This window comes from Oreochromis aureus, linkage group 9 (genome assembly GCF_013358895.1).
Source record: "Oreochromis aureus strain Israel breed Guangdong linkage group 9, ZZ_aureus, whole genome shotgun sequence".
Taxonomy (NCBI): Eukaryota; Metazoa; Chordata; class Actinopteri; order Cichliformes; family Cichlidae; genus Oreochromis; species Oreochromis aureus.
In genome coordinates, this window is record NC_052950.1 from 531719 (window position 1) to 649016 (window position 117298).

General features: G+C 42.7%; 1 protein-coding gene across 1 annotated transcript; it reads right to left on the reverse strand.

Annotated features, from left to right (window-relative positions):
* Positions 1–17893: 17893 nt before the first annotated feature.
* Positions 17894–97909, reverse strand: palmdb (palmdelphin b). Its single transcript, XM_039617716.1, has 8 exons — positions 97819–97909; positions 83342–83389; positions 73590–73670; positions 71122–71252; positions 66903–67017; positions 27030–29394; positions 26851–26942; positions 17894–20039 (listed from the first exon to the last, which is right to left on the reverse strand). Exons 2-8 carry the CDS (start codon positions 83384–83386, stop codon positions 19956–19958), a joined length of 2913 nt encoding a protein of 970 aa, XP_039473650.1. The 5' UTR covers positions 83387–83389; positions 97819–97909; the 3' UTR covers positions 17894–19955.
* Between the last annotated feature and the right edge of the window lie 19389 nt (positions 97910–117298).

The window sequence follows — 117298 nt, forward strand, 5'->3', positions numbered from 1 at the left end:
GGTATTTGGGTAACGCCAAGATCCATGGTCGAGCTGTTTGTGTCCCTGCTGGTTCTTTGAAATGGATTTTTGATATGAGTAACAGTCCCTGAACTTTGTAAATTCCAAACAAATATTTTCTTTTTTGCTATGATGCTGGTTCCAAACTTACAAAATTTAACAGACAAACATGACAGTGTGTGGGAGTCGACTATTTTAATTCATAAAACATGGATCAGAATATTTGGACTGTACACTAAATATGAAGGCTAGCTGCTGGCTCTAAATATACAAAGCAGCTGATTGTAACTTTGGCCTGTTTAAGGTTTTTAGCAGCTTGTTTATGTGGTGTCTCCCCCACTCACATTAGCGCTCACATTTGGTAACCATGACCTCGTCACCAGTTTACTAGCTGTCCTTTGATGGACCACTGTGTGTGTGTGTGTGTGTGTGTGTGCATTTCTGGGTGTGTTCGTGTGTGCGTTTGTGTGTGTACGTGTACACCACCTCCCTCCCTGTGTGTGTCCATCTGTTCCTCTATTTGTCACACTGCTTCGTCTCTAAATCTTTTGCTTAGTGTTCTTCTGTTGGTCCTATAGATGTGGTTTTAACAAGATCTGATATTTAGTGGTCATGTTGATGTTATTCCTGTGTGAGTGGACCTCAAAATCAGACTGTTTGTGTGCGTGTGCATAATAATAGATATAATAAAACGTGAGATTATGGAGTAATAAAGTAGTAAAGTAGCTGACTTCCTGTCCTTACAAAACCTCTTGATTTGACTTGATTTCCATCAGACTGCTATATATAAATATATATATATGGTGGCAGGGCTCTAGAGTGCGACCAATTTGGTTGCAAATGCGACCAAATTTTTCAGTGGTGCGACTAAAAAATTATTTGGTCGCACCGGTGCGACCAACTGTTCGGGTAACAAAAAAAAAAAAAAATCTCTGCAACTCTCTGTGTGGTCAACAACAGACACACATTATGCCCCTATCATGGACTAAACCAATCAGAGATAGTCAGGGGCGGGACCTCTCTGATTGGCCGTCGTCCAGTTGAAAGTGCAGGTGGATAGAGGGAGGTGAGTAGCTTGAATAAAGCGACATCAATTCATTAAATCCTGAATCGACTTTTAAATATAACTGTGTTTTGTCAGAAACGCCAGATTCTCAGATTAAAGCTCACAAAACCATTTCAACAAACAGCAAACAGTAAATGAGAGCAGGCACACGGATTCCACACAAAGACGTAAACACAGAGCGGACCCGACGCATCAGAATCAGCTTTGTCTTTCTCGTCTTTCTCACCCGACAGCACGTAGACGGACACGCTGTCGGAGCTCAGCGATTCTGATGCGTCGGGTCCGTGCTGTGTTTACGTCTTTTTTGCGCTGATTCTGAGCTGCAGGTTTTGTCTCTCCAACCAAAATTCGCCGAGCCAGCAGGAAAAGAAGCAGCAAACTAGCTTCACATTTGATCAATGTCGTCATGAATTCCCTCTGACTTTTGCTGTTTTGCTTCCACCACGATAAAAATCCCACTTCATGCACAGCTCCCTCTCCCTCTCTCTCTCTCTGTACTTCAAGAACAGTTTCCCGTCTCAAATCTCTGTTTTCTGCATTATTCATTGGCTTATTACCCACCAGTCTACCGTTGTTTACAGCGCTGTCGGCCGCTGTCTTTTTCTTTTCTTTTTTTCACGTAAATGACCTCGGACAAGAAAGCCTAATTTCTGATGTTCAATACTGAAGAAATTTAAACTTCTTAAAATTATGCAAAATTGCAGAATATTTTTAAGGTTATCTGCTATAAAACGCCAGACCAGGAAAATCTCCTTCATGTTTTTCTGTGTTTTATTCTCAGTTACTTTCACACAAAGGCATCTGCTGTGATGTTCACAATTCTGATGAAGTCTCATGTGTATCAGTACTGATAAATGATCAGAATTATAATATTTCTGACTGTCTGAGGCTAAATTGAATCGAATCAGGACTTTGAGAACCGGAATCGAATGGATCATAGAAATCAGTGATGATACCCAGCCCTAGTGAGCAGCCTAGGCCTGACAGAAGTGGATGTAGCTGTGGGTAATAAGAAAAGATGAAAAGAACTATTGATAACTTTTGTGTTAAGTTAAGGCCTGATCCATCTGAAATTCATAGGCAGCTCTGACACGGTGCCATCAATCTTTGAATGCTAAAAAAACAGCAGTGTATCCAGAAAACACATTATATGCTGCAATAAATGCACTGCCCAAGTGTCCCCTCTCCCCACTGCCTTTCAGCAGCAGGCAGCAGCAAACAGGTCGTCAGAGGAGCCAAGATGATGATTAAGTTTAACATTTTCTACAATATTGACAAAGCAATTTAAGCACAAGATTGTTAGTTAATAATTTAGAAATGAATATTGTCTGTAGGGACTTCCCCCCAAAGAAAGTGCACATGTAAAACTGCGGTGTTAAGCGATGCGGTTGAAAAATATGAGTGCGCCTAACTTTTGTGCCGGTATGCCTAAATTTTTAAAGTTAGGCGCACCGGTGCGCCCATGTCAAAAAGTTAGTCTAGAGGCCTGGGTATGCATATTTAGTAGTCTGCATTCATTCTTATATTTGCACTTATATTTTGTTTTGTTTTTTACATTTCTTCTGTTTTGCGCACCACAGTTGCTTGTGAAGCGTCCACACAAGAATTTCACTTACATGTGCTGTACCAGTGTTCCTGTAATGTGATGTGACAATAAAAGTGATTTGATGTGATGTTTCTGATGAATTTCCTGTCTTTTCCTGAGGACTGTTTCTCCAGCAAAATCGGGAACTCCACACAACAACTCTGTAGATTCCAACATGATCTGGTTTGCAGACACACTAAAACTCCTTTCAGATATATAAGATGAAAACCAGTCTAGAACAGAGCCAGACATCCCAACCAGGTCTCTCAGTCTGTTTATCAGGATGGTATGGTTGACTGTATCAAAGGCTGAGGTAAGGTCTAACAAGACTAGGACTGTGTATTCTCCGGAGTCTGCTGACATCATAATATCATTGGTAACTTTCAGTAGTGCTGTCTCAGTGGAATGCACTTTACGGAACCCAGATTGGAAACGGTCATAGATGTTATATTTCTCCAAGTATGCCGTGAGGTGGACAGCTACTGCCTTCTCAAGGAGTTTTGACATAAATGGGAGTTTGGAGATAGGTCTTAAATTTTGAAGTAGTGTTGGGTCCAGGTTGGGTTTTTTGAGCCTTGGTTCCACAATGGCATGTTTAAAAAAGCTGGGGAACACCCCAGTCTGAAGAGAAACATTAAAAAGGTTCACAACCCAAGGACCAATGATGTCAAAAGCATTGATGAAAAACTTAGTGGGGATAAAATCTGAGGGGCTTGAGGACGGCTTCATTTTGTCCACCAGGGCTGCTACTTCATCATATGTTACAGTTGTAAAAGTTGACCAGGAGTGCAAAGGGAGTGCCTGACTCGGAGAACAAGAAAGCTTTGGGGAAATTTTAGCATTGATTTCTTTAATCTTGTCAACAAAAAATCGGATGAGTTTATTACTATCTACTTTAGAGTGTCCATATAAAGGTACCACATCTGGGGAGACAATAGCACTGACTTTGTCAAAAAGAAACTTGGGATTTCTCTTGTTTTTGATTATGAGTCTAGAAAAATATTCTGATCTAACAGTTTTCACCGTGTCATTTAAGGAGAGCATGAGATCTTGAAGATGGAGCCTGTGTACTTCAAGTTTGGTTTTCTTCCATAGTCGTTCCATTTTGCGGCATATTCTCCTTAAGTTTAAGATAGACTCATTTATCCAACGGCATGTCTTCTTTTGTAAAGCCGAGCTTGTTTTAATAGGTGCCACTTGATCCAAGATGGATGTGCATTCCCTATTAAAAGGACTGAAAGAGAGTATTTACATTATTTCCAGTAAAAAGTAAAGAACTGTCAAATATAATGGAGAACCTCTCAGCAGTAGTCTCAGTTATTTTGCGTCTATGAGTTTTTAACTTCACAGGCGTTTGTTTAGAGCTAAAACTGAGTCCAACAAAGATACAGTTATGATCACTCAGATGTACATCCTCAGCAAACACACTGCCAATGTTGAGGCCCAAGGAAAAGACAAGGTCCAAGATATGGCCTTTTGAATGGGTTGGACCAGAAACATGTTGGACAAAGTTAAAAGACTCAGATATAGATAAAAGTTCAGCTGCAGAGTTAGATGAGGCATCATCAATATGAATGTTAAAATCCCCAAGAATTAAAACTTTCTCCAGCTTGATAATAGAAGATAAGAAGTCCACAAAATCCTTTAAGAACTCAGTAGCAGGGCCAGGAGGGCGATAGACTAAAACACAATAAAAGATGTTCATAGAGCCCACCTTAATTGTTTGTGACTCAAAAGAAGAATAGTTTTCAGTTTGCATACCTCTGCAAGTGAAACTGTCCTTAGAGACGACAGCAAGTCCTCCACCACGGCGACCTAAACGGGGGGCGCCCAAGTAGGAGCAGCCTGCAGGACGCAGTTCGTTTAGGTGAATAAACTCGCCATCCCTCTGCCATGTTTCAGTGAGAAACAGAAAATCCAGGTTTTTTCCTGTGAAGAGCTCATTCAGAGAGAAGAATTTGTTTGCAATGGAGCGGGCCTTCAAGAGTGCAATCCGATTAAAAGCTGGCAGCGCAGGTTTCACATCAGCTTGTCGGAGTGGAACTGACAGCAAACACCGTGTCCGAACGTGTGGTCTCCAGAAGTGCCACGGAACCGGCGGGACCAACCACCGGTTTTGCGATGCAGGCTGCGAGGACACAGCAGTAGTGAGGTAATCGACAGAATCCAGAGCATCAAGTGAGAAGGATCCACGCTGTAGTGGCTGCGAGTACGTGTTTCCAACCAAATCCGGAAGGCTAACTGGCAGCAAAAACCAGGGATCTCTCCAGGCCAGTCGGGGAATCTCTGATCTGTAGGCTCGTCTGATGTGTACCTGGATGCCAGCCCTACAGCGTCTTTTCCTCAATTTCTTCTTGGAACTGCCTAAGGCACATTTCATAAGTAGCAAGAAGTAATCCGGCGAGGAAGAGCGCACAAATGGTGGGGGGAAAGTTTTCCTATAACTGTGCCAGTCATCATAAAGACGTTCCATAGACTCTTTGATGTGGAGCAAGGAAGAACGGTCATAAATCACAGCAGCATAGCTCCATATATTAAACATCAGGGCTGATATAAAAGCATTAAATACAATACAATGCAGACAGGTAGAAGTCAAGCCGAGCAAAGGCGCCATCTTCCTGTCACAGTCAGCTGATCTCCAAACTGATGTCATGATTTGGTTTTGTTTTATTTATAAAGTGCCAGTTCACAACGACAGTCATCTAAAGTCTTCTTATATTTTAGAGCCTAAGATAGACTGTGTTATTATGACAAATATTTATAAAACAGTCTGTGTGCGTAGGTTCTTGATTTTATACACCTGTAACCATGGGAGTGATTGGAACACCTGTCTCTATCTGCTACTACTTCAACTACTTTTAGAAACTGCACAACAAAACGTGTACTCTAAACTGAAATCTGGGTTAGGGTCAGAGTCTATTAGATTCAAACTAATGCTGTGCAGTACCTTTAGCATACTCTAATCATCTATCTTCAAATTAAAACCATTTAAAATGTTACTTTCTCAGTTTTGACCTACATGAATATCATAACATAGTTTAAGAGTAATAAATGCAGAAATCCCTGTAACTTGAGAAAGATGAGTGTTTTTTTGTTTTTACATTTTTTGTTCAGTTTTTTATTACAACTGATTATAAAACATAATAAGATTATGCTTTATTGTCTTTGCTTGTATTTACTTGCCAACATGTTATCACCAAATTATTTTTTAATAAAACGTCTAACACTGCAACATTGAATAAGTATAAGAGTGCAAATCCTCTGTGCTGCACTGCCATGGCGCTCTCTGACATTCAGCCAGTTCAGCCAGCCGTCTTTCAGTCTCCCCAGTAATACATCAAATGAGGAGCTTTAACTATTATTAAATCCTGTGAGAAAAAGTGTTGAAACATATTTTTCATTCAAAGTTGATGAAATGTGAGTGGAGCTGCTTTTAGGAGTGTGCGTGTTTCAAGGTTATTATCCAGAGGTGGGACCAAGTCATTGTTTTGCAAGTCTCAAGTAAGTCCCAAGTCTTTATCCTCAAGTCACAAGTCAAGTCTCAAGTAAAGTCAAGCAAGTCAGAGTCAAGTCGTAAGTCAAGACAGACAACTTTCAAGTCAAGTCCCAAGTCCGAAACTTTGAATTTCAAGTCCTTTCAAGTCGTTTTTTTTAACCCTCTGGGGTCCCGGGTATAATTGGCCGTTCTTGACTACTTTTGATTTTACTTCTATATTTCACCTTTAAAATATGTTTTTCTTGCCTTGTTTGGTATCATTATTTACAGCACAACCTCAAATATCTGAAATTTGAGTTATTTTTTCATTTTGGTATACTATATCAGCACAGTTGATCTAAATTCAGTAAAAAAAATTCAGAATCCGAGTAGAAAAAAGTTTTTTTTACATGTTTAACGAATCATTTTCATGACTTGAAATGCAAATAGAAATTGTACATTTCTAAAAATTATGCACAAGTTTTGCAAACAACAAAGTTATATGGTACTATTTACCTAAAAATGCAGCCAAGGCCTCAGGCGTTTTTATATAACCATTTAAATCTATTTACAGAACAATCAGGTGTGCTGCATCAAATAAGAAGGCACACAAATTATTTGTGCCAGTCCAAAAATGTAGTTTGTGTTCAGTATAAGACAGAGGAGAACACCACAGGCCTAAACCCTGCAGGTCTGACAACTGGAGGTGCAACAGTCCAGTTTTCTATGTGGAGACAGCGTTTACACTGGAATCTGCCTTTGACAGCTTTTTAGATCAAATATGAAATTCAGCAGTCTAACCGACACACAATACAAAACAATAACTACACAACAAACTAACTACAGCCTCCAAACACGCTAAACGTCACTAATGTCTCACATATGAAAACTCTCTCTCTTTCTTTCGCCGCCCGCTTTCCGTCATGGGTGTCACTCCTAAAACTTCCCTTCTCCCTAAACAACCAAATGTCACATGTTGCCTTATCATTTTTTTGATTGGCTGACATGGTAAACTCTAACACCAATAGGGAAGGGGTGTTTTTCTTTTCTTTTTCACTCGCAAGTGGAGAGCGTATGCTAGGCTGTCTGTAGAAAACGCCGTTTTTGTCTAGCATCCCTGTTGAGAATAACCTTTGCAAATAAACAACAGCTAATAATATAAGATCAAAGTATTTTATTTGATGTATTGACATAAATGACAGAAGAAAAAGGCCATGTATAGCAGGACTACTCAATTACACACTAAGGTGGGCCAGATTTTCTAACCAAAAATTTTTTTCCCAGGCTCAGACATGCAAAAGTTAAACACGACCATACACTAATTGCAAATTAAACACAGTGATTTTGAATTGTGATGTGATGGTAAAATAAGTATTTGTCAGTCTAAACTGGGTTAAATCTACGGGGTTAATGATGGGGAGGAGACGGAGAGAGACTGAGTACAGCTACAGAACCCACTTTCTGAAACGGACCCTGCTCACCATTCACCGACAATTCTGAGCTAACAAGTTGCATGTTATTCTTGGATGCGCTTGTAGGACCGGATTTAAAATAGCATGACAAACATATCATACCTGTTAAAGCCAAACAGTATCATCAACGTAGCCGAAGAACATTTGCTAATAAGATGAAGTTAGCTAAGTCAGCTGTCTCATCGTAAAAAAAAAAAAAAAGCACCACCTACCGTTCTTTATGCAACTTCAAATGTCGGACAAAGTTGGAAGTTGTTCCATCTCCGTCTGTGATTCTCTTCTTGCATGTTTTGCATATTGCATTTCGTTTTTGTTGACTACTCGTAGTTTATGTACCCGAAAAGAAATTACTCTTGGAAGCATTTTTGGCTCGAGCGTTTTTTTGTTCTTGTTTTTTCAAATCTGGTTAATTTGATTGGCTGTGCTACAGCCCACCCACGCACATACATACGGAGTGTGGTAAGAATGAATGAATGAATAAAGTGAATTAATGGTCCGCACTTTTTATATAATATGTTAAATTTTAGATTTGGGTAAAATATCAAGTCTTTTCAAGTAAACAGGTTCAAGTCCAATTCAAGTCCCAAGTCACTGGTGTAAAAGTCCAAGTCAAGTCACAAGTCTTACAACCTTTTTTCAAGTCAAGTCTAAAGTCATAAAATTAATGACTCGAGTCTGACTCGAGTCCAAGTCATGTGACTGGAGTCCACACCTCTGTTATTATCGTTAACGAAAACTAGAAGTGAAAAAACATTTTCGTTAACGGAAATAAAAATAAAAACAAAGAAAGGAAAACTAACTAAAACTGTAATGAGTGTTCACAAAACTAACTAAAATTAATTGAATTTATAGCAAAAATGTGTTTAGTTTTCGTTGATGTGTGCGTGTCATACAATAGTCAAGGGTGAAAATGAAGTTTAGTTTCCAGGTTTTTTTCTTGCTGTGTCTCATTATGCCAGCAGGTGGCAGTACGTTAGTCGAGTCGTCTGTGTCGCTGCTCCGTCCACGCGCAGAATCATGTCAGGAAAAGTCTGGAGAAAGCGCCAGAGTCCAGTTTGGGATTACTTTGAATATGACTGTGTTTTGGATAAAGCAAGTGTCTTGTAGTGGAAAGAGACAAATTATGAGGGACATTTCTAAAAGGAAAAAAATCCCACAAACCTTAAAGTGCACTTGAAAAGCTCACACAAGAAGGCTAACCTAGCTTACCTTGAGAAGGTAAGGGAGCACGCCCAACCCTCATCCCCAGAAACAGAAGCTAACCCCAGGCAAGGCAGCGTGATGCATCCCGAGACAACAGGACTGGGATATCTACATAACTGTGTGAGTCAATTGCCTTAACACCCGGTGCTGCAAGAGTTAATAGTCTCATTGGGGCCAAGATATACATTTTATAGTTGCCTGGTATCAACGGTTGTTCATCTGCCTTTATTTATTTATTTAAAGAACCCATAGGTGGGAACGTGAGTTGTCTGTCTCTGCACTGTAAAAAAGAAAATGTTGAGAAAACGTAAAATTTCAAGGCAACATGATGCAAGAGATTTTTGAGTTTTCTCAACTTTTGCCAACTGTTGTTGACTCAACTAAGATTTACAAGTTCTGCCAACTTGGATCTTCTTGTTCACCTAATTAGGATAATCCTGGAAGTCTAACGAAGAAATTCTGGTTTCAATGCCATGTATTTCTGCCTTCACCAAACACAGATATTCTTGTTGAGTAATCATACAATTCTTACTCCAGTGAGTTGAAAATTTACCTATATAAACAAAGGAAAATGTATGTTGTTATTATACTTGAAAAACACTTAATAAATAGATATAGAATAAAACAAAGCACAATTCAATGTTATCTAAAAGCTTATTTATTTTGTTCAACAGTCTTTTCAGTACATTTCAGAATGTCATGGGTAGTAGGGTGAATTTCTGTTAAAAAAAAACAAAAAGAAAGAAAGAAAAGAAATAACAAACAAACAAAAACTTGTTGCCAGTTTCTTTTGGGTGCTTTGAGCACCCCAGCAGAGACGTTAAAATTCCAGAGTCCAGAACCAAAAAAGAAAAGTGTCCAGCAACTTAATAATTCATGCACACACACCCTGACCATCTTGTAAAAGCTGAACATAACTATTGCACATTAAATAGGGTAGTGCCACAAACGATTGCCTATGCACCCAGACATTGACATTTTACACAGGCTTACTATGATGAACTATGGAAGTTAAAAGTTCTTAGAAATGTTACCATCAATGAAGAGGAAACTAACACTATAACAAATCTTTTACAATACTACAAGACAAATTTTCACCATATATTCTCAACAATACAGATTCATCTGACTAAAATTTACATTTCGAATAATGATTTATCCACTTCACCTTCATATTGTCCGACCAGGCCAAAATAAGATGGCCTGAATTGCTTCAAAGGTAAAACTCATCTGCTTTGGATAATCAATGTTGAGGCATACAGAAGGCCAAAGAGGTGTGCCAGGGCAGTAGAGAGATCTGGAATGTTATGTAGCACAATGTCCCCTTCCAACACAACTGCATGTTCTCGCACAGACGTATCAGCATCGTCATCTTGTAGGATGGTGAGGATGGCAACTGATGCACCGTTCAACACTGGTTCCAAAATGTCAGTGTCCTGAAGAAAAGTGAAATATGAATTATTGAAAGCTAAGAAAAACTAAAGACAAAACAAATTTCTAAAGATTTTAACTTTAACCTCTATACCATGCTGGTCGTTTGACTCATGGAGGTTTTAAGAAGAAAAAGCTTATTTTCCTTTAATTAATGCCACCTTGTGAGTTTTGTACAAAAATATTTTCTGCTATGGAACAACCACTAACAATGCCCAGCTGCTGCTCAGCAGAAAAAAAAGGAGTGAGAGTTATGACAACTGCAATCCCCACTATAAAATTATCTGGACTGCACTGAGAAAGTGTACATTTCCATTTGGATAACTCATCCTTTAAAAACATCTCATAGTAATTAGTTTTACTTGCATTATTTTTTTTGTACTTACTAAGCACTTCAGGAAAACCTCTGTTGCATCTTCTCTTGAGGAAAATGGGCAGGCCTCTCAGTGCCCGTTGGACACAGTGTTGGATGTCTAAAGAGTATTCAGTGGAAAACAAGAATTTCAATTAGTGAAGTAACATGGTGTACTATACACAATGCAAAATCAGAACTCTCATAGTAATGAAAGTAAAGCACAGGTCAGACCCAGCAACACATAAAACGTACAACCCCCCCGCCCCCAAAAAACAACAACACCATGTTAACAATTTTACTTTCGTTTTACAAATTAAATAAAATACTGCCAAATAAGAACAAAGCAATGACTCATGACATTCATTTTTACTGACATGTCCACTGATGTGTTTTATTTGAAGCCAACATCTTTTTCAGTTTCTGTTAAGAGAAAAGTATACTCTCTTCTGAAAATGTCAGATAAAGGAGCACTTCACTCACCTGTTCATCAAGTTTATCCAGGAGGTCTTCCATCTCCTCACCAAGAGCTCCCTTCTTAGACCAGTACAGTTTCAGCAGGCCAGGCACAACTTTGTCAAGGGATGCATTGAAGGTCCCCAGGAGGTCTTTGCTTGTGATCTGAACAATACATTCACCAAAATATTGTCATTTATTCAGCACAGAAAATTCCTGGGTAGCTGTCTTGGACAGTCTGCACCATGTTATATGCCTGACTGTGTCATCAACAGCAAAACCTACCTACTTCAAAAATCTCTCATGAATACGTCTTTTGCACAGGAATAGAAACACCCCCCACAAAACCCAGTATCAATATGAAAATACATATTATGTTCTAAGTTGCACCAAAATCTGTGACCAATCAGATTCTGTGACCTGCCTTAGTATTCTTTCCCTAACAATCTCAGACTATAGAAGTCCTATTTCTAGCACAAAAAAAAAAAAATACATGCTAAGTCAAAATTATGAGATTGCCTTTCTGTTTCACAATTTCGATTTAGCATGGGGACTCTTGTACTGGCAGAAATGTTCAGGGTAAGGATTTCAATATAACACTGGCAAGGGCCTTGACTGGAGTGGTAGCACAAGATAATAAAGTTGGCCAATGCATTACCCCAGCAAATACCATACTGCTTCAATATAAGTATAAATCATGCCCAATTAGAATAATAATTAAATTATAAATAAATTAGGACAGTCTTACCTCCTCAGATGAAAATAGCGCAGGTCATCTCTCCTGGACCTCAGATACCATAGGCTGACACTCCACGACCTCTCTCCGCCTGAGAGAAAATGTTTGCAATAATGAAACATTTCAATATAATGTAGAGAAAAAAAACGAGAAAAAAAAGTTACGGATCGGACTCTCCGATCCTTACTGCGCATGTGCAAAGTCAGACCGTACAGATCGCGTCTACCCGTGGAATTGTACATAAAATCAATACTCCACCAACAAAAAGGCTCTCAAAACAATACAATACTTTTCCACAGCTTTGAAGGATGGGTCAGGTGTATCCTTCGTGGCCCACCCTATGCCAGAATTCATAGCGGCCCAGCCGATTCTAGTTTCAAACAATGGCGGCAGCCACTTAGTTTTAATATTACTCTTATTACTCTTTCTGGGTCACAAAGTAAACTTTTAAGGTATTTTCAGGCGAGAATGTAGCTGTGTAAATTTCAAATATCTGCTCAGTTTATTAAGACAACACATTTTTGCCAAAATGCTTCTACGTTTTCGGAGACGTCTGTTACCACCAGCTTTGATAGCTAGCTGGGATTCAAGGCTCGCTAGAGCAGCGAGAACAGCGAACTCCTGGCATATCATTTTCAACCCCCAGCGGTCCTTCGCTAGCTTAAACATGATATATAAGTCCCTTAGATGACTTAAATATGTTATTGTTTGGCTTTTTTTCAGTGCTTTACTCGTTCCACCCTCCTGGGTCCTCAGGAGGATGCAGCCTAGCGCTTGTAGAAAATCCTAATAACAGATGTCGTTAGCTTACCTGCTAGGGCAAATGGCGGCAGCTCCCACACCTGTCCAAAAATGGTCAAATAATACACTCCAACTTCAGACCAGGTAAAATCCGTAATGGTCGAAAAATTGTAATTTTCATCCAATTTTGGCCACGTTTGTTCAAAGTTTCTTAGCAGGTTTTCAGTTCAGAACACATCGACAAACCAGTATCACACAGTCTGCTCAGACTCGTTTGGTCTAGTTCAAACTTATTCAGACCACGACGTGTGCCAGTCACCCACGGGGTTTCCACGGGTTCCCAACTCGACTCAAAAATCTACTCAAAAGTTGATAATCTTTGTTATGCTCGCTAGAAAATCTTAGTTAGGACAACAATGGAAGAAATTTGTTGGGCAGACAAGCTATTTTAGGTTGTAAATGGAAAGTTTTATTTCTAAGTCAGTTTAATTTGAAAACTTTACTCAAATCAACAATTACTAGTTATCGTTTTTACAGTGTGCGTGTTAGCCCTGTGACAGACAGGCGACCTGTCCAGGGTGCAGGGTATGGTAGCTGGAATAGCAACCTACCCAAGGATAAGCAGAAGAGCATGACTGATATGAAACTGGGATTTTGTTACACTTAATTATTGCAAAAACAACTAAAACTATAACTGAAACTAATCAAAACTAAACTGAAACTAAGGATTTTCAAAAAAATAAAAACTAAACTAAACTAGCAAACAAATGGTAAAAACTAATTAAAACTAATATAAAATTGAAAATCTGAAGTCAAAACGAAATAAAAATAAAAACTAATGAAAATTGCAAAACTATTAAAACCCTGGCGTGTTTTGCACGATGTACTTTTAAATATGCAGTGTGGACCACATGAATCACAGAAAGGTTTTCATCTGCCCTAAAGTGTCTCACCAACTGCAGACCTAATGTTTCGTGAGTCTCATCCTACAGCACATAAAGCCTGCCTCCCATGGAACCTGGACTCTCATCAGTTTGTCTACAGGACAAACTGGACAAAGATATTAATAAAATATTAAAGCAAATCTAAAAAGTCTGTGATTATTGGAAACACCTGTAGTGGCTTCTGTGTAATAAGCATAAATAGAAACAGTCTGCAAAAAGCTGGCTGCCAGCAGACTGCTGCCTACTGGGAGTCTGCACTTTCTATTTTAACCCTGGATAAAGACAAAGACTGCTAACTTTAGCCACTCTATACTCAGAATATAGCTGTCTACCCCCAGTACATTTTGTAGTGGTTTATTTTTAATGACAGACATTAAATATTCTAATATGTTGTTTTGCTTAGAAAAGGAAAAAGATGAATTGATTATTTCACTTGAGACAAAATTATAATGGTGCACTTTTTCAATAGGACAGTCTGTATCTGTCAAATTGTTGCTCACAGAACTGCTGATAACATCACCCTTGGTTTAACATTGTTATTCTTTTAAAACTTCTAATTTTTCAGTATGCAGTAGGCGGTTTGGAGCTCCTCACTGGAGGAAAGGCTGGATGTTTGGATGGTTAAGAGTCAGTGATGAAGGTGGTGATGAAGGTGGTGATGATGGTGTTGCGCCCCCACAACCCTGAATTGGACAAGCAGGAGAACATGGATAGCATCTTATTTTTGTATGTTGGACAGTTTAAAAATGGGCTCCACCTTCTCTCCTCCCTGAAATACAGTGTTATGTGTTGTCATCCATGATAAACTAAGCTGTGAAAGCGGATCCTCTTTCAGTGTTTCCAGTTCATTGCAGACTTCCTGATGCTTGTTTTATTCAGCTATCATGACCAAAGTAAAATTAAATTGCTGCTTATTACACAGAAACTGCCATAGATGTTTCCTGGTAGTCATTACTGTTCTTTAAGTTTGTTTTAAAAGGTTTCCAAAAGTTGAATCTGTTCATCTGGACGTAGCGTTTTGTGGGAGAAACGTTTCGTCACTCATCCAAGTGACTTCTTCAGTCTCAGCTGACTGCAGGTTTCCCCAAACCTTATAAACAGTACATTTGCATAATGACTGAAACCAGCCCACTGAAGGAACAATGGGCTGGGAGGTCAGTTCCTTAATCATAATTATGCAAATTCCCATGACCATTGATCAACAATCACTGACCAAAACCCACTGATCAAAGAACACTGATCAATGGCCATGAGTCCCATTCACAGAGAGTTGGGGAATGGCTGCAATCACAGCATTGTAAGATGGCGAAAGATGTACCCTTAGGCCCCTCCTCGATTCAGAGATGGTCTTTTCCTTTTCACGTAAATGGCCTCCTTGACTCCGGCGCTCAAACCAGCGTTCTTCCCTGTCCAGGATGTGTACATCCTCATCATTGAAAGAGTGTCCACTGGCCTGTAGGTGTAAATAAACTGCAGAGTCCTGGCCTGATGAGGTAGCTCTTCTGTGTTGTGCCATCTGCTTCGCCAGAGGTTGTTTGGTTTCCCCGATGTATAAATCCTGGCAATCCTCCTGGCACTTAACAGCGTACACTATGTTACTCTGATTGTGTCGGGGGACCCGATCCTTGGGGTGGACCAGTTTTTGGCGCAGCGTGTTTTGGGGTTTAAAAGCCACAGAGACCCGGTGTTTAGAAAAAATGCGTCTCAACTGTTCCGATACTCCTGACACATATGGGATCACTACAGGTTTTCGCCTGGGCAGCGGTTGTCCTTCTCTCCTGGATCGGCTGGAGCTTTCTTTAGGTGCCTTCCCAGCTTAGACAAAAGTCCAGCTGGGATAACCACATTTACTCAGGACCTCACAGCCCATTGTTCCTTCAGTGGGCTGGTTTCAGTCATTATGCAAATGTACTGTTTATAAGGTTTGGGGAAACCTGCAGTCAGCTGAGACTGAAGAAGTCACTTGGATGAGTGACGAAACATTTCTCCCACAAAACGCTACGTCCAGATGAACAGATTCAACTTTTGGAGATTTACTTTCCTGGATGATTGAGAATGCATCAAGATGTTTTAAAAGGTTATTTATTACCTGGTTATTAATATGTTATTAAATAGAAACAGGCAGTTTTGCAGCTCTGTTTCCTGCTTATTACACAGAAACTACCACAGGTAACTGAATAGTAATAAAGTGTTACATAAATTTCATGGCAATATTACTCAACTGTAACCACTGTTGCTAGCATGATATTGCTTGGATATTACATAGTTATTACTTTGGTCATTGCATAGTAATAACTTTGAAATTATTACACTCTTGTTTCCCCCTCGTTACCCTACTATTCCCCCTTTATTACCGAGCTGTAATAGAAAGTGCAACCTGTCCAACCTGCTTAAATTATCCAAACAAAATGTGATCTTTGAAGTTGTCTTAAAAATAAATCACATGACTTAGGAAGCAGTGAAAACAGCAGTAAACAGTATTGTCATTGAGATTCCAGGTTTGCTTAGTATTTTTGTTGTTTCTTATTTTTGTACTACTTAGTGGATTTAGCTGCCAGTTGCCTTTAATTAGTTTAGTTGCTTTAATCCTTCTTTTGTGTTCCTGTTTTCTTCACATCAGTTCCTTTTCTATTTTGTCCTTTCACATGTATGTTTGCCCCATCTAGTTGTTTCCCTTCCTGTTAGTGATGGTAAATTTGATTCTTTTTACTGAATCGAGTTTTAATGAGTCACTCACCAAAGTGAATCGGGTTTTTTGAGTCATTTGAGTCACTGAGTGAGTTGACCAGAGAGTGCAAAAAATGTACATTTTCACTCAAACTTAATTTTTTTCTCTTTTAGTGTAAATCCTACTGCTAAGATGAGTGATTCTTAAAGAAAACAACTATTTTATATACCAAAAAAAGAGCAAAAGAATTTCTAAAGGGAACATTTCTTTTGTTTATTTTTATTTTATTAGTATTTTCCTTACATGTGTCAAATATATATTTTCTCATCTAAATGTCCACTGAGCTGTGAGCCAGGGGGCGGTAGTCTTGCCTTAACATTGGTTGCCAACCAAGAAGAAGAAGAAGTAGCTGCGAGCCAGGAGGGAGGGGGTGAGTGAGTGAGTGAGTGATTCGTTCGCTCTATGATTCAGCACAGGAGGGAGGGGGTTAGCGAGTCATGAGTGATTCGCTCGCTCTATGATTCAGCAAAGGAGGGAGGGGGTGAGCGAGTCATGAGTGATTCGCGCGCTCTACGATTCAGCACAGGAGGGAGGGGGTTAGTGAGTCCTGAGTGATTTGCTTACGCTACGATTCAGCACAGGAGGGAGGGGGTTAGTGAGTCATGAGTGATTTGCTTCCCCTACGATTCAGCGCAGGAAGGGAGGGGGTGAGTAGCTCAAATGTGCTGTTAGCATGTTAGCAGAGCGTTGCTACTGTGAACCGAGGAGCTATTGTCTTGATGTGAGCTTCTACTCAGGGTTTTTTCTTCCAGTTCAGAGCAGAAATGTTTTTGTTAAGATACTGGATGTTGTGTTTTTCTTCACAATTTGAATTATAAGCTAGATATATTTCTACTAGTGAAATTAGTTTGCTAACAGCAACAGGGATGAGTCAGTGAGTCAGTTGCGCTTGTGAATCATGATTCACGAGTCAGTAAAGTGATTCTCGAGTATTGAACGATTCGTTCATGATTCGCGCATCACTACTTCCTGTTTCCTTTGCCTCTGCCCTGTGTTTTGTCCTTTTGTGTGGTAGCGGTTAGAATGAGCTAGCACAGTGGTGGAGATGTGTGCTGTAGCAGCAACCAGTTTTTTGACCGTGACATCGTGATGTGGTAGCTTTGTTTTGTGTGTACGAGTCAGAAATAAACCTGGATAGCTCACATTAAGAAGTGGAAGAATTATTTTTTTAAAGCTTGGGACAGAAATTTGCAATATATATATATAGTTGCATTATTAATTATCTGCAAATAAAGCTGCAATTCTGAGCGTTTCCCTGGGTCTGGGGTCCATTTTGGGTCCTTATCACGCAGCACAAGTTATGAAAACTTTCAGTCACCATTCATGGGAATTTTTTTTACATAAGAGCAAAAACTTGAAACATGACATAAATTAAAAACAAATACATTTCTGGCAACAACAACAACAAAAATCAATTTTCTGGTATAACTGATGCAGTTATTTAAATTAAATAGGCCTTTTAGTGAATCTCAAAAAAGATGAGGACATTATTCATGGACTTACAGAATCAGAATGATTTTATGACATTTTATACTCACCAGACGATAAAGACAATAAGCTGTTTTTGTTTTTCGTAACTCATAAACTTTTGAGTGTGACTTTCAGGCTTACTGTCTCCTTTGCACAACCATATTTTCACAACACAGGCTGATGAACAGCAAACAAAGCTAGACAAAGTTCCTTATATATCATATATAGCTTTATTTATTTTTGCATGAGGAATACACAGTGAAAATCCCCTGCAAATAGAGCCCCAGTTAGCCCCTGAAAGCGGCAGAGGGGGCTGTACACAAAATGTTTAAACATCAGCAAGCAATCCTTAAGTTTTGTAAGCTATACTTCAGCAATTAAGCATACAAATTCGAAATGAAAAACAAACTGTTTAGGATCAATAGACTCTAAGGTGAAAGTACGGAATTTGTATAAATTGTTTTTCAGAGAAGCTGAAATGTTTGTTAAAAAACCATCAGTGTATTTCTTCATGTAAAGGAACCCACTCTAACAATAAATAAATAAGTTGTTAATTATTAGAGTAACCTTTAATTACCCTGTGTAATTTATAGCTAGGCCATGGCTTCATTGACCCTCCACAGGGAGGCTTGAAAAGGAATTATAAATTTATACGTAGTCTCATAAAAATCTTGACATTTATAATAAGATTGTCTAAGTGATGTCTATGTTGTTTCAGTTGAATGCATGGATATTCCTTTATGTTCATCCAGCTTAAAGTTTCAGTTGCAACTAACAGCATAATATGAAAATACAGCTAATATACACCAACCAATGTCACATTTTCATTATCAAGACATACAATAACATCAAAAATCTGATTGACATGTATAATGTCTCACAGGTTAGCAAAAAGTGGACAGTATTATACATTTGTCAGGGGCGTCTCAGAAAGAACAAACACTTTCACTGTCAGCAAACCTTTATATGAAGGATTGGTTCAGATTGTGTCATCGTTCTCAGAGAGCCCTTGTTTTGCTTCCAGGTTTTATGATTTTGTTTCTCGTTTCATCCTTTGACACTGCCAGTTTTTTTGTGTCTAATTTCATAATGTTTTTAAAGGCAGACGAGTCTATTCATCATATAAAACTGAGGCAAAGGTGTCCGTGTATGTACACCTTCTGGTTTTTGCCACACAACATTGCTGTTATGATGATTTCAGCAGCAAGAAAGAAAATGGCATTAAAGGGACTGCTGCTGGTTTTAACTAGTCTCTTGTTTTTCATGCGTGTTCCTTTGTTTGACAACAGAAACAGAAACATATTGAAGCCTTTTTGAAGAATTCAGTTGTGTTAAAGCAGAAAAGCACATCAACTGTAACGACAGAACAATAGAAAGGCAAACAGATGGTAACCATAGCCATATGAAGCATTAACCATACCGTGAGTTCCTCTTGTTGTTGGGACAGAGTAATGCCCAGGGCCTTAAGATCCTGAGAGCCTGGGACTATATGAAGCCTGCTATGTTCATTCTTGCCACCAACAACAGAACAATTGATGTACTTTCCTCCCAGCAGAGGACATTTTAGGGTCACATTCTTAGAGTGGTTAATTAAGGTACAGAGCTCTATAAATGCAGTCCATTTACAGTTTTACACTCAGATTATTGGAGAATTAATATTGACTAGCTCCAATCAGTCATCTGACATGGCACAAACAATGAAACGATCCTTTATCCAATCTATTCCCACAGAAAGAAATCTTCAGCAAAAGACCAGGATCCACTAAACACTGTAGTGCATTAACAGGACATACACTCAATGCCATATCAAACTGCTGAGGTCTGTTCTTATTTTACTGCACTGTTTGTCAGTTTTAGGACCTTCTGTGCTTCTTCACAAGCCAAAAAAAAAAAGAAGAAAAAAAAGTTGTTTAGGGTTTAAATACAAAGTGTGTTGGCACTGCTTTTAGTTGTCTAAGAAGCATCACTTTACTAAAACAATTACGGATTTTGTAGCTTATTAAGACCTTAAAACAGCAGCAAATGTGAGTATTTATTCACAAGTAATGAACAAATGTCAAATGCGTATGGGTATTCACAAACATAATATGCACCTCTTGGCCAGAACTGAGCGTTATCAGATCCGCCATCAGTGCTCAATAAACTTTGTTCAGACTAACGTAAGAATAAACACTCTTTGCCCAAGCATCACATGAAGCAGAATTTAGGTTATGTCACAACATGAAACAAACCATTTTAACAGTGCATCTAACTTGAATGAGAATAACACTGCAGTGAACCTTTGACTTGTTCCATTTCATTCATTCTTTGTAAACTCGCCCGCCTCCCAGCGCAAAGCCATGGCACTCTTGCGTCTTCCTCCAGTGTGGATCTCTGGAAACTGCCAAAAGACACTTTATTGATTTACTGCATTCACATTACTCCCTCCACCTCTTCCACCAGCTTTCTCAGGTTATTAAAATAAAGATGGGATAAGCAAGTTTTGCAATGACAGTCTTGGCAGTTGAGGTTCTAAGCCACTAGCTTTTCTTTCAGTTACTCTATTGCGCTTAAACTATTGTCAGTTAAGACAGGATGTGACTTCTTCCTTTTCGAGATACAACCCTGTCATGCAAGTTTTACACTGCCATATTTGACGCACATACTTTTTTCAGACGTACAAATCATCATCAAAACTATTATGCAAGATAACTGCCTTCAGAATGAGATTGATTTAACATGGCTTCCATTACTTAAATATAAATATTTGTCTTAAAGAGACATGTCTTTACTGTGCATGGCATACTAACTTTTACTAAATTCATGGTGAAAATTGGACATCAAATATGCTACAGCAGGGTGCATAAAGTTGAGTTTATTTTGTAAAGCTCTCACTTGTAGTTTTGGCTACAAGTGAGTATTTTTATTTGGCAAAATAAACAATTTAAACAGTATGCTTGTTTTAAACAAGCATACTGTTTAAATTGTTTAGAGGGTGAAATGTCATAGTAAAAGTATTTCACCACAAAGGAAAAGAAAAAGGCTGTAAAAGGTTTCCTGAATAAGCAAGTCTGGTTTTTGTGCCTAAAATAAACACTATTGTAACAAACAAAGCCATAGAATATACACCTATGATCAGGAGTTACACACACTCAGTATGGACATGAATGTCATAGTAATATTTTCTTTGTTAGCTTAAAAAGGATTTGTTTAACAGCACTCACTAGAATGACCAATATTCAGAATAAAATTCATCTCAGTGAAGGAGAATTGTAGATTTCAACAGAAGATCTTTTGGTGCCATTTCTGAACACTCACAGATTCCATATTAATCCCAATAATATTTGAATGGAAGCAAGTATAATGTAAATAGAAATGACTCTAACACTGAACCCTGTGGAACTCCATAGTTAACGTTTATTGCGTGAGGACTCTCAATTTACATGAACAAATAATCTACGCAGTACCTTTAATATCTGTTTATAATAAAATACTGTAGTCAACAGTACTGAATGAAGCACTGAGGTCTAGCAGGATTAGGACAGAGATGAGCATCTGACTTTATTCTGGTGGGTGTCGGACTCTGAAAAGGCTGCTCTTGGTCACAAATTCTGATTATAGTTTTTATGGAAGGAATATCTAGGCATAACCATTTGGTGGGGTGTCTCCTCTTTGGTGGCCTCATGATTAAATTCTGCCTCCAGCCTTGCACTGAAAGAGCTGAACAGCTCAGTGCAAGGTGGCACGAATGAGAAGCAGCAGCACTTCCATGGCTGCCAGCTGGAAAATGCTAAAGGCTCCAGAACGAGTTGCTTCCCCGAGTGGAGGAGTATGTTGGGTTTGTGTTCACAAATGAGGGTATGAAGGCAGAGTCTGTGACTAACAGACACTCTGTACTAATCTTTTGTGTTAAAGTGAAAGCTAAGCATAAAAGTAAAGCTGTCAATTTACCTATCAAATCTACATTCCTACCCTCACCTATAATCACGAGCTGAGAGGAGTGACATGAGATCATGGACATGATCACTGAAAACAAATACTTCACGTTATCGCTGCTAAAAGTGGTTTCACATGCTTTTAAATCACAACATATACGTAGTTGTTGCAGTCATGTTTTTCACAGGACTGTACAGTATTCTACATTCCTCTGAAAAAAACTAGACTTTGAAGTTTAATGTCACTGCATGGTGAGCGCTTAATTCATCATTTATAAAGTAGCCAGAAGCTTATTAACCTCTCCTAGTTAATCAGCTTATATACAGTATAACATGTACATTGTATCATTTAAAAAGTCCAAATAAGTGATTTGTCATTTCTTACTGTAATTCATGGCTAATTCAGGCAGTAAATAGTTGTTAGTTAAGCATTCTGTGTAATTAACTAACTTAATTAAATAAATTAATAAAAGAAAATTAACGAATTAATTAAATATCCTAAATTTAAAGTGATGAGTAGTTTTTGCCTTATAAAGCATTTATAAATGAAAATTAAAGTACCTCAAGTACAACAGGTCTCAGCCCTATTCACAACAGAAACATCACACAAATAATCCACAAAGAGATACAGAACAAAGAAAAATGTATTGCCAGGTACAAACATTCCCATTCGAGGTTTCCAGAATACTGACATGTAAGTAGGAACAGAGTCTTCAGTTCTTTATCTAATAAAATTAGGACAGAAAAGAAAATAGTACTAAAAATATAAGAGAAAATGAAAATATAAACCAAAACATCTGGTGTCAATTTTGTGGAAAATAAAACAAACAAAAACAGACTAGTGTGGGACAAGGCTTCATAGGTGCTGTTGTCACTGAGGAGTGTAGAACTCTTAGTGTAATAGTCTGTTGAGTTTAGAATAACAGTGGACCTCCCCTTTTTGGCTAGAAATATGGTGTTTTTATTATATTGTGAGGTTAGACTGAGGAATTCTTGCACCTTGGCTCATGTGATGAGGCACATGATGTCAAGGTCCATGTGAACGGCCAGTGTTTTTCCATCTCCTCCTGTGTTTTCCCGGATTCACACCTGGATGGGACCTTGGACACTCTCACTCACCTGTTTCATTCAGTGACGATCAGCGTGGCTGCATTTAAGCCCGGTGAGGTCATCTCTTCTTTTCCAGTCCATCAGCGACTCATGGCTGTATTTCCTTGTGATTTTGCGGTTGATTGTTGCATACTTACCTTGTCTCCTTATGCCTACAGCTTTCTTTGCAACCTTTCTTGACCTGCCTCAGTCGGCAGCCTCGTGCTGGCCTCTCACCAAACCTCTCAATCTGGAATAGATTAATCATCATCTGCTTACTCTCCTGCCCACCCTGGAAAACCTTCTCATCTCAGGTTGGAAAAAAAACCTGACAATCAGCAGCTCGCTCCTTCTGTATGTTCCCTCCCAAAGCCAATGTTAGCTCCACCTGCAAGTAGGCGCTTATCTCTAGTTGCCCTACCTGTACCTCGTTGTTTAGTTTTCCCTGGCCAGGAAAATGGATTGGACAGCAATCACTAAGTTAGGCGAACACGAACAGATATTACAGTTCTTAGGTGGTCAATATAAAACTATCGAAGACAAACAAGACAAAATACTCTCTGCGATTCTTGAGTTAACATTATACCCCAAGTCCAACGCAGTACCCAGTTCCGCAACCCCAGAGGCATCACCAGGGTTTATGGAAGCCATTCTGCCCGTTGCACCAACATTGTTTTCTATGACGCCGGTGTTTAGAGAGTATCCCTTGCCCCCGACCCATTCACAGGTGAATTGTGCCAGTGTGGGGGGATTCCTTTTGCAATGCTCATTAGTTTTTGGTTGCTCTTCGCGTTTCTTCCCTGATGATGCTTTGAAGCTCTTGTATTTCAAGGGAATGCTGAGGGGAAGCTTACTTCACTTGTTATCCGATCGCTACATATGATGTGTTTTTGGGGGAGTTTAAAAAGACTTTCTCACACCCCGTCTCTGAGGGCAGAGCTGTTAAAAGACCCTTAAATTTAAGGCAAGGAAGACGAGAAGCGCCTTCATCATGGAATTTGTGATCAATTTTCACACCACACCAGCTGAGGCAGGCTGACCCGATCGTGCCCTTCAGAGTATTTTCCTTCAGGCCCTGAATGATCAGATGTGGGACAACTTAGCCTCCCAGGATGCCTCAGTTCTTCAAGAATCTGGTCTCTCTCTCTCTCTCTCTCTCTCTCTCTCTCTCTTAGACTTGATAATGGCCTGAGGGAGAGAGGGCTGAAAGAAGTCTCAAGTCTCAGCGCAATTAATTTCATTAATCTCCAATCCCTGTCCCCGCACCGCCTCCCCGGTCCTAGCTTCCATTCCGTTCTATATTCTGGATTCACTGGCAGCCATTCCATCATCTGTTTGAACCCATCCACGGTGCCACCATCTTCACAAAACTGGACCTGAAAAACACCTACCATTTAGTCCTCATCAGAGAGGGGGATGAATGGAAGAGAGCTTTTAATTCACCACTGGGTCACTTTGAATACCTAGTCATGCCATTCAGTCTTACAAATGCATCAGCACTTTTTCAGGCACTAGTGAATGACATTCTCAGAGATTTCCTAAACCTTTTCGTGTTTGCCCACCTCAATGACATTCAGATTTTTTCCAAGGATCTCCCGGATAATTGAATCCACTTTCACATGGTGTTTCAGCGGCTGCCGTATGTAAAGCAGAGAAGTGCGAGTTCCATTCACCATCCGTCATTTTTCTGGGTTATTTTCTGGCAGGGGGACAGGTGAAAATGGACCCTGCCAAAATCTGAGCAGTCGCTGAATGGCCCACTCCTTCCACTCGCAGGCACCTTCAAGAGTTCCTTGGGTTTGCGAACTTGTACAGACATTACCCATTTTATCCACAACTACAGTCAGATAGCAGCACCTGTAACTTACCTCATGTCCGCAAAGGTTCCGTTCACTTGGTCACCTGAAGCTGAATCAGATCACAAGAACTTAACCTATATCAGAACAACCAAGAGACTGAACGCCCGTCAAGGCTCACTGGTCACTATTTTTTGCACGTTTTAACTTTTCTATGTCCTATCGCTCAAGGTCCAAAAATGTCAAAACTGACGCTCTCTACCGCCAGCTCGCCACCAACACTAGTACTGCTGAGCCCGGCAACATCCTTCCTGGTTCCTGCAGGGTGGGTGCATTAACCTGGAGAATCAAGGACATGATCCAGCAAGCCCTTCAGGAGGAACTGGCCCAGTTACTGGCCCGCCTGGTTGGCAGTTTGTACCCACCGCTACATGTGCCACAGTACTCCACTGGATCAATACCTTCCAGTTTTCCTTTCATCCTGGGATGAGTGGGACCATATCTTTGGTCAAAGGAGTTTGCAAAGAAAAAAAGTGCAAAGTGAACGGAATCTTTGCTTCGCCGTCACTTTTGGTTGGATTCACTAGAAAAGGACGTGAGAGAGTACATAGTAGCTTGCCTGCAATAAACACCACAACACTCTTGTTTGGGTTTCTCCAACCACTAGCCATTCCACACAGATTCTGTTCCACATAGCCCTGGATTTTGTTACTGGTTTTCCCACTTCCTCTGGAAAAACTGTAATACTCACCAGTGTGGATAGGTTTTCTAATTCAGCCCACCTTTAGCATTGGACAAACTGCCATCAGCTGTTGAGACAGCTAAACTATTGACAGATCATGTTTTCCGACTCCACGGAATTCCAGTGGAGATCCTGTCTGGTCGAGGTCCTCAGTTTACTTCACAGGTGTGGAAGTCCTTCTGATCAGCATTGGGAGCTGTTAGGGTTTAAAATGATTAATTAAAGCTGTTTTTATTATTTTTATATACACAACGCAATGTGCTCATAAACAAGTTGGCACTCCGTGTTTTGAGGATCTAAAACGTCATTCAGCAGCATGACTGGACTGGACTGGGGTGGCTGTGGCTCAGGAGGTAGAGCAGGTCACCTACTGATCGGAAGGTTGGTGGTTTGATCCCTGGCTCCTCTAGTCTGCATGCCAAGTATCCTTGGGCAACATGCTAACCCCAAGTTGCTCTCCGATGCATCCATCTGAGTATGAATGTGTGTGAATGTAGTTAGACAGCACAAAGTACAGAGGAAGTGCTTGTCAGTCCAAATATTGAGAACTGACGGGGAAGCACAGGGTTTTGCTACATGCTTACACGTCACACTAGATAATGGTTAGAAGGATATTTGCTGGGCCAAAGGGAGTCCGAACAGAATGTACTGATCTAGATAAATAGAAACACTAGTAGGATAATATAAAAATGATCAAGGCTAGGCAGGGAGGTGCTTTCTTTTCTGTCTTGTCATTCCAGGAAAGAGAAGCAGATAACGAGGGTCGTGAGCACAGAGGAGGCCAAATGGAGACATCAGGATGGTTTGGGGAAGAAGACAGTCATAATAATAGTGTGTTATTGTTGGGTTATAAAAACGATACAGCCCAATCCAGGGTTGTCCTTTGTGTGAAGACAGATGGATGTATTCACATGGAGGTCCAGCGCTGTAACTTATAATTCCAACTGCCAAAGCAAATTAAATCTTTTTAAACGACAGATATTTCTCCTGTACTTCAATCTGAAGACATTGAACATCACAGAGCCCTGGTCAGTCTCAGTTCCAGATATCATCCCCAGACCAACGGCCAAACGGAATGGATGAATCAGGAGCTGGGGGCTACGCTTCACTGCCTCACTTCCAACAATCCATCAACTTGGTCATCATATCTCGTCTGGGTGGAGTATGTACACATCTCTCACACCTCATCCGCACAGTTTTTTCTCCTGTTGAGATCTCCCTAGGATACAAACCCCCTTTTTTTCCCAGAGACAGAGATTGAACTTGCTGTTCCTTCTATGCGACATCACTTGCAGCGGTGTCAACATGTCTGGACACAGGCCAGAGAGACATTAATCCAGGCACTTTCATTTTATTTATAAATCTTTATAAGGCAAAAATAGTCCTCACGAGAGGTGAGGTCACACAAATTACTTAGTAAATGCCGGAATTAACCAAGAATTACAATAAAAAAATTGTATTTATGAAAACACACAAACAATCACCTCATATCTTATTTACACTATAAATGAGACAATAAGCACATTTTATTTGAGCTTATTTATCCAGTGTCAGGTTTCATAATGACAATACAAATACAAAATGCAAAGCATGAAATTGCATGTTTTGGTTGATGAAAAAAAATTCAACGATGTTTTATCAAGAACTCACTCTGTGATCACACGATAGAGCAGCACGATCCATCCTGTGGGTGGTTTTCATTGGTGAAGATGGAGACGACTTGCATTTCACAGGAACATCAACTAATAAGAAACACCACAATTGATAATTAGCTTTAATGTACGCAAATGGAGGAAAAAACATGCATGGTGAATATAATGCTAGCATACCTGAGTTATTAAAGGTCAACGTTTCCATGCGATTTGACAATACTCTTTCTGCACTGAACCTGTCTTTGGCATACAGATTTTCCCTCTCCTTTTTTAGCTCATCCTCCCTCTGCTTTACCATCTTGATCTCTTCATCCACCAAGGATATTGTGCTTCTTGAACGTAGTTTGAAAAATGGGTTGTTCAGGAACATTTTTTCCTGGGGCTGCTCACATGCTTTACTGAGAGAGAACTCAGAGGCACTGCGAATAATCAAATTGGACGTCTCCAGGATGATGACACTGGAGCTGGTCTCTTTGGAGTGCCACTCACTAGACTGAGCTTTCATGTTGTCTTTAACATGCCTGGGACTAGAGGTAAAATCATTGCTAGGGTCCAGAATAATTACATTGTTCGCTGACATTTCATGTTTCGATGGTTCCTTGGTAGGTGAGGAGGTGATGATGAATGACGGCGTCAATGGAGTGCTTATTGATCTAGGAATACTTCTTGATGGTGCACAATCAGTGGATTTGCCCATCCTGGAAAGGCCCCTCTCCCTTTTGAAATTTTCTTCCCTCTCCAGTGATATGCGAATATCCCTTTCAACTGTTTCTTGGTCATCATAAGGGGACCTGTAACTGGAATCATCCAAACCAGAATCCTCTGAGCAGGGGCTAAATTGGGTGTGAGGATACTCCCCAACCAGATCTAAGTTTTCCAGATCATGTGCTTTCTTGTGAGGTCTGTCAATGTTGCGTACTGGAGTGTACATGAAGCTGTGGCTGCCGTGGAAGCTCAGCTGCTTGGTTGTAGGTAAGACTACCTTGTTTTTGGTTTGTTCCTCCATTTCCCGCCACTGTTTACGAGCCAGCTGGAAGTCCACGTGCTCTGTACTAACATTCTCACTCTTGGTTTCCTGTATCACACAGAAGTCTTTAGGTAGCTTCTTGACTGCATCTACACTGATGTGTGGTTGGTGAATGATGTGGTTATAATTAGCATCTTTACCATTCTCACTCTCATCTTCAGATATTTTAGACAAGCCTTGAAGGCCTAACGGGTTATATTTAACCTCTTGTGAAGGGCTGGGAAAAGGAATGTTAACCTCAGGCTGTTCGAGAACGTCTTCCACTTGCGGGACCTCAAAACACACTTCATGAAAAGTGTTGCTGTCTTGCTCTTCAACACCTGTCATCTCAGCTTTTTGTACAAAGAGCTCCTGGGCACTCAACTGAAGACTATCCAAATATGAATCATCATCTTCTTTATTAATAGAAGAGGAGAATATTGTTCTCCATTTTTCATCCGTCTCACTATCTGAGGAAGCTGCTGCAATCTCAACTCTCAGGCATTCTTCCATTTCATCAGGACCAGGTTCATGGCAGGATTCAGTGGAGACATCTGACAAAGCTTCTTCTCTAATGCACTGTGCTAACATAGACTCCTCTTTGACGGATGGTTCTAATATGAGTTCTTGGGCCTCTGGGTCTTTATATATTTCCAGATTTAGATAGCCATCTTGTTTAGAATGCAGATAATTGTCAACAGCCCCAGGCTCTGTGTCAGGATACTGATCTAGCTCAGGGTCTAGCACTGGTTCAGGGAATTGCATTGATTCTGGGAATGGCTCTAGCTCAGGGTCTAGCACTGGTTCAGGGAATTGCATTGATTCTGGGAATGGCTCTAGCTCAGGGTCTAGCACTGGTTCAGGGAATTGCATTGATTCTGGGAATGGCTCTAGCTCAGGGTCTAGCACTGGTTCAGGGAATTGCGCTGATTCTGGGAACGGCTCTGGCTCAGGGTATTGCTGTAGTTCAAGACTTAGTTCCTCAGGATCTTCACCAGGCTCTGGGCTTTGTACTGGTACAGCATCTTGTTCTAGCTCAGGGTCTTGTTCTGGTGTCTTCCTCCTCTTATGTTGGGGGTCATTCTCACACACACTGTCTACACTGGAGAGTGGGTCGGACACAGATGAGGTGACTGATTCATTCCTGCTGAGCTCTTCACAGCCCGGCTCCAAAATCAAAGCTTCTTTTTGATTCTGACAAGCCGTTTCAGTGCAGACATTGGGGTCAGAGCAGTCAAGCTTGTCATTCCCGTCTCTACTGCTTGGCATGTCAGTTAATAAAGTGTCGAGCGTTACCATTTCCAACGGGGACTCTGAGACTAATGGCGGTGTTGCTGAATAAACGAGCTTGTCATCTGCAATGAAATCCTGTTGCTTAGGTGAATCAGCCATACCAACATCCACTTCACAATCCATCTCCAACGCTGATTGTTCTGTTGTTTCCATGGTGATGGACATGGAGTTGTGATCCTCAGCTGTGCTGCAACCTTTATTCAGTTCCTTTCCATCTGCCTCTCTATCCACTGAGGTAGCTTTCTGAGTAAAAAGAGAATAAGAGAAGGAAAGATTTGTTTTTTAGAACGGAGAATTGCTGTTTGTTTGTTTTAGCCATAAATACACACACACAGACATATATAGGTGCATGTGTGTTGGAATTCATTTCTCTGTTTCCTCTGTTGTTCTGTGCAGAAAGACAGGCAGCATATAAAAAACAGCTAAATTAGAGGGTTTTTTTGTCTATTATGTCTACCTCTTATGTAAGACTACAGGACTGGATCTGGGTACCACCACACACTTTAAGTAAGCTTTGCAGGGGCTGATTGCTGCTACATCAGGAAATGTGTCTTAAATCTTGTGTTGCAGCTTTATCTGTCAAAAAAAAATCAAGTCATGTTTGCAGTGTTTTTGCTAAATAATGTCATAGGAAAATGTAGCATGTTCAGACCATAAGCCCTATATATGCTGTTTAGTTAAACAAGTAACCAAATAATAAAGACAAATAAAGTATAAACAGTGTGACAGAAATGTGTACAATACAAGAGACTTTAAACCCTCCCTGTGTGTCTGTGTGTGCACGTCTGTCCGTGTAAATATGTTTGTTAAACAAATAGACAAAGTGAGCACTGCGATTACAAATGTCAGTATGGTACTTCCTACATACATTAACATTCAAAATATCAGCCACAGCAGTGCCTTCTTAGCTTTGCCACTGAAGGATAGCATAAATTGTGCATGTATTTAAGCTGCAAACTTTCCTGTCATTAAAACTGTAATTAGAAATAACACACAAAAAAGATATTGAACATGCTTACTAAAATTTATTTAATCCTTTGCACAAAAGCCTTTGTTGATGACGGCAGCTTCAAGCTTCCTCCTGTATGGAGAAACTAGTCACATGCAGTGCTCTGATGTGATCTTGGCCCATTCTGCCACACACATTTTAAAATACTTCTCATTGAATAGAAGGTGTTGAATAATCAGGCCTCATCCTATTTCAATGACCTTATAGTACCATATCATCCTGTGGGTAATACACACAATTGAGCAATTTGTATATATTAGCGTTATTTTTTAAATTTGTAAACTCTGTAACATATTGTATTATTTAATTAGTTTAGTCTGTTATGGTCTTGGAGCAACTGTAACCCACATCATTTCCTTAGAGATTAATGAAGTATTCTGATTCTGATAACCAATACAACTACTATGGCCACTGTCAGGGCCCTCACCTTGTCAACTCCCTATGTGTTTATACAGCACTCTGTATTTAGTCATTAGTTATCATTCATCTCTGGCTCCCTTCCACAGGGTGTCTTTCTCCTGTTGCAGCAGAACCTAAGCCTGGTTCTGCCAGAGGTTTTTTCCTGTTCAAAAGGAGTTTTTTCTTCCCACTGTCACCAAAGTGCTTGCTCAAAGGGGCACAATATGATTGTTGGGTTTTCTCTGTTTTCTTTGTATTGTTGTAGGGTCGTTACCTTACAAAATAAAGCACCCTGAGGCAACTGCAGAAACATCCACCCTCATTTCGTCTTCATCACCCTGGTAGATAGCAGCAGATTTTAACAAGACTGTCTCGGTACATTTTTCTACAGGCTGCAGATGGTTACTCCACTCCTGAATCTATATCCACTCTCAGTGATGGGCTGGCTTAGAGCAGCGGTCCCCAACCTTTTTGCGCCACGGACGGGTTTAATGTCAGACAATATTTTCGCGGACCGGCCTTTAAGGTGTCGCACATAAATACAACAAAATAAAATGATACCACCAAGACAAAAACTGCAGTATTTTGTAAATAAACGTGAATTCACTGTGTGATTGTGTAACTTTATTAGCAGCGTCCTCCTGAAATGCACCAACAACATTGAGAGTAACATCCTCCTCTCTGCCCCTCAATGCTCTCTGGTCGCTATGGTAACGTGTAAACATTTCTTTCAAAATAAGACACAACTACAACACGGGAAAGACCCAGGGAAACCGAGTTAACAGTAAAAACCCTGAAAACCATAAATTTCACACCCGAGGCTCAACTCTCAAGGCCCATGGCCCGGGTGTTGGGGACTGCTGGCTTAGAGGGCTGAGGCCTGTGCAGATCAACAGCGGGGAACAGTGCATCACCTTGGTATATTCCACACATGATGGTAACTTGTGTGATTGCCTCAGAGTTGGTCTTCAACTGTTCAGACAGAAAAATGAAACGTGAAGGATTTTTTGAAACAAAACTGATAGCACTGAGAGAAGCAAATGATACATGTGGAACTATATGCATGAGAAAACAGACAAAGAAAATATATACAGTCTGAAAAGAGCAGCAACTCAAAGTGTGTAGGCATGTAGCTACAGTTGAGACAGCTCGCTGAAGTTCAAACCAAGCATCAGCATAAAGAAGAAAGATGATTGTTGATGCAGACGAGCTGCTATGAGTAATTCAGACACTATTGATGTATAACCATGGGAATGGTCTGAAATGAGAAAATATTCAGTGAGCAGCAGTTCCCCCCGTTCATGTCAGAAGTCAGAGGAGGATGGCCAGACTGCTGTGAGCTGATAAGAAGGCAAGAATAACTCAGTCAGCTACTTGCTACAAACGAGGTAGGCAACGTATGTATATAGACAGAAAATAATGAATCAAAACCAAGAAACAAATTGAGTTTTTCTTTCCGTCTAGCAGGAGACAAAAATGGCTCTTCAAAGAGTATAAATAGCACAAAATATCATCAGCTGCATCTTCTTGGACGATACTGCCAACACCGGCCGTAACTTTCCAGAGTGAGAAAATATTTTAAAGGATGCTTCACATGCTGGCCAACACCTGTTTGCTCACTGGGAAGTCCTACAGGTCCTTAGAAACTTTGACAATAAAACTTGTGAACTTTATGCCTCTCTTTTCCTTCTTTAACTGTATAAATTTACCGTGTAGTCTTGGTGTGTTGTAAGGTTTAACTTTTCGAGGTGGGGTATGGTTTGGGATCGCAGCCCTTTATAGGTTTTAGGTTCTGTTAGCGATGCTTGTTTAACATGTGGCTAAAATGCCTCCCGATTGTACTTTGAATGAGGTCATCTTAAATCATGTTGTTGGGACCAACAAGGAGTAATATTTAATTGTACTTTAGTCACTTTGTAATATTCAGGTCCTCAAAGCTGAGTTCAGTGTTTCTGGAATATCCCGTCTTTGTGTTTCAGTCTTATCTTACCTTCCTGGACCATGAAACAAATTGCTTTCTATCTGGTTTCGTCTGCAGTTGCATAGTCACAGTGGCAAAGACTGCCAGTGGAAGGTTTCACACACACACACACACACACACACACACACACACACACACACACACACACACACACACACTCTCCTATAACGACACATGAATGCGACAGACTTGGTGCTATGGTAACCACTGAAAGGCCTGGCACTTATACTGCAATGCTCAGCTGTCACCTCCTCCACTTCCACCTCCCCCGCAACAACTCATCAGCAGCCTGTTAAATGTGACTGGAAGCAGTGCTGTACTTAAAGTGGACACGAAACACGACATGTATTAAGTCTAATTTACATCATGGAGCCCTACACTAAAACCTGTCACAGATTTAACACAAGCTGGATCTAAGACAATACACAATGTCGGTGGATGGTTACAGCTGATGTTAATGACAGAACCTAGACTCTAGTGGAAAACAGGGAAGCTAAAACTAAAAAGCAGTTGACGGGCGTCACTTTTAGTTCATCCCTGGCTGTAGCAATAAGCTTTGTGTTTAAAAAAAAGGCAAGGATATACTGTCCAGTCTGATTGTCACTTTCATCATCTCTTTGAGCAGTAATTAGTTCTTCATTGTTGGTTAGCTGCACTGGAACAAATCCATCTAGTAGCTGTAATGCTGGGGTTTGTAGGACACTCTACAAAAGTGTTGGAAGCAGTCAGAGAACACAAGACAAATAACTATCTGATTATCTGACCACTGGATGCACAGCTTTGTGTGTTTTTTTATATTCAGTTGATACAGATGGGTTTGTTTTCTGAAAGCATTCTTCATGTTAGTATAAAAAATAAACTCAACAATAGTCACGGATGTGTTGGATAGATTTTGTGAAATCCCCAAATTTCCTTTTCCTTTTTAAAAAGGAAGTACAAAAATGTTTTGAATCCAGCTGTGTTGTTCTTTTTCATGTTCTCTCAGATGCATTTCATCAGCACCATATATGTGTTGCATCTATAGAAGGATTGTAATTGTTGGGAAAAACTAACGCAACTACCACACCACCTTGGTGACAGTGGGAAAGAAACACCCCCTTTTAACAGGAAGTATGATGTTAGGCCAGAACAGAGTTCACTGCCGCTGGCATTAATTCTGTATGTTTGAAGGAATTATGGGGTGTTTTAATGATTCTGAAAAAGACATTCCTTCATTCATTGTTTTGATGATTTTCATTTTATCAAACATTCAGCAAACTGTCCTCCTCTGTACACAGAACACTGGCTGTACATGAGATCTCTAAGCAGTGGCTTTGTCCTCCCCTCATCCCCAGTCGGCCATGGCTCTCTCCCTGAGCCTGGTTCTGCCGGAGGTTTCTTCCTGATAAAATGGGGGTTTTTCTTTCCCACTGTTGCCAAAGTGCTTGCTCATAGGGGGTCATTTAATTGTTGGGGTTTTCTGTTTTTTCTCTGTATTATTTCCGGGTCTTTAGCTCAAATATAAATTCAAATTAATTTGGTTTTATTTATATAGTGCCAAATCAAAGTTACCTTGAGGTGCTTTAGTATGGATTACAGCATTAATTTACAGTAGTATTAATTACAGGATTAACTACTGGATTTCAATAAAATGAAATGCTAATCCATTTGTATACAACTGTGTATCTAAAACCAAGAAAGAAAACAGAGCTTTTCGAGTAATCATCTTAAATAAATGTCTACTTATCATTAAACCATTTATTTCCACACTTCTTGAGCAACCTCTCAAACATTTGGTTCTTCTTTAAATGTCACATTTATAATTGTGGGGTTTGACACATGCAGAAACGTGTCATGAGGATTTTTCCTCCACAAAGGGCTAACCTGTGATTGGTTTAAATCTGGAAGAAAAGAAAGACCTTGAAGTCTTTCAGCAGTGGTGTTCAGCTTATATAACAGCAACAGATTTCTTTCAGGCTTTTAATATTTAGTCATTTTATTTTTTATAAATCACAACAGGATTCACATCAGACGAACCCTTAGAAAAAAAAAGACAAACAGCAGAATCAGGGAAGGCTGTGCAGCTGTGGACTAACGATCTTTTTGACATCTTTTACGTGTGACAACAAGAAGCAGGCAGGTGTCTGCATGTGCTGCTGAAGTTTAACGTTCTTGTTCAGTGTTTGGAGGCCAAGCTCAAAGGAAGAGGTGGTCCTAATGTAACTGATCACTTTGATGGACAGTTTGTGTTACTGCATTAAATCACATGACAGCTTGGCAGCAACATAAGCACTTAAACTGTATTTGTTTCCAATTTGGAAAATAAAGTTTTCCATATGAACTTCCAGCAGGTATTGTTTGCTGTGGAGCTGTGGAAATGAAAAAATCCTTTAAAGTTCTGAAGCCTCTGCACTGCTGTGCTGTTAATCTGTTATACACTATTCCATGATTACATGACAGAAATTAGGATAACGAGAAGCATGCATCAGTCCCAAGAAAGCAGAAAAATTGTTTCTTAGTGAATTAACCAAACTGAATTTTTAAAAATGTGATCAGATAGAGGACGTGCTCATGTTGCCGGTGAGTGTGCTTCACAGTACTACACATGTGGCTCCAGAGCTCAGCTGTCTGTGGGTTCAGGCTCCAGTGTTTCATCTGGAAACAGGAGAGGACGGTGTGACTGGCTCTCTTTGATGAGGAGCTCATTTGTCTGATTAAACAGGTTTCTGCTGTCATCATGTGTAAATCTGAAGGATATTAGAACAAATTACATGCAATGCTTGTAGCCACTGCGTGCTACTTGTGTTAGGTTTTTATGTGTTGTGGCTATCTGTGTGCGACTGCAGAGCAGAATAACTTTAGTGTGTCTGTGCATCCATCACTCTGGTATCCTGCCTTTGACCCACAGTCCACAGGGAAATGCCAACCATCTATCTGCTGTCTGTTGTCACTGCTCAAATATTTCTTATAGTTATTTTAATTTAAGTTTGATAAGTTTGTGTATTTGTTTATTTAAAATCTTAATAGTGTTCATAAAGAGACTAAGAGGACCGTTATTAAAGAGCTGTTTGTGTTAGTACTTTGATCTGTGGTTATTAGTAATTATTGTTTCCATAAACAGCCAGAAAACGCTTTGATCAAATACTGATTATCCATCCATCCATCCATCCATCCTCATCCGCTTTATCCGAAGTCGGGTCGCGGGGGCAGCAGCCTAAGCAGAGAAGCCCAGACCTCCCTCTCCCCAGCCACCTCCTCCAGCTCATCCGGGGAACACCAAGGCGTTCCCAGGCCAGCCGAGAGATATAATCTCTCCAGCGCGTCCTGGGTCTGCCCTGGGCCTCCTCCCGGTGGGACATGCCCGAACACCTCACCCAGGAGGCGCCCAGGGGCATCCTTGTCAGATGCCCGAACCACCTCAACTGGCTCCTTTCGATGTGGAGGAGCAGCGGCTCTACTCTGAGCCCCTCCCGGATGGCCGAACTTCTCACCCTATCTCTAAGGGAGAGGCCAGCCACCCTTCGGAGGAAGCTCATTTCTGCCGCTTGTACCCGCGATCTCGTTCTTTCGGTCACTACCCACAGCTCGTGGCCATAGGTGAGGGTCGGGACGTAGATCGACCGGTAAATTGAGAGCTTCGCTTTTACACTCAGCTCCCTCTTCACCACGACGGACCGGTGCAGCGTCCGCATCACTGCAGCCGCAGCACCAATCCGTCTGTCGATCTCCGGCTCCCTTCTCCCATCACTCGCGAACAAGACCCGAGATACTTGAACTCCTCCACTTGGGGCAGGAACTCATCCCGACCCGGAGTGGGCACTCCACCCTTTTCCGGCTGAGAACCATGGCCTCAGATTTGGAGGTGCTGATCCTCATTCCCGCTGCTTCACACTCGGCTGCGAACCGTTCCAGTGCGAGCTGGAGGCCCCCACCCGATGAAGCCATCAGAACCACATCATCCGCAAAAAGCAGAGATGAGATTCTGAGGCCACCGAAGTGAAAGCCCTCCGCCACTTGGCTGCGCCTAGAAATCCTGTCCATAAAATACTGATTATCAACTATCCTAAATCCTATATAAAAGTAGTAATAGTATATGTACATTCTGTGAAAAGACACTTTTACTGAAGTAAAAGTACAAATGTTATGTGTTAAAATATACTTCAAACTCTGTATACTTGTAAACCACAGCTGGAACTATTTCACTGTGGGCAAATCACACCACAGTTTATTAGTTAAATAATGTTATATTAATGCTACATAACATTAGAGTTCACTATGAAATATCTGCCTTTTATGAAAAAATCCAAAATCATTGTGAAAGAGTGATCTGTGCTACTTATCAGTAACTTTGTGTCTCTTTGATGATTTGTTGACGTTTTGAAGGTAAAGTCTGGCGACTGTTATTTGTGTTGTGCACGTGTGCATGTACTGATCACTGGCTTTACTTTAATACTGAAAAACATCTAAAAAAACGTTGAACTCTAGGGCAGGTTTCTCATGCTCAGTCTGCTGTGTTTGCTGCAGACTAAATGTCTGTATTTTGACCAGAGTTTACAATAGCTAGACGTACCTGATCCTCGTTTAGTTTTTTCAAATCATGAAAGCTATGTAATACTGTACAGATGAATGGGACAGCTGTGCATTAAAAGTAGAGCCTGGCTTTGAGCAGGACTCCTCTCTAAGTGCATAGAGCAGACACGCTGGCTTTCTGTGCATGTGACTTGTATGTGTGGGTTTTTGAAGTTACAAGCAGTTGCACTCGTGAAATGAAAATATTTGCTCCGATTATGTTTTTTTTTCTTCACGTGTGACTTATGATAACAAATCACTCCACAGCCATCTGCCAGGACAACATGGGGTAAGGGCAGGCAGAGATGAGACGAACACACATGATGTTAATAATAAGCATTCAGCACGTTGGTGGCAGCCAGAACAGACATGTTTACATACAGTGCTGTGAAAACACATTTGCCCTTTTCATAACTTCTTAGTTTTTTGCAAATTTGTCTCACTTACATATTTCAGTTTTACATAATGATTTCATTCATTATGCCTGGCACGATCTACACCCAGGTATGATTATTAGCAGACCTGTGGACTCCAGAAATCACTTAAATAGAACCTTTCTGACAAAGTTTAGTGGAATAACAGATCAACAAGTAATGTGTCACGATCTAAAGAAAATCAGGAACATGTCAGAAACCTACGAGTCTCCTTCCAACAGTTCATGTCCTGAAGGTTAAGCACACTTGTGTTATGGAGCAGGACGATGATCTGAAACGCCCCAGCAGCTCCACCTCTGAATGGCTCAGATAAACAAAATGACTTCAGTTTGATGCTCTGTCATCACATGAAACAGGCTCTTTGCCCACTGAACCATTTATTAGGGATGAATTCATTTTTCCTTTTTTCTAAGCTTTTTTCCCTTTTCATTGAAAAACTGCATTTTGTATCTACTCAGGTTATTTTTATCTAAAGAGATATTAAAATCTGTTTGATGATCAGAAAGTGTGTTAAGTGTGACAAATCAGCAAAATGCTTTTTCATAGCACTGTGTATCCTATATATGCATATGAAATTCCTGTATCCATCTTAAGGAAAACACAAATGAGCTGCTGAATTTCTATTCAGAGTTTTTTAATCAATATAAAAATGAGGCAACACAACGTGTTCCCAATCATTGATGGTACTGTTACATGATGATTAAATCACTTTCTGCAGAATGAGAAAAAATCATTGAATTGGAATTCATACAAATGAATTTAAAACACAGCCACTCATCCAACCTCGCACACACACACACACACACACACACACACACACACACACACACACACACACACACACACACACACTTGTTTTGAATCTGAAATGCAGATAATGACCTCACTGGGCTCCTTCCTATACGTAGACCTAGACCAGTATACACTCCATAAGAATAACTGTGAGTACTGAGTGAGCGCGCATATCTCCAAGCACACTCACTTACAAGGCTAAATAAAATCTGTAATTCTGGAGAGTTTTACAGGTAACGTCAGCACTCAAGTCCAAACTGTCAACAACATAAAGAACAAAAGCATCTCTCCACAATTTAACCTCACTGCTTACTGACCGGTAAGCAACCCCTAAACAGACCCCCCGCACACACAAACACACACACACTCACTCACACACACACACACACTCACAGACACACACAAACACACACTCACGTACACACACACACAGACTGGTGCAGGCTTGCAGCATCACTACATCCACATCAATAACAAACAGCATCATTTCCATGTTAGAAGATGAAGTCGATAATCTGGTGTGACTTTGCACTCTAACAAAGGTAAACTTTGTGTGTGTGTGTGTGTGTGTGTGTGTGTGTGTGTGTGTGTGTGTGTGTGAATGGACCTACCTGACAGAGGGTAGCAGGCTAATGCAGAGGGCTCTGCTCTGTTTCTGAGTGCAGCTTTATACTGGCAGCTCTGCCTGGCTGCATTTGCCTCTGATTGGATAGCTGGTGAAGGAGGGCTACACTGGAGGCAGCCAATACTTGAGCTTTCTCTGATGAACACAGTCAAGCTGAGAGGAGATCATCCTGTCCTTTTGGACACGTTCTATCCTACACTGGGACTGATTTGAAACACGTGCTTATTTTTTCTCTCTGGGAGGAACGGACATGTAGTGAGTTGAATTTAAATTTCACAAGGTATATATTGAAATTAAACCTACATTAAATTCAGTCCAGGTCACCTCAGTTTGTTTTTATTGATATAGCACCATATGACAACAACAGTTGGCTCAAGACACTTTATACAACAAGCCATAGACCCCACAGTAATACAGGGAAAACCCCAACCATCAGACAACCTGCTGTGAGCAAGCACAGAACAGTGATCAACACATGCAAGGTGAAATGACCAGTGTGAAAAGAAAGGTGTGAATGAAGTGTATCATGCTATCATCCTACTGTAGCTTAACTAAGGGAGGATTCAGGGTCACCTGATCCATCCCTAACTATTCTTTAGCAAAAATGAAAATTTGAAGCCTGATCGAGAGCGAAGTGCTCTAATAGGGTGATATGGTACTACAAGGTCATTAAGATAAGATGGGGCCTGATTATTTAAGACCTTGTATGTGAGGAGCAGGATTTTGAATTCAATTCTGGATTTAACAGGAAGCCATTGAAGGGAAGCCAAAACAGGAGAAATCTGCTCTCTCTTTCTAGTCCCTGTCAGGACTCTTGCTGCAGCATTTTGGATTAACTGAAGACTTTTCAGGGAGTTTTTAAGATAATGTGATTTGTAATAAGTGCACGAACTAGGTTTTCAGCATAATTCTGAGACAGGACATTTCCAATTTTAGGGATATTGCACAAATACAAGAAGGCAGTTCTGCATATTTGTTTAATATGTTCATTGAATTACATATCCTGGTCACATCTCACTGAGGCCAAGGTAAGACCACCCATCCGGTTGGACAACATTTCTAAGCTGATTCTGGCCTTCTACTGCTCCTCAGTGGAGAGCGTGCTCTCCTCCTGGCTGGTGTTTGGTACTCAGGGGCCACGACTGAGAACAGGAAGGCTGCACAGAGGGTCATTAACACCGCCCCAAAAAATCGTTGTCTGCCCTCTGACGCCCCTGGATCGCCAGATCTTCCTGTCTCAGGAAAACCAGGGCCATCACAGGTGAGCCCTCGCACCCCGCTCAACACCTGTTTGACCTGCTGCCCTCCAGTCAGCAACTCAGGTCAATAAGGACCCACACCTCCAGACTCACTAACAGCCTCTTCCACAGGGCCATTTGGAGTGTTACCAAACACTATCCCCCCACACCCCACCCTGCCCACTCACCTCACCAATCTGAGCCATGGTGTGAGTAAATGCCATCACTCAGGCCACTCACATATGGACTCAATACTGGGACTTAATCTGTTGCACTGCTTCCAAGCACTTTGTTCTCCAAAGTGTGGCTTTGTCTTGTTTTGTATTTATTCCTCAGGTCTTACTGTTTATATTTCATTCCTGTACAGTTGGTGTGGAGCACCCACAATTTCTTTGTAAATGTCTAATGACAATAAAGGGCTATTCTTTTCTATTCTGGGTATTCATAATGATAAGATGGTTATGTGAGTTGGTAATGAAAACATTTCTTTAACGGTTAAAATGTTATTTCTGAAGAAATTCATGAAGTTTTTATGAATTGGCCAGGTTGACTCTTTGTCAAGCTGGCCACGGTGCTGAAAAGAAATAAGAGTTTTTTCTTATTTGTTCTTATTTATTCTTATTTACTAATTAAAGTTTGTTTTACAAGATCATTTTGCACATGCTTAAGCCTGAGTTTTGTGCTCCTGTACAGCAGCTAAAGATTCATTTTCTTTCATATTAAAAAGTAATTGTTACTTTATTGTTGTGTGGCTTAACATTAGAAATTTAATACTAGCTACTACTGTCTCTTATAATGACCATCATTTACAAATTGACTGCATATTTTTTTGATATGAAACTAGCACGTGAGACCATGAAGTCTTTAGGAGAGTGTTAGCTCTTCCTAGATTTACCCACAGACTTTCAGAGGACACGTTTCTATGGCCACTGGATTCTCCCACAGGTGGACGTTAAATTGATTTACGACACTTCCATGTTTCTGAGATCCCAGAAGCTTCAACATTTTCATTAAAAGATTCTTTTCATAACAAACATCAAACCATTCCTGACATCCATACCCAACAACTGAACTGCAGTAAGCTTCCTGGTGCTTGTGTTTGTGTCTAACCAGATACTTACTCATCTCTTTGGCCTCCAGTAACATTGTGGCAAATTCTTAACCAAAATGTACAGTTGTGTGAAAAAGTGTTTGCCCCTTCCTGAGTATCTATTTTTTTCTATGTTTGTCACACTTGACTGTTTCAGATCATCAAACAAATGTAAATATTAGACAAAGATAACACAAGTTAACACAATTTACAGTGTTCTTCAGTTTACAATGAAGCCGTTTATGATTAAGGGGGAAAAAATCCAAACCTACGTGGCCCTGAGTGAAAAAGTGATTCCCCGTAAACCTAATAACTGGTTGGGCCACACTTAGCAGCAATCTGCTGCAAACTGCAATCAAAACTGGCAGCGAGTCTTTTACAGCACTGTGAAGGAATTTTGTCAAGAAATCTTTCAGTCTCTTAACCCAAGCAGCTGTTTTCTGATCCGCTGCTGTGTGAAGATGTTAGGATATGAAAAAGGTCTCTGTGTAGCTGTAGCTGGTCGGCAGCACCTGCAGGGGGGACATTTTTAGCCTTCTTAGGAAAGGTGACCATTGCTGTGCCTTATCCATCAGAGCTGTGATGTTAGCTTTCCTTGATAGATCCTTGGAGATCCTGAGGAATCTAAACCATGGTACACGCTCCACCCTGTTACTGTTGATGAAGACTGGAGCATTACCCTCATTGTGTGATCTTCTCAAGTAAAAAATGTGCTCCTTGGTCTGATCTGTTTCTCAAATTATCTCACCACATTTTGAAAGTGTATATGGAATAATATCTGTATCTAAAGTGGCACATGATAAAAGATAATTATGTTAAAAAAAAATCTCATTCACAGCCACAGGTATTCATTGACAAATCTGCAACAACATACGTATGTAGAGCGGGACTCAAAGCCGTCACACACACCAGCGTCTGCTTGGAGAGCAGATTCTGGCACTCGCAGGCAGCTCTGCTCTTCAAGTTGAATTCTGCTCGTTCAAATCAATATGACTGTTGACAGTTTGGATAGTGATAGTGATGTGTATGGTGGAAGTCAGGAGACAGTTAAGAAGGCTGTGCCATGGTTTGGGGCTGCATTACAGCCAGGGGTTATTGGGGAAGTATAAACATAGGAAAATACAGTAAGATTTGTTTTCCATCGTGCTACGGCTTCATTTTTCAATTTGACAATCCTAGTGCAGTAAAAATGTACCTAGAACTTTCCGTCAGCTCAGAGATTAGACCTCAACATTAGTGGAGCAGTACATGATCATCTTAACAGAGAGTGGAACATCTGAAGTTAATGAGTATTCACCAGTTCCCCTCACAGCACTTGTGATGAAGTGTGAAGTGTATTTCTTGACCCAGCTAAAATCAAAGGTGAAAACATCTATAGAGGTTCTGCAGTTAGCAAACACACCAAATCTGGGACTGGATGCACCAAAGAGGCTAGTCTTTGGGGAGGCTCGCCTTCTTTGATTTCTTTATTTCTTTCAGCCACCGATACTGAGAGAGAAGAAGCTACAGGACATTTCACTAAATTCATCCACCATTTCATGGATCAATGAGTGCCTGACAGACAGACCACGGTATCTGAGAATGAGCTTTGTCAGTGGAGTACCATAAAACTGTGTGTGTGATTTGGTGATGTGAAATTCAGAGCCCCACAGGGTACTGTGTTGTCTCCATTCCATTTCACCTCAGACTGTCAGTACAACTCAGGGCCAAAAACTGTGCTGTCTCTGCAGTGGCTGCATGTGTTATTGACAGGGAGGAGCAGTGCTTGTGGAGAAATCACCTGCATCTGAATGTGAACAAGAACAGAGGGCTAATGATCAACGTTAGAAGGAAGAGGAAACGAATAGTTATGTCTATAACTTCTGTTCCCTGAAGGAGAGGAACGAGGTACAACACATAAGTATGGGATATCACGCCCTCGCGTGTCCTGGCTGAAGAAACCTTTATTCACGCCTTTAAGGCAGATGACGTGTGATGACACGTGCACGGCCCCGCCTGCACATATAGCCGCTGTCATCACAGTCATCCCTCAGTTCGATAGCCGCTCTTCACCGAGCCAAACTGTTCAGTGGGGCCACCTTGTGTTGTACCTCGTTCCTCTCCTTCAGGGAACAGAAGTTATAGACATAACTATTCGTTCCCTTTCAGTCGATTCACTCGGTACAACACATAAGTATGGGACATATATACACGCCTCGCAGAGCAGCCACCGAACCGGAATCGGGCCACCACTTCCTTAGTGAGTGGTAGACCCAGCAGAAAGGACAGTATGAGCCACCGAAGGGGCTGTAACGTCCAACCGATAAAACTGCACAAAAGTGTGCGGTGATACCCAACTAGCTGCCGCACAAATATCAGCTACAGGCACCCCTTTAAAAAGAGCCCATGAGGTTGCCATCCCCCTGGTGGAATGAGCTCTCACCCCGTGGGGCAAAGCAAGACCTCTGGTGCCGTATGCCAGTGAGATAGCTTCTATAATCCAGTGGGACAGCCTCTGTTTGGACAGAGATCTACCTCTATTTGGATTGGCGAAGCAGACAAACAGCTGATCACATAAACGCACATTCTGAGTGCGCTCAATGTAGGTGCGTAGCACACGCACTGGACAAAGAGAATGCATCCTCCTCTGCTCCTCAGATGCAAAAGGAGGGGGAAAAGCTCAGCAACTCAAACTCGATTGAGCTATAAGATGCAGGCATGATCTTGGGAAAATAGGCAGCATTTGGACGCAATACGACCTTGTGGCCATCAGAAGAGAACTGTGTGCAGGAGGGATGCACAGACAGCGCATGAAGGTCACCCACTCGCTTTGCCGAAGCCAAAGCGAGAAGTAATGCAGTCTTATATGAAAGAAATTTCATATCCACAGACTCGATGGGTTCAAACGGGGGGCTACAAAGGGCCTCCAGCACCAAAGACAAGTCCCAAGCAGGGACACTGGACTTAAGCACGGGTCTCAGCCGGCAAACCCCTTTCAGAAAACGTATGGCGGGGGATGTGCACCTGGTGTCACCCGTCAAAGCCAATATGACAAGCAGATATAGCTGCTAAATAAACCTTAATTGTCGAAAATGAAAGGCCCTTATCCAGCAGCTCCTGCAGGAATGTCAAAACATCCACAATAGAGCACTGAAATGGGAGAGTGTGGTGGTCCTGGCACCATTGCTCGAAGGCTCGCCATTTGTAAGCGTACAAGCCTCTAGTAGATGAGGCCCTAGCACTCTGAATCGTCGCTATCACACTAGGTGGCAAACCCTTAGCAATCAAGTTTAGCCTCTCAGCAGGTAAGCATGAAGGCGCCACAGATCTGGGCGCGGATGAAACACTTCTCCTCCCGCCTGAGAGAGGAGATCCCTGCGGAGAGGAAGCTGCCAAGGACTCGCTGCTAGCAGGCTGATTATCTCTGCATACCACGACCTTGTGGGCCACCAAGGGGCCACTAGAATCAGAGAGAGAGAATGCCGACGCACTCTCTCTAGAACTGGAGATATCATTTCCACTGGGGGAAATGCATACAGGAGCACGTCTGGCCATTGGTGCGCTAGCGCGTCCAAGCCCAAGGGTGCATCGTGGTCGATTATGGAGAAGAACAGGGGGCAATGAGTATTTACCCTGGAAGCAAAAAGATCTATTTGCGCCTTGCCAAATAGATCCCAAATCTGAGCCACTATTAAAGGGTGTAACCTCCATTCTCTCACCAGAGGACCCCCTGAGAGAAGGTCCGGCCCCAGGTTCAGGTGGCCCGGGACATGGGTGGCTCTCAGAGACAGAAAATGAACACTGCACCATAACAGCAGAGAGCGAGACAGCTTCAACAGGGGAAGAGAGCGTGTTCCTCCCTGCCTGTGTATGTAAGACACCACTGTTGAATTGTCCGTCCTGACTAAGACAGGACGGAAATGCTTTAGAGCTAAGAACACTGCTAACAGCTCTAAGTGGTTGATGTGCAGCTGGTGCTGAGCTGCAGACCAGATCCCTCTCACTGATGCACCCTTGCACAGCGCTCCCCACCCTCTTAGGGAAGCATCTGTGGACACCACCTTGCGAAACAACACCCAATCCGAGAGCCCTGATGCAGCAGCCTGGGCTCCCTCCAAGGACGGAGAGCTAACATGCAAGACGGGGTTACCGGCAGCCTCCTCCGGAGGTGACGCGATGCACACAGGCGGTGAGAGAGAGTCCAGTGTTGAAACGCTCTCATTTTTAACAGTCCAAGTGGCACTACGGCGATCATAGATGCCATCATGCCCAACAAGCGTAATATCGTCTGGAAACGCAGTCTGCATCCCAGCTGAAACTGAGCGAGGCAGCGATGAAACGCGGCCACTCTGTGCTCTGACAAACGTGCGCGGCTGGAAAGCAAGCATATTTCCAAACCGAGGAAAGAAATCTGCTGACTCGGGATTAGCGAGCTCTTTTGAAAGTTCACAGAGAACCCCAGTGTCTGAATGTGTGACAGAACCAGTGACAGCTGTGTCTCCGCCTGCTCTCTGGAGCAAGCTACGAGAGCCCAGTCATCTAGGTAGGCTAAGATGTGGATGCCTCTCTCTCTGAGGGGCGCTAGCGCTGCTTCGGCACATTTCGTAAAGGTGCGAGGAGGGAGCAACAGCCCGAACGGCAGCACTAGGTATTCGTAGGCTACGCCCTCGAATGCACACCTCAGAAACTGCCTGTGTTTCGGGTGTATAGCCACATGAAAATAAGCATCTGTTAGATCGATTGTCGCAAACCAATCTCCCGGGCCGACTGCATTCAAGAGCTGTCTGAGTGTTAGCATCTTGAACCTGTACGTACGTAGATACGTGTTCAAGACTCGCAGGTCGAGGATGGGACGAAGCCCTCCCCCTCTTTTTGGAACAACAAAATAGCGGCTGTACCAACCTTTGCTGTCTCCGAAGCGGGGACCACTCGTATTGCTCTTTTCTGCAATAGCGCCTTTATTTCCTCTCTGAGTATCATGGCCGCCTCGGTGTTGACAGTCGTGTTTACGACTCCTTGGAAACGAGGCGGGTTGACCCGGAACTGCAACCGGTAACCCATGGCAACAGTTCGCAGCACCCACGGAGAGGGGGCACAAGCGCGCCACTGAGGGAAGCGAGCAGCCAGCCAGCTGACCTGCAGCACCGTCGGCGGGGCGTTGTCGCCCCCCAGTGTGTCTGACCTGGCTCATTCTGCCCGCAGGCTGAGCATTTGTGATTGTTTGAGAATAAACAACACTCTTTATTGATTGTAACATGGGAACATGTACATTCATACATTTTGTTGGAGGCACCTTTTCTGGGGCACAGCAAAGAAAAACAGCGGGAACACTTGATGTGGTCACCTGAACATTTAACACACCTGAACAGGGAGTTACCTGAGGCATTTTGTGTGCAGGGGTTTTGTGCTTGGGAGACTGTGTTAGGAAAGTGCAGCGCCTTCTGGGGCTGACAACCTGAACAGAACTTAAGCGGCACCTCTTGGGCGGCAACAGAGGGGTAAAAGCAGCGTCTCCCTGCTGCTGGACCCCTTCTCCACTCGAAACCACAGCTAGGAGGGCTGAGGCTTCTTCCTCCTGGGCGTCGGGTCCTGCTGGGGGCCCGAGGGTGGGCCTCTGCTCCTGGCCGACTGGCGTGGAGCTCGGGCCGGAGGACGTGCTCTCGCTGGCGGCGCACCCACTTCAGCAGTGGGCGCCGGTCTCTTGCCAGTCGGCAGAGGAGCGGAGGGCCTGTGAGAGCTAGCTGCAGGCTTGGGCTTCGGCTGACGTCTGGGGATGATGTCGCGCAGAGCTTCCGTCTGCTTCTTCCTCAGATCAAATCTAGCCTGAATGGCTTCAAGTGAATGTCCAAATAACCCAGCCACAGACACTGGTGCTTCCAGATATACAGCTCTGTCCCTATCCGTGACGTCAGAGAGGGTCAGCCACAGGTGCCTCTGCACCACTACTGTCGAAGCCATCCCTCTGCCCAGGGAGAGTGCTGCACAGCGAGACGTACGGAGGATGTAATCTGTGGCGACGGCAGAGTTGCGGGGCCGCCGACACCATGGTTATGGGACGGGGCCAGATAAGCAGCCAGAGACAGCTCCATAGGGGGTGGGTTAGCTAAGCCAGCCCCCTCGGCGCCGTCCAACTCCATGTACTGTCCATAGCCGGGCACAGTGACGCGGGTAGACAGAGGTTTGTCCCATGATGCTGTTAGCTCGCAGAGAAAGTCTGGGAACATGGGAAGGCAGTTTTTGGCCGTTGCGGTTCGCGGGTTTTTTCCTCCCACCGGAGCCCGGAGGCTTCTGAGCTGGCGGAGGAGAGGGCCAGTCCACCTGCAGCCTCTCAGCAGCGCGGCGAAACAGGGAAAAAAGAGAGGTGTCATCGTGGCCGACCGGCGCAGCAGCGGCAGCACATTGGGCCGACAATGAGCTCTCCTGCTCATCCTCCGACAAACCATGGATGTCCAGGCCGATGTCGAGCACGTCATCGTCTTCCTGGGGAGCGCTGGCGGGCTTCAACCCAGGCTGAAGCCCGTCAGCGCTCCTGCATGGTTCCGGCTCGTCCTCGGCTAACCCGTCAACATATTCCATGTGGTCAGCCCAGCTAATTGAGGGGACATCGACCGGAAAATCCTCGTCTTCGGACTCGGACAAAGCCGGGGCTCCAGACTTGGAAAGGAGAGGGTCATGCCGTGCGACAGCCGAGAGTCCCAGCACTTTTTCCACAAACGTCACCCGTCTTTCCAGGGTCGAGCGCCGGAGCTGACGACAAAACGCACAGGCTTCGGGCTCCGTCAACACTCTCCTAGCGTGGACAATCCCCAGGCAGACAGGGCAGGCATCGTGCTGGTCGCTGTCGTGCAAACAGAAACCACATCCCTGAGGACAGGGGCGAACAGAAGATTTCTCCTTTGCTCGCTTCGGTTTGGAGTCTATTCCAAAACGCAAAGCGAAACGCTGCACAGGAAAAACTTGAAATTAGCGCTCTGCGGGCAGCCTACACACCAACTGGGCGGTGGAGGCTAACACCAACAGGGGCAGTTAAGCTAAGTTCAAGTCGGCAGACAACGGAGCTAACTAGCAGCAGCTAGCTAGCCCAACTCAGCAGAGGTGTTCTCAGCGAGGTGAAGAGCGTAAGAACTGAGGGATGACTGTGATGACAGCGGCTATATGTGCAGGCGGGGCCGTGCGCATGTCATCACACGTCATCTGCCTTAAAGGCGTGAATAAAGGTTTCTTCAGCCAGGACACGCGAGGGCGTGATATCCCATACTTATGTGTTGTACCGAGTGAATCGACTGAAAGGGAACTGGTTTGTACTGGGACAGAATGATGATGTTTCAGAACAGTACAGCTACCCAAGTCCCTGCATAGTTATATACACCATATTTTTTGGACCATAAGGTGCATCAGATTATAAGTGATCTAATCATTAAGTGAAACAAAACAGTCAGATAAGTCAAACTTTACTCAACTCATTCTTCTTGCTTCCTCCACTTCCGTACCATTGATTCATTAATGTTGAATTCTCCCGCAGCTGCTCTATTCCCATCTTGTTGCACTATATTAATGACTAACGAAGTTTGGTCCGTTTACAGCATTAGGCCATGCGATTGCATTTGTCCCTAACCATCGGGAACCCTCACGTTAACTTTTATCAAGTGGAAAAAAGTTAGCATTAGCACAGCACACATAGCTGTGTCGCTAGCGATCATGTAGCACATCATTATATACCAGCTAGCCCAACTTCAGTAACCCTACAAACGTCACTGCTGTTTAGTTTTCTGTCTTCATTTATGTTGGAAGTGATAGCAGAGCTGTACGTTTGAATTTTTTCATAAATCTCTCAGTCAGAACATGCTATATCATGCTTAGGTGGAAGCTAGCAGGCTAACTTCCCGCTAACTTCTGACTCTGTTAAAATTAATAAATCCTGTTTTCATGGATGCCTGGATGTTAAACTTAATTGTTACACCTAGTAAAGTAGCAACGCTGATCATTTTATTAAAGATGAAAGAATTTAGACAGTTTTTAACTCTCAGTGATGCTGCAGTGTTCGTTTGACTTTGGGACCTGAAGCTGACGGAGTTTAGGACCCAGATTACTCCTCGAGGCTCCTGACTACGGTAGCCGTAATGCTCTGACAATCCATCAGGCGGTGCGGCTTTGTAGCTTACCAAAGTCGGACTAAAACATTTTTGACAGATTTTTGAGCCCCATGTACCACATAAAATCGGTTCGAGGTCAGTAAGCACAACCAGAATTCATATATACGGCGAACCGGATTATAAGGTGCACTGTCGATTTTTGAGAAAATTAAAGGATTTTAAGTGCACCTTATAGTGCGGAAAACATGGTATATAAAGTCCAACACAAAGGCTATTTACAACAAAGGAGTGAGCAGGTGCAGTTCCAAAGGAAGCTGATATTCTTGATATTCAGAAAAGATTGAAATCAAATGTCAAATTAGAAATCATGTTCATCTAATCAAGGTTCAAGCTGACTAACTTATGAGCACGGACATCATAATAAAATGATATATTTAATATTTTTACAACAAAGGTTTTAATATTTTGACATGTTTATGTCCCTTGGGTCCTGGTAGAAGTCCTGCATTTCACCAATACCAGACTCCCCCATTCCACCTCCTAAAGTGCACTAGAGACAAGGAAATTTGATAGATAACTGTCAACAGACACACTTGACCAAAAAAATGAACTTAGATCAAAGGTAAGAGCACAGGTTCATTTACAGCAGAGTACCATTTAATGTAACTCAGTTACAAAGCTACAAGCTAACTGAATGACAAAATGTAAACTTATATTCCAGTGGCACAGTTACTAATAAACAAAAAGTCTATCAGGTGTTTCAATCACTCAGGAGAAGTTAAGGCACGAATCACAAATTCTTATTATTCAAGATTGGCAGGCTGAGAAGCACTACATTAGATTGGCAGCAGAAAATGCATGTATGAACACATTACCAGAAAAAAGACAAAGAAAGAATCAAAGAAATGATGGGGAAGAAAAATCATCTAACAAATTCTATTTCTAATTCTTTTCCCAACAATTCAGTTTCTCATTTTCCTGTTTGATTAAGCTTCATCTCCATTTTGATTGCTTCATCCACCCCCTTTAAATGAGCACTGTGCTTTCCATGCTTGTGGATGAATGTTGGCTTGTGGAGTCTTAAATCCTCCCGGTCTCTTTAGGTATCTTTAATAATGTCTCTGAGCTCTATGACTTTAGCTATGCCCAACTTGGGTTGAAATACTTTGCTTCTGTACCCCTTTGGGTGGTATAATAGATACTCTTCCCTGTTGATTTCAGTTTCATCCTCATCATTGTCATTATTATCAGAACTGTTGTCAATAATCACCAACTCAGCTTGAATGTCTTCCTCCTCCTCCTCAGCATTCTTGTAGCCCATGAAGATCATTGATATGGGTTCTAACTTCAGCTCCCCTGGCAGAGTGCTGACAGGGTTCAGAGAGACATTTTCTGCACAAGAAGGTAAATCTTTGTTAGAGTCACCTGAGCTGCCTAGCAAGGGATCAGGATCAAATTTATGGTGGACGAGTGAAGAACTAGATCTATCTAATGCTCTGTAGATTGGCTCTTTGGGTACAGGCATTCCTTCAGGCCTGAATTTAACCGAAACAAGAGCTGCTGTGTTTGGACTGCTTGTATCTGTCGTGCTGTTGGCGAACGCTCTTGGACATTTGGTGCTAAAGTGTGACTGGGGTATTAGAAAGGTCTCACACTTGGCCTGCTCTCGAGAGTGCAGATTGGCCCTTTCTCCAACTCTTCGCACTTTTGGAGTCGAGTCTTGACAGATTGATAGAGGAGTTTTGTTCGGGGATTTTTGTTCCTGCAGGCCTTGGCTGCAGTGTTTTTTCTCATTTAGGATTAAAGATCCATTCTTGAATGAGTTTACACTCTGTAAGGGGCTGGGTTTTGAGTTTTTTGTTAGTGATTTAGTTGATTTCCTTGATGTTGATGGCCTATTCATCCCTATATAGGGTACAGAATAGACAGGTAGATGGTACTGCACCTCAGTAGGTACATTCTTATCAGCGACCTGATGCAGAAGCTCTTCTACCTCTGTAGGGGTCATCTCTCCAACTGTTTCACTATGGATTTTAGTTATCCCTGGCAGTGCATACACAGATTTATGTCCATCATCATACACCTTTATCCCATTCTTTTGGATGGTTTCTGGGATGATTGTTGCAGCTGACACCACATGACTTTTGCCTGTTTTCTTATCATGTTCCACACTGATCTTCATCGCAAATGTAGCTGGAATGAAAGATATAGATTAACTCTTAGGACATGTAATGGACAATAAATATTGTTTATGTAAAGTTCATATTGCTGAATTTTCTTCTAATGCTAGATTTGGAAGAGTTTTCTTTGTGTTTAATGACAGAAAACTTTCCACAGCACCTCATGAAAGCTCCTGCAGTCATCATAGTGGCTAAGGTGAAGAGGCACATGACTCAATACATGAGCCCAGAAAGGAACTAGCAGAAACCGGCAGGAGAAAAACACCAGCTGCTAGTAGATAGAGCAGGTACTCGAGATTGCAAGATCAGACTGAACAACCTGTGCAACATCTCCATCGACTACAAGAAAACCTGTGCTTAGAACTGTACAAGATCAACAAGTCCCTAAGAGCCATCATCAAGAACTCAGTGGGAATGTGGTGAACAACACTACAGGCCAATATGTCTGTGTAGGTTCTCAGTCATTCAGGCCACAGTAGGCTAAGGAGCTTGGAAACAAAGCCAGTGAAATTTTGTGAAATTTTGTGAAGACGTTTCACCTGTCATCTCATCCAAAATACTTGTTTAGTTCTAAAACCAAATGGTGGAAAGTCCCAGGTATTCAAACACTAGTGTGGGTTGACCCTGAAGAGGGTCACTGACCCACTATCAATCATGTGCGTCATCACAAGAGCCAGGGTATCCAAAAAGGCATGAGTTATTAACACCAGGTGTTTCACGGGAAACCACTGTGAGATGTGACATACTAAGGTCTGCTGATGCATTGAGGCACCTGGGAAGGGATCTGAAGACTGCATTGTAGGTGCCTGATAGCTTACGGCTACTCAATGACGGCCGCCCTCAGTGGACATAGATGGTTTATATTACTTCTCTTTCAAACCATCTGTCTTCTTCATCCAAGTGTAAACATTGGCATCCTCGAAGGAGTGACCTGTATCCTTACAGTACAGCTATCTCTTGTCCTGTTGAGGTGGCTCTTCTATGTTGTTCAATATGTTTATGGACTGGCTGTTTAGTTTCTCCAATGTAGAGGTCTTAAGCACGCCTCCCTGCACTGCACAGCATACACTATGCTGCTTAGCTTGTTTGTTTGTGAGTTTTGTCCTTCGGATGAACCTGTCATGGTTCTGGTCTTTGACCCAGTGTTTTCGTGTTTAGAGTAGGGTTTTGAGAAATGGTTTATGTTCCTAAGTTCTATTGATATAGTTTGGTTCCTTTTTGTATTTTATGCTTAGTCTTTTGTTTGTGGATTATCAGCCTAATAAATGGTTTGCCTTTATTAAGATGATTCTGTCTCCCAGTGTTTGGATTTGCGTCCTCCACATCACACTTGGTCAGTTAATTCCGCAGACCTCGATAAAGCCAGTTTCCAGCTAAGGTTGTGGCTTGGTCTGAAGTGCATTGGGATGTTGTGCTTGGAGTTTCTCTGACAGACCTGCTACATATGGGATGACAGTGTTGTTCCGTTTGTCATTCTGTTTCTCCCCAGGTTTCTGACCTTTCCTGTGCGTCTTGAAGACCCAGTTGGAATAGCCACATGTTTTAACAACTTTCTTTGTGTGTGTGTTCCCTAATGCTGCCCACAAACTTACACTAAATCAGATAAAATCATATTATCCTTTAATTTGGTGTCACTCTTCAATTGTATCCCTACAACTAAGGCATCAGAAACGGTCAGAAAACAACTACAGTAACAAAAGGTTTTTACACGCAATACAGATTGTTTGCTGGGGGAATGCATTTGATACGTGCTGCTTCAGTCTATGTCTGTGAAGGTTCTCAGTCATCCAGGTCATCGTAGTCTAAGGAGCTTGGAAAGAAAAGCGTCTGGACTTCTTTGAGTTGCTTGAAGACGTTTCACCTCTCATCCGAGAAGCTTCTTCAGTTCTAGGGTCAAATGGTGGGGAGTCCCAGATTTAAACCCAGTGGGAGTTTCCCCCCAAAGAGGGACAAAGGACCCCCTGATGATCCTCTACCTAATCACATGAGCCAAGGTGTGAAAGTGGGTGTGGGTCCCAATCAGCCCGGGTTTCGGGTGAGCTCATTGTGAAACCTGGCCCCACCCTATCATGTGATTTCCTGAGGTCAGATGGCCCACGACATCCCAGTGTAGTTCAGACCCAGCAACACACTCAGACAGAAACTGGTTCACCCAACAGCGAGGAATGCCCAGACCTCTACATCGTCCACTGTGAGCGACCATCTTTGAACAGAGGTGGTGGTTTACGACACCAGCTGTCTGTCATCTATAATCCAGTTTTGAGTTCCCTCCCCAGACGCCTTAACGCCCACTCACATCCTGGGCCATCTGACCTCAGGAACTCACATGATAGGGTGGGGCCAGGTTTCACAATGAGCTCACCCGAAACCCGGGCTGATTGGGACCCACACCCGCTTTCACACCTTGGCTCTTGTGATTAGGTAGAGGATCATCAGGGGGTCCTTTGTCCCTCTTTGGGGGGACACTCCCACAGGGCTTAAATCTGGGACTCCCCACCGATTGACCCTAGAACTGAAGAAGCTTCTCGGATGAGAGGTGAAACGTATTCAAGCAACTCAAAGAAGTCCAGACGCTTTTCTTTCCAAGCTCCTTAGACTGCTTCAGTCTATCTTACTACAACCATTGAAATGCAAACTGTTCATGCATGTACTAACTTGGTAATATCAAAAATGTATAAATGCTGTAATTGATTCTAATCTGCTGCTGAGTCTGTGTTACACTGTTGACACTGAAGCTACTAGAACACAGTACACTCACCAAGAATTCCTGTTGAATCACGCATGTTAATTTCACTTTGATCTGTGACAAAGTCACAAACCTTCTTTATCAGGTTGTGGGACATTAAACAGTTTCAATGCTCTAAAGTACAACCATCACCTTAGAAATACAAAACAGCACTGATAATTTCTGGAATTACAATATGTATTTTATGCTATGTGCTAAAATACTAAATTAAGATTTCCTTCAGCATTAATTGCCTGTGCTTTGTACAACAGATTTATAGATTTTTAATCAACACTTGATAAAATAGGTAGCAGTCATAGGGATCATTTCCTGTGGAAAAATAATGACATAATCTGTGAAATCTATTTCTATGAGTCTGTTGTGGCCAGTGCGATCCTCTATGCTGTTGCATGCTGGGGGAGCAGGCTGAGGGTCGCAGATGCCAACAGACTCGATAAACTGATTCGTAAGGCCAGTAATGTTGTGGGGATGGAGCTGGACTCCCTCAAGGTGGTGTCGGAAAGGCGGATGTTGTCCAAGATAAAGACAATGTTGGATAACACCTCCCACCCACTCCATGACATGCTGGTCAGTCACAGGAGCACGTTCAGTGAGAGACTGAGATTACCGAAAAGCACCACTGAACGACACAGGAAATCATTCCTGCCTGTGGCCATCTCCCTGTACAACTCATCCACCTAACACACTGTTTACTGTAACAGCTACACCCTTCTTGCACATGTTCTTTTCAGCTATTTATTAATAAGTGACTTTTATGTATATATATGGCTGTATATATTGTGCTATTCTTAGTTAGTGTATTGTCTGTCTTTGTTAATGTTTGTTTATAATGGAGCACTGTAACGAAAAAAAATTTCCCCCGGGGATCAATAAAGTATTCTGATTCTGATTCTGATTCTGAAATGCCCAGATAATGGAAGGATCCCCCTGGTATGTTGCTTGAGCTTTGTGGTAGGTCGCAGGCCTCTGGAAGAAGCCCCAGGAAGTATCTTCAACAAACTCAAAAACATATTCAACAACAGTTTAACCATAAAGTCTAAGTTGAGTAACACTATGTAAGCAAATCCAATCGACTGTGAGTATGTTCATGCTGAGTTAAGCATGTGCGTGACCAAAGAAGGAAAACCATTATCTATGGCGCTGTGGCACCATGATTCACCATGGCAGAGGTCAAAAACAAAAAAGTGGGAGTGAAGAAAAAGTAGTTTTAATTAGTTTTGGTCAGTCTGTAATAAAATGTATAACAGTTTGATGTAAAATAAATATTTTTATACTGTCTGTGGTAATCAATTACTCAACATTATACTGAAAAATACAGGACAGCATGTTTTATCAGGAAAGGCAAACAAAAAAGTCTACTCTTTCATCATTTTAAATATTTCAGCACAATTTGGGGAGGACAAGCCATTTTAAATAAGGAATACAGATCATTTTGGGAAAGAATAAGCTGGATCCAAAGTGGATTCACATCCAGTCTGAATCTGTGATCCTTGTGTCTTTTGGATTTGTCCTGCAGTGCAAAAGGACTCAGAGGAGACATAACTTGCTGATTCATTATGGAGCTTATGATCTGCCTAGTCAGGATAATCAAAGTCAGGATTGCAATACTGAGACTTTAGATGATTTTCAGTGGAAAATATATTGAGGTTCTGACTTTCAGACACTGTGCCTTTCAAAATGTTTTTTACATCATGTAATCCTGAACTAACTCTCAATTTGTAAACAAATGTAACATAAAATATTGAGAACTCAGACTGTGTGGAGCTAAAAATCCAATTGAAACACATTTTTGAGTCTTAAACTCATTTCAATTTTATTGTCTCTCAAATATTCACATCATCGTTACCCAACTGTAACAGACATTTTTTCATTAGTTTGGCTAATTACAAGATAACAAATGACTAATTATTTATCAGTGTGTTATATGTCTAAAGTTTTATACAGACAAGTTATGTAATGTGCCCGAAAGGTTGGTTCTGTTCACCTGGACGCAGCTTTATCAGTGGTAGAAATGTTTCATCACTCATCCACGTGACTTCTTCAGTCTCAGCTGACTGCAGCAACAGGACCACTCTCAGCATCGACCAAGTGTGTTTGAACTGTATCTTAATTCCACCTATTTCACACGCAAGGGTCAGTACTACAGGCAGAAACATGGGTGTGCCATGGGTTCCCCAGTTTCACCCACTGTAACAAATAAGTAACAAATAACGACCCTATCTAAATCCCAGTAACAATTAACGCGTTCCTGATTTTGACATAATAACTAGTTACCATGCTTGTTACTACAATAATACCACAACAATAGTGTTACTTAATAACGCGTTAGTCCCTACACTGGTCAGCAGTATCAGAACAGTTGAGACGCATTTTTTCTAAACACCGGGTCTCTGTGGCTTTTAAACCCCAAAACACGCTGCGCCTAAAACTGGTCCACCCCAAGGATCGGGTCCCCCGACACAAACAGAGTAACATAGTGTACGCTGTTAAGTGCCAGGAGGATTGCCAGGATTTATACATCGGGGAAACCAAACAACCTCTGGCGAAGCAGATGGCACAACACAGAAGAGCTACCTCGTCAGGCCAGGACTCTGCAGTCTATTCACACCTACAGGCCAGTGGACACTCTTTCAATGATGAGGATGTACACATCCTGGACAGGGAGGAACGCTGGTTTGAGCGCGGAGTCAAGGAGGCCATTTACGTGAAAAGGGAAAGACCATCTCTGAATCGAGGAGGGGGCCTAAGGGTACATCTGTCACCATCTTACCATGCTGTGATTGCAGCCATTCCCCAACTCTCTGTGAATGGGACTCATGGTTATTGATCAGTGATTGTTGATCAATGGTGATGAGAATTTGCATATTAATGATCAAGGAACTGACCTCCCAGCCCATTGTTCATTCAGTGGTGCTGGTTTCAGTCAAATGTACTGTTTATTAGATTAGGGAAACCTGCAGTCAGCTGAGACTGAAGAAGTCAGCTGGATGAGTGATGAAATGTTTCTCCCACTGAGAACGCTACGTTCAGATGAACAGAATCAACTTTTTGGGATTTACTTACCTGGGTGATTGAGCATGCATCAGGACTGATGTAATGTACATTACTAATTTTCTGTGCAAGAAAACTGACAGCTGCAGTAGTTGTAGGACTTGTAGTATTCTTTTCTGTCCTGTATCAGTGGTTTCCCTAATGTATGATAAGAACAGCATGTACCAGTCACATAACTGCTGAAACATGGTAACATTGTTATAGACTAGCATCAATATTATAGGTTTTAATATTGTGGCGGATCAGTGTATTTTTAGCATCATCCTGAAGGATGATGATCATAGTAATCCATCTGCACCAATGTAATATTTTTACAGCCTGTCACAGAAGTATACCTTTCTTTGGTTCATGGCTAGCGAGTTCACATACAGGATGGGTTTCTGCTGCTGCCAGTGGAATGAGTGATAGCATATCTGGTAGTGGTGAAGGGACATGATGGGTCACATCTAAGAAGAATATAAGACCAGTGAAATGAAAGCAAACACAACATAAGCCAAGACTAGCTATGTTACAACAAATATATACATATATCACCATTTAACGATTTCATTATATTAGCAATATGGCACATTATTCCAGTATGTCACAACAAAAAGACTTATACCAGAAATATCCTTACAGAGCAAAATGGAAACTGATATCAGTCTTGTGAATGAATTCTCATAACTGATGCTCAGTTTTATCATGCCATAAGCATTTTTTAATGTTTCTAGTAATCTGAGTGGACTCAGGATAACCAAGTATCCCATGATGTAAAAAGCTGCTATTATACTTTAATGAAGCTCTAATAAGTTCTGTAACCATTTACCAGGAGCAATTACTCACAGCACATCAAAGAACTAAAAAAGTGCACACCTGGCTGGGACTCTGCGTGAACCTCCTATATGTGGAGACAAAGTAGTGAAAGAGGCATGAAGTATACATAACAGCAGTGCTATAGTTCAGCTCGTCTAGTAACGGCAGTCCACAGCTGTCACATTAGTAATTTCACTAGGTTAAATGAAGACAGAAAGCAAAGCAAATCAGGCATATTAGTCCTTGCACTGCATGCTCACAATGTGAGTAATCCATTTATCTGCCACCTGATTCACTCGAAGCAGTTGCTTGTGCAACAAAGCCCACCCACACAGTCTTCAGTGAGTACATCTTATTAGAAACAAGCAGAGCTTACAGATATCATAACAGTTAGCAGGAAGTCAGGAGAAAACATTATTCCTTTAAAAAGGTGCTAGAATCTGTTCACAAACAATGAAAATTCAAATCACCATTGTCCTTGGTAAAACTGGGATGGATCGCATGAAACAACACCAGCGAAACACATTTAGCTACTCTGCACACTTAAAAGATACAGTAATGGAGTACTTAGTGTTTTTAAGGGTGACCCCAATGGACCATGAACAAGCCTTAGTCTAACAAGCTGAAAACATTAACTTAACTGATCTAACTACAGATTAACACTACAGTACACATCTATAGTACACTATGCACAGTGCTTTGTGTGTATATCGGTTTATCATGTTAAAGTCTAACACTATAATTCTCTTTTGTGTGTGATCATTTCCTTCTTGTAGGCATATGTTTCTGCTGGTAGTGGAGTGGCAATGAAAACTATACACTCAAGGCTGATGCTGTTGCCTTTGTCATTAAAATATAGTTTTCTCAACTGATTGTAATGAAACAGTTAACAAGTAACATTAATTAAAATATTACTAATTACCAACTTCAACCCTAGTTCAGGTCAAATGTGTTCAAGTCAAATGTGGTTGTAACATTGTAAGGTTAAGTTACCCAGCTCCTGGTATGAAGACAATATGACAATAAGGTAATATGACATAAATAACAGCAGACCAAATAAAAGACATCACATGGCGGTGGGGTCAGGTGCTGAATTAAAAACTCTAGAATATGACTGGATGTATTTTCTGATGATTTAAATATACGTGACATGTTTCATAGTACTTATTTTGAGAAGTAAATTAGCTAAAATATTTCCAAGGGACTGTAGCTTAAAAATTTGAAAAAACTGAAATTTCTTTGCTGCGGCAAAATACGAAACGTTATTAAAAGCTGTAGCACACTTATTTAAATACTGAGAAGTACACAAGCAGCTTGTGGAGGTGGGGTGGTCTGTGGTTTCGCTGCAGAGGAGTGCAGGGGCAGTGGACTGCAGCTTGTGGAGGTGGTGTGGTCTGTGGTTTCGCTGCAGAGCAGTGCAGGGGCAGTGGACTGGGACTGATCTGAGTGATCAGTCCTACTGAGTAGTGAAATAGGGGCGTGCTCCAGGAACAAGTGAGCTGAAAAGCTGCATTGAGCATTCTTGGAAAAAAAGCTGCAAATAAAACATAACTAGTACTACAACAGTGTGTACATGTGGGTCCCTCATGTCACAAAGGTACTGAAACCCAGGAGCTGGATGACAGAGCCGTGACCAGTGCAGCCAGTGGAAGTGCTTGAAATGATGCTGGCAGAGATGGCTGCCATGCACTGGGATCACACAACAGTACATCAAGACTGCTCCAACAGCTATGGGACCAGGCCAAAAGCCAGACGAGACTTTATTGGAGGACCTGGTTGCTCGGTCTGGCTCTTCCACCGGATGGAGGAGGGAGATAGCCCCCAGGCATTCCTGGAGGTCTTCTGGGCCACAGCAGAGGCATGCCGGTAGCCTGAAGAGCAATGGAGGGAGCAGCTACTGCCTCTGCTATTGGGGGGAACCCCAGACAGCAGCCCTCAGTCTGCTCATGGTAGCCAATTAATCCAGCCAATTGATTATGAACAGCCTTGGCCATGTGCCCGAGGACTACCACCAAAACTTCTTGGGGTACTGAATAGGGCCGGAGGATCAGCCAATCACCTACACCAGGTGGCTGAACAAAATAGTGGCCAGGTGGCTACAGCCCGGCCACACAAAGGTGGAGGCTCAGCTGCTGGATCGGATAATTCTCGAGCAGTTTGCCGAGGGACTCCAGGCAGGAACGGTGGAGTGGTCCTCTGCCACGGGCCAAGAACCACCTGGCAGTGCAGTCAGCTAGCCTTCTGGAGCAGCCCCAAGGAGGAGGCTTCCCCACTCCACCGAGCAGGAATGTTGGAGGTGTGGGTGGACAGGACACCGGCATCGGGACTGCCTGCTGACAGAGGGGGGGCAGGTGTTCCATGTCGCAGGCCCTCTGACACCTTCCCTCAGTCCGTGAGGGACGCATAGTGGTAAGGTGCCAAAGGGGTATACACCAGGCTATGGTAGACTCAGGGTGCACACAGACCTTGGTGCACCAAACTCTGGTTTGGCCCGGGGCATTGTTGGAGGTTAAGTACGTGCATGGGGACATACACAAATATCCTACAGTGCTGCCAGAAATTAAGTACAAGGGCAAAAAGCGTAGCAGGAAGGCTGTGGTTAGCTCATGCCTGACACATCCTTTAATTTTGGGGACAAATTGGCCATGGTTTAAAAACCTGTTGGGGCAGTGTGTGGGGATGCATTCGCGACCTGTAACAGCATGTAGTGTCTGTGCTGTGTACAGCGGTGACGTGAGGTCATCCAACGCTGACTCTGGGGAGGAGAGGGCAGTGATTCACTCCATAGGAGATTTCTCACTAGAGCAGTCTTGTGACAAAACTCTATGCTCAGCCTTTGACCAAGTGATAAAAATTACTGGTCACACAGCGCTGGCCTACCTGAATTTTGTATTAATCAGACATAGACTGTATTGGGTGAGTCCTAACAGTCGCACAGAAGAGGAACACACCCAGTTGTTGGTGCTTTAAAGCTTTTGGGAAATTCTCTGGTTAGCCTGGCGAAGGAGAGAGATGAGTTGTGATCCGGAGGTGCCAAATTCCACTATTCCCACCTCCCCCCATTGTGATGACCATCTCACACAAGCCCAGAGAATGGGTGTTGCTGCATTGCAACAGTGTTTTGCAGATTTGTTCTCCCCCCTGCCTGGCTATACCGCACTCATAGAGCACCATTTTGAAATGCGTCCTGGCGAGATGGTGCATGCACAGCCCTACAGGTTACCTCAACATAAAGAAAAATTGTTCAGAAAGAAGTGATTGGTTTAGCCCCATAGTTCTTGTCTATACGGTTCTGTGGTGACTACCACAAGGTGAAGTGTCACATTTTGATGCATATGCCATGTCCCTGGTTGACAAGCTCCTGGACCGGATAGGCATTACACCTTTTTCATGACACTGGAGTTAACCAGTGGCTACTGGCAGATCCCCTTCCTAAAATCATCCTTCTGCACTCTGTACAGTTTGTACTAGTTTGTCACACTTTCATTCAGCTTGTTCAGGGCCCCAGCTACTTTCCAGTGTCTCATGGACCTGGTATAGAGATTGAAAATGTGACGTCATTGAGGGGTAAAACCGCAAAGGATTGTGGGAACCCAAGGCAAGAGGTACTAGCGCACGCAGGCTTTCAATTGAAATAAGTTACACAGCGATAAAAGAAACAAAAATGCCAAGAACCTGTTGTATTATTAACTGCACAAGTGGAGAACGACAGCCGCGTGAAGTCGACGGGAAATGCGTTTGGTTTTTATCGGATTCCGGCGTGGAAGAGAAATTCTCCAAGCCATGTCTCGAAGTCACGAAGAGGCGACGGATGGCCTGGATTGCCGCTATCAGAAGACCTAATATAACGTTCGAAAACACTCCACCTCACATGTTAGTCTGCTCCAAGCATTTCCACAACGGTAAGTGTTTTGTGGTATTTAATACGTCTTATATGGCGCTGAACAGAAATCATCACGCTATGCTCCTTTGTTTATTGTGGCTCTGTGTAATGTTTGCTGTATTTTGTAGGCAAACCAGCCTACGAAATGCTGGAATGCGATCCAGACTGGGCACCCTCTCTCAAACTGGGCCACAGAAGTTAAAGCTTCTACCACTGCTAGATTTGATCGGTTAAAACAGAGATCGAAATCAAAACAGCCACGAAAAGGCCCGCGTTCCTCTGGGGCAGAGACAGCTCATGCAGGTGAAATCCATCCAGGTAAAATTGTCAATGTACATAAATAAATACCACTTTTTCCACATTAAGCACTGTCTTATTTTGCACTTTCAATGATCTTGTCTTTGTCTGTGTGCATGTATGTCTTTCAGCACCAGTCACTACGGAAACTACAGCTGAGAGCCAACCACAGCAGATAAATCCAAAGCACCAGGATGAAGATCTGCAGGAGTGTAAAATGTGTTCTCAAAGGTTACAAGAAATAGCACACCTTCAAGAAGAAAACCTAGTGTTAAAAAAAGAACTGTCCAAAAAGAAATTAGACATGGAATTCTTGAAAGGCGAGAACTCTAAAGTTAAATTCTACACAGGGCTGCCTTCTTTTGCTTTACTAATGGGGTGCTACAACAAATCAGCCCGAGCTTGCCAGACACTGACAGGAAAATTTCCCAGTTTCAGATGCTCTTGCTAACTCTCAGTTTAAGACTCAACCTTCCGATTGCACATATTGCACACCTCTTTGATATTAGCCGGACAACCACTTCCACTGTGTTTAACATTACTGTAAATGTGTTGTACGCTCACCTGAGTCCATTGGTGCACTGGCCTGGAAGACATTGCATACAGGCCAGTATGCCACACCAGTATGTAGAGATGTTTGGTGACCGGGTGACAGTTATTATTGACTGTTTTGAACTGTTCATAGAGAGGGCACAAAATTTACGTGCCATGGCGGAGACATATTCAACATACAAAAGTAGACACACAATGAAATATCTCATTGGGATCACACCACAGGGGACCATCTCTTTCATTTCTAAAGGATGGGGAGGCGTACAAGTGATAAAGCGAATAGCGGAAACTTCTGGCTTTTACAGAAGCTTTCACCCGGGGACATAGTGCTCAGAGACCGGGGTTTTGATATCAGGAAAGTGTTGCCTTAATGGGTGCCACTTTAAAAATTCCAGCATTTACAGGGGTCGCAGTCAGCTACAAGCAAAAGATGTGGAGGACACACGAAAACTGGCACATGTCAGGATCCATGTTGAGCGTGTTATAGGCTGTCTACGGTCCAAGTACACTATCCTAAACGACACCATCCGTCTAGGTTTTGTGGTGCCATGCGAAGGTGAGAACATGACTTTGCTGGATAAGATAGTTGCTGTATCATCATGCGCTCACAAACATGTGCCCAAGTGTTGTTGTAAAGCAAGCAAGTGATGAATAACTGTTTTCCAATTTGGTCTTGTTTTGTTGTGCAGCTATGTTTTTAACAAAATGAAATAATAATGCACAACGGTATATTATTTTGCCTTTGTCCTGTAAGCTTCGATAGTAACATGTAAAACTTGTCAGTTATAAATAAAGACAGTCCTGATGAATGACTTGTGCAACACTTACTTTATTTGTATTGGTTCTGACACTGTATATTAGTACAGTCTGAAAAGAAAGATTGCGTATGGACATAAAGAGATAATAATTTACAGCACAGCTGTAGAGTGCAGTGGTGTGAGACACATTTATTGCAATTTTAACACGTTATAATAATTCACTGTGCGTAACAGAACAACAGATAACAAACCATAAAGTGCAGAGTACAGGAAGATGTGTCCACCTTAATGTGACACTAAACATGAAATCACAAGAAAGTCCTTCAATATAAGAGTTGTCTCAGAATGTGTGTAACTGAAATACTTTGATTAGTTTTCTATGCAAGCTTTTGTCTTTCTTTTTTTTTTTTTGTCACGGTGACATCCATGTAATGTGGCCCTTGTGAAACACTGGTTTCTGGATCACTGTAGTGATTGGCAAGAGCTCAGGCATCACAACTTTGTAGAAAAAATCCTGAGCGACAGGCAACATTTTAGTCCACAAGTCTATATCTGGCATCACACGTGTAACAACACAAGCTTTTGTTGTCCACACAACAATGTCACAAAAGTGTGACTTTGTAACATAGATCTGTGTTTGTACCTGCTTGTAGTAAATGTGTGTCTTTTTCAACTCAACCCTTCCATCTTTTAACCCCAAACAAAACCTGTCATCTTCACAGGCCTGCAGGAGGTTGTTGTTGCGGTGTTTATATGGGCATAAACACACATCCTTCACCACAACATTCACATTTCACGAGCGCATCAGGGGTGGCACCTAATTCTGGGAATGCGGGGTTGATTATGAAACCACACTTATCAACTTTAAGTTCTCTATGCTGCACCTTTCCTGTGAGGTGTACCACTCGCGTGCTGTGTTTTCATTGTCTCTTCCCACTTGAATTGTTGCGGTTCTTGGTTGGAGAGCTGATGTGACAGTTTTGTGGGTAGCACACTTTCTTTACAGTTGACAACGCAGGACTGGCAGTGGAGGTGGACACAACCGCATGTATGTTTGACGCAGTGATTCTTCCTGCTCGTGCTGTGCCAAAGGTCACATTTGTGCTGCTCCCTGGTTTTCTCCTCCAGTGCCTCTGCCTCAGCCTTTGAGACAACGACACAGTGCTTCAGACGTTCACAGTGCTGCAGAAGGACAGATAGCTGACAGCCCTTCAACTGTGGGTCAAAGATGCGTAGCAGTGATTTGGGGAGGACACGAGGCTGGACAGGGTCAGCATATAGGTGGCAGAAGTCCTCCATAACAGCGCATAGGCCTGACCGGTTTTCATGCATGAGATCTGTGAGAGACTTTAAATCGGCCAGTGTGCGCACTTGTAGTGAGCTGCCACCAGTGCGAGTCCGGATTTTGGGTTTAGGAGAACAGTCACTTTGTCCAGCACTACATGATTGGTCGAGTGCCTTTTTCTTGCTGCACTGGTGGTGTAGTCAATTGTGTGGCCTGGTACTCCTTGCACTCTCTTGATGTTGGAGGCATAATCCAGTAAGCTTTGACATCTGTCGGCGTGATATTACCTCGTGAGACGCACAGTAGTGTCAACTTTGTAAAGGAGAGCCGCTACATGCACACTTCTCTGCCACACCAGCCATGCATGTGCAATGCACTTTCAACGTCCCCATTAGATTGCAGAATAACCCAGGGCTGAAGAGGCTTTTGGCTGAGGCGCATGGAGTGATTTACCTGAAACAGTCAATGCAGAAAAACATGTTTGTGAGGACAGAATGTACAGTAAATGTGTAGCTTTGCATAAATGGTAAATTCCTGGCAGAATATTGCGTATCGCTTCTGTTATTACCATGGTACATAGACAACAACATATACTTTTATTCACAGGATATATGACAGATTTTTGTCTCAGTGATTGCCCAGTACGATTACAGCATACAATATTATTATCACTGCTACATTTCTGTAATGCATACCATATATTCTTTGCACTACTAATTAATTACCGTGAGCTAAAGGTCCCTTTATAAAGCGGTTCACGAATGTGTATTTATGAAGACGATTTGTGAGACAGGTAAACTTACCGTTGTGCGTACGATGGTCTTGTGCTCAACACGGTGCATTTCCCTGTACCCATCCGTCCGTGAACTGCACCTGGGCCTGTTGCAGTGACCTGAAGTTACTAAAAACTTCATGAGTGTATGCACTCACCCAAGAACCATGTAATTATAAATCTGAGCGTGGTTAAAGTTGGGCAGCACGCTGATGTCTTTTGTCCAGTCTGTGTGCTCGTAAGGGTCTAACCCTTTCACTCCTTTGATTTTTCCAAGTACCTTTTCTTTGCCTTTCCTCGAGTCTGTCTTTGTACGGACCGGCATTGTTCTCCTTCGTTTTGTACATTATTTTTTGGTGAGAAAAGAAAAGCAAGACGGTATTGGAACGTGAGAAAAACGTTTTATGGTGGTGCTGCAAATGCTTGCATTTGATGCGGTAATTTAAATGTCCTGCCTTCACCTCCCGGATCGAAAGTCACGTGGTCTGTCAATCTCTATATGACATCATCATCCATAGTGACACCTGTGCAGAGCATGTGCAGCAGGTGGCTGCAGTCCTAGAGTCTCTAAGGCAAACAGGGGTCAACCTGAAGAAGTGTGCGAGCAGACAGAGGAAGGTACAGTATCTGGGGAGGTGGGCAAGTGTGTCTGCAGGAGGTGAAAACAACAGCCATCGTATCCTGCTCATGTCCCAAGACTAAAAAGGAGGTGAGGCAGTTCTTGTGGCTGGCTGGTTATTGCCGCCCGTTCATGCTGAACTTAGCGAAGCTGACCAGCCTCTTGACTGCTCTAACCCAAAAGGGTGACTCAGATCTGATCCAGTGGACAGAGCAGTGCTAGGCAGCATTCATACAGGTGAAGAAGGCTCTCTGTAGGAAGCCTCGCTCCACATGAAAAGCTCCAGAGAGCGATCTTGGAAAACAGCTGCAAATAAAATATAACTAGTACTCCAACAGTGTGTATGTATGGGTCCTTTGTGTCACACACCCTTTAATGTGCATCATGTTTGTCTGTTATTGCGAGCTGTGTTGTTTACTCAACATATAAAGACACATCAAAATACAGGCGTGTCTTTGATTTTTTTTATTGTTTTCCTTTTTCATCGTCCATTATTCTTAAACGTACTAAGGTGAAAAGCAGATACTAGTGTACTACGCCCCAGATGTAATTAATAAGTGACATGCATTAGTGTCACAGCCAAAAAAGCAGGCCGAGTGATAAAAAGCACTTGATTTTTGCTTACCTTGATAATGTCTTCAGCTGTTCTCTCCACCTCTTTTAACCGCTTCACCACAATTTCTTCATTGGCAGAGATGTTGAGTTCTTGTGCTTCCAAGGCCTCAATCTCCTTCTCCATCCTGTACAATTGAATATAATGAACAGTGTTAGTAAATGGGAAAAAAATCACTTGTGCATCCAAGACACTTGGATGTTAGGATGTGTTTGAATAGCTTCAATAAGGTACGTACAAGACTTTTAATACGTGGCATTCTGGGTTATACTGGGTAGCTGTGTATTTTGCATTTTCAAAAGATTTTCAGTAAAATTATAATTCACGTCGGCAGTAATGACACCCAGTTACGTCAATCAGAGGTCACTAAAATCAATATTGAATCGGTGTGTAACTTTGCCAAAACAATGTGGGACTCTGTATTTTTCTCTGGTCCCCTCCCCAATCAGACCAGGAGTGACATGTTTAGCCGCATGTTCTCCTTAAATTGCTGGCTGTCTGAGTGGTCCAAACGAAGCGGTTCAGGCGGGTGGCAGCGTGGCCAGTGGCTGAGGCGATACAGTTCTGGTGGGCGGCCACATGGAAGACGGCAATGGCGACTGAGCAGGTCCGGTGGGCGGCCTCGAGGTCAAGATGACGGCGGACACTCAGCAGGTCTGGAGGCCGGCGGCGGCGGCGAAGTCCAGTCAGCGGCCTGGAAGGAGGCCGCTGATGCCAAATTCGACGCGGACGAGGCAGAGGAGTCGCGATCGCTGGACCAGGCAACGGCTTGGTAGCCGCCGGTGGTGAAGCAGCGGCAAGCGACGGCGTGGGAGCTGCCAGTGACGGAGCAGCTGCAGGCGACAGCGTGGGAGCCCACGGTGGCGGAGAAGCTGCAAGCGACGGCGTGGTAGCCGCAGGTGCAGAACCAGCAGGTGCGGAAACCCCCGGCAGAGGACAGGCAGGGCCAGCAGGTGCGGAAACCCCTGGCTGAGGAAAGAGAAAGGTCACAGCTGGCTCTGGGTGCTGTGGCTGCAGATCAGGGAACTGAACTAGAGACTGGCTGGGAGATTGACTTGGAGGATGAATAGCAGTATGCTCGACTACATGATGCTGGACTACAGGAGGCTGGACTGACTAGACTGTGGGAGACTGGACTACAGGCTGGACTGACTGGACAGTCTTTGATTTAGATGATTGGCGAGCAGTCCCTGAGTTGTGGTGAGGAGAAAAAATGTCAGTTTTGCTCACCACCGGATCTTGCTGCTCCAAACTGGAAACACGATGGCGGCGTGAACCCTGCCTCCTCTGAGCAAAAACAGGTGAGCCGCTGAGTGAGGGAGCCTCTGTAGAGCCAAGGTGGGAGGCGGAGCGGTCACGGCACAGCGAGGTGGTAGGTCCAGTGAATGAAGCGGCTGGCGGGCGAGCGAGGAGCGGAGCGGCGAGAGAGCGAGCGGCCGAAGCTTGGCCAGTGACGCCCACTCTCCGCGGCGAATGCTCCGACGCAGGCGAGGCAGCAGGTGGGGGACTGCGGCGTCTCCGAGGGCTGCCCAGAGCCAGGCGAGACCCCTCGAAGATCTGCTCTCTTTCCAGAAAGCGCCGCTATTTCCTCCGGGGCTTCTCCGCCCAAAGGGAAAGCACTGCCTCCTGCCGCTCGAAAAGGTCCAAGTCTGCTGGGTCACAAACGTGTCTTTGTGGCACGGGTCATGTCATTCTGTCAGGGGTGTGTGTGGATGAGAGGACGAGAGGACCCAAACGCAGGACTCACAGGTAGGTGAGGACCGGTGATTTATTGTAGATAATGGAGAAATGAACAGAACATAAGATGGCTGACTGACTGGACGACTGGAATACTGGCTGAATGACTGAATTACTGACTGCGCATACAGCACACACGGGAACGACAACATCAATGACACGACAATGAACTGAGGGAAACTGCGGACTTAAATACACGGGCAGATGAAGATGATAATGAGAGACAGGTGAGTACACAGCTAAACTTAATCTGAGTAAAGACACACGGAGGTAACTGAAACACAATAAACGGGCAATGAGAATGAGTGGGAAATAAACAGTGAACATGAACAGAAAACGCTGGGTCAACGACCCAGGAACCCTGACATTATCCCCCCAAAAACCCATCTCAATAGAGACTGTGTCAGCTCCCAAACAGACAAAAAAGAAACTAAAAACCAGCAAAAAACTACTTAAACATAAAAAATCACAAAGAAAGAACAATACAGTATCCACATCTGAACCAAAGAGTAAAACAGTGAAATGTAGATTATTGAACATTAGGTCTCTCTCCTCCAAGTCTCTGTTAGTACATGACTTGATAACTGATCAACAAATCGATTTACTCTGCCTTACAGAAACCTTGTTACAGCAGGATGATTATGTTAGTTTAAATGAATCAACACCCCCGAGTCATTCTAACTACCAGAAACCTCGAAGCACAGGCCGAGGGGGCGGTGTGGCAGCAATTTTTCACACCAGCCTATTAATCAACCAAAGACCCAGACAGACTTTATTTGAAAAAATGATGCATTTGAAAGCCTTGCCCACCCCAGCTGTAAAAATCCAAAACCACTATTATTTGTTACCATCTACTGTCCACCTGGGCCTTACACAGAGTTTTTTTCTGATTTCTCAGACTTTTTATCTGATTTAGTGCTCAGCTCATATAAAATAATTATTGCGGGTGATTTTAACATCCATGTAGATCAGGGGTGGAAGAACTCCCGGCCTCAAGGGCCAGTGTCCAGCAGGTTTTAGATGTGTGCTTGATCCAACACAGCTGATTCAAATGGCTAAATGACCTCCTCAACATGTCTTGAAGTTCTCCAGAGGCCTGGTAATGAACTCATTAGTGGTGCAACGGACACGATTGATCCGTAATCCGAACCGATCCCACTCCACGGTTCGGCACGCACGTGATCCGAAGATTCGAAAAAGAAGAAAAAAGTATGTGTGTGGTGCGCGTGGTCAGTCTGTCAAGCAATAGTTATGGCCAGCGCTAGCGGTCCAAGGGGAGGAGCAGAGGAGTTTGTGGTATTTAAGCAGCCCTTTGCTGCCCAATCCGACCGGGCTAAAGCTATTACAAAAGCTACTGGGGTGTTTAGCTGCAGACGGGAGGCCGTATTCTGTTGTGCAAAACAAAGGGTTTAAACTAGTCAACGCGTTAGTTGACGCATTGACGGCGTGCAGCCCCACACGGTAACTAGTTAACGGAGATTTGCCGCGTTAATGCAGTTATGGCATTAACGTCATTTGAACAAGATTTACGCTGACAGCAGTAGTTTAAACTATGATGAACGTGCTTGAGCCACGCTATGACATCCCGTTGCGCGTCCACTTCAGTGACAAGATTGCTCCAAGCATGTATGAGCAGGAAAAGTTTAAAGTTATGGCTGAACTGTCCCAGGCATCTTCTGTTGCCCTAACTACAAATGGGTGGAGCTCCAGGGCAACGGAGAGCTACGTGACCGTGACCGCTCATTATATCACAGCAGAGTGGTAGATAGAAAGCCCTCTACTGCCCTATATTTGCACCTTACTGCACCTTAATTTGTTTTTATATAATTGCGTGGAATGAGTCTTGAGTTGAATGTTTTTTAATAGGCAAAAAATACTTAAATGAGTAAATGGCGAGTTAAATTTTTGTCTTTTTTTTTCTGCTGATCCGAAAATTGATCCAATCCGTGACAAAAAAAACGTGATCCGATCCGAACCGTGAGACTTTTGATCCGTTGCACCTCTAGAACTCATCATGTGATTCAGGTGTGTTGACCCAGGGTGAGATCTAAAACCTGCAGGACACCGGCACTCGAGGCCTGGAGTTGGAGACCCCTGGTGTAGATGAATGTGCCTCCACACTGCCCCCCCTTTGGTGAATACGCAACACATTTCCACTAGTTTTCCTAATTGCCACTTAGGGGTGTAATTACTCATGGTTGCATTATGTCTACCATTATGTCTACCATTATGTCCACCCATCAGCAGGCAATCATGATCTGTATCTGTATATGAGCTTATTAATCAAGAATAAACATACTAAGGAGTAATGCTTTATAAATGGTGAATTAAACACTTTATAATACCCTACTAATGCCTAATATTGTGGCATTATTAGGCAGACAGTGAATATAAAGTGTTACCTTCACTTACTTGATTTGCTCGTGCTGATTGCTCTGTGCCCCATGTGTCCACTTTGAGATGTAGTGTGAGTTTCAGTGCAGGTTTGGGTTACCTGATGATGTTGCTCTGCAGGTGATCACTCTGCTGCTGTTCGTCTTGAGCTTGAAGCCTCATGGCCTCCTGTTCCTCCTCCGACTGCTGACTCAGACCGTCCATCAGCCACTGCTCCCTCAAAGCCTTCTTCTGTCAGGCAACCAACACACAGGCCACTGCTTTAGCCTTAAACTGAGCTCAGTGTTCTTCTCATATTTAAAATGTTCAAATCTCCGGTGACACCTGCTCTGTCTTCCATTTGACATTCTCTGCTTTCAAAAATCCTTTTCCTATCCTCTTAAGCAAAGAAAAATGTTTGACTGATTTCTCTATCAGATATTTTGATGAACATTACGTTTGCACACACTCCTCAGTTTCACAAACAGCATCCTACATCCAACATTATGAAGCACAGCTGCAGTGGAGCCAGTCCCTCGCTTCCGATTCAGCTGTTAGTCTCAGTCTGACATATTTAGATTTGCCAGAATGGGAACCAAAGAGCTTCTCAGTGTAGTTGGTATGGACTGTGGGAGTCAAATCTTTAGTGAAATTGTAAAAACTAATATTGTCCAAATAATAATGAGATGGATCTTTGTTTTTAGCATGTACAGTTTGGAAACTCTGGCACAGGAGCTTTTGTAAGCACAAGTTGTAATCGTGACTGGAAGAGTAGGGATTTTCTCAAAGTGTCATGGTCTCCGTGCCTGCCCGGCCGGCCCCACAAGGCTACATCTGCTGTTTTGGCTCTCTCTCTCTCTCTCTCTCTCTCCCTCTCTGCCTGGGCGGAGCTCACTGTGGGCTCCCGCCCTTGGCCCACACACCTGACAACAATCACCTGTCATCACCTGGAGCACTATTTGAGGCTGGAACACAGATCCTCTCGTCGCTGGATGATTGTACTACAGACGTTAGTGTTTCTCACAGCTCCTGTGAACCTGTGCCTAGTGATTTGAGATTCGTGATTATTGTGTGACTTCCCTTTTCTTCTACTACAGACTTTCCTCCCCGGACCTGTGACCTCCCTGCCGTGTGAACGTGTGAGTGTGGGCAAGAAGACGTGAGCGAGTGTGAGAGAGCTACCCCGTGATTCCCTGGAGTTTTGGATTCCCTTCACTGTATATATCGTGCACTGGTGCTGTAAATAAACTGTTTTTGGAGACGTCAACCGCTCCTTCTACCAGATTGTGACACAAAGCTCTGCTATAAATATGTAGACGTGTATTAAACAAACTCGTGTCCAACAAAAACCTTTACTGTGTTAAAGAGACTGAGATCCTCCAGATTATTTAAGTTTATTTTACTTTGTAACTTTAAAGCTACGGAGTAAAATAAATGTAAATATCAAGTCAGAAATAAAAGCTGTACTGATGTTTGTGTGTGTGAGATGAAAAGAGGAAGTGCAGTACAGCACTGAATGTAACCAATAGCAGTGGACAGTTCTACGGTGTGGCAACAGGAAATGAGTCATGTGTTGCCCTTCTCCTTACCCTCATTGCATTCAAAAGTATAAATTGTGTACATTCCCAGTAGCTGGGTGGCCTTAGCTGAGGAGGCAAAGCAGGTCATCTAGTAATCAGAAGGTTGGTGGTTCCCAGTCTGCATTCCAAATATCCTTGGGCAGGATGCTAACCCCACCTCTGATGTATCAGTCAGAATATGAATATGTGGGGATGTTAACTAGAAAGGCCTCCAAAGACAACTCTGTAGTATCATTTACTAAAAATAAAGTTTGATTGTATTTACTTCGCTTTTTTGTAATAAATAAATATAATAATAAATAAATTAACCAAAACACTTTTTAACATCCAGTTTGGTGATACCTTGTTTTATAATATTTAATGGATATTGTATTAAAATGCAGCAAAAACATTTAAATATTTTGTTTATTGTTAGAGTTATTCATTTTTCCAGCATGTTCCCGTAGGGAATTTAGATATTTTTCTGTAGTCACTGATATAAGAAGGTGATATCATTACACACCACTACAACACCAGCAGTGACCAGTTTGCCAAAGATGTAGGAAACAGCTCAGTGGTGTGACGCAGTTTTAGACAGCCCCCTTGTGGTTAACTGTAACTGGGGTTAACTTGTGCATAACTGCTTCTTAAAAAAACTTCAGATGTGTGCCTGAAGCACCCAATTTTTGTTAACATGAAAAAAAAAATATATAACTTGGAACGACTGAATGAAAAAAGAAGATTTGACTTTTACAATAATGTATGAAATGCCTTCAGTTGTGTTGAAGAGGAATAGCTGTAGCTATAATATGAACAATCATCCTCACATAATGCTACTGCAGTGAGTATATATCTGTGAAATAAAGCTCTGAGACTGCATCAATGAAAATGTGGAGAAATATAACAGTAAATGAAATCATTAAACCTTCATGCAAGAGTTCCTCACATTCCCTGTATACACTGTTACACACACCCAGTGACACATTTTCTCCTGGATATTTTGCTTTTTGGCTGTAAAATAGAGACATACCTTTATGTACTGCAGTTTTAACTTCTCTTCTTCTATCTGTCTCCTCTTCTTGGCAATTTCTTCCTGGATTCTTCTTTTGTCCTGTGAGGGCAGGTCAAACATACATTTGCATCATATGCACAATTACAACATGGAAACTATTCCACCTGTTGTCTCCTCATGCTGACACTTCAACCTTGAGCTGACAGACGGACAGCAACAGCTATAAATAGACAAAAAGCAGCACGGGCTTCATGACGTGACCTACCTGTTGCTTGAGTGTGTCTGTGTATGTGTGTGTGTGTGTGTCTGTCTGTTCGCTTTAATTTCAACAACGTTCTTTGCTAATTAGTACACTATGTAGCAAAGACATCTAGAAATTTGATCAGATACATTGGACAGAATAAATTGTGCAGTTTTTATCCTGGAAAATTTCAGGCAAACACGCTGCTTAGTTGCTTTATTTTTAACTAAGCCTCACTGCTCACTAATATTAGCTCCTAGATCCAGGATCAGTGTGGAATTAAGCCTGAGTAAAAGGGGATCTCCCTGTTGATGTCTGCTAGTATTTATGACTCTGTCTCAGTCCAGCCAGCATTCTAAGCAGAGAAGCCCAGAATTCTCTTCATACCATTTCCAACTCATCTGGGAGGACACAGAGTCATTACCAAGTCAGCTGAGAGACATAATCTCTCCACCAAGTACTGGGTCTGCCCCAGGGCCTCCTCCCAGTAGATCATTCCTGAAACACATCACCCAGGAGGCATCTAGGAGCTCAGGTGCCTGAAGAACTTCAGCTGCCTCCTCTCGATGTGGAAGAGCATGGACTGAGTCCCTCTGGAAGGACCAGTGAAACCCATTTCTGCCACTTGTATCATGACTTCATTGTAACTACTCGGAGCTTATGACTAAAATTTCTTTTCAACTCACTTTGAATTATTCATTTTTAATTTTACAGTGCCAAATCACAACAAAGGTTGCCTCAAAGTAACTTGTATTTTAATGCTACAGTATGAAGTGCCTTGAGACTGTTGCAGGTGATGGTCCATCATCTCCATGGACGCCGCCCAATCCATCTGTAAATCTCACGGGCCACTCTCTTCTCACTAATCAACAAGACCCTGAGATACTGAAACTGCTCAAATAATGGTCGGAACTCACAAGCATTGTTTGGACACGCTACCCTTTTTCCAACTGAGAACCATATTAAAAGACTTGGAGGTGCTGATTCTCGTTCCTGCCACTTCACACTGGGGCACAAGGTCACCACCTGATGAAACTAACAGAACCACATCAACTGCAAAAAGCCAAGATGAAATTCTGAGGGTATCAAAGTGGAGACCACTCCCTCAGGATGTCCCAACGGATATGGGGAGGGAATGCCTTCTCCATCTCCGCCTGTAGACTTGTTAGGCAAACTTCCACACACCCTCAAATATTCTCAAAAACATGAAAAACTGGTCCAGTGTTCCACAACCAGGATGAAAACCACACTCCAAACTCTTGAGCGATCGTGGCTCAAGAGTTTGGAGCCCGCCTTGTAATCGGAAGGTTGCCGGTTCGAGCCCCGGCTCGGACAGTCTCGGTCGTTGTGTCCTTGGGCAAGACACTTCACCTACCGCCTACTGGTGTTGGCCAGAAGGGCCGATGGTGCGATATGACAGCCTCGCTTCTGTCAGTCTGCCCCAGGGCAGCTGTGGCTACAACTGTAGCTTGCCTCCACCAGTGTGTGAATGTGTGTGTGAATGGGTGGATGACTGGGTATGTAAAGCGCTTTGGGGTCCTTAGGCGGGGCTAGTAAAAGCGCTATACAAATACAGGCCATTTACCATTGTTCCCCCTGAACCCAAGGTCCAGCTAATGGATGGACTCTCCTGTCCTGTACCCTGGCATAGATTTTCCCGGGGAGGCTGAGGAGCGTGATCCCCCTGTAACTGGTCCTTCTTCTTACAGAGGGGAACTGCCACACCAATCTGCCGGTCCAAAAGCATCAATCGAAGCCTCCATGCAACCATGAAGCCAGGACAGCCCCACAACATCCAGAGCTGTACGGAGGGCAGAGTGACTCTTCTTACATGGTCTTGTCAAATCCACCCACACTTAAGTTTTTGTATCAGCCACTGCTCGCCCCTCCAATAGAGGGTGGCTGTAGCTCAGGAGATATAGCAGGTCACCTACTAATCGGAAAGTTGGTGGTTTGAGCCCCGTCTGCTCATCCAAGTGACTTCTTCAGTCACTTGGATGAGCAGACGGAGATCGCTGAAATGTTTCTCCTACTGAAAATGCTATGTTCAAATGAATAGAATCAGCTTCTTGGGTGTGAAGAGTATTACTAAGCAGGAAGTGAGGGCAGCTATGAAAACAATAGAGAATGAAAAGGCAATTGGTCCAGATGACATACTTGGCCCAGTTCATCCTGTCATGCACCAGTATCGATCTGTCTGACACAGAAAAGGAGCGTGAGTTTTAATGTCATGACTGAAAAAACTAGATTTAATTTTTGGTTCCAAAAGGAGAGGGCAACATATTTAGATAATAATGACCTACCAGGAATATCACCATGTGTTGTATGGGATGCAGGAAAAGTAGTAATGCAGGGCAAAATATTATCTTACTGTAAAGAATGTGTGCATTAGAACTAGAACAAGAAATGTAATCATTATCTTCTGCCTATGCTACCTCACCACAAGAAAATAGAGAAAACAAACAAAAAATAAATAAAATTAAATGAAATAATTAACGAGGAAACAAAATTTCTGATGCTAAGACTTCATTTGGAGAACTTTGAACATGGAAAATAATCTGGAAAATTCCTTGTTAAAGCTAAATAAAGAAAAACAACAAATATTCTATAAAGGATTCGACTGAAGACAAACTCATGATCCACAACAAATAAATAAATCTTTTAAAGACTTTTATGAAGCTTTATACTCATCACAGATTAATCCCTCCAGTGCTGACACTGCAGAATTTCTACTGAAACTAAGTGATGAACAGATTGTGGCTCTGGATTCACCTCTTTCAGTGTCTGAATTCCATGAAGTCCACAGCATCTCCCAAACAATAAAGCCCCAGGTCCAGAAGGTTTTCCAGCAGAGTTTTACAAAGAATTTTGGCCTATGCTAGCGCCTTCGTTTTTCAGATTGGTCACTCAAATTCAGAATAACGAGACACTGTCTCCAATATGAACTCTGCCATCATTAGTCTGCTTCTTAAACCAGGCAAGGATCCTCCACTCCCTCCAGCTACCACCCAGTTTCAAAAGACCTTAAAATACTTTGCCAGAAGATTAGAAAAAAACACTCCATTCATAATTTGTTGTGACCAAACAGGTTTAATCAAGTACTTATAAATATAATACATTATTGCTCGATCAAATTAGAAACCACCGTTGTCTCCTTAGATGCAGAGAAAGCTTTTGAGCAGTTAAACTGGAAATGTTTTAATAGCAGTTCTACATAAATGTGTATGTGGTTCATTCTTCATAGACTGTAGGTTGAAGCTTTGTGAAGTAAGATCATTTGTTGTAACACAAGCCTTTGGAGAGCTGTACAGTGTTTTAATCCAGAGGGGCTCCACACAGGACTGTCCATTTCCCGCTCGCTCTTTATTATTTTTATTGAACCATTAGCACCAACTGAGATGAGGCTATATTCTGATGATGATGTAATACTTTTCCTCAGGAACTTAAAAGCCTCACTTATAAAGACAATGACAATTATAGACAAGTTCTCATCCATAGGGAGTAAATCAACAGCTCTCTCTTACTTGTTTTAGATCACTAGATTTCAACATTTTGAAATTCTTTTCCCTCAGAGATAAGTCTAAAAACTCTATTTCTTATCCAGTCGCTTGCTACGTGTTTCAAAATGGATTAAACCAAGCTTATTAGACAGGCCTTGGCTGGACCTAGAACAAGTATCTATGGAAAAGTAAAAATATCTGCCTCTCATTAGCTCCAGTATTAAGCATCACAACATATCATCATAGCTTTAAAAGCCTCAACATAAACACTTCTCTAACAGCCTGGTGGGAATTCTTTACAATTCTTAAAAAGTCTGCACTTATCCCATGTAAACTAAAAAGTTTTTAAAATAAAACTATAAAGAAAAATCATCACTGAATACTAACTACTAGAAAAATACTAACATTTTCATCGTGGCATGAGAATAAGATAAAAAAAAATATATATTAAAAAAATCATACAAGACCCAAAGTTTATTTCATTTGAAGAATTTTTATCAAAATATAAAATCAGCAAAGGTGAATTTCTTGAATATCAGCAACTGAAATCCATCATACAGGAAAATCTGAATCCCTGTCAACTGAATCTAGAAATACCCACTTGGGAAGCATGTTTTTTTTAAAGAACTATACCCCCAAATGGTCATCAATAATTTATAATCTATTGTTTAAAATCTATTGTTTAAAATCGTTTGCATGTTCTCCCCGTGTTTGCGTGGGTTCCCTCCGGGTACTCCGGCTTCCTCCCACCGTCCAAAGACATGCAGTTTGTGGGGATAGGTTAATTGATTAATCCAAATTGCCCATAGGTGTAAATGTGAGTGTGAATGGTTTTAGCCCTGAGACAGACTGGCGACTTGTCCAGGGTGTACCCCGCCTCTCGCCCTATGAAAGGGCGAGAGGCGGGTCATACGATTGTTGGGTTTTTCTCTGTATTTATTATTGTGCTATCTACTGTACAATATAAAGCGCCTTGAGGCGACTTTTGTTGTGATTTGGTGCTATATAAATGAAATTGAATTGAATTGAATTGAATGAAAGCTGGGATAGGCTCCAGCGCCCCCCGCGACCCTGAAAAAGGATAAGTGGAAGCGAATGGATGGATGTTTAAAATCGACTAATCAATTTCCCTCCCAAAGGCTAAGTGGCAGCAAGATCTTTCCACCAGTCCAGATAAAAACATCTGGACACAAATATGCTTAAGCACCCTCAAAATGACGAAAAGCCCAACTTACAACTTAAACAATACAAAGTTCTCTACAGAACGTACTACACAGGACAAAGTTTTTCCAAATGGACACACTCACAAAAATCAGAATCAATATCAGAATATTTTATTAATCCATAAGGAAATTATGTGGTTATAGTAAGAACAGTAACAGACTGAACTAAATCAATAATACGACGAATGACAAAGTTACAAACTATATTTCTGTAAAATATTACAGAGATTAAATATATTTGATTGACATTTTACTCTAAAGTGTAAAACTTTATTTGTTATTTTCACTGTGGAGGATGTGCAAAGGGTGTAACTGTTGCAGTGTGTTCTGTGCATTAGATGGAGGAGTTGTACAGATAATAGAGAGATAATACAGATAATGATTTCCTGAGTCGCTTAGTGATGCATTTGAGTAATCTCAGTGTGTCACTGAGCGTGCTCCTGTGACTGGCCAGCACGTCATGGAGTGGGTGGGAGGTATTGTTCAGCATTGTCCTTATCTTGGACAACATCCACCTCTCAGACACCACCTTAAGGGAGTCCAGCTCCATCCCCACAACATTACTGGCCTTGTCGGTCAGTTTATTGAGTCTGTTGGCATCTGTGACCCTCAACCTGCTGCCCTAGCCTGCAACAGCACTGACCACAACAGACTCATAGAAAATCATGAGCATTGTCCTACAGACAATGTTTTCTCTTTATGACATCAGAGGGTGAAGAGGAAAGTGAAGAGGTGTGGTGCCCCTATGTTGCTGATCACCTTGTCAGACACACAATGTTGAAGACACACATATTGTGTACTTCCTGTCAGCTAATCAACAATCCAGGACACCAAAGAAGCATCCACCTGCATCGCTGTCAGCTTATCACCCAGGAGGGTCGGCCTGATGGTGTTGAATGCACTGGAAAAGTCAAAAAACATGACCCTCACAGTGCTCGCCGGCTGGTCCAGATGGGTGTAGACTCGATTGAGCAGGTAGATGATGGCCTCATCTGCTCAAAGGCAGGGCTGGTAAAGAAACTGAAGTCAATGGTCATGAAGACCATTCAGGGTCTTCATGACGTGGAAAGTCAGTGCCACAGGCCTGTAATCCCGGGGGGAACGGGATGTGGTGCCGAATGTCTGTCTCTTTAAAAAACAACAATGGATGAATTTGTCTCTCTCTGGTCCTCACTGATAAACTCCATTACTTAGTGGGGGTGGTCGGCTCTAGTCTCGTTTCCCTGTATGCCTTGCAGGTGGATAAGGATGCTCTCCAGCCCCCCCGTGTCTGGCAGCCTCGTGGGGGCTGGAGAGCTGCGGTTGCTGTTGGGTGGGTGCTTGGTATACGAGTGCTTGTGGTGGCAGGTGCTGGCCCCCAGTCTTCTGGGTGGATGCAGGACCTGAGGCCCAGGTACCCGGGGTCACCTGGTCCCTGGCTCCCTCCTTGTGCAGGGGTGGTCTGAACCCCAAGTCTTGGAATTCCTCTAAACACTCCCATGTACTTTTTGTGGTGGGGGTGGTGGCTGCTGCCCTGGACTCGGTGGTGCTCTGGGGCATTGTCATTGCAGGCCCTAGGCCAACTTGTTCCTGCTCTTTGGCGGGATGTTGGGAATGGGGTGCCTACTGAGCCAGTCGTTTGCTGGCTCTCTCCTTCCAAGGATAGTCCTCTACCTTCCGTTCATACTTTATCACCGCTTTCCCCCTGGATGCTTCTGCCCCTCCCTGGGATGTGGGTGGTTGTTGGTTCTGGGGTGCGTGGCTTGATGTTCTGGTGTGCTTGTTGGCCCACTCCCTTGGTGGCTCAGGGTGGCTTGGATCTTTTCAATGTTGAGGCTCAGCCGGATGCCGGGTGGTTCTTTGGCGCCTGTTCTTGATTTGTACCAGGGTGGCAGTTTCTGGAGGGGTTGACTGCCTGTTGTCTCTGGTCTTCTGAGACTCTCACCCTTTGACCGTGGACACCCCATCTGTGGCCTCCCTCCTCCTGCTTAGATGGACACGCGGATGTCACCAAGACGTGTGGTCTCAGGTCAACAGTGCTCTTGGGAGATGTGGATGGCTGTGATTGTTGTCCTAATTCCGTCTCCGTCTGCCTCTAGGACCTGGGAGGACATTATTGCAGCTTCCCACCCTCATTATCAAGTGCATTTATGACAAAGACACATACACAGAGACACTCACTCTCTGTCTTTTTCTTTCTCTCACAGTCATACTCACACTACAAGATGACTGTTGATTTATATATCTGTGTATCTGTGTTCTCATTTTTGTATGTTGATGCTTTAAAGGTGCAGCAGTTGGTGATACATTTTTCATTTCTATCTGTACTCTTTCTTTTTATTATAATTCCAGCATTAATCGTGTTGGAATTAATGGAAAAATTATCCCAATATCTTTATTATTAATCAATATTACCTTATTATTATGACTTTGGTCAGAATATAAAAATCCAAATGCACAGATAATATAAACATTGGTAACAATTTGTAACCTACTATCAGTGAAATTAACGACACTATTACTAATTGGCTTTGCCTCATGGGCATAGGTTACATTATTGCACTCGGTTTCTGGGCTTAAATTTCAGTGTAACATTACTCAGTTAATTGCTTATTGTTAATTTAATTAATTGGTAATTGTTAATTAACAGTGTTAATATAAGATAATTACTTGGCATTAAATAATCATGAAATGGTTTCCACAGCATTCCCTTCTTGTTTCCAACTTATGGCCCAACTTTAAATATTGAGCTGTAAAAGGCTCCCAAAGATTCAGTGATTAAAAAGAGAGTACTTCAGATGTTTGATTGACTGATTTGGTATCCATCAGAGGGACTATCACGCTCTAGACAGTGAAAACTGTGGGTTTTTGTCTGTTACAGATGAAGGACCATGCTATTTGAAACAGTGGCCCCAACATGACTAGCTATAGTCACATTAAAGTTCAATAAAGTTCCATGAAACATGTTAAGCTGAAACTGATAACATAATAACAAATATAGTAAAACTCCAACTTAGATATTGTGAAAAGTGCAAGTCCCTGTGGATGAACAATAAAGCCAACACATAAGTGCCAGAACTACTTTGGTTATACTAGCTGCTAATTACAGCTGGCTCCAAAAGTCCCCTCGATTGTTTAACTTCAGCCAAGAAATTAACATGTTCACATCCTGGCACTACAAAAGTTTTGGCCTGGACTTGCTCCATTCTCTCCTTCATAACAACTGTTTTTATAACTCACCTGAATGTTGGAAGAGCTACAAGTAACCAGGGACCCCATCGCTCTGCCTGACAGGTGTGCCAACAGAGGCAGCCTCTCACCTGTGTTTGTGCTATTGATGCCATATTTAATAGAATTAACTAAGAAACCATATGGGCTGCTGTTTCATACATGAAGTCTGTGCTCTAGTTTTAGTGAGTGCTGATAATTATTCACTGAACCTTATGTCATCATCAGTTAGTGCTTTATGTTAATATCTTTCTGCCTCAGATGAAAGCGATGCAGCCTCTCGGCACATTGACAGGCGAGTTGACTTGCACAGCTACAACTCTTTTCTGGCTGGATTTTCTCTCTACGCCATCTTGCAAATACACACTCACATGTTTTATTTTCAGGCTGTGCTTTGATAACAACTCTTGTTCCAGTTCTGCATCCTGACATCCTGCTGAAGCAAAATATCACAGCTCTGAATCACAAGAATGCAGAGATTTACACAATGAGAAACATCTACTGATATACAGGTATTTTGCTGACAGATGGCATCAAATAGTGTGACTATGAGCTCTTTACCATGATGGCCTGGAGCCTCTACTTGAGGTAGGGGTCACCAGGATTCAACTGACATTTTTAAAACATGCACCTATGGGGTGAATGTGAAGTGCCAGGCGACTTCCTTCTTGAGTCATCGCATTCACAAGATGTTCAGAAACCCTTGAACCTTGACCTTGGACATAGATGTGAAGGTAACCAGGATTCAAACTCATCTGAATCTTTTAGTAGATGCACCTATGGCATGAATGTTTGGTCCCAGTCTGTTTCAATGTTTCCTACACATAGACCATGTATATAGTTCCACTCACATATGTATACATATACACTGCTTTTTATTCTATTCTATTTATTTATTTATTTTTATTTTTTCAGCCTTATTGTATATTGGTTTCTCTTCTTCTTATTTTAGCACCTTTGTGGTCCAGCTACCCAATTTCGCTGTGCAAGAAACTGCACAATGACAATAAAAAGCTCTAAGCTCTCTAAGCTCTAAGAATTTCAAAATCCTGCATCGCCTATTTCTCGAGTTGTTCATTAGTGTTTGGTAAAAACCAAAGACAAATTCCATTACAGTCACATTTCAGAAGCTATGAACTTTCAGCAGGACAAAAACAAAGACAAAACAGTTACTCAGACTCTGAAACTTTTTACACTAAGTGTGATTATAAGCTGTCCATTTTATTACAGTTCCATAAGCGTCTGTTGTATTAAAACGTGAACTTCTGTTATGAAGATGGACCTGCTGTTCACACTGTTTCTAGCCTAAAGCTACCAGTGGAATTACTTCCTTGTTTGTTTTACTAAATCATAAAGACACACTCACCTGACCTCATCACTAACTCATGTGGACACAAATCAGATCATTCTGATGACGGGCTTCCAGCTCCGCCCCTCTAGATACAATGGTGAAAAACATTCATATTCAAATTTAGCACTATCTTTGCCATCTAAACAAATGGATTAGAACCCATCACCACTTCAAGTCAGTATGTAACACAGACTATTTGGAAACTGGCTTTCTACTTAAACTACAGAGACTGTAGGACTGCTGTTTACCATGATGGCCTGGAGCCTCTCCTTCAGCAGGTCGGCCTCCTCCATGTCCTACGTGAGAGACAAAGCATGTAACAGTTAATCAGCTGCGACTGTGGAGCCACACAGGACACACAGCAAATCAAAGAAGTTAGAAGCCATCACGAATAACTTTGATTACCCACTCTGCAACATCTTTATGGAACATCCTCTCTCTCCGTCGTACAACAGAGACACAGAAAATCATTCACACCCATAGACTTTTTCATTCTTATACAAACTGCAGATGAGCTGAGGATGTTCTTCTTATATGTAACTGCTTATTGTTGAAGGGCTCATAATTCTGTGTTCTATGTTCCCAGTTTTTACTCTTTGATGCTCATTTGTGTAAATAATTACAATAATTACAAGCATACATCTGTATGGCACTTTGGTCAACAAAACCTGTGCTTTAAAAATACATTTTACTGACTAGTTTACTGGCTATTAGTAAATCCAAATCATTAATACATCACACAGCATTGTCAAACAGAGTATTCTACCTCTTTATATTGATAATGATTTCTTTTTAGCTTTTATTTACAGGGAGTGCAGAATTATTAGGCAAATGAGTATTTTGTCCACATCATCCTCTTCATGCATGTTGTCTTACTCCAAGCTGTATAGGCTCGAAAGCCTACTACCAATTAAGCATATTAGGTGATGTGCATCTCTGCAATGAGAAGGGGTGTGGTCTAATGACATCAACACCCTATATCAGGTGTGCATAATTATTAGGCAACTTCCTTTCCTTTGGCAAAATGGGTCAAAAGAAGGACTTGACAGGCTCAGAAAAGTCAAAAATAGTGAGATATCTTGCAGAGGGATGCAGCAGTCTTAAAATTGCAAAGCTTCTGAAGCGTGATCATCGAACAATCAAGCGTTTCATTCAAAATAGTCAACAGGGTCGCAAGAAGCGTGTGGAAAAACCAAGGCGCAAAATAACTGCCCATGAACTGAGAAAAGTCAAGCGTGCAGGTGCCAAGATGCCACTTGCCACCAGTTTGGCCATATTTCAGAGCTGCAACATCACTGGAGTGCCCAAAAGCACAAGGTGTGCAATACTCAGAGACATGGCCAAGGTAAGAAAAGGCTGAAAGACGACCACCACTGAACAAGACACACAAGCTGAAACGTCAAGACTGGGCCAAGAAATATCTCAAGACTGATTTTTCTAAGGTTTTATGGACTGATGAAATGAGAGTGAGTCTTGATGGGCCAGATGGATGGGCCCGTGGCTGGATTGGTAAAGGGCAGAGAGCTCCAGTCCGACTCAGACGCCAGCAAGGTGGAGGTGGAGTACTGGTTTGGGCTGGTATCATCAAAGATGAGCTTGTGGGGCCTTTTCGGGTTGAGGATGGAGTCAAGCTCAACTCCCAGTCCTACTGCCAGTTTCTGGAAGACACCTTCCTCAAGCAGTGGTACAGGAAGAAGTCTGCATCCTTCAAGAAAAACATGATTTTCATGCAGGACAATGCTCCATCACACGCGTCCAAGTACTCCACAGCGTGGCTGGCAAGAAAGGGTATAAAAGAAGAAAAACTAATGACATGGCCTCCTTGTTCACCTGATCTGAACCCCATTGAGAACCTGTGGTCCATCATCAAATGTGAGATTTACAAGGAGGAAAACAGTACACCTCTCTGAACAGTGTCTGGGAGGCTGTGGTTGCTGCTGCACACTAATGTTGATGGTGAACAGATCAAAACACTGACAGAATCCATGGATGGCAGGCTTTTGAGTGTCCTTGCAAAGAAAGGTGGCTATATTGGTCGCTGATTAGTTTTGTTTTGTTTTTGAATGTCAGAAATGTATATTTGTGAATGTGGAGATGTTATATTGGTTTCACTGGTAAAATAAATAATTGAAATGGGTATATATTTGTTTTTGTTAAGTTGCCTAATAATTATGCACAGTAATAGTCACCTGCACACACAGATATCCCCTAAAATAGCTAAAACTAAAACAAACTAAAACTACTTACGAAAACATTCAGCTTTGATATTAATGAGTTTTTGGGTTCATTGAGAACATGGTTGTTGTTCAATAATAAAATTATTCCTCAAAAATACAACTTGCCTAATAATTCTGCACTCCCTGTAATCATCAATCATGCTCATAAACATCAACAATATATTTTGCTAACATGTGGGTTTAGCTTTAAAACATGAAGTGAATAATAGCACATCATACATAATTTCACCAGTGTTGGGAAGGTTCCTTTTAAAATGTATTCCACTACAGATTACAGATTACATGCCCCAAAATGTAGTTTGTAACGTATTCCGTTACGTTACTCAATGAGAGTAACATATTCTGAATACTTTGGATTACTCAGTATATTATCAAGCTTTTTACAACTACATGAATGTCCTATTGCTGTGTGATTTATTACTATTACTGAAGGTTACTCTCCATACCAATACCAACTAGATGTTTAAATCTTAATATAAATGAGTAACAGTAGGTGAACATTAGGTAAGGCTGGACTGTTTGCAGCGATCTCCTATAGAAAACTATTCCGCGCGTATATAAAACAGGTCCGCGGCTCCGAACCGTAGTAAAGGGACTAATACGGCTAATACGGCGGGTTCGTGTCCATTCTCCCTGCAGCACGGACTACACTGCCCATCAGGCTATCATTCTTCAGGGCTATGCCTGTAACACTCTGCCTGTTGCCTTCATATTAAATAATTTTTTGAATAATTTTTAAAAATATTTCATCATGTCATTATGCCGGCCGCAAGTAGAGGTGACATGGGCCGCATATGTGGACATCATATTTTGGGTTGTCCACACCACAATACTAAATTTTGCTCAATAAGTGCCTGATATCTCTTTCAAGGACATTATACTGCCACTGTTCTATCAAAATTTAATGTGTATATCTGGCCCTTGTAGAGCAAAATCAGGTAAAAAGATAATTCTTTGTTTTTGCATTCATCAGGTCCCAATCAGCCCAAAGAGAAATTAAAAATGCATGCCATGAAAGAGTTCGGGTCTCAGGAGGTTAATGCGTGTTGTGTTTGGGTTTCCACCGGTGTGGAATTACCAAAAACAGAGAGGGGACAGCCTAACATATGAAACAGGAAAAGACTGCAGTGTAATCCATTTATTTCACCAAAGTAACTGTATTCTGAATACCACCTTTTTAAACAGAAACTGTAACGGAATACAGTTACTCATATTTTGTATTTTAAATACGTAACGCCGGTACATGTAAATACATGTAAACTTTTCATATTAAACATGATATTGTTATTCTTATTTGCACTGACAGCGTTGCACTACGCTCTGTAATGCACTGACATGGGACAAAAGAAAACAATACTACAATTCACATTTAAAACTTCCATCCCTTTTATTCATGTAGAAATATTCTGCATAGACCACACAACTCGAAACAGCAGCAAATGTAATACAATCTAAAGGTTACCTGGGAAAGTAGAGCTCTCCATGCTAACACCACACACACAACAAAGCTACAAGCCGTGCTAGCTCAACTCAGCAGTACCTAATTAGTCGGAAGAAAAAGTAATTTTTTTCCACTACTCATTACATTAACTTCTTGTTAATCTGTAAAATGACCTGAAACACATAATTACAGTTAACAACATAAACCTACAAGCTACAGTCTCTATCCTAATGAGGACAGAAATACCATCTTTCCACAACAACACGGATGAAAACCAAACCAAAAAGGCTTTAAATTGATTTCTGCAGTGGTTCTACTTTAGAAATATGAGCAGGTAGAACGGATGTTCCAAGCCTGACTGCGCTTGCTACATGTTGAAGATCAGGCTTTGGTTCCTGGGCAGTGGTGGGCATGCACTGGGTGTGTTTGGTGATAACCTCTCATCTTTTATTTTAATTGATGAAGCTATAGTATATGAAAGTACCCTGTGGCTTCACTGTGTGGCTTTACCCTATAAACCCCTCCTATGAAATTAGATCTGGGGCTACACACTTTTTGATGAAAGTGTTGATCTTCATCTTCACCTGCGGTCCATGTTCTGTATCACTTCATGCTTGTTTCCTGATGAGAGCAGCTAAGACGTTTTTGTTTTTCTTTGTTGGGCTTTTTTTTGCTACCTTTCCACTGCATTCTTAAACACACTGTAACATATAGATAGGCCTTAGTTTAGATGAGCTCAAACAAAATACTTACAAACTAAGAGCCTCTTGAATTAATGATGAATTTCAAAACAAAATAAGTATTTGAAACCCTGATAACACACAAACTGTCTCATACCTTCACCATTATATGTATTGATGTGTGTAAAATTCTATATAAATGATTTTCTAATGATTAACATCAGACTTAAACTTGGAAGAATTTATTTATGTCTGTGGGGTAGATATGTCCACACACAAAATCTGGACTTTATAATAGACATTTCCAATACTCAGACTACATTTCTCTGTTAACATACTAAAAAGAATTATATTTTTAATTGATCTTTTATTATGATCCTTGGGGGTTTCCTCCAAATCTGGACCAGGGCATGCCTGAGCTTCTGGACAGTCTGAAGTTCAGCCTGGTATAACGTCCCAGAGGTGTTCTACTGGATTTAGGTCAGCCAGGCATGACAGTCAATGGTATCAATTCTTTCATCCTATAGGAGCTGCCTGCATACAGGCATGTGAGGCTGGGCATTGTCATGCGTGGGGAGGAATTCAGGACCCACTGAACCATCATCGGGTCTTGTTATGCCTCCCCAGACCATCATCGTTCAGCCACCAGACCCTTTCATGTCTATCACATGTTCTCCAGGTAAACCTGCTGTCATCTGTGATAAGCACAGGGTGGACCTGCCAATTCTGGTATTCTATCACAAATGTCAGCTGAGCTTCACAGATCAGACATGATCTCAGGTCCTCAGGCCATCCATCCATCCATCCATCCATCCATCCATCCATCCATCCATCCATTCGCTTCCGCTTATCCTTTTCAGGGTCGCGGGGGGCGCTGGAGCCTATCCCAGCTGTCATAGGGCGAGAGGCGGGGTACACCCTGGACAGGTCGCCAGTCTGTCGCAGGGCCAACACACAGGGACAAACAACCATTCGCACTCACATTCACACCTAGTGGTAATTTGGATTATCCAATTAACCTATCCCCACAAGCTGCATGTCTTTGGACGGTGGGTCCTCAGGCCATCCTCATAATTTTTAATTAATTTTTTACATGGAACCCCACCAAGTAGGTCATAAAAAAGAACCTGGTTCCAGGTACTACCACCTAATGAAAAACCTAAAACCCAAGATGAGCCAAGCCGAGTAGGTACTAGTGGAAAAGACAACAACCAAAACTTCTTACACCAGAGATGAGCTCCTGAACATCAGGGCTTCAAGTCCTGAGGACTTGAGGAGGTTTCTGTTTTTACATAAACAGTGGCTGGTGTAATGATGGTGTTATTTAAATAACTATTCAAACTACGCTCCTCATCTGGAATCTTTAGTCATTTACTGCAAACCTTTTTACTCCCTACGTGAGTTTACTTCATTCAGTCTGGTAGGTGTGTATATCCCACCACAGGCCAACATACAAGAGGCCTGGGAGACAAAGCCAGAGACCTTAGTCATTGTCCTTGGTGATCTTAACCAAAGAAACCTCAGTCAGAAGCTCCCCAAATGCATACAGTTTACTCAATGCCCAACCAGACAACTCTACTGTTACACCACAGTAAGCAATGCCTAACATGCAGTCCTTCATGCTGCATTAGGATTCTCATGGTTTACTTGATCCCTTCATACTGGTAGAAACTAAAACTTTCTAAACGTGTATTGAAGACATGTAGGTAGTCCACTAATGATGCAGGCATGTCCGGCTTGCACTGACTGGGAGGTTTTCAGGACTGCTACCAACAGTTTGGAAGAGTATACAGATGTTGTGACATCATACATCAGCTTCTGTGAGGACAGCTGCATATAATCACGCACCAGGGTGAGCTATATTAATGACAAGACCTGGTTTACACCTAAGCTAAGGAGGCTTAGCTGTGAGGAGGCTGGAAAAGGAAGAAGTGTTTTGGTGTGGGCACAGAGATTGTTTCAAAGCATCAAAGTACAAGTTTAGCAAGGCGCTAACAGCTGTACTCAAACAAACTACAGCAGTACTTTTGAGCTCATGACTCTGCTTCTGTCTGGATACGGCTCAGGCAGTTAACCAACTACAAGCCTAAAGCCCACCAGTCCACCAACAATTCCCACCTAGCCAACAGCCTCAACAGCTTTTGCTGTCACCTAACAATCAATGGAACAGTCCGGTTTCCTGCACAACCCCCACCCTTGACTTTCAAGACCTGCGGTTCCCCAATTCCATCACCTCCACCACTCACAGTACACAGTGGACCACCTACTGCTCAACCCTTCAGAAGTTTCTTGATCTCTCAGGTTACTTTTCTCCATACTTGAAAGAGATGGAAACAACGTCTTTAAGAGATAGAACATCTGCAAAGCACCAGGACAATGTCAGTCACCATCCTAAGGTGCTGTGCTGATCAGTTGTTTCCAGTGTTCACCGACATCATCAACACCTCACTGCAGACATGTCATGTGCCAGCCTGCTCCAAGGCCTCCGCCATCATTGCTGTTTCAAAAAAACAAAACAAGACAAAGATCACAAGCGTTGATGACCACAGACCTGTCGCTCCAACCTCTGTAGTCATGAAGACATGTGAGTGTCTGTCTGGTACTACACCATCTAAAATCTCAGACCCCCTGCAATTTTCCTACAGAGCCAACAGGTCAGTAGGCGACTGTTAACATGGCACTGCAGAAGTAATAAATGCATGAACTAGTTTTTCAGCATCACTCAGGGGCAGGCTGTTTCTCATTTTAGAGATATTGAGGAAATGCAAGAAAGCGGTCCTACATTTTCTTTAATATGCACACTATGGCATATCCTGGTCAACAACAACTCCAAGATTCCTCACTGTGTTACTGGAGGCCAAGGTAATGCAATCCAGAGCAGATATCTAAGCACTTTGAGTGCTCCAGGAGAGTAGAAAAGCACTATATAAGAATCAGTCCATTTACCACTTAGCTGGTTAAGGCCGAGTACAATAACCTTAGTTTTATCTAATTTTAGAAGCAGTAAATTAGAGGTAATTAGAGGGGTGTTATCTGGCTTCATAGATAGAGTTGGGTGAAAATGTATGCTGTGCCTTCTGATGATACTGCTTAAGGGAAGCATGTATAATGTACACAGAATTGGTCCTAGCACTGAACCCTGTGGAACCCCATAGTTGACCTCAGCATGTGAAGAAGACTCTCCATTTACATCTCATGTGTCAAACTCAAGGCCCGTGGGCCACATCCGGCCCGACGTACATTTATATCCAGCCCGCGAGATCATTTTATATAGATTTATTATTATTGTTATGCATGGCCCGGCGATATGAGGTGCTAATAACACACAAACTACAGGTCCGATAATGCAGCGCTGCAGCCTCCTTGCCAAACACTAGGCTACCTGGGAACATTCCCACGTCAATCAAGTCAAACTTCTGTTTTTGCCAAGCTAACCCCTCACAATGGCGAAGAGAAAAGTTGATTCCTAAAACAGAGCCTTTCAGCACCGGTGGGAGGATGAATATATGTTTACGTCTATGCGACGTCTTGTCTCCAGACAAAACACGGATTTTGGCAAATGTAAGCCTGAGCAGAAATACGACTGCTGATCAGGTTTGAGAGATGGCCACTGATTTAAAAACACAGTTATGTGAAAGAAGCAAAGACTTCATTGCATACTCTCTTGTTGTGGATGAAAGTACAGTACAGACATGATGGACATTGCACACCTGGCCATCTTCATCCGTGGAGTGGACTCCAATTTGCGCATTACAAAGGAAATATTGGACATTAAATCGATGCACAGGACAACGACAGGAAAAGACATTTTTGAAAACATATGTCAAAGTGTAACTACCCTGGGACAAACTTGTTGGACTTACAACAGATGGAGTGCCGGCAATGTGCAGTGAAAAAAGTGCACTAGTCGGCAGGATTCGAGTAAAGATGCAGGAGGAGAAGTGTACCGGTGAGTTAACAGCATATCACTGCATCATACACCAGGAAACGCTGTGTGGTAAAGTCATAAAATGGAGTATGTAATGATCACCGTAACGCAAACTATAAACTAAAGGTTTAAATCACTGTCAATTTCAGTCTTTTATGCGGGAAATAGATTCAGAGTTTGCCGACATTCCTTATCATACACATGTCCGTTGGCTGAGTTGGGGAAAAGTTCTCAATAGAGTTTTTGAGCAAGGAAATCTGTCAGTTCATGGACATGGCATGTATGATGCGGTGAAGGCATTTCAAGTGAAGCTGCTCTTATGGGAGTCACAAATGCACCAGTGCAACTTGCCTCACTTTCCCTGTTGCCAAGTAATGTTGAACCAAGTCGGCGCAACAGCGTTCCCAAATGCGCAGTTTGCTGGTAAACTGAGCGCACTGCGCACCAAACTTGAACGAACTTGTTGCCAAAAAAAGATGCCAAGGATCCAGCTCTGACAAAATGGCATAAGAGCAAAGAAAACTGAATGTTGTGATTTGTTGTTATTTTAACTTTTGCTGAAAAGCAGAAATTTTATTTATATTTTCAGGGGGTTTTTGCATTATGTTCATATTTTGAATTTTGTATAATTTTCACAAGAGATATTTTTATGAAGAGCAAAATATTTTAAGTTTATTTTAATTTTTATAAAATGGCATAATAGCAACAAAATCTCATTGTTTTGATTTGTCGTTATTTTAACGTTTACTTAAAAGCACAATTTTCATTTATTTTTTCTGGGGTTTTTGGCAGCATGTTCATATTTCTAACTTACATAATTTTGACAGGATATATTTTTATGGAGAGCAAAATGTTTAAAGTTAAAGTTTATTTTTTTCTAAGTTTATTTATTCTGGAATAATATTCCTGACTGTTTTAATTCATATTTATGTTTAAAAAACATTGTTTTAGTGTGTTCAATAAATGTTTATCTAATTTTGGCCCATGACCTAAAGTGTGCCTTAAGTTTTGGCCCCCTGTGCAATTGAGTTTGACACCCCTGATTTACATGTACAAATTGGAGTCTATTAGATAGATATGATACAAACCACTGCAGCGCAGTACCTGTAATACCTACAGCATGTTCTAATCGCTCTAATAGGATATTATGATCAACAGTATCGAACGCAGCACTGAGGTCTAGCAGGACAAGCACAGAGATGAGTCCACTGTCAGAGGCCATAAGAAGATCATTTGTAACCTTCACTAAAGCTGTTTCTGTGCTGTGATGAGCTCTGAAACCTGACTGAAACTCTTCAAATAAGCCATTCCTCTGCAGATGATCTGTTAGCTGTTTGACAACTACTCTTTCAAGGATGTTTGATATGAAAGGAAGGTTGGAGATTGGCCTATAATTAGCTAAGACAGCTGGGTCTAGAGATGCTTTTTAAGTAAAGGTTTAACTACAGCCAGCTTGAAGGTCTGTGGTACATAGCCGATTATTAGAGATAGGTTGATCATATTTAAGATTGAAGCATTAATTAATGGTAGGAATTAATTAAAGATCAAAAATAAAATATTGTACCTTGTAGAGGCTAAACCTACGCTTGAAGCCACTGAGGCGTTCGTTGACGGGGGTGACGCGATGTCACTGGTATGCATGAATTTATTAAACAGTCCAATAGCTCCAGTCGTACTTATCTTGTCCTTTAGATGTTTATCCCAACACAATTTTACACAACAGCACAGCGGTTACAAACTGTTTGCCTTCTTACAATTAACAACACACCTGATGCTGATTACACGCATCTACCTTAAATAACTTCACCATACCCAAAACTCAAAAAATGACCTCTAGTGGCATACATAAGGTATCAACCGAAAAATGGCTCCTACACCCCTTATAATCAAAAATCTAGAATCCACTCACAGATTTTACAGTGTAGTCTCAGTGTAGTCAACCTTTTCCTCACCAAAAGCCGGTTCACAGGCTACTGTGTTTCCTGTCACAAGGATAACATCATCCTAACGTTCACCACTGCTGGTGATAAAGCAGCCTACAGGATGGAGGTGAGGAGACAGGCACCAGCCACTGTTCATTCAGGAGACTGAAGAGCAACAGTGAGAACCTCACTTGGATATTTAACACCATACAGCTAGTTGGGAGAACTCAACAGCAGCTATACTTTCTGAGGAGGCTGAGGAAGTTTGGTGTCTTGCCTATGATCCTCAGCAATGTTTTCAGCTGTGTGGTTGAGAGCATGTTGATCAGCTTCATAACAGTGTTGTATGGCAACACTAATGCTATGGACTCCAAAGACCTGCAGAAAGTGGTGAAGACTGCCGAAAAGATCATCAGGACTCCACTGCCCTCTCTGCTGAGCCTCTACCATCACAGAGTCCACAGGATAGCTACTTCCCTCCTCAAAGACCCTATCAGCGTCTAAAACAGGGTGTTCATACTTCTACCCTCAGGAAGAGATACAGAAGTGTGAAATCTAGGACCTGTAGGCTAAATAAGTCTTTCTTCCCCGCTGCCATTAGACTCCTAAACATCTAACACGCTTTTAATACACTTTTACATACTCACTGCTTTCTGCACATACATCTGATGTAGAATTCAATATGTCCATCCATTCCCTTCCACTTATCCTTATCAGGGTCGCAGGGAGCTGGAGCCTATCCCAGCTACCATAGGGCAAAGGGCAGCGTACCCCCTGGACAGGCTGCCAGCCTGATGCTGGGCTAGCACAGAGAGACAGATGACCATTCACACCTATGGGCAAGTTAGAATCAGCATACAACCTAACCCCGCTAACTGCATGTCTCTGCACTGTAGGAAGACGGAGAACTCACACAACCACAGGGATATATTTATAGTATATATATTTATATATTTATTTTTTGCTTGTAAACATAAACACAATCTGATAAATGATCCCCTTTCTTTTATGAATTTTTTACATTTTTAATCTTTGTCAAATCTTTGTCAAATATGTTTATTTTACATTTTTTAAATTAAAATTAAAGTCAAAAAAATTTTTTTAACCGGTTACATCGTATTAAGTTTCTATCCCACTGCTTTGATCAGTGTCAGACTCCAGGCCCAGTGACATGATTCCAAACCCTGCCTCTCTGTCTGGCCACTCAGTCAAGATCTTGCTTTTTTAATCCCTGCTCCTCCTTCCTTAATCTGATCTGTGATGGATTAGCAGTGCACAGGCCAACACATGTGCCTTTACTGTCATCACCTTGATAAACAGCACTTTATCAAGGTGATATACATTGTTAACATCATCTCGATGCATTCTCAATCATCCAGGAAAGTAAATCTCCAAAAGTTGAATCTGTTCATCTGGACGTAGCGTTTTGTGGGAGAAACGTTTCGTCACTCATCCAAGTGACTTCTTCAGTCTCAGCTGACTGCAGGTTTCCCCAAACCTTATAAACAGTCAAAGCTGGGAAGGCACCTAAAGAAAGCTCCAGCCGATCCAGGAGAGAAGGACAACCGCTGCCCAAGTGAAAACCTGTAGTGATCCCATATGTGTCAGGAGTATCGGAACAGTTGAGACGCATTTTTTCTAAACACCGGGTCTCTGTGGCTTTTAAACCCCAAAACAAGCTGCGCCAAAAACTGGTCCACCCCAAGGATCGGGTCCCCCGACACAAACAGAGTAACATAGTGTACGCTGTTAAGTGCCAGGAGGATTGCCAGGATTTATACATCGGGGAAACCAAACAACCTCTGGCGAAGCGGATGGCACAACACAGAAGAGCTACCTCGTCAGGCCAGGACTCTGCAGTCTATTCACACCTACAGGCCAGTGGACACTCTTTCAACAATGAGGATGTACACATCCTGGACAGGGAGGAACGCTGGTTTGAGCGCGGAGTCAAGGAGGCCGTTTACGTGAAAAGGGAAAGACCATCTCTGAATCGAGGAGGGGGCCTAAGGGTACATCTGTCACTATCTTACAATGCTGTGATTGCAGCCATTCCCCAACTCTCTGTGGATGGGACTCATGGTTATTGATCAGTGATTGTTGATGAATGGTGATGAGAATTTGCATATTAATGATCAAGGAACTGACCTCCCAGCCCATTGTTCATTCAGTGGTGCTGGTTTCAGTCAAATGTACTGTTTATTAGATTAGGGAAACCTGCAGTCAGCTGAGACTGAAGAAGTCAGCTGGATGAGTGATGAAACGTTTCTCCCACTGAGAACGCTACGTTCAGATGAACAGAATCAACTTTTTGGGATTTACTTACCTGGGTGATTGAGCATGCATCAGGACTGATGTAATGTACATTACTAATTTTCTGTGCAAGAAAACTGACAGCTGCAGTAGTTGTAGGACTTGTAGTATTCTTTTCTGTCCTGTATCAGTGGTTTCCCTAATGTATGATAAGAACAGCATGTACCAGTCACATAAGTGCTGAAACATGGTAACATTGTTATAGACTAGCATCAATATTATAGGTTTTAATATTGTGGCGGATCAGTGTATTTTTAGCATCATCCTGAAGGATGATGATCATAGTAATCCATCTGCACCAATGTAATATTTTTACAGCCTGTCACAGAAGTATACCTTCCTTTGGTTCATGGCTAGCGAGTTCACATACAGGATGGGTTTCTGCTGCTGCTTAATCCCTTACTTTACTCGTTACTAACACAAACTGTCTGTGTCCATCTGAGCACGCAAAGATTGTATCAAGCACTTCAGTTGCTCAAATAGAGTAGAAAAGACCTACATAAGAACCAGTCCATTCACAGTTTGTCCAGTGTCTGCTAGCTAAAGGTACAGCCGCTGTATTTCACAGGTAGATAAAAAAAGAGCTAACTTCACTCAGAGATGGAGAAAGATAAGACAGACAGGACAGGAGAGAGAGCTTAAATTTAAGGGTAAGGACTGCTCAGTGGTGTTTGATAAACTGGAAATTTAAATGTGCTGCAAAACAAACTAGGGAAGACTAACTGTGCTAAAGGTTGCATGAAAATACTCTGCAGCTTACTGCAGGATAAATCGGTTAGCTTGCAATAATGTGATGGATTTGAAATAAAACACTGTGTGTGGCTGGTGCACAGTGGCTCTGGTGCTCATGGTCAGAGTTACATCAAGTATAGCAAAGATTTATTTGAAGTTAAGATGATGATGTCTGCATGCTCAATCATCCAGGTAAGTCTTCACTGAAGAAGTCACCTGGATGAGTGCCGAAACGTTTCTTCCGTTAAAAAAATTCTACGTCCAGATGAAGAGAATCACCCTTTAAGGATTAAGGTGATGATGCTTAGATTCATTCACTGACAGACAGCATAAACAGTGTACTGTCAGGGTAGAGGATGGAACATGTCTGTACTCTTACCCTCTCTAATTCTTTGCTAAATGGACTGGTGCTCATTTATGCTCTCACAGCACCCATTGAGACTCACTTTCATGCACTTTAGTGTAACTGTCACATACTCCGTTGCCTCAGGACAATTTAGCATCAGTCACTTGGCTAAAGACATATTAACATGTGGACGAGAGGAGCAGGGGATCAAACCACTGACCTTCTGATCAGTGGATGACCCTGAGCCATGCTCACGAGCCCCAGTTTGAAAGCCAGGGACAAGTCAAGCAGATTGTACTGTGGAGTCCTGGCAATCATGTGCATCTTACTTAGACACATACCACCCATCTAAATACTGTCACAGAGCAAGCATATCCTGCCATAGCAACAACACTCCCAACAGCAGCCGGCCTCTTCACTGCAAAAACTGCGCAGAAAACTATCTGCCAAAAACAACCGAGCATCCACACCATTCACCAGAACAAACTGAACCCTCATTTCAAATTGTGAGAAATTAGTAAAAATGAGCTCTGGTTCATTATTATTGCCTCTTTGCAGCCTTACACTGAGCTGAATTATAGCTCAAACTGAAATGAGTGGGAAGGAAAAGACACTGGATGACTGCTGTACTGCAGGCAGCCCAAAACAACAGCATGTATGTGGGAGTGCATATATGTGTGTCTTTGTCTATACATTCATCACACCCACACACACAGTTTCAAATGTCTTCCTTTCTGTTTCTGACAGTGGAATAATGCTCAGAGATGTAATGTAGTGATTCTTCAGCTGCTCTATGTATGTGCCAGTCCATCAGTACACATACTGGTTATTTAAAACCAGACCCCCGCTGAGGTGTTGCACACAGCTGACAGCTTAAAGGAATTAAAAGCTTACAGAATCAAGAGACCCTTTTGAGACATCTCAGTTCCACACGTACTACATTACATCAAAGTAACTGATGGTACAAAGTAGTTTGTAACACACTGGGGAGCTCTATATGCAGCACTCTGTCTGACAGAAGAGTATCTACCTGTGAAAGCCACATTCCACACAAAGCTTGAAATACATCACATATATTAATGTAGAGACAAACACAAACAGTACAAGGATACAAAGATCTACTCACCAGATTTGTGCTTTGTGTATCCTCGAGCAGCAGAAAGGGTACGGATGGTACGGCTCACTATTGCAGTGTACCGAGCATTACTGAGCCTGAGGTTTTGTCGGGAGATTGTGTAAGCTGAGAGAGATTCAGATTTACTGAGAAGATTCCCTCCCCCTCCTCCACCCTCCCTCCCTCTCTCTCACTCTCTCTTTCCCTCTCTGCTCTCTATGAGTCTGTCACAAGGCCCAGCCATGCGCCACAAATACCACTTGCCAAATAATTGCTCCACACATGTGAACCCCCCCGCCCCGTCCCCGTCCCCTTGATCCCACCCCAACACACCCACACACACACACACCGTGCATTAGAAACCTACCTACTTCATTTTGTTTTTAGCTCATGTCAGTGTTACGTTTTCTGAACTTCAGCACACTGTTGAACATTTTGCCATGCATTTTGTAGAGAATTCCCAATTTTAAAAAAAATTCTGGCTTTTATTTTTTGATATTAAAGACAATGATTAAACATTCAGGAGTGAGTGGAGGTGAATGACACAGTAAAAAATCATCTTAGGGCTTGTAGGCAAACCCTCGGCTACTGTGTAGGCAAAGTGGACCCTTTCTTCTTTAGCAGTCATCACTGTCACACTGAGTATCAAGATCAATGTATACAAAGCAAAGACTCTATTGATCTGTTCAGATGGCTTTTATGTGTTATTAATAGTTTTTGATTGACAACAGGCTGTTATGGATAGGCTAGTAAACTATAGTCATATGAAATCAATTTCATATACAGGGCATCAGAGGTTTTCACAGTTTTACTTTGGTCCAGGTTACACTATCATATGAATATGGAAAATTCTAGTGAATATGACCTTAGATTTTATAGTCTAAATACAGTGACTCTGTTACATATGGCTGAAAGGCCTGTTTCATATTTTAGATAAGTAAACCGATAACCAGGTAGAAATTACAGGTACATAATCATACAATACATCATGTAATCCACGATTTTCACTATTCAGTGGGGGAACCTACCTTAAATGTGTGTAATCTACCATATACTGCAGAGTGAAAATTATTTCTTTTTCTACTTTTTTGCCAGTTTATACGGCCCCATTCATTCTCTGCAGTAACCAGTCAGTTTAGGTTTTTGCTGAATGCCACCATCCAACTGCTGTTTTTCAAAGGCTCTATCTTTAGATTGGAGCAGCTACAACACTCCACTTCAGATGTTGCTATAGGAACAGGAGTGCCAACCACTATTGCCAGCATTACAGTAGTAATTGTGTGTTGATGAGCTGGGATAATAACGTGATGAGAATGGGTCTGCTAAAAATGACTGAGTGAAACTGGACTACCTGGCTCTATGTGGTGACAATATTTACAAGGAACTCAAAGCTTTCAATTTGATCTATGTAGCACCAAATCACAACAGTTGCCTCAAGGTGCTTTATATTGTAAGGTAGACCCTACAATAAGACAAAGAAAACAGAGAAAACTCGAACAATCATATCTTTGTGAGATGTGTGTTCCCCAGTATTCCTCTGATTCTGCATTTCTTTCCTTTTCCTTTTCTTTCCCTGTCCTTTATTATTTATCTTTTTTTTTTTACTTTTAAGTTATTACAATCAGAAAGGAGAGCACTGGGAGATGGGAAAGAAAAAGATGAAGAAAAGAGAAGTTGGGACGAGACAGAAGGAGAGGGAAAGAAGCAGCAGCATTGAAGCCCAACAGCCCAAACCCCGACCAGACGGCTTCCTCCTCCTCCTTGCTGTTGGCAAACAGAGAATGGGGGTGTGAAGACCCCATACTTCATTATGCTCTCTCATTGTGGTGTTGCTGTGTGACGTTCTAAAGTAGATTTAAAAACAGGGGAGGGGCATCGTACCAACAACCCTCTGCCAGACAGCAGCTGGTGTCAACACCGCCCCTACCGAGAACCTTCAGTGTCTACATGTATTTAAAATTGAGAGGTGGGCACCGGTGCCAGAGCTGAGGCTGAATAAACAGATCCTCCTCTAGGCGTGCCCACCCCCAAGGCCCTATATGTATGTTTTATGAGAGTGTGAGTAATGTGAATGTCTAAATTGTGGAATAAAATTTAGGCACAGGTGGCCAGGAGGGGCCACCTCAGTGACGCATCTGTACCTCAAGGAGCTGCATGTGTGGTGGTGTGATGGAGTGGGAATTAGAGCCAACTGGGGATGAGGAGGAAAGGATTGGCAGGGTCGGGGGTGGTGGAGTGGGCAGCACCCCCCGCTGACCCCGATAGGCACCCCCTTTCCCAGGAATCCATCAAGGGCAGGAGACCCGTGCATGGTCCTGTCGCTAATGACAGGACCATGTTGAGCTCTGCTGTACACTTGTCATTTAAATTAGCTGTGTTACATCAAGGACACATCTAAAACCTATAGGACACGGGCCCTTGAGGCCTGGAGTTGGACACCCCTCATCTAAATTTTAACTTTACACAACTTGCCTCATTCTCACAAGCACTTTTTACAATGCTCTTTCTATGTAAGTGTTTACTATCTAACATTCAAACACATTCATTCTCCAATGGATGCATCAGAGGGCAACTTGGGGTCAGTGACTTGCAAAGCAGACGGGGGAGTCAAACCACCAACCTTTTAGGAGGTTATCCTAAATGATACGTGAGCTACAGACACAGGAAGTGCAGGGTCATCCCAACCCCTCTGTTTTTCCCACATCTACTGAAAAATCACCTTGATCCTGGTGGTGAAAGGAAGGATGATATGCAGGGGATCATACTGAGCAGCCAAAACTTGGTAGATATTTCTCATTGTAGAAACACTGTAAGTCATGGGTCGATGCTTGAAGCCTAGATGGTCAGTGTCGTAGCACTAGCATGGGAACAGGGTGGATTCTTTATCCTCTGTTTTGTCATGGGAAAGCCATAGTTCTAATTTGGCAGATCTAACCTCTAGTGGAAGATCTAGTGGAACGACTTCAGGCTAATTGCTCGCCCCTCTGGTGGCTATAAGCTCTCTCAGCTTGTTGAGGAGATGGCAGGTTTCTGTAGCTAATGGAAAGCTCTGTAAGCAGTTGTCCAAATAGATGCACCTCTGGAATCTTATGTCCTCCTCCAGTAGGCTATGTGTTAAGCCAGGATGCACAACAAAGACTGCAAGTAGTCCCAAATCAAAGTATCTGCCTGCCACTTGCATACCTCAGGGGTTTCTTCCCTCTTCACTGTGTGCCACTGCATTTTCCGCCACTGACAGCAACACTGTACTCCCTAAAATGAAGGAGTACACCCAACAGGGAGGGACTCAACGCTGGACCACGCAGTAACCATTCAGACCTCTGTACTGGAAGGAACTGTTAAATAATATACGATCTTTGGCTTTGTAGTTGACTTTATGGTGTGGGATGTACCAACTTTCTCCAGTCAAGGTGGTCTCAGAGAGAAATTTGGTCACAGGAACTGCAATCACTAGCTTAACAATCTCAGTATTATATGTAGCTGCCTAGCCAGGGTCTTTTGCAAGATGTCTATCCATGCTCCTGAGGCTAGTCATCACAGCGTCCTTAGGGGCTTGGAAGCAGGTAAAGTCCTTCTTGCTTAGCAAGTGGTGTAGCATAGCAAAAGATAACATTCACCTCCACCCTGGGTGTCTTGGTCTCCAGAAGGTTGATGGTTTCTTGATCTTCTCAGATCTAGTTACCTGCTTCTCACAGCGGTAAGGTAAAATGTCAAACTGCCACAACCTCTCCATATTTCTATGGAGTTCTAGCTCGCCTGGGCTAAGGGAGAGGAAAACTGTTGCGAAACTGTTGCACCAGTTAAATTGACCCTTTCAGCACCCATCCCAAGTTAGTCTTAATGGCAGCTGGACTCTCCAGGGGTCTAAAATGAACTGGTGCAGTAGATGTTATAAGGTGAGTGTGATCAGCACCAATAAGCAGCAAGGGATGTAGCTGGCCAAAGGACCGCAAGGGAAGATCTTTGAGGTGCTTGTATTTTGTCATAAGAGATGCAGGAGAGGACTGGTCAGTCAGTCCAGGTCATTTAGAAGTGAAAGCCACAGTAATCTGGAAGGTCTTATGATCCTGGGCTGCAGGTGATATCATTAATGAAACAGAGGAGTCATTGATGGTTTGGACACCTTGCAGATCATTCGTAGAGCTAAGCACTCATCTGCACCTTGAATACCGAGTGTCATAACAGCGGTGGAGAGTAGGTTGGTGCGCTCTGAACATCACTGAGTACTGCATGAGTGTTGAGAGTCTTTGGTTGGTGGTTGAGCAAGACATTTCTGCTGTTGAGTTTAGCAGGCAGGAATCCTCCCAAACACTCTTTGCGTTAACCTTATGTAAGATCTGGAGGTGACAACCCTTGCAGATGTTACAAGGCTTCCTTAGTGTACACTAATGTCCGCAGCGCCAACAGCTATGATTAATCCACTGAACACTTTGAAGTTGGTGCATTGATTAAGGTAGTGATCATCTTTGATGCAACAGGGACAGAAGGCCTTAGGTGAAACTTTACTGTTAGGTCACTGGTTCAGGTTAGAGGAGGCAGGCGGTACATTGTTCCAAGTTGGCGGCTCATCGGTCAGCAAAACTCTGATCCGATCTCACCTGGCAACTTATTCAGAAGTTGCTCCACGTGTGACCCACATCTCAACTCAGCTTTACCTTCTGGGCTAAGGTGTGCTAGGCATGCAATATTCACAAAACAAATCTCTCAAATGCTCCACTGTGTGAGCCTATCATTACACAGGAGCTCCACAGTAAGGCCTCTGAGAATGAGGATAGTGGTTCACTAGTACATGCAACAGAAGGAGTCTGAGCAGAAGACTGGCAGTGAAGTTATCAGGATTGTGTGACCTTCCCTACTCTGGAGGAAGGATTAGGAGGCCATTACTGAGTCAAAACTGGATACAGCAGGATAAGGATGGGATTTCTGTATGCTCTTGGGATTCGCTTTTAACCCGTACTGGCTAACTGGCTCCTGAGGTGACTTTGAGGGCTCTCTTTCCCATGGCTGATGGTACGGAGATGACTAGAGTGGGCAATCAGGCTGTAGAAGTGGATTGACAGGGGAGAAAATATGAAGTCATCTGTCTCCTTCACCAAGGGCAAGCTTTCTTGAGGGGATGAATTAGATGCATGAAGTGAGTCCAACATTTCCTATCAACTTTGACTCATAGGGCTGGAGCCACTACAGGATGATGGAGTTGCCATCTGTGCTCCTTCCTCCAATCTGGGCTGTTCCTTGTCCATGGCTACTGCTACTTGATCTGCTGAGTGAAGGGGTAGAGAATGCTTAAGATTTCTGTAGCCTACTCTCAGATCATCGTCCTGAAGATAGGCAGGGGGTGTATTTGGCGACGTAGCCTGACTGCTTGGGGCTGGGAGAAAAATGGTTGCATGTTAAAAGGTTACTTCTCATTCCATGAAATGATACCACCTCCGGCTTGAAGGACCAGTATTGAATAGAGATAGCAGATTTGACTGGGTCCAGTTGCTGCGTCCGCACAGAGGATGGTTACACAGATTTATTCACCAATGAGACCGGTGTCAGGCAAGGGTGTATCCTCTCTCCCTTCCTCTTCCTTCCATCGACTTTGTTATGTGGACTGCCATGGACCAAGATGGCTTTGGGATACCTTGGCATCCACCAACACACCTGAAGGACCTCGACTTTGCAGATGACATTGCTTTGTTGGCTGATGTCCGGAAAAACATGAATGCCATGACATCAAGCTTGGAGAAAGAGGCAGCCAAAGTGGGCTTGTGGATCAGTGGAAACAAGACCAAGGTCATGAGGATAGGTTACGTGACGACATAGGACCCCACTACGGTAGGACTGCAACCGCTGGAAGAGGGGAATCCATTCACCTACCTGGGCAGCATCCTTGCAAGTGATGGAGATGTTGACTATGATCTCGTGTGTCAGATTGTAAAAGCAGGTGCGGTCTTTCAGCGGCTCCGGCCGATCTGGTCGACCCCAAAGATCGATCTGGCGACAAAGATTCGTCTGCTCAACTCCATCATTGTACCTCCCGCGATCTACACTTGTGAGACGTGGAAAACATCAGCCAAAATTGCCAAAAGACTCAATGTTTCCCAGCAGTGATAGCTAAGACGGATCCTGGGGGTCTCCTACCGGGACCATATTACCAACGAAGAAGTACACTGTCGGACTGTCACACGTCCCCTCCAGGACATTGTAACCGAGCGGTGTGTGTGCTTTGGAGGTCATGTTCTACGCCAACCCTCACACCGACTGCCCAAGATCTTAATCATGTGGAACCCACCCCATGGAAGACGCAAACCAGGCCGCCCCCATAAAACAAGGTGGAGGACTTTCTTCGATGATTTACGCACCATAGACATTGTGTGGGATGAGGCCAAAGCAGCTGCAGCTGATCGAGTATGCTGGCGGACATTTGCTGCCCAATGCACTGAACGGCGCAGGAGAACCTAATGCTATGTATATAGGGTAGATCTCTTAAACAGTGTCTTCCTAGTGTGTTGGTTAGAACACACAGCAGCCCATCAAAATGCAGTCTAAGAATTTATTCATGCTTCAGCATTGTAGAGCACCATAACAGCAGTAGGAATGGCAGTGTGAGAGAGGTCTGAAAGTAAACAAACCACGAAATAACATTTACCATTAACAAAGTTCAATATACCGATAAATATGAATATAACATCCTAAGTTACTTAAACAACTATCAAAAGTTCTTAAAACAGTATTATTCTAGAGCTTTGCCTCTAAGTTGCCCAGCTCTATAGGAATTAGGGTATTCATACTCAAATATAATCTAACAGTGCCATCTAGTGGCTACAGCGGCCAATAGCAAGATCAACATCCCTCTATATCCCCATCCACAAATGAGTTTTCGAGCTAGCCACTAGTTTTACAGCTAATATAAACATCATGAAACTATAATAAAGTTAAAGAAAATTTATAACATCTAACTAGGATAACAGTTACAACTACACAAAATCTACATTAAGAGAAATAACTCTTCACACGGATAAAGTGTCAGTATTATTTACCAGAACCACGAACCATTCAAGATTCAAGATTCAAAGTGTTTATTATCATGTGTACAGAAGAAATAGCATTTCTCTGTTCAATGAAATTCTTCCTTTGATGTCCATACACAAATGCCAAGTTAGGTAGGGTTGAAGAAACGAGATAAATAAGGATAAAAATATAACAAGATATTAAGATAAATAAAAGTAACGATAAAAACTAGTGAATGACAAATAAATAATTACAAAATAAGTAAATGAAGACAAGTGAGGTATGGGGTTGTCAATGTAAAAGGATGTACAAATGAGCTTAATGTACAAAAGAACTTAGTGTGCAAATTGTCCTGATGTGCAAATTGCAGTTGAGGTAGGTCAGCTGTTCAGGAGTCTGATAGAAGTGGGGAAGGAGTTGTTGAGTCTGGATGTTCTGGATTTCACACTTCTAAACCTTCGTCTCGAGGGCAGAAGTGTGAACAGTCCGTGTTGGGGGTGTGTGGGGTCTTTGAGGATGGAGGCAGCTCTCCTCTGGACTCTGCGATGGTAGATGCTCTGCAGAGAGGGCAGCGGAGTCCTGATGATCTTCTCCGCAGTAGTTATCACTCTCTGCAGACATTTGCAGTCCATAGCAGTAGTGCTGCCGTACCATGCAGTGATGCAGCTGGTCAGTGTGCTCTCCACAATGCAGCTGTAGAGCCTGTTGAGGATCTTGGCTGACATCCCAAATTTCCTCAGCCTCCTCAGGAAATACAGTCGCTGCTAAGCCTTCTACACCAGCTGTGTGGTGTTCAGTGTCCAGGTGAGGTCCTCACTGATATGAACGCCCAGGCACCTAAAGCTGCTCACCCTTTCCACTTCACTCTCCCGGATAAACAGCGGCTGGTGAGGCCTCCTTTTCTTCTTCCTCATGTCCACTATCATCTCCTTTGTCTTGTCAGTGTTGAGGGTGAGGTTGTTGTCCTCACACCATGACACCAGACCGGCCCACTCTCTCCTGTAAGCCGCCTTGTCTCCTCCAGTGATGCGACCGATCACTGCAGTGTCATCCGCGAACTTCAAAATGATGTTATCTTTGTTGGAGGCGACACAGTCGTGGGTGTACAGGGTTTAGAGGATGGGGCTGAGGACGCAACCTTGTGGAACTCCAGTGTTTGTGGTAAGGCTGGCTGAAGTCTTATTGCAGATCCTGTCAGACTGGGGCCTGCCAGCCAAAAAGTTCTGTAGGCAGTCACAGAGGGTGGGGCGCAGGCCGAGTTTTGCCAGCTTGTGGATGACTTTGTAAGGGATGACTGTGTTGAAGGCGGAGCTATAATCAACAAAGAATACCCTGATGTAGGAGTCATTATTTTCCAGGTGGGAGAGTGAGTAGTGAAGGGCAGCAGCGATGGCGTCTGACGTGGACCTGTTGGGCCAGGAGGCATACTGCAGGGGATCCAGAGTGTCTGGAATATTGGTCTTAATGTAGGCCAGCACCACTCTCTCAAAGCACTTTGCAATGATTGGAGTGAGTGCAACTGGTCTGTAGTCATTTAGGGAGGTGGCTGGGCTTTTCTTGGGGAGAGGGTTCAAGCATGTGGGAACGATGCTCTGACTGAGGGAAAGGTTAAAGATGGAGGTAAGAACATCAGCCAGCTCGTTAGCACATTCTCTGAGGGCCCATCCAGGGATGTTGTCTGATCCTGCTGCCTTGCGGAGGTTGATCTTCCTCAGGACCTTGTGCACTTGGTCTATTGAGACCGCTGGCGGGGGAGAGGGTTGGATAATCTGGGGGTTCTGGGAGGTCTTGGAGTTCTGGAGGGTCTGGAAGGTCTCAAAGCGGGTGTAAAACACGTTGAGATCATCCGGCAGACCACCTGCAAAGCTGATGGTGTTGGTGGTGGCCCTATAGTCTGTGATGTGCTGCAGGCCTTGCCACATCTGCCTGGGGTCAGCAGAAGAATAGAAGCCATCCAGCTTCTCTCTGTACTGCCTCTTAGCCACTGTAAGGGCTTTTCTCAGTTCGTACTTCGCAGCGTTGTACTCCGTCTCATTGCCTGATCTGAATGCAAGAGAGCGACTGTGTCGTACCTGACTGTTGATCCAGGGCTTCTGGTTGGGGAACTTTTGATTTGTGTGGTGGGCACAATATTGTCAATGCAGGTGCTGATGTACCCAGTCACATATTCAGCATAGTCCTATATGTTGACAGAACAGTTCTTCTTAGTGGCTGCAGTTTGAAACACATCCCAATCTGTTCGAGCAAAACAGTCCTGCAGGATGTTCTCAGTCTCTGGGGTCCAGAGTTTAACAGGTCTGGTGACAGGGTTTGATTGTTTGAGTTTCTGTCTGTAAGCCGGGTACATGAACAGAGAGATATGGTCGAATTGTCCAAAGTAGGGGCGTGGAGCAGCCCTATATGAACCGTGGATGTTGCTGTAAACATGATCCAGGGTGTTCTTGTCACGGGTAGGAATGGCCACATATTGGTGATATTTGGGGAGTACAGTCCGTAAGTTGCACTTATTGAAGTCATCAGGCAGCGTCTGAATGACTTGTCTCTAATGCACTGATGACTTTGTGGAGTTTGCCGAGCGTTGCTGCAGAGCCAGCTTGCGGCGGGATGTAAACAATGGCCAAAAACATAGCTGAGAACTCCTGCGGCAGAAAGTAAGGGCGGCATTTCAGCATTAGAAACTCCACGTCTGGCGAACAGTACTTGTGGACAGTCTACACTTCTCCACACCACGAGTTGTTAATAAACGCAAATACACCTCCCCCAAAAGCCTTACCGGAGTCTGCGGTCCGGTCTCCTCGGTGTACGGAGTGAGTCTGCAGCTGGACGGCGCATTCCGGGACTTTATCTCAAAGCCAGGTCTCGGTGAAAATAAGAGAGCAGCATTCTCTTATCTCCCACTGTGTTGTGATCCTGGCTCATATTTTGTCTAATTTGTTTGCCAGGCACTGCACGGTGGCCAGTAAGAGGCTGGGTAGCGGTGGTCGGCTAGCCCGAGCTTTTAGCCTAGCATGAAGCCCTCCCCTTTTGCCTCGTTTGCGTCGCCGTCTCCGAAGCGCTCTCCTGGAGTCGGCTGGCTCACTTGGGCTCGGTGCTTTGTGGCCTTTCTGGGAGGGGTGGCGGTGGCACTGGCTGCCGGGGCGAACAATGGCTGAAACTTCCGGTGGCAGAGCTGAAAGCTCCATGGGTAAGAAAAGAGTAAAGTCCAGATAATTGTGTGAGTTACCGATGTCTATTAGTGCCTGTCTCGTGTATGTTAACAGTGCACAACACTTGTCCACTGGAAAAAGAACAGTGAACACACAAAAAACTAAAGAAAGTCGGCATTTGTGAGTGGAGCGAGCAAACACGTCTGCCTCGAGGGGCGCCATGATGAAACCATGAAGTCTGTATCACATTAATCACATATAAGTCTTAAATATTCGCATAAGAGGCACATGACCAAGAACAATATGTGAAAATGAATAACTAACATGTGCAGCAATGATGCACACTACACACACACACACGATTTCTCCACTACAGTCCACCTTAGCCTCCACTTCAGCATCTGACCTCACCACGAAGCTGCTCATGTGTGCCGGGAGCATGCTCAGAAGATCAGTCTTCCTAAGATAGACATTACATATTTTTAATTTTAATTTTTTTCTGTAAAATCACACTGAAAATACCATTTATTTTAATTACCATAACATCATTTTCCCTCTAAATTAACATTATGCTGAATCATACCGTTAAGGTTTGTGTATAAAACCTCTGACCATTCAGAAAATTCAGATTTTAATTTATACATAAACAAGATGTGAAAAACACGGATATTCGTTTAATAATTTTGACTTCAAGGTAAAGTTTGTATTACAACTGTAGCAATTAGTCCATTAACCAATTTGATGAGTTACAGAAATATATTAGGCAATTACTTTGATTAATGGTTCCGGTTCTTTTCAGAGAAGAAAATGCAAAACATTGTGTTGTTATTTAGTCTATATGTATAACTGATGTGTCATAGCTGTATGGCACATTGAATATCTGAGCTTTTAGAGCATGTGTCATACAAAAATATTTTTTTCATGCACCAAAATTTTCTTTTTATTACAGTCCAATGATGTCTATCTGATTGGTTCAGGGTAAGGGCTGAACCTATTAAAATAACACAAAGAAGATGATACCAGTGTTCCTTAAATACTTTCTATCGATGATATATTGAATACCGTTTACATGAGTTAAAATCACAGCCGGCATAGAGAGGATATCTGGGCGAGGGTTTGGAAGTCGTTGCCTTTCTGTGGGGGGTTGGAGAGCTGTTTGCAAACTGTCTATAAAAGTTGTTAAAATTACTGCAGTGATTTATCAGAGATGTGCAGAGCGCTGAGGGAGAGTTTAAAAAATACAGGTAGTTCACAGTGGGCAATTTAAGTGATGCAATCCATACATTATTATTAAAACTACTGTTAAGAGACAGACTTAATATATTTAGCAAATTGTGTTATGTTTATTCATCGTCAGGATTCAGATGGTTCCTGCAGTTTTTGCATGACGTCACATGATGATGATGATGAAGCTAATTTGGACTGGAGGACCAGAAGAGTCAAGGAATTGAGAAATGGTAATCTGATAATCTGATAGCTACTCCAGAAGCTAATCCCATAGTTAATCCTAGAGCTAATCCATTTGCTAACATAATAGCTAATCCTTGCGCTAACAGTGGAATCGTCATTTTAAATGTCAGAAATAATTCTTTGATTTTTTTAAAACTATTTACTTATTTCTTTTTTAAATTGTATTTTAAAACAAATTTGGAAAATCTGCTCTATAATTTGAAATACAAAAATGCTTTGTGAAGTTTTTGTTAAGAGTTTAATTTTTTTGTCACATCCATTTTCGATTTATCAGTGGATATAATAATTGTGCTTGAGATCCTGTTTCTCTTTATTCTTTCTTCTACCTTATTATTCTAGTTGCTCAGACCGTTGATGGTTAACTACTCCCTCAGTTTTCAGCTGATTTTCACCATTCAAACTTTAAACTGTTCTGCTCCTGCTAATGCCTGCTATATCTTTTGGTGCTCGTGACTTTTATACTTTTTCAGATATTAAGCTTTTTATGCCATTTTTTGGCACGTTTTGATCAATGGGACCACATTATCAGTGTGATCACCAGTTTAGCTGATTCACCTCTTTTTAGCACAAATTTAAGCTTCCTCACCTCTTTTCAGCAGAAAGTTAAACTTTTTCAGCTCTTTTCAGCAGCCTGCACATTTTTTCTCTCATCATATCTTTTAGTCCCATGCGAACCAGTTTGGCTCAGTGAAATGAGCAGCTACCTTGAGACCAGGTGGTGCAGGTTTGAATCCTACCTGTGGCTCGTCCAGCACATCTTCCCTCCTTGCACTCATTCTGCTTTCTTGACACTCTTCAGTGTACCCTTTCAAATAAAGCTGTCTTCAGCGAATGCTTCAGCTTCTTCAGCTTCTACACCTCTTTTCAGCAGATATTTCTGCTCCTTGACCACTTTTCAGTAGACTGTTCAGCTTTTTACCTTTTCAGCATAAAGTTCTGCTTCTTTGCCAATTTTCAGCAGACAGTTCAGCTTCTTTACCTCTTTTCAGCAGAAACTTCTGCTTCTTCAGCTGTTTTCCGCAGATTCCACTATATGGCATTCACATTGCATTTTCGCAGGAAATGCAACTTTTTCTAGTTCTGTTTGAAATATTGATTTATAAGTAGTTTTTTCATTTTGAATTAATTCTTTATTTTGATGCACATGGCTCTTTTGGTCCTCCATACTAGCCCACCCGGGACCCTAATAAGGGCAATCATAAGCCAATGGATGGATGAAATAAAGAAAAAAAATCTAAAAGTTTACTAAGGTCTCTGAAGATTGATTAGCTCTGTATGTATTTAAAAATTTTATTAAATATTTTGGGATTCAAACACTTAGTTTTAAAACAGGAAGTATAAAGTTACCATGACTTTACTGAAACAGCCTACGCTGTTCTCGCTGAACTGAGTACATTTTGTAACTTTGAGTATATTTTGAAAGTCTGACTTCAAACTGCTTGAAAACCTGTTTGGCCACAATGTTTATTCAATCTCCCACAGTTTAAAAGCAGAAAACTGTTTGGCAGCCTCTTACTTAAAGATTTAAAGCAGGGGTGTCAAACCTACGGCCACATTCAGCCCAGGACAGAAGTCTAACCAGTCCACGAGATTATTTCACATGTCAGTTATTAATGGCCTGTCATTCTCAGGACTCTTCAGCCCTGCTAAGAATCCATGCAGGCAGGGGTGGGACTTTATTTTGATGGGCACACTATGCAGCTAATCCCATTCAAAGACAGACTGGGATCATAAGATTATGTGAACGAAGGGGGGCAGACGTCCGAAGACAGTAAGTGGGAGGTGCTTTCTGTGTATGATCTGTGAAGACAATGTGGATATCCCCAGCTCCTCTAAGAACAATCTTCATCCCTGTCTTCTTTGCTGGTTCCAGGAGGAAGTTGAAAAAGTGCCAGGATGAGAAAGACCATGTATCATATCTCTTGGGCGTCCACTTCAGTCCTTCCCATCACTCACCGAACGCCTCCTCATGTACACGTGTCCTTTGCAAAATCAGCTGTATGGCACATCCCTGTATAACACTGAAAACGAGCGATTCTGACACTCGTTCTCAGTGTTTCAGTTTGTCAGTCACCTTAAGAATAATCATATTGCCAAATTCCTGATTTACAATGCCATTAATTCCCAATTAAATAATATGTATCCAGTATTTATGAAGTAATTCTTTGGTGTCATTCTTTATTTAGTAACAAGGAAGGAAGGATGCATTTGTGGGAGTATCCAAACGTATGGACGACATGGACCAGAAAACTCACTGAGCTCCTGTAGACTACTCGCTCTACCTCATGAGCCACAGTCACCCCAAGCTGATTGAAGGATGCAGGCCCTGAATTTAGTGAAGTGACCTGAAAGTATCTCATGTGCTAACTATAATAAGCATTCCCATGCTTACCAAGGATTTTGCTTCCCTGATTACTTCCTTTAGCATAGGATGAACTCGGACCATCAGAGCATTCATGAAAATAATCAGTAAAACTGACAAAATGGTGCACAAACAAATGTTCTGTATAATTCCATTTGAATTGACGTCAGTAGGTGTCTTACAGCCTTAAGACTTCCATACATTCACTGGGATAAATGATAGATGGTCACTGGAGTCATCAGAGTTTAAAATGATGTAACAACTGATTCATCTTTTCACTGTTTAGGATAAACAATGGATAACTACAGCTCAGAATAACAAGAAGAGACTGTAACAATAGCTACATATACTAATACATGATTAGTGAATTGAATATTTTCCACTGTTACAGTTTTTACATCCAAGTATTCGTGACCCATGATACTGAAATAGTGCTCTTTTGACTAGATGGCAACAGTTTGCAGCTTCCAGGTGTTTCGATGTCAAAGCCACAGTGTTTGAGATAGTGTGGGGGAAAAATTCATACATTTCGGTTTGTTACAGTTTCACAAATTTCCATGACACTGTTTTCATTATGCTGTTGTCTCTGAAAGACAAAGGTTTTAGGGGCTCAGTCCTTCTGTGTTGTTCAGTTTCATTCATTGTGTCTACTAACAGCTCTTTGAGAATCACCTAAAGATAACTTAACACTAGCTTTACTAAACCTGCGCAAATTTGCGTAACTTCCCTAAACCCAACACCCCCTAGAATTACTGGGTTTTTTATTTTCTGGTGCAAGTCCCGAGGTGTTAAGCACCCCTGCTGAGATTTTCACAGGTCGTCAGCTCGTTTCTCCTCCAGCTTTTGTTGTGCAAACCACCCATTATACTCATTATATAACCGCTATTATACCAAGATGGCGGCGCGTGAACAACGCGAGGCTCAGTGTCTCTCCAGAATCTGCTATTTAGCGGTTTTTTATCTACTTTTAACTGGATTATTCATCCAGAATTGCTGTGTGTTGCTGACCTACGGCAGACAAGAGCTTCTGGACATCTGGACTCATAACTCCAACAGTCTTATCGCCGATGTCCGACTCATCCCAGAGATCTCCAGAACACCGGAGGCTGCCCACTCTCCCCGGCCAGGCGGAAGTGCACGCAGACGGCGCCGAGAACGTAAACAAAGGCGAGGTAGGCGCGGAGGACTACGGGCTAAGCTAAAGCTAACACCACACCGGTTGCCTTTACCCAGTATTTTCCTCACCAATGTCCGTTCTCTGGCAAACAAAATGGATGAGATACGGCTCTCCATCACTAACAACACACGGATTATGGACTCAAATGTCATGTTTTTCACCGAAACATGGTTGAACAACAGCTGCCCGGACAATGCTATCGAGTTAGCAGGACGCCACACACACCGAGCCGACAGGCTAGCAGATGATTCCGGCAAGACCAGAGGTGGAGGTTTGTGCATTTATATTAACAATGGTGCATGAACTCCACTACTACTGAGAGTCACTGCTCACCTAATGTGGAGTTTTTAATGGTCAAATGCAGACCTTATTATCTCCCCAGAGAGCTCACTTCTATCATACTCACTGCAGTATATATCCCCCCCGACGCTAATGCTAGGTTGGCCATGAAAGAACTTTCTGCAGCCATTAACAAACACCAGAATAAACACCCCGAGGCTGCTTTTATTGTTGCTGGCGACTTCAACCACACCAACTTAAAGACAGTCCTCCCCAGATTCCACCAACATGTCTCCTGCCACACCAGAGGAGACAAGACTTTAGACCATGTGTATTCCAACCTGGCTGGAGCCTACAAAGCAACACCCCTCCCCCACATTGGACAATCGGACCATCTCTCCCTGTTCCTCACACCTAGGTAGTCACCACTCATCCAACGTGTGAAACCTGCTGTGAGGACAATTAAAATGTGGCCAGAGGGGACAGACGCAGTGCTCCAGGACAGATTTAAAAACACAGACTGGAATATGTTCACCCACACAGACCTGGACCAGTACGCCTCATCTGTACTGGATTACATCTCCGAAACCACAGACAGTGTCACCACCCAGAAACGGATCACCATGTACCCCAACCAGAAGCCTTGGATGAACCGGGATGTTCGTCTCCTCCTGAAGGCCTGCAACACTGCCTTTAGGTCAGGAGATGCACACGCCTACAGTACAGCCAGGGCTAATCTAAAGAAGGGCATCAAAAAAGCCAAACACCATTACAAAAACAAGGTAGAAGAACACTTCTCCAACTCCAACCCCCGACACATGTGGCAAGGACTCCAGACCATTACAGTCTACAGGACCACCAAACCCTCCCCTGCATCCTCTGACTTCCTCAATGAGTTCAACAACTTTTATGCTCGTTTTGAGCGAGGGAACCCCACAACCACAACCAAAACAGACACGACGCCAGACCACCAACCTCTGACTCTCTCCCCCACCGATGTAGGAGCAGTGCTGAGCAGGATCAATGTCCACAAGGCTGCAGGTCCTGATGGTATCCCCGGGCGTGTTCTCAGAGTGTGTTCTGGGGAGCTTGCAGGAGTGCTCACAGACATATTCAACCTGTCCTTGGCCCACGCTGTGGTACCGGCCTGCTTCAAATCCACCTCCATCGTCCCAATACCCAAAAACTCCAACCCATCTAGCCTCAATGACTACCACCCAGTAGCACTCACCCCCATCATCACTAAGTGCTTAGAGCAGCTGGTCTTAGCACATTTCAAATCCTGTCTCCCCCCCACCCTGGACCCCCACCAATTTGCATACCGCCAGAACAGGAGCACAGAGGATGCAGTCTCCATCGCACTGCACTCTGTCCTCTCACACCTGGACAACAACAACACCTACGCCAGAATGCTGTTTATAGACTTCAGTTCAGCATTCAATACAATCCACCCCTCACAACTCATCAGGAAACTGACAGACCTGGGCATCAGTTCCCTCATCTGCAAATGGTTACTGGACTTCCTGACCAACCGCCTCCAACATGTCCGGCTGGATAACCGCTGCTCATCAACAATCACAATGAACACCGGTGTACCACAAGGCTGTGTGATGAGCCCTTTCCTCTACTCCCTCTTCACCCACGACTGCAGACCTGCTGATGGTTCCAACACCATCATTAAGTTTGCAGATGACACCACGGTGATTGGCCTCATCAGTGACAACGATGAGACCGCCTACAAGGAGGAGGTGGATCGTCTGGCTGAGTGGTGCAACAGAAACAACCTGCTGCTTAACACTGAGAAGACTAAGGAGCTCATCGTGGACTACAGGAGGAATGCTGACCCACATCCACCCATCCACATTAAGGGGATGGCTGTGGAGCGTGTGAGCAGCTTCAAGTTCCTGGGAGTCCACATCTCCGAGGATCTCATCTGGATGACCAACTGCTCCAAGCTGGTCAAGAAGGCTCACCAGCGCCTCTTCTTCTTGAGGACTCTGAGGAAGAACCACCTGTCCTCAGACATCCTGGTGAACTTCTACCGCTGCACCATCGAGAGCATCCTGACCAACTGTATAACAGTCTGGTACGGGAACTGCTCTGCCTCGGACCGGAAGGCGTTGCAGAGGGTCGTGAAAACTGCCCAGCGCATCGCCGGAGCACCACTTCCTGCCATAAAGGACATCTACAGGAAGCGGTGTCTGAAAAGGGCTGGGAAAATCATCAGAGACCCCAGTCACCCATCACATGGACTCTTCACCCTCCTGCCCTCTGGGAGGCGGTACAGGAGCCTCCGGACTAAGACCACCAGGTACCAGAACAGCTTCTTCCCCACAGCTGTCAGACTCCTGAACTCCTGAACACGCGGGCAGAACGGGTGAAAACAAACAAATTTGCGGCGATCTCCGACATCTGGACACGCTTCAACGAGAACTGTGCTAAGAGTTTCACTCCAGGGGAACACATGACCATAGATGAACAGCTGTTCCCTACCAAGGTTCGTTGTCCATTCACCCAGTATATTGCAACCAAGCCAGACAAATTTGGGATCAAGTTCTGGATGGCCACGGATTTGGACACCAAATATGTCTGCAGTGCATCTCCTTACTTGGGAAAGGACCCCAGTCGTCAGAAGGGAGAGAGGCTGGCAGAGAACGTGGTCATGAAACTGATGGAGCCGTTTTTGGATGATGGGAGAAATGTCACAATGGGCAATTTCTTTACTTCACTGTCACTGTCGCACAGACTGCTGCAGCGCAAAACAACGTTACTGGGCACGGTGAATAGTGAACGGTGAACAGAGGCAGGCTGCTGCAGCTGCTGCAGCTGCTGTGCCAGGGACTGTAAAGACAACGCAGTGCCAGGTGCAAGAGAGCTGCAACAGGAATCGCAGCAGGTTTACCTGTGCAACATGTCAGAAATTCACCTGTGCCAAATGCAGGGATGATGGACACTGGGTCTGCAAACGCTGTAAAGTTTGAAACACTTTGAAATCAAACAGAGTTGTGTACCCATATATTGTGAATGTGTGTCTTTTGTATGTAGGTTGTAACACAGAGGTTTGGCCTGCCTTGGATCTGAGTAAACAAATGCCAATGTTGCACACACACACACACACACACACACACACACACACACACACACACACACACACACACACACAGCAAATCTGCATTTATTTGTCCCACAAGTGGAAAATCTGCATTGTCATTGCAAAAAGTGGACAGTGCAAGACAAAAGCAGCTAAATAAAAACTGTACAAAGAGCACGGTATAGAAAGTGCACTATACAAACAATCTGGAAACATAAATATGGACACATGTATTCAAAAATATTGGTGTGTGTATACACACACACACATATATATATATATACCTATCTATCTATTGATCTGTGTGTGTGTGTGTGTGTGTATATATATATACATATATATATATATATATGTGTATATATATATATGTAGATATAGATGTGTGTGTGTGTGTGTGTGTGTGTGTGTAACTACACTTTATGCATATTATATAAGGTGTGGCTATATAAATATATGTACAACTCTGTGTATATATGTTTATGGACAGGCATGCAATGTAGTGACAAGGATTGACAAGAACTAATATTGCATATGAGAAATATTGCACATAGAAACTACCATGGTGTATTGTAAGCTGCAGATAAGGAAGGAAAGTAGCCTTGCAGGGAAGGAAAGACCTGAATCTCTCCCTGGGACTTGCACCAGGGAAAAAAAGACTCAGTAATTCTAGTGTTAAAGAGTTAGGTGCTTGAAATAGCAATGGGTCAGATTTCTCTGAAAATGATTACACTAAAAACACAAAGAAAAAAAACTTTAAAAAGTCTAAAAAACTACTGACTGAGATTATCTGTAAAAAGTGTAAGAGTATGTATGGCTTTGTGGCTCTGGCTCAATACTTTTGCACGGTGCTATGTGTGTGCTGCACTGTATTACACTAACAGTATGTACATAACGCCCACTCACATCCTGGGCCATCTGACCTCAGGAATTCACATGACGAGGTGGGGCCAGGTTTCACAATGAGCTCA

Bases quoted from the DNA above. Each gene is read 5' to 3' on its own strand.
- palmdb (XM_039617716.1), bottom strand. From the start codon at position 83,386: ATGGAGGAGGCCGACCTGCTGAAGGAGAGGCTCCAGGCCATCATG. The intron at 67,018-71,121 runs GTAACCCAAACC...TCAATTGTACAG, and splicing joins CTGCAGAGCAACATCATCAG to GATGGAGAAGGAGATTGAGG. The intron at 26,943-27,029 runs GTATGCTAGCAT...GTTTCTTATTAG, and splicing joins GTTGACCTTTAATAACTCAG to TTGATGTTCCTGTGAAATGC.